The sequence below is a fragment of the Salvia miltiorrhiza genome, chromosome 2, assembly GCF_028751815.1.
Source record: "Salvia miltiorrhiza cultivar Shanhuang (shh) chromosome 2, IMPLAD_Smil_shh, whole genome shotgun sequence".
NCBI classification, from domain to species: Eukaryota; Viridiplantae; Streptophyta; class Magnoliopsida; order Lamiales; family Lamiaceae; genus Salvia; species Salvia miltiorrhiza.
The window spans coordinates 21,903,529-22,047,707 of record NC_080388.1 but is presented as its reverse complement, the minus strand read 5'-3'; the positions used below and the strand labels follow the sequence as shown (position 1 = coordinate 22,047,707).

At 40.1% G+C, this 144,179-nt stretch overlaps 3 protein-coding genes and 2 long non-coding RNA genes across 7 annotated transcripts; 1 reads left to right on the top strand and 4 right to left on the bottom strand.

Annotated features, from left to right (window-relative positions):
- Positions 1-30,306: 30,306 nt before the first annotated feature.
- LOC131008134 (uncharacterized) lies at positions 30,307-30,765 on the bottom strand. Its single transcript, XM_057935029.1, has one exon. It carries the CDS (start codon positions 30,763-30,765, stop codon positions 30,307-30,309), a length of 459 nt encoding a protein of 152 aa, XP_057791012.1.
- Positions 30,766-35,080: 4,315 nt separating this feature from the next.
- On the bottom strand, positions 35,081-40,684 carry LOC131011574 (uncharacterized). The gene is made up of 3 exons (XR_009097032.1): positions 40,552-40,684; positions 35,964-36,045; positions 35,081-35,372 (listed from the first exon to the last, which is right to left on the bottom strand). It is a non-coding gene; the product is annotated as an uncharacterized LOC131011574 (long non-coding RNA).
- An 18,522-nt stretch (positions 40,685-59,206) lies between these two features.
- LOC131011573 (uncharacterized) lies at positions 59,207-60,482 on the bottom strand. 2 transcript variants are annotated; one of them, XR_009097031.1, is made up of 2 exons: positions 60,079-60,482; positions 59,207-59,487 (listed from the first exon to the last, which is right to left on the bottom strand). It is a non-coding gene; the product is annotated as an uncharacterized LOC131011573 (long non-coding RNA). The 2 variants fall into 2 exon arrangements; XR_009097030.1 differs by lacking the exon at positions 60,079-60,482 and adding an exon at positions 59,620-60,072.
- An 18,306-nt stretch (positions 60,483-78,788) lies between these two features.
- On the top strand, positions 78,789-81,501 carry LOC131011572 (reactive Intermediate Deaminase A, chloroplastic). The gene is made up of 6 exons (XM_057939341.1): positions 78,789-79,169; positions 79,572-79,687; positions 80,089-80,133; positions 80,800-80,873; positions 81,027-81,076; positions 81,255-81,501. Exons 1-6 carry the CDS (start codon positions 78,989-78,991, stop codon positions 81,350-81,352), a joined length of 564 nt encoding a protein of 187 aa, XP_057795324.1. The 5' UTR covers positions 78,789-78,988; the 3' UTR covers positions 81,353-81,501.
- A 2,508-nt stretch (positions 81,502-84,009) lies between these two features.
- On the bottom strand, positions 84,010-87,535 carry LOC131011571 (uncharacterized). Of its 2 annotated transcripts, none has more exons than XM_057939340.1 (3): positions 86,851-87,535; positions 86,189-86,314; positions 84,010-85,924 (listed from the first exon to the last, which is right to left on the bottom strand). In XM_057939340.1, the coding sequence occupies exons 1-3, from the start codon at positions 87,238-87,240 to the stop codon at positions 84,356-84,358; spliced, it is 2,085 nt and encodes a 694-aa protein (XP_057795323.1). In that variant the 5' UTR covers positions 87,241-87,535; the 3' UTR covers positions 84,010-84,355. The 2 variants fall into 2 exon arrangements, with proteins under 2 accessions (XP_057795323.1, XP_057795322.1); XM_057939339.1 differs by having other exon boundaries at positions 84,010-85,975; positions 86,851-87,449.
- Between the last annotated feature and the right edge of the window lie 56,644 nt (positions 87,536-144,179).

The following is a 144,179-nucleotide window of genomic DNA, read 5'->3' as shown; positions in this document are numbered from 1 at the left end:
GGGTTTAGGGATCCGTTCGCCTAAATCATTCCGTGGGTTAGATTCAGAGGTTTTGGGATTCCATCTTCTGTTCGTTTTTCAAGTCTTCCGTTTGCGTGGTGTTCGATTGATCGGCAAGGATCATATCATTTGGCACCAGAGCCGCGTTTCGTATCCAGGTTTCGTTTTCATTTCTGTGTCAAGGGTAGAATTTTTAGGGTTTCCGTTTTCTGCGTTTTTAGGGTTCTCTACGTCCGAGTTTTCTGTTCCGTTTTCTGCGTCTGATTTTCTTCTGCTGTGATTTCAATACCATAATATCTTTTGAATTCAGTTATCTGCGTGGTCTGATTTACTCATAAACATACACGCTAATACACATCCATACGTCATAATTTTCGTTTGGTTCTTGATTTTTCTTTTTTTTCAGAACCTATAGTCTGTTAGGGTCCAAAAAAAAAATCGTATAGATCCTTTCTGAGTATAGAATTTCCGAAAATTTTCTTACAGCATCTTGTTCCCATAGTTCACTGGCATCGTATAGATCCTTTTGGGGCAGTTTCTGCGTACTTTATTCCCGATTTTTGCTTATTTCTCGTTGTGTTTTCTGGAGTCCTTGCGTAGTATAGAGCCTTTCGGGACAGTTTCGACGTACACTTTTTTCCAGTTTTCGATTATTTCTCGTTGTGTTTTCTGAAATCCTTGGGTAGAATAGAGCGTTTTGAGCCTGTTTCTGCGCAGTACTTTTTGGGTTGTTCAGTCTGCGTTTCTGGTAGTTTTTGTTTTCGTTTGGGGTTTCCCACCTTTTCGTATCCGTTTAGTGTTGTTGGTGTGGTCTCTTGTGGGACGTTTCCTTGAGTGCTCTCGTTGAGACAGTTTGGCAATCTTGTTGGTGCAGTTGGTTTTTGAGTTCAGTTGGTAGATTGAGGGAATTTGATTCCTTGAGAGAGAAATTGAGTGGAAAAAGGCACGAGAGAGTGAGATTATTAGAGTGAAAAAAGCCGTTGAATTGTGTGATACACGAGCGCTGAGTGATTTCATCTTGAGTGATACACGAGTGTTTGTGAGGTGGTGAGGTCCTTTTATTTTGTTTCACTAACCGTTTCTTGTTTTCTTTGTCACTATGTCTAAGAAAGATGAACAGGGTGCGGATTTGAGCGATAGCCTTGTTATGGATCCACAGTTAAAACTTGTGGTGGAGGCACTTCGCTCAGAATTTGGCAAGATGCTACACTCAGAAATCGAGGGAGTGTACGACAAGATCGAGCTGATGGAGCAGTCTCATTCTCGAGAGACCACTTTCACACGAGGAGGCCGACGCGGGCGAGGAGGCCGTGGTGGTGGAGGAGGTCGATTCCACCGTCAGTATGAGGAGCATGTAGATGATACAGGATTTGACGAAGAGGATGATGGCGGCAGAACGTGGCAAGATAACAATCTGGGCAACATCAAGATGAACGTTCCTCCCTTCCAAGGGAAGAATGACCCAGAATTGTATCTTGATTGGGAGAGAAAGGTGGAGCTTATGTTCGATTGCCACAACTATTCAGAGCTCAAGAAGGTGAAGTTGGCAGCAATTGAGTTATCCGATTATGCACTTGTTTGGTGGGATCAGATGGTGATGAGTAGGAGGAGAAACAGTGAGCCGCCTATTCAGACTTGGCAGGAGATGAAGGCTGTGATGAGGAAGCGTTTTGTGCCGAATCATTACTACCGCGAGCTTTTCAACAAGTTGCAGACTTTGAGGCAAGGCAGTCGGAGTGTGGATGAGTATTATAAGGAGATGGAGGTTGCCATGATTCGAGCGAATGTGGTGGAGGAGCGAGAGGCGACCATGGCTAGATTCTTGACTGGTTTGCATTGGGATATTCGTGATAAGGTGGAGTTGCAGCACTACGTTGAGTTGGAGGACATGGTTCACATGGCCATCAAGATCGAGAATCAACTCAAGAGGAGGGGGAACAACAGCAGCAGCCAGCGCCAGAATCAGGGCAATTGGAGGCAATCGCAACCAGTTTCTAATGGTTCCTCGTCAAAAGGGAATCAATGGAAAAAGGAGGCACCGCCGAGAGAGGAGAAGAAGCCGTTCGTTAGGTCCCGACCCGAGGGATTCGGTGCAGCAAATCATGGCAGTCCGGCCATTTCTGATGGTCGAAATCGAGATAAGAAGTGCTTCAAGTGCCAAGGCTTCGGGCATATTATGAGTGACTGCCCGAACAGGAGAATTATGATCATGAGAGATGACGGCGAAGTCGTGACAGATGGTGATGAGACCGATCCTGATATGCCGAAATTGGAGGATGGAGATGGTACCGATGATGAGGAGGAGTGTGAGGAGATTTTCGCGCCCAATGGACAGCTTTTTGTAGCTAGGAGAGCCTTGAGTGTCCAAACTCAACCCAATGAGCGAGAGCAGCGGGAGAACCTCTTTCACACGAGATGTCTTGTTCAAGACAAGGTATGTAGTGTGATCATTGATGGCGGGAGTTGCACGAATGTGGCTAGTAGAGCCATGGTTGAGAGATTGGGGCTGACCACGGAGAAGCATTCCAAGCCGTATCGTTTGCAATGGCTGAATGAGACAGGCGTCATCAAAGTGACGAAGCAAGTGAAGGTTCCGTTTCGCATTGGGAAGTATGAGGATGAGGTTGTGTGTGATGTGATCCCTATGCAAGCGAGCCACATCCTGTTGGGGCGACCGTGGCAGTTTGATCGCCGTGTTATTCATGATGGCTTCACCAACAAATATTCATTTGAATACAAGCAGAAAAAGGTGTCGCTTGTTCCTCTTACTCCTAAACAAGTTTATGAGGATCAAGTGCAATTGCAAAAGGAGGCGGACAAGGTGAAGTCAAAGGAGCAGCCCGTGGAGAAGAAGGAGAATGGGTTGATTCATAAGTCCTTTCTTGCTCGGGCTAGTGATTTGAAGTGGTGTGTACAGGAGGAGAGGCCGATCATGCTGTTGCGATATCAGGAGAACTTGGTTATTACTAACGATCTCTCTTCTCTACCCCCTTCTATTCGTTCTGTTTTGCAGGAGTTTGATGATGTTTTTCCTGACGATACACCTGCCGGTTTACCACCAATTCGAGGGATTGAGCATCAGATTGACTTTGTGCCCGGCGCTACACTGCCGAACCGACCAGCTTACCGAACCAATCCGGAGGAGACAAAGGAGTTGGAGAGGCAAATTGGTGAGTTATTGGCCAAAGGGCATGTGAGGGAGAGTTTGAGTCCTTGTGCGGTACCCGTTCTACTTGTACCAAAGAAGGACTCATCTTTGAGGATGTGCTGTGATTGCCGAGCCATCAATAACATCACGGTAAAGTATCGCCATCCTATCCCTCGTTTAGATGATATGCTAGATGAGTTGCATGGTTCTTGTGTCTTTTCTAAGATCGATTTGCGTAGTGGATACCATCAGATTAGGATTAAGGAAGGTGATGAATGGAAAACTGCTTTTAAGACAAAACTTGGTTTGTATGAGTGGTTAGTTATGCCTTTTGGTTTGACTAATGCGCCTAGTACGTTCATGCGTCTTATGAATCATGTTTTGCGTGCTTTCATTGGCAGATTTGTTGTTGTCTACTTTGATGATATCCTCATTTATAGCCAGAATCATGATGAGCATGTTGAACATTTGAGGTCTGTTATGGATGTGCTTCGCAAGGAAAAGTTGTTTGCTAACCTTAAGAAGTGCATTTTCGGTACGGACAAGCTTGTGTTTCTTGGTTTTGTTGTTAGTGCGCAGGGTGTACAGGTTGATGACGAGGAGATACGAGCTATCCAAGAGTGGCCAACGCCGACGAACGTTGCAGCAGTTCGAAGCTTTCATGGACTTGCTAGTTTCTACAGGCGATTCGTGCCTCATTTTAGCAGTGTTGCAGCACCATTGACGGAAGTCATCAAGAAGAATGTGGAGTTTAAGTGGGGCAAGGCGCAAGAGGAGGCATTTCAACAGTTGAAATACAAATTGACCCACGCCCCGGTATTATCTCTTCCTAATTTCTCCAAATCTTTTGAGATTGAATGTGATGCTTCTGGTGTTGGCATTGGTGCAGTGTTGATGCAAGAGAGACGACCCATTGCGTACTTCAGCGAGAAGCTAAACGGGGCGACGTTGAGTTATCCCACGTATGATAAGGAGCTGTACGCATTGGTGAGAGCTTTGCAAACGTGGCAGCACTACTTGTGGCCCAATGAGTTCGTCATTCACACGGATCACGAGTCGTTGAAACACTTGAAGGGGCAGCACAAGTTGAACAAGCGGCATGCGAGGTGGATGGAATTCATTGAGACGTTTCCCTACGTCACCAAATACAAGCAAGGTAAAGAGAATGTGGTGGCTGACGCACTTTCTCGGAGGTATGCCTTGATCTCTACCTTAGACGCTAAGTTGCTTGGTTTTGAGTGTATCAAGAGTTTGTATGAGCATGATGCTGATTTTGGTGAGATTTATCTAGCATGTGCGAGAGCTGCGAGTGGAGAGTATTTTAGGCATGATGACTATCTTTTTAGGAAGAATAAGTTATGTGTTCCTAAATGTTCTTTACGTGAGTTGTTATTGCTTGAGTCTCATGGTGGGGGTTTGATGGGACATTTTGGCATTGCTAAGACTTTAGCTGTTCTGCATGAGCATTTCTTTTGGCCTCATATGAAACGTGATGTTGAGAGAATTTGTGGTCGATGTGTTACATGTAAACAAGCTAAGTCTAGGGTGAGTTCCCATGGATTGTATACACCATTGCCTATTCCTACAGCACCTTGGATTGATATTTCTATGGATTTTGTGTTAGGTTTGCCTAGGACTAAGCGTGGTCGAGATTCCATCTTTGTGGTTGTTGATCGATTTTCTAAGATGGCACATTTCATTCCATGTCATAAATCTGATGATGCATCTCATGTAGCTGATCTATTCTTTAGAGAGATTGTTAGATTGCATGGCATGCCTAGGACTATTGTTTCTGATAGGGATTCGAAGTTCTTGAGCTACTTTTGGAAGACTTTGTGGTGTAAGTTGGGTACTAAACTTTTGTTTTCTACTACTTGTCATCCACAAACTGATGGTCAAACAGAGGTAGTGAATCGGACTTTGTCTACTTTGCTTAGAGCTATTATCAAGAAGAACATTAAGTCTTGGGAAGATTGTTTGCCTCATGTTGAGTTTGCTTATAATCGTTCTGTTCATTCTGCTACTCAATTTTCACCATTTGAGATTGTGTATGGATTTAATCCTTTGACTCCATTGGATTTATCTCCCTTACCTGAGCATGAGTATACTAACCTTGATGGCAAGAAAAAGGCTGATTTTGTGAAGCAGATTCATGAGAAGGCAAGGCTGAATATTGAGAGGCGCACGAAGCAGTATGCCGAGCAAGCCAACAAAGGACGTCGCAAAGTAGTGTTTGAGCCCGGTGATTGGGTATGGCTGCACATGCGCAAGGAAAGGTTTCCATTGCAGCGGAGATCCAAGTTACTTCCTAGAGGCGACGGGCCATTTCAAGTGTTGGAGCACATCAATGACAATGCCTACAAGTTGGACTTACCAGGTGAGTATAATGTGAGTGCTTCTTTTAATGTGACTGATTTGAGTCCTTTTGATGTAGGTGATGCTTTGGATTTGAGGACAAATCCTCTTCAAGAGGAGGGGAATGATGCAGCCCAAGGTTCGTTGGTGCAAGACCCGGTGCATGTTCCTGTTGGTCCAGTTACAAGAGCTCGAGCCAAGAAGTTCAAGGAGAGCTTGATGATCTTAGTTGAAGAAGTTTGGAAGCAAGAGTTGATCAAGAAGGTAATTGGAGATTGTGGAGTTGGCGAATTGAGCCCGTGTTTGATTAATCTTATTACGTGCGAGTGGGCCGAAGTGTGAAAGACTTCAATTTTTATTTACTTAGCTTTATTTCGCAGCCCATTAGTTAGGGCCTTGTTAATTTTCGGATTTTTAAAGTAAGGGCCTTGTTTGGCCTATTAGGGCTTGTTTTTAAGTTGTTTCCTTATTAGACTAGGTTTAGTTGTGCCTATATATAAGGCTACTATGTGTTGGACTGCAGTTTTTCAGCCGACCTTTAATCAAATTGTGAGTTTTTATTCTCTCTTGAGAGTTTCGAATTCTTCTTGATTTTTCCAAGACGAATTCAATTTATCGACGTAACGGCGAGATCAACCAACCCTCGTCGGGTGTCATTCAGCGTCCCCGAGTTGCTGCGTCAACTGCACGTTGGGGTTTAGGGATCCGTTCGCCTAAATCATTCCGTGGGTTAGATTCAGAGGTTTTGGGATTCCATCTTCTGTTCGTTTTTCAAGTCTTCCGTTTGCGTGGTGTTCGATTGATCGGCAAGGATCATATCACAAACGACGTGAGCTCTGTTCTGACTTCGAGCTCTGCTCTGGATGTGAGCTCTACTCTGGATGTGAGCTCTGTTCTGGCATGTGAGTGGTCTGTGCTCTGGCGTGTGAGCGGTCTCTGCTCTGGCCAGAAGCTGTCACTGCTTTGTCTTGCCGAGGCTGCGGAGGAAGTAGCGCACGTATCTAGAAGCTAACCCTAGGGGTTCCCAAACCCTAGTTTTCAAAGACAGGCCTGATGGAGCTGTTTCGAGCCGAGTTATCATTTTTGAGTTTTTTTCTTTTCTGTTTTAAATGTAATAGATTAGAATTGAGATTCCACGAATGGGTCACGAAGAACTTTATTTCTTTTATTCAGTTCTTTGCATGTCGTGGTGTTAATCCTTTATGCTCTTTGCCTGCTGTTTTGTCTTTGCTTGTTAATATATTTTTGTTAACTGCGCATAGACAAGCATGCTAGGTTTATCGTTTTCTTAAACATGTTTTAGAATTCTGCGAGCATGTTTTACGTGTTGCGTTCTAGAAAAGCATGTTTAGGATTATGTGTTGAGCATGATCAAACCTTTTGAAAGAAAAAGGCTAAGTTGTTTTAATAATTTTTATGGTGTTTAAAAATTATTTTAGACCTCCACATGCGGTCTCAAGACAAAGTGATTGAGAATATGAGTAAACGTCCACACGATCGTGGCTTACTTCATGTTTAATTTCACAAGTTTGTTAAGTTGAGATTTCTATTAAAAATATTTAAATCCATTTAAGTAGTGGGAGTTATGCGGTAAAAGTCCTCACGATCGTGGCTTATTCGTATGATTTTCATAAGTACTTTAAATGATGGATTTTAAATAAGATAACCAAGAGGTTAAATTGAAAGCGGTATGGTCCTAGTGAGTATGCTAATTTCGAGAATTTAATTGTCAAGGTTAAATTGTGGTCGCTGCTTAGATATCATTTCAAGTACAATGTACAACTCCCCATCGGAGTCCCTTCTTGAATATGATATGGATGGTCCAACTATTAATTTCCTTTGTCAAAAGGTTAAGTTGACATGGATGGAAATTAAACGACTAGGTAAATATTCTGGTTGAGGGGTTCATGTGTAAACGTCCACACGATCGTGGCTTACTCGTGAGATTCCTTGGGCAGTTGGAGGTTTCATTAATATTGTTTTATCAAAATGTTACAATATTATTGTTACGAATAATGTGCTTCATGTTCTTACATGTTTAATTTGTTTACCTTCAGATATGTCTATGTCTCCCATCATCTCTATTCTTGCAAACAATCCTCTCACCATTCCGAACTATGTTCAATGTAAACGTCATCTTATGTATATTCTTGACGCTGAAGAGCACAGTTTTGTGCTCACTACTCCACGTCCCGCGGCCCTTACTGATGAGTCGACTGATGTGGAACGAGAGGCGCATAAAAGGTGGCACAAGTCAAATAATATGGCCAAGTGCTATATTATGACGACTATGTCACAAACCTTGCAACCCCAACATCAGGTCATGAATGACGCGGCTGACATCATGTTGAACCTTACTGAGGTTTATGGGGAGTCCGAGAGATCTGCTCGCTTTAACATAATGAGAGAAATCTTAGCATGTAAGATGAGCGAGGGCAGTTCTGTACATGAGCATGTCATGCACATGATTAATCTTTTTGATAGGCTCGAGTTACTCGGAGGAGGTATCGAAGGGGATGTCAAAGTCGATATCATCCTGAATACTCTCCCCAAGACTTTTGAGAACTTTCGTCTCAATGCCATTATGAGCAAGGCCAACTATACTCTTAACGAGTTATTGAATGCTCTAGTTATGGCAGAGGGAGTCATGGGCAATGGGAAAGAGGTACTTGTCGCTGCCAAGGGATTTGCTTCTTCGTCGAAAGACGGGAAAAATAAGTGGAAAGGTCCGAAGGGCAAGGGATGCAAAGAAGCTAGTGGGAGTAGCAAAGTGGGCGGCCCTACCGCCGGCGTGAAGAAGCCAATGGGAAAGAGAAAGTGCTTCAAGTGCGGGAAGACTGGGCACTGGAAGAAAGATTGTTCGGTGCTCAAGGCAAATGGATAAGGTACGTCACAAGTTTTAGTAACTGAGACATGTTTAGCTTCATTTTCTATTCATTCTTGGGTAGTGGATACGAGGGCAACTGACCATGTTTGTTACACCTTGCAGGGCTTCAAGCCGACAAGGGAGCTGGAAAGTGATGAAATCACCATCTCTATGGGCGACGCGTCGAAGATCGCAGCTGTTGCAATTGGAGATTTATCTTTATGTTTTGGTGATGACATTTTAGTTTTCGGCGGAACATAATTTCTGTTTCAAAGTTATTTTTGTATGGATATTCATTTACTTTTGATAGAGGTGTTTCTATCATGAAAAATAACATGATTATTTGTTCCAGAATTTTGAACAACTCTCTCTATACTATTACATGTCCAATTAATAATTTTGTCCATGTTGCATCTACATCACAAATTTGTCCAAATCCAAATAAAAGGAAATACTTTTATCATGAACAATATACACATGTTTGACACCTAAGGTTAGGCCACATCAATCTAAACAGGATCTAAAGGCTCGTGTCGAATGGAATTTTGGAAGACTTTCAAGCTGTTCCATTTAGAACCTGCGAATCCTGTATAGAAGAAAAGAAGATGGCAAGGCCTTTTAAGGCAAAGGGGAATAGGGCCTCACATGTGTTGGAATTGATTCACTCTGACTTGTATGGACCGATGTCCACAAAAGCTCATAGAGGGTATGAGTATTTCGTTACTTTCATTGACGATTACTCAAGATATGGGTATATTTACTTATTTCAACACAAGTCTGAATGCTTTGAGAAATTCAAAGAATTCAAGGCGGAAGTGGAGAAGAGATTGGGTAAATCTATCAAATCATTGCGGTCTGATCGCGGTGGCGATACCTCGAAAAATGAGTTTAAGCAATACTTGTCAGATTCTGGGATAACATCCCAATTGACTGCACCAGGTACTCCCCAACAGAATGGTGTAGCAGAGAGAAGAAATAGAACTCTTTTGGAAATGGTACGATCGATGATGAGTTATGCATCGTTGCCTATTTCGTTTTGGGGATATGCTTTGGAAACAGCGGCTTACTTACTGAATCTAGTACCGTCCAACTCTGTGCCTAAGACTCCTACCGAATTATAGTCAGGGAGAAAGCCCAGCTTGCATCATATAAAGGTATGGGGTTGTCCTGCATACGTGCTTGACAAAGAGGCAAAAAAAATTGGAGCCTAGATGCGAAGTAATGCTGTTTGTAGGATATCCAAGGGAAACGAAAGGTGGTTATTTCTATAATCCTAAGGATCAGAAAGTGGTTGTTAGCACCAACGCACGATTCTTAGAACAGGATTATATAGATAAACACAAGTCTAAGTCCGAGATTGTCCTTCAAGAAATCGAAGGCAATGGACAGGCGATTCCATCACCCCAGCTAAGTGTGCAAGTGAATGCACCACAGGACACTGCACAAACCATTGTCACAGTTGTACCACCACCGCTTCGTCGTAGTAGGAGGGTTCCAACCCGATCGATTTATGTTGTTGGGAGAATCTTCGGATCTTCCTCCTGATAATGAACAAAAGGATATCGACCCTGACAACTTTAGACAAGCGATGGAAGATTTAGATGCAGATTCTTGGTACGACGCCATGGTTTCTGAAATAGAATCCATGACTGCTATGCATGTATACGAGAAAACTGAATTACCAGATGGCTTCTTGGCCATAGGTAGTAAGTGGGTATACAAGAGAAAAAGAGATTCGGATGGCGAAGTCGCGGCTTTTAAAGCTAGACTGGTGGCGAAAGGCTATACCCAGGAACATGGTATAGATTATAATGAAACTTTTTCACAGGTTGCCATGCTTAAGTCCATCTGAATACTCCTTGCCATAGCAGCCCACATGAACCTTGAGGTTTGGCAAATGGATGTCAAAACCGCTTTCTTAAACAGTTTCCTTGAAGAATGAAGGGACATCTATATGCAGCAACCCGAAGGGTTTGTGAAGAAGGGCGAAGAGCATCTTGTATGGAAGCTGAAGAAGTCCATTTATGGACTTACGCAAGTTTCGAGGTCATGGAACAAACATTTTGACGAGGTCATTAAATTCTATGGATTTACTCGTTGTGAGAACGAAAGTTGCGTGTACCATTTAGATGCCAATGGTGACGTGGTTTTCCTTGCACTTTATGTAGATGATATCCTCTTCATTGGCAACAATGTGGCGCTATTATCGGACATAAAGAAGTGGTTATCCGAACAGTTTCAAATGAAGGACTTAGAAGATGCAGCGTACATCCTGGGGATCAAGGTTGTTCGTGATCGCCAGAAAATGATGTTAAGCTTATCTCAAACGTCCTACATTGATATTGTGGTTGCTCGTTTTAGCATGCAAACTGCCAAGAAAGGGTTGCTATCTTTCAGACATGGCATTCCTCTGTCTAAGGACATGTGTCCTAAGACGCCTAGTGAGGTTGAGGAAATGAGGAAGGTACCATATGCTTCCACGGTAGGTAGCCTCATGTATGCGATACTTTGCACGAGACATGATATTTGCTATGTCGTTGGCATGGTTGCAAGATATCAGTCAAACCCTGGACCAGGACACTGGACTGCGGTAAAACATATTCTCAAGTACTTGAAAAGGACTCGAGATTATAGGTTAGTTTACCAGTCAGACAGTCTAACTCCTTTGGGTTGTACCGATTCGGATTTCTAAGCTGACCGGAATGAGAAGAGATCTACCTCTGGTTATGTGTTTACCTTGGAACGTGGAGCCGTATCATGGTGGAGTGCAAAGCAGAAGTGCATTGCAGACTCCACCATGGAAGCCGAGTATGTAGCTGCTAAAGAGGCTGTATGGTTCCGGAACTACCTCTTGGATCTAGGAGTGGTACCTAATTTGCCTAAGAGTATCATAATTTATTGTGATAACTCGGGTGCAGTGGCAAATTCTAAGGAACCCAGGACCCACAAGGCGACCAAACACATAGAGAGAAAGTACCACATCATACGAAAAATCCTACACAGAGGAGATGTGCTGGTTGAGAAGATCAATACCTTGGAGAACTTAGCTGATCCTTTCATAAAGAGTTTACCGCAGAAAGCCTATGAGAAGCATGCTCGAGGGATGGGATTGCGGTTGATGCCACCCACTTAGAGAAACTTTCAGTATAAGTGGGAAAAGTGATAGTGTTGTAATAGCTAGTATTTAGACACATTGTATACTAAAACTTTGCTTTAGTATAAGTGGGAGATTGTTGGATTTGTATACTGAAAGCAAGAACGTTTTATGCTTGTATACAATAATTCATGTGTTCACTAATTAATCTCCTATCTGATTGTGTTCATGATTGCATATCTATGTTCTTTATCTCTATATAAGTAGATTATATGGTGTGTTGTAGATCACAGAAGACCATATAATTGGAATAACCTTAAGAGATATAAAATGATCACAGTCGAAATGACTCTAGGACGAGTTGTTGGTTTAGGCTGCAGTATGGATGGAAGGAGTTTGTCTTGACTACTTTTCTATACTAGTACGTCATAACGTATTGATAGGATCACAGTGAGATGTATTCTTCTATCTGACATAAGTGAAGAATCAAGATCTCAGTGACTTAATAGAATCTTAATACTAATAAGATTTCAAATATATATGTTGATTCGTATATCACTTTGACTTACTATGGGTGAGAGTTATATAGTAACTTGAGTACTCTGTATCTTGAGTGATAGCGGTCAATATATGGTATTTGATTATCTGTATTAGTACCCTTATCCGGTATAGGATAATGACATCCCCTTAAGGAGCTCAATAAGGTTTATTGCGTTAAACCCTGCAAGTTGATTAAGTTCAGACGCAATAATAAAGTTTGAGTGGTACTGCTTAAGGATTACAAAGAGATTAATTAATTTAAGCTGTCATAGCTCTAATTAATTAATGGATGTCGGATATTTTAAATACGGAGATTTAATAAGTCTAAATACAAGCCCCGACTCATCACCGGCAATAAAGGGGTAAGTCAATATTGATTCTCTAGTGCAATGAATTAATACTTATGAATTAATTATGATCTGGGCCGATCATAGAAATTAATTCATTAGAGGCCCATCTTTATTTCTTATATCTGGTCCCTGGACTGGTCCAAACTCTCTTGTGCCCTAGTAGGAGAATTTTCGCCCATCACAGTTATTGGTGCCCTAGGACTGTATTTTGTATTTAAATACAGTTGTCTGCTCTCAGAAAGACACACACGATATTTAGGGTTTCGAGAGAGCAGCAGAGGGGCGCCAACTTTGAGAAGGCTGATTTCTCCTTGGGAACTCTCACAGCTCGTTGTCCATCCAACAGTGAAGGTTGAGCGGAATACAGTTCAGAAGATCAGAACTGGAGTCTTTCAACTCAGTCATCGACAGCCTCTGCATACAATTCTCAAGTAATTAAGTGTTTCTAACTCCAATGTGCAGCACTTAAATTCATAGAGCATGTTAGGGATTAATCGTTGTATGCTGAATTAAGATATCCGAGAAACGATCCTATTGGGGCTATAATCCTTCACTTCAGTCGTCTCGGTTTGTTGTGCACCCGCAAGCACACATTCAAGTTTGCTGTGCACCCGTAAGCACACGCATCGGTTTGCTGTGCACCTGTAAGCACATGCCCAGTGAAGTTGTTGGTCTGATCAACCGACCGTGGATGTAGGAAGTGTTTTCCGAACCACGTAAAAATCTTTGTGTTATTTACAGCTTTCAGTACTTTCCTTCTTACTTGTGTTTTTACCTTCCTAAACTAAAAACTGATTAATTGCAAAGAGAAACTTAACTGTTGACAACGTGATTAATATGACAGGCTATTTCGAAACTAAAGTTTTTCGCTGCGTGTGTTATCAGTCTAACTGATCTATCTTCTGATAGTCAGTAAGATTCATAACATCTCTCTATTTTTCAAACTCAACTAAAGCCTTACGTGTATCAGTTAACGTCTTTGACTTAACTGATAACTCCTTACTGAAGAGCATTCAGTATCAGTCGTCAACCCTGTATAGACAAAACTCTTTTCAATAAACTGGTTGAGTCAGTTTGTCTTAAAGTTCATTTTATCGAAAAATAGCCCATATGTGTATTCCCCCTCCCATACACCTATTCGAGACCCTCCGGACCTAATAGTTATTAACTTATTTTATATAGTCTAAAAAAAAACTTATTTTATATGTTATGTAATCTTGAATATATTATGTTTTTGCATTTCATGTTTTGCTAAATAATTTATATCTTTAATATCTATGTTTATTTTATACATTATACATTAGATCATTAAGAATAATAAAATATAAATGATAATTTTATTTTTACGCCTTTAACTTTATATATATATATATAGGGGCGCGCTCCAGTGAGACCCCCTATTTTTCGTGAGATACTGAGTACAATGAATAAGACGTATATACTGATGAACAAGGCAGTATATACTGATGAATAACGGAATTTAAAATATTTCGCTCCCTCCAGGATTCGAATCCTGAGAAAAAAAATCTCCCTCTAGATACAATATCAGCCATAGGATTGATGAAATAAACACACGAGATCATGTCTCAGGTCTCATTAAAAATAGGGGTCTCATTGGAGCGCTCCCATATATATATATATATATATATATATATATATATATATATATAGTGCGCCCCTCTATTTTTCGTGTAACATGAGTACAATGAATAAGACATATAATACTAATGAACAAAACGCATATCTAATGAACAAGATGTATATATTGATGAAAAATAAAATTTAAAAAATTCGTAATGAATAAGACATATATACTGATGAACAGGGCCGTATATACTGATGAACAACGCAGCATATACTGATGAATAACAAAATTTAAAATATTCTGCTCCCTCCAGGATTCGAACCCTGCGAAAACAAATCACCCTCCAGATACAATATCAGCCATAGGATTGATAAAATAAACGCACCAGATCGTGCCCTAGATCTCACTAAAATTAGGGGGTCTCATTGGAGCGGTCCCCCTATATATATATATATATATATATATATATATATATATATATATATATATATATATAGGATTGCATTCTATGACAACCATTCCCCTGGATAGAGAATAAAGACCAAATCAAGGTCATTCATTGAATCCCAATCAACGATCCAGATTGCATCCGGATTTAATTTTTCATGTAATAAAAAATTGGTGAGTAGCATTTATTTAATCGAAAAAGGTCAAATGTGTAAAAACCAAATTGACCGAATTCATCCCATTGAACAAACTCCAGAAATTCCTCTCTTCCCATTCTGAGACCTGATCTATTTCGACGAACATATCGATGAACATTACTATGTTCATTTATTTTTATAAGAACATATCGACGAACATGTCGACGAACATTAGTATTTTTATTTATTTTTATACGAACATATCGACTGTCACGGCCCGACTTTCAGAAAAAAAGAATGTATAAATGTCGAAGCATGACTAAAAGAGAACTCAATAACTAGAAGTGAATGTAAACCGAATTTAACTTAGTAGAGAATGGTCTGAACCCAAAGTGTAAGATAACATTAATTTATATTAGCAAAGCGTACAAGATTCATTTTGATTTACAAAATAGGAAGCGAGTGGAGATACACAAAAACGTTGTTCCATTAAAGGAACTAGTTATATACAATAGCAAAAAGGATTTTTATCTCAGCACCACACTCCACATTCACCGCTCAACCTGCAAACATTTTAAAAAGATTTGGCTGAGCACTATTGTACTCAGAGCAATTGCCGTTTATAGAACATTTGAAAAGAATCGTATAATAAAATGTTTCTTGCTTAACAGTATGCATATGAAGCTTTTAAACAAAAATCATACATCATAAGCATACAAAACTTTACTTTCTTTAACTGCCTCTACTATTGGTACAACTTATAACTGTATGATCGTTGAGGAATTTTCTTCCACATACGATTCCCTTCATCAGAACTGAGGAACCTGGCCAAGTTCTACCCAGTTCTGACTTCCGTGCGCACTACACTCTGGCTAGTACTAGCACAGAGCACGATCGTTAACTCGTTGTTAAATCGCAAAGCCAACTTCATGCCACTTAATAGCACATACCCAATAGAGAGTAAAACATTGAAGCATGAACATTCACATTTTGCTTTCATAAATATCAGAGCTTAGTAACTCAAAAAGTACATTTGAACATAAACACACCTGATATACAAGATGGTCTTGATCTTGCTATAGAGTGGTTCCCACTTAGGTATCCTCTTCAGTTGGGCCTACAATATAAACCTTAGGTTTAGTATCAATAAACTAAGGCTACAATGTCATTACATATAATCTACTCTTCCTCATAGGTCTATACTTCAATCCTAGAATCGCAACACTGAATTAATCAATTATAAAGTTTTAGCATATCATGAATATGCATGCACATATAGTTCTTATTCGATAATAACATAATTTCTCAACTTAATGCAAAGTACATAATAAATCTTTAAATCATCAAAGCATATAATAATAAGTCACATCATTATATCACATTTACACATTACACATAATTAACTAAGTTCACTTGAGCACACTTAGCCATACTTGAAAAACTTTATCTTTATAATTGCAATAGCACATCATATCTTCTACATGTCACTCAACTTCAAAATAATATTATAAATTCATTGAAAATGAATCAGACAATATGACATATAGTTTTAAAAACCTTTATATATATGTTGGGAACCTTGTGGAATATCCTAACCCTTGTTTTGATGATACCAAAATTCATAGGACTTAATTGTAATAGACTAGAATTGCTTTGAACTCAAGTGTTAGAGTTCGTTTCTAGTTTAGTTTGCGGTGTCGAAGACTGAAGACTGAAGACTGAAGACTGCAGATACCAACTGAAGTATCAGTTGAAGACTAATTACTTAATGCGCGCAATGGACTGATACTAAAGTCAAGTATCAGTTGAATATTCCTCCTCGGATTGATCTTCCAATGTTCAGAGGAAGCCACGTGCTCACAAAGTACAGCCGCATTAAATGCAGAGATCTCAGGATCTTATCTCTGCAAAGGTCATTCCTATCTGGTGGTTACTTTTCAGAGACGTCACATCTCCTGTCCATCAAAGAGAGCCGTTTCCACCCAGACAAGAAACCTCGAAGAAGCCTCAGCCCAAATTCGAATTGCTCTCCAACGAAAGAAATCTTGATGACGTTCTACGCCAACGGATCTATTCAAGAGTTCTCCTACAAATAGCGCTCGAGGATCACTTCAACCTTCACCGATTCAAAGACATAAGCTGAAGCTCTGCCGAAATTGCTACTCAGCTTAAAGCTTAATCTCTCCAAAGTTTGAATCGAAGAAGAGAATTCCAAAGCCAAAATCAGTCACTGCTGATTACACACATTCTCTTAGACCTTAGGCAAACCTTTGTTTACCCAGAAGCCAAAGGTCAAACTTGCTTCAAAGAACTTGTTCTTTGTAGTGAAGTTGGCACTCGTTCAAACCTCATCCCCAAAAGAGTGTTTGAGTGATTCGGAGTTCAGGAAGGTACTCTGACTCTGAGTGAGAAGTCTTAGCACGGGTTGTGTTGAGCAGAGAAATCCGACGCGAGTGAAGCGTGGGTCCTGAATAAGGGTTTTCTTCAGTGGTACGGTTGTGTGCACCCGAAAAGCACACAGTTTAATTTGCAGTGCACCTGTTAAGCACTTGCGTAGTGGATTGTTGGTCTGATCAACCAACCGTGGATGTAGGAAAGGGTTTTTCTGAACCACGTAAAAGTCTCTGTGTTGTTTACAGTTTTCAGTTTTACATTCTTACTTGTGTTATTTCAATTGATAAACTGAACACTGATTAACTGCAAAGAGAAACCTTAAATCCAACAACGTGCTCCACCGAGGCTATTGCGAAACTAAGTTTAATTTTCGCTGCGTATGATATCAGTCTGACTGATCTATCTTTTGATAGTCAGGAAGAGTGATATCATCTCTGTCTTAGCAAACAATGACTGAAGCCCTTACGTGCATCAGTTAAGTTTCAACAGCTTAACTGATAACTCTTTACTGAAGAGCTTTCAGTATCAGTCGTCAACCCTGTTTGGTCAAAACTGTTTTCAGTAAAACAGACGTCTGTGTTTGCATGCAAAGTTTCGTTTTGATCTCTAACCGAGATCCCTCTGATTGAGGATTCGATAAAAATAGCCCATAGGTGTATTCCCCCCCATACAGCTATTCGAGACCCTTTGAACCTAACAATTGGTATCAGAGCAGATTGTTCGCAAGAACTATCTGTATCTGATTAGGTTCTAATTGAACTACATCCTAATGAGGGTATTTTGTTTTTGATCAAAATCTTTTGCTCAAGTTTCTTCTTGAGATTGCTTGCTCCGTGGTCTCTTTCTGTTTCCTGTGTGTTTCTCCCTGTTTTCTCTTCAATGTACAGGAACAAGAAAGACTCATCCAGCGATTATGTTCATACATACTTTCGAGGAATCAACGGACTTGAGATCGGGACACTAGACTCTGATGACGAAGATAGATTCATCTTTCCAGAAGAAAATTTGAGTCCAACCCACTCACAGTTAGAAAGAACAAGCAGATATGATCAAACACGACTAGAGTATCAACACCTAAGTACGAGATTTGAAAATCTCCTTAGGGAGCACAAACAGATCATCAGAGAGATTGATCGTGTGCAAGATGCTCGAAGGATCGTCATGCGCCACTTCATTATAGATGAAGACGAAGCTGACAAAAGAGATGTTCAGGAGCGCAGATTGATCAACAGACTGAAACTTCTTCAGTCTCAGAAATAAGAACTTCTGCCACGTCTCGAGGAAACAGAGACAGAATTTAAAAAGGCGTCAGAAGTTTTTGAAGGAGTGATTCATGAAGAATCACTTCAGTACAGAAAAAAGATGAAACGTGAAAGGAACGTACAACAACAGCCAACGGACTTGAAATCGAAGGAGAACCAGTCATAAAACTCAGGGGGAACTTGCACTTCAAACAACGACTAATTTAGTGATAGTCACTGTGTAAGCTTAATGTGAGAGTCCTTAACTAGGACTATACTGATATCTTACAACCATGCTAACTGCATAGCCGATTGTTGGATTTGTATACTGAAAGCAAGAACGTTTTATGCTTGTATACAATGTTTCCTAAGTTCACTATCTAATCTCCTATCTGATTGTGTTCATGATTGCATATGTATGTTCTTTATCTCTATATAAGTAGATTATATGGTGTGTTGTAGATCACAGAAGACCATATAATTGGAATAACTTTAAGAGATATAATATGATCACAGCCGAAATAACTCTAGGACAAGTTATTGGTTTAGGCTGCAGTATAGATGGAAGTAGTTTGTCTTGGCTACTTGTCTATACTGGTACGTCATTACGTATTGATAGGACCACAGTTTGAGATGTATTCTTCTATCTGACTTAAGTGAAGAATCAAGATCTCGGTGAGTACTTATAAATCTTAATACTAATAAGTATTCAGATATATATATTAATTCGTATATCACTTTGACTTACTATGGGTGAAAGTTATATACTAACTCGAGTACTCTGAATCTTGGATGATAGCGGTTAATATATGATATTTGATTATCTGTATTAGTACCCGTATCCGGTATAGGATAATGACATCCCCTTAAGGAGCTCAATAAGGTTTATTACGCTAAACCCTGCAGGTTGATTAAGTTCAGGCGTAATAATAAAGTTTGAGTGGTACTGCTTAAGGAATTATTAAGAGATTAATTAATTTAAGCTGTCAGAGCTCTAATTAATTAATGGATGTCGAATATTTTAAATACGGAGATTTAATAAGTCTAAATACAAGCCCCGACTCATTACCGGTAATAAAGGGGTAAGTCAGTATCGGTTCTCTAGTGGAATGAACTGATATTTATAAATTAATTATGGTCTGGGCTGACCATAGATAAATTAATTTATTTGAGGCCCATCTTTATTCCTTGTATCTGGTCCCTGGGCTGGCCCAATGTCTCCTAGCCCTAGAAGAGACAGAAATCGTCCCCCTCACTAATGTAGCGCCCCCTACGTATTTTAATTCTATTAAATACAGCTGTCAGCTCTCAGGAAAAAAGACTGATAAAAATTAGGGTTTTGAGAGCAGAGCGGGGCGCAGGAAATCGTGAGTAGTCATTCTGTCTTGGGAATTTCCATAGCTCGTTGTCCATCCAACGTTGGGAATTGAGCGGGATACAGTCGAGAAGATCAGAGCTGGAGTCAGATTTTCGCAGGAAACCAAGTTCTGGCAGTCTCCGTAAAACGGCCATAACTTCCTCCACAGAACTCCGATTCAGACAAATCAGGCGGTCACGGAAATCTCTCTCGAAGACGAAGAAGTCGTATTTCTGGGCGAAATATGATTGGAGGTCGTTTGAGGGGTCAAACGGAGCGTTGAAGTTGGCTGACCTGTTCAGCAACAGATTGACGAATTCTTCTGAATTCTTCAGGTAATTCTGAACTCCAACGTGCAGCTGTTAAATTCATAGGAGCATGTTAGGATTTAATCGTTGTATGATAAATTAATAATAATTCAAGAAATGATCATCGGGCAATCAGAGCATTAATTCATTTTAATATTCCTTCAGATCCACCTATATATCTCTGCTAGGTCTCAAGGTTAAAATCATATTATACATTCCTGAATCCGCTAAACAGTTATCTCTGCTAGGTCTCAAACCGAATAGCTAAACATGCAAACTATTGATCAGATAATTCACAAGAAATTAAGCTCCAGGAATTATGAATCATAAACTGAAATGCACAAAGGTATTAACAAATAAATCACATAAATTCAATTAACTATTTACAAACCCTAGAATCAGCTAAACGAAACTAGCCAGACATAATAAAATAAAACATAAACATAATTAAAAAGAACACAATTAAAAAAAACTGAATTATATAAAAACTGAATAAGAAAGATTGTAGCGGCTTGAATCTTCAATCTTGATCCAAGCCTTGAAAACTGGAAAACAATAAAATTCTAAAAGCGAGAAAACTGAAATATGAATGTTCGGGTTCGGGCGTCCTTGAATAGGTCAAAAGAGGGCCTATTTATAGTTTTCAGATTTCCTTCGATCACCATGGAAGTTGCCATGCAAAGTAGAATTCTAATGGTAATAGAATCGTGTAAAATAAGGCAACTCTCCAACTGGATGCGCGCTCCGAAAAATACTCCTACTCTTGCCGAATTCGCAGCTCTCGCCAGAGGAATGGTGATTTCTCTAGAAAAGGCTATCGCCAGAGGAATGGACCTCGCCAGGGGGACGGATCGCGCCAGAGAAATGGTTATCGCCAGAGAAATGGTGATTTCTCTGCTCTGCATCATTCTCCTCTGCCCAGAGAAATGGTGATTTCTCTGCTCTGACTATTGACTCCTCTGGTCAGAGAAATGGTGATTTCTCTGCTATGCATTATTTCTCTGTTCTGACTACGCTACTATGGAGATTGATTTCTCTGACTATTGAGCGCTGGGCTTTACTTCTCTGATGCTGGTGCTTCTCTGCTCTGGAGATGTCAGTTCCTCTGCTCTGGAGACCAGAACACCTAGAAAATGCCAAATTCATCCAAAATTCTCCAAAATTGCATTTTTCCATCTCGAAAGCCTAAATCTCCTGCAAAGCATAAAATACACAATAAAACGTACCAATTTCCAGAAGATTATCTTAAAATACGCACATACAAACCCTTAAAAATAGAGCAATTTAAGCATAAATCAATGTGTTTAGTCCGATGTGTCATTACTTTTACACTTTCTTTTCTTTTTAACTGACACGTGCAAACTTCGTTCAAAACGGATGACACACGATCACACGATCCCGCCCTTTTTACTAACAAGCGGAGTGATCCGCGTGCCACGTCTCCATTTGCACGGATTTCAAACGTTTATTGAAACCGCCTCATGCACGATCTTTTACATTCTCTTCAAAAACGTTTCATCTTCGACTAAAGATTTACTTAATCTCAGATAAATCTTTTGAGCAAAATTCTTTGAGTGTGTTTTCCCTGCAAGACTAACAGTGAAAATCCACAGTTCAACCTCTGTGAGAACCAATTTACAGATTTTTGCAGAAATCTTCAACACTCAAAATTCCTCATGGGCATCTCAACAAGTAGTGTGTTACGAATCCTTTGTAACAATGGAGGCATTCCAGAGTCATGTTGATTTCAACAAGATCAATGAAATCTTGGAACGACATGGATGGATGAAGTTCATTCAATGCTCACCAGAGTTTCTTCTCGACGAGTCGATCATCAGAGAATTCTACGACAACATCAAGACTGATGAGTCAACTGGTGATCTCTGCGTTCACAAATGGAGATTTCTCAGACTCCACAAAGATACTCATCAACATCTCCCAAGCTGCAAGAGAAATGTTCAATCTCCCAACTGATGGACCAGCCCCATTCTTTGTCGATGACGAAGCCACAGATCTCGTGAGAGAAGCGCTGATGAGTGATGCACCTGTCGGCCACAATATCACAAATGTTCTGAGCCTTTCAAGACTGCATCCTCATCTCAGACCCATTGCCAAAATGATCAAGAAATGCTGGTTTGGCACTCTTGGATCCCCTGGTTATCTCTCAAGACCACACAAACTGGTGTTGATCGCCCTGCTTCAGAAAGGTCTATTCAACTGGGAGAAGGCCTATCTTCAGATCCTTGCTGAAGAGAAGAAGGAATCCCATTCCACCAAGCATCTACGTCAAGGAACCAGAGTTTCAGCACTTATTCTCTACAGTGCAAAGGAGACTCAATGCTTCTGGAAGAACACCACTCAAGTGTCTTCCACCATCCATCTGTTTGAAGGACAGAAAAGTTCAGTCAAAGGGAATGTCAGTATATCAACTGAAATCCATCTCCTCACTTCAGAGCCACGATACAAGACTCGAGGCTCGATCAAAAGAAATTTTGACAGCTTGACATCTCCAGTCAAGATCTCACTCGACACTCCTCAAAGGTCTCTCAATGAGGATCATGAAGAAGCTGCACCGAAAGCTTCTGAAGAAGTGCTAATTCCAAGCACTGAAACACCTCTGCAACAGTCCCCCACTGTTCCTCCACAAGATGAAGGAAATCAACAACCAGAGGAGACACAAGCAACCGATGACAGAGAAACTGATTCAGAAAAACTTCCTCTCAGAGGATTCTTCCACTACTGTCTGGAAGGGTTCGACAAGAAGGCAAAGTTTGATGAACCTGCTGACATCAACGCCGCATCCTCATCCAATGTCAATCAAACTGTCCTTCTCAAAAACTTTGTGACACAACTGTCTGAACACTGTGTCACAACCCTCTTTCCATCAATCCTTGCGACCCTGAATCCTGAAGAGTTCCAGGATCTCGTCAGCTACTTCTTCTTCATCTTTGTCAAAACCCTGCCCAAATCTCAATACAAGGAAATTGATGAAGTTATCACTGAGGAAGAAATGGAAGTCTTGGAGAACAGCATCTTTGAGAAATTCAAAGTTACTAATCTTTGGGATGCTATCCACGACTGGGCACCCAACTTCAAACTGTACTTGATTTCCAGAAGTCTTCTCAAAGAAGATGATGCTGAAGACTTTGAAGACCACCATGTGTCTCCACCGCGTCAGACTGCTCCAGCCGATGAAAAATATAAAGAAGCGCCAACTGAAGAGCAAAGACCTGCAAGGCCTCTCACTGATGAAGGATTTCAAATTCTAGATGAGAGACTGCTCATTCAAGAAGAAGCAACTTATGAGCTGAAAGTCAAAATAGCTTTTCTTGAATCAACAGTCACGCATCTTCAACAGCAACTGGAAATACAGAACAAGTACAGCGGTGTTCCTGAGTCTGATGACAAAGACAAACGAGAAGAAGACAAGAAAGGAAAAGGGAAGATGATTGAAGAACCAAAAGGAAGTCCTCCAAGGAAACCAAGCAAACAGCTCCGCATTAACTAAGGACTAAGGAAGATCAAGGAATGTCATCTAGTCAGAAACTCTTTATTTTGAAAATGATATTCTTAGATTGGCATAGTTCATTCTTCCTTGTTTTGTTCTTCTGCATACTTTTGAAACATTATCTTTTACAGATTTCGAGCTGATTTACGATTATTCAGTTTTTGTTCTCTTTACCTAAATTACTTGAGTTGATTATGGATTACCCAATTTAGGGGGGAACTCTGCTTAAGCTTTATCGGTACTTGACTATTTTCCTGACTAAGTGTTGGGAACTTGTCGTATTTACTTTTTCCTTCGACTGTTAAAGAAAATAGGGCATATGTGTCATAATGATTAACTGGCGACTTTGCGTTTTGCATTGGACTTTCAATTTCTGAATACCTCTTTTTGAGCATATCTTTTCAAATCATTGCATGCACTGTACGCCGCCTATTTTCAGCAAGAGATCGTGCCAAATATTCCATATCAGTTTATATCTCTTATTTTAAGATACTCCTCTGACGGGCATTGATTACGGACGTCAAAATTCATTAAAATTAACTTGGCGCGCAGATTTCAAACCGCCCACGTCTTTTCGATTGCCCTAGGAAACTGTTCATCTCCCACGATCACACTTTCTCCATTACGGCCACTCCTCAATCTTCCATTACTTTTGCATTCTCTCTAACTCCCAAAATCCACAGCATCCTACTGTGAGATTACTCGTTGCAAATTTTTTTTCTTCACAGATTTCAGATTCGAAATGGCCAAGACCAACATGAAGAAGAACGACAACAAGAAGGAGGCTCCGATCGAGAAAGAAGTCAGATATGAACAGTATGTGCACAAGGACTCTTTCAAGAAGAAGCCTGAATATGCAAAGGTCTCGACAATTCTCCACCGGCACGGATGGACCAAGTTCGTCACCAGCGAACCAAAATATCTACTCGATGATGCTGTTCGAGAATTCTACAAAAACCTTCGTTTCAACAACTCTGAAGAACTCATCTCAAAAGTCACTGTCATCACCTCGACAGATAGTGTTATAGAGACTCTCAACGTCTCTCAGATTATCAGAAAACTGTTCAATCTCCCGAACAGTGGAACTTCATTCTCCAGACTGACTGATAAGGAAGCCAATGAGACTCTGAAGTCTGCACTGAAGGATGAATCCGAGTCAACGGAAAGTCAAGTTACTCTTTCCCATCTTCATCCAGAGTATGCCTTGCTGGGCAAGATAATCCAGAAATGCTGGATAAGTGCTACCGGAACTCCCGACAAAGCTTCTCAACCTCAGAAGAATGTTATGGCAGCTCTTCTGAAGAACGAGTCCTACAACTGGGAAGAAGCTTATCTGAAGCTTCTCTATAATGTAGCTCACAACACGAGGCCGGCGACAATGGTTCGACAAGGGAACAGGGTCTCCCAGATTATCATCGAATGAACAAAGGAGCACAGATTTGTGCGATGGCTAAAGATGATTGACTTCACAGACAGTCTTCGTCTTTTCAAACCGGCAAGAAGAGAACCCCAAACTTTCTCCAAAGACGAAGGTAATTGATATCTCCTCTCCACAATCATCTGAGCCTGACTCCCCTGATTCACCTCCATCAAATCCTCCTGCTCGCATGAATGTGCCCCGCCGATCCCGTTCCATTCTCTCTAAAAACTCCTCCAGAAGACCAAACGAGTTGCCTTGGAAATCTTCTCCAAAATCCAAAGGCAAAGCTGTCATGGAAACTTTCCTAGAACAAGCTCCCACTGTTCTTGTTAAAGGTACTCAGGAAGTAGTTGAACTTTACTCAGAAGCTCAACGAAATGCTACAAGTCACCTCTGTCGTTTACTTGGTGATTTCGATACGTCATTAGAAGTCTACCGGAACCTTCATAGACTTCTCACGTATACCTTCCTCAAGACAGCACCCTGCTCACAAATCAACAGTCTTCACAACTCTGAAGCCGAAGACTCATTCGAAATGGAAGAGGCATCCCTGATCAGCCTCTTTCAAATTGAAAAAGTTTGGGATGTGATTCATGGATTTGACAGTTTCTCCATGAATAATCTGTGTTCTTCCAAACAGTTCAGACATCTCATCTCACTCAACGACGATGCTGGAACTTCGAAGGCATCTGAAGAGCCCTTCATCTCCGAACAAGTAACTTATGTTCACAGCTCTCCAGTATGCGACACTGCTCCACCGGCGGAATCTGTTGTTGATCCTGTCGCCTCTGAGCAACCGGTGACTGATCCAATGGTAGAAGATCCCTTCAGTCAGTTGAACTTGCCATCAACAATCTTTGCTGAAGTAGACCAGGCTAGCGTCACTGAATTTGAAGCGCCATTGCCAGACGAAGAACAAAGATCAACTGACATTGTTGATCTCCCAGCCTCTGAAGGACGAGTCGAGGACACCGCCAAGTCTCCTCAGCCTTCATCATCACCCCTCTTGAACACTGATGAGCTTACTCCTCCTGAAGGCGTCACCATCGGTCAAGAGCAGTCGATTTCTCAGCCTCCTGCTGAAGAAAGAGTAGAATGCTCTGCTCCACCGAGCACAGCAGAGGCATCCACCTCAAAAGCTCCAACTGACGATCAACAAGAACAAACCTCCTCTAACGATCAGGAAATACCAATAGAACACGTCGAGCTTCCTCGCGCAGAAGGACCTGTTCTATTTGATTCAGATGCAAAAACTGACGAGCTTCTTACCATCTGGAAACACAATCGGCCGCACAAGAATCTATTACGGATTTCTGACAATGTAGAAGATCCGATTGCTGTCTTGCTTGAGCATATTTCTGATCAACAACTTGAGATCGACTCACTCCATCATGAGCTCGAACGTCAAAACATCTATGGTGAAAAGTTTGTGAAGAAACTCGAAGAAGTCGAGAAACAGGCAACTGCAGACATGATTTACCATGCCGACTTGATCCACAAGCTTCAACAACAGTTAGGGGCAGAAGAAGTTGCTCTTCTCAAATTCAAGACAGAAATGCTTGATCTTGACCAAGGTATTCCCAAAATCAAGAAGGATCACAATAACCTGTGCAAACTTTTTCTTGAATCACAGATTCAAACGAAGACGCAACTTTTTGAGCTATCAGAGAAGATCAGGAAAATGCATCTTGAATTCCTGAAGACGTTCATGCCTGAAACTGCCGTCAGACACCTCGTTGCAGAAATAGTGAAACCTATCCTGGAACGACTTGCGAAAGTGGAACTGCAAATCCAACACCTAAAGAGTCCCCTGACTCTGCCCTCCTTCAGAAGATGTTTAGCAATCTTCAAGCTCTGAAAAGCCGACTTCCTCCCGATGATGCCAAAAAGGGGGAAGAGGATATAATGAAGCGCATCCGAAGGGAAGAGGAAATGATCCCTTCATACTTTAACAAGGCTGAAGAGATTATCTCATAGGTTGCTCCTACCATTTCATCAGTTGAACTCACCAGAAAGAGAGCCAGAGAAAGCTCCTCAAATGAGCCAGAACTGAAGAAGACGAAATTCGATTTTGTATCAACTCTAAAGGAAGGTCAAAAGCTCGAACACTACTTCAGTAAAGGACTGTTAGTATCATACCTGGAAAAGTTTGAGCGATCAGACAAATGGATACCGTCTGAGTTAAACGACTGGTGGGAGAAAACCAAGGAATGCTACACCAAATGGATGGTTTTTGCAAACATCCAAGGTGACAGGGATTACAGGAATGATGCCTGGAAGTATTTCCTACTGCAGCTGCAAAAACGAGATTTAGTCTTACAAATGCAAGATGCTCAAAGAAGACATGGAAAAAGCATTCCTGACCCTCAGAAGAAGACTGTGACTCCACCAAGGATTAAGAATGGAGTTAACAGAGACAGAATTAAGACTGAATTCAGATCCATATACAAGATTTGGAACTTGCATCCAGACTCCAGTGAAGCTAGAGAAATATGGGAAGCAGTCTTCAAGCTATACAATCAGAAACCGTGAGTCTCTTAGTTGTCTTCTGTATTGTTCTTTTCCGATTCCAAAGTGTAACTTAGACTGATGGCTTATCAGTCTTTCATTAATGAAAAGAACTTCTTTTTGATCTCAACCTGAAGACAATGACTCTTTGTCCAGGCTCTGATTATGTTTTTTTGTCTTCTCCTTGTTCTGTTTTAGAACAGTTTCGTTCTTAACTCTAAGTACAAGTTTTTAGGTTCTATTGTTTAGGGGCAACTATTTTCACCCCAGTTTTAGAACTTGTACTGTGAGTTCAGTCTTTTTGTTGTCTAGAACTGCTGTGTGGTTTTGGCATCATCAAAAAGGGGGAAATTGTTGGGAACCTTGTGGAATATCCTAACCCTTGTTTTGATGATACCAAAATTCATAGGACTTAATTGTAATAGACTAGAATTGCTTTGAACTCAAGTGTTAGAGTTCGTTTCTAGTTTAGTTTGCGGTGTCGAAGACTGAAGACAGAAGAACGAAAGGACTGAAGACTGAAGACTGCAGATACCAACTGAAGTATCAGTTGAAGAATCAGTTGAAGACTAATTACTTAATGCGCGCAATGGACTGATACTAAAGTCAAGTATTAGTTGAATATTCCTCCTCGGACTGATCTTCCAACGTTCAGAGGAAGCCACGTACTCACAAAGTACAGCCGCATTAAATACAGAGATCTCAGGATCTTATCTCTGCAGAGGTCATTCCTATCTGGTGGTTACTTTTCAGAGCTGTCACATCTCATGTCCATCAAAGAGAGTCGTTTCCACCCAGACAAGGAACCTCGAAGATTGAAGCCTCAGCCCAAATTCGAATTGCTCTCCAACGGAAGAAATCTTGATGACGTTCTACGCCAACAGATCTATTCAAGAGTTCTCCTACAAATAGCGCTCGAGGATCACTTCAACCTTCACCGATTCAACGACATAAGCTGAAGCTCTGTCGAAATTGCTACTCACCCTAAAGCTTAATCACTCCAAAGCTTGAATCGAAGAAGAGAATTCCAAAGCCAAAATCAGTCACTGCTAATTACACACATTCTCTTAGACCTTAGGCAAACCTCTGTTTACCCAGAAGCCAAAGGTCAAACTTGCTTCAAAGAACTTGTTCTTTGTAGTGAAGTTGGCACTCGTTCAAACCTCCTCCCCAAAAGAGTGTTTGAGTGATTCGGAGTTCAGGAAGGTACTCTGACTCTGACTGAGAAGTCTTAGCACGGGTTGTGTTGAGCAGAGAAATCCGACGCAAGTGAAGCGTGGGTCCTGAAGAAGGGTTTTCTTCAGTGGTACGGTTGTGTGCACCCGGCAAGCACATGGTTTGGTTTGCAGTGCACCTGTTAAGCACTTGCGGAGTGGATTGTTGGTCTGGTCAACCAACCGTGGATGTAGGAAAGGGTTTTTCCGAACCACGTAAAAGTCTCTGTGTTGTTTATAGTTTTCAGTTTTACATTCTTACTTGTGTTATTTCAATTGATAAACTGAACACTGATTAACTGCAAAGAGAAACCTTAAATCCAACAACGTGCTCCACCGAGGCTATTGCGAAACTAAGTTTAATTTCCGCTGCGTATGATATCAGTCTGACTGATCTATCTTTTGATAGTCAGGAAGATTGATATCATCTATGTCTTAGCAAACAACGACTGAAGCCCTTACGTGCATCAGTTAAGTTTCAACAGCTTAACTGATAACTCTTTACTGAAGAGCTTTCAGTATCAGTCGTCAACCCTGTTTGGTCAAAACTGTTTTCAGTAAAACAGGCGTCTGTGTTTGTATGCAAAGTTTCATTTTGATCTCTGACCGAGATCCCTCTGATTGAGGATTCGATAAAAATAGCCCATAGGTGTATTCCCCCCCCCCATACACCTATTTGAGACCCTCTGGACCTAACAATATCTATTGTATTGTAGAAGAAACTATGAATTAAAATAGTTACTAGATTATGAGATGTGTACAATTTAGTATGATCTACTAAAAATGGACAGTTTCAAACCATATAAATAGAACTTACTTTAAAAAAAAATACTAAACCTCATATAATGAAGCTGAAATTTGAACCACGACATCACAAAACATTATACTTAATATGAGAAAAGTTTTAGATTAATATAACTATATATGACCTTTCAAATAATTTGTGAAACATTAACTAAAATAATTGTGCAATAAAACACCTCTGCAAACTAACTTATTTGGAAAATTTGTAAATTATTGTATTATTAAACTGCGATTTTATTAAAAAAGAAAAAACCTAAAAAAAAACCCTTGAAAACACAAGAAAAGCAGACTAAGGGCCGAGCCTCATTAAAACCTTTCTAAGAAAAACCCAAAGGGAAAAATCTTAATAAGGAAAAAGAGTACTCGTCTACAAGACGAAAAGCAAGAAGGAAAGAGCGGAAGAGAAAGTTTCCGAAACTCCGGCCTAACCATCGTCCCCAAACAATCTCGGCTCTAACACAACGAAAACCAAAACCCAAAAAGCTCGGGAGGGAGAAAGTCCGGTGAGATGCCGTCGCCAAAAAACTACCAACCTCCAACGAGTCCAAATCCAAAAAAGGGAAGCTCCACGGCCGGTTATACGCCGTCGCCGTATGCACCCCACAACCCACAACCCAACAAACCCCAAGAAGAAAGCAGAAATGGTAGCTGCCAGGCCGGTAATATGCCGTCACCGGAAGCACCCTATTGCCAAGGGAACCCCGAAGGGAAAAAACCAGAGGCAAAAAGTTTCGGCCGGAAAGACGCCGTCGCCAGAAACCAACCAACCTCAAAGCAGGTCTGCTCTGAAAACTCTGATCGCTGCTTGTGGACTGCTCTGCTCTGGTCTCCAGAGCACGAACCTTCTCTGCCCTATCAGCTCTGCTCTGGAAACAGCTGGTCTGCTCTGCTCTGGTCTTCAGAGCACGAAACTACTCTGCTCTGGTGCCCAGCTCTGGAATGGCCTTCAGAGCCGCACTGCATCTGCTCTGACAACTGAAAATATCCGTGCCGAACTCTGCCCAGACCATTGAAAAGCTCTGCTCTGGTCTCATAACTTAACACGAACGGTGCTATGCGTTGCCATATCAAGAGACACCGCATGTTTAATCTCCTCCAGAGCGTAAGGCCACCAACCATCGCTTCGATCCAAGTTGGCCATCAAATCCGCCGGCTTATTGCCTTCCTGATAAATATGTAAGACTTGAAATTGGAAATCATCAAGTAGCCTTAAAGAGTTTTTCCAAGCCGCCAGAAAGCGCCAAGGCACATCAACCGACCGAGTCTGAAGAAGACTGACAATATAAGTTGAATCAGCTTCAAGCCAGAGTTGCCGCCAACCACGATGGTGAGCTATGTCAATAGCATGAATAACTACAAGGAGCTCAGCTTCAAAAGCAAAACCTTTTCCCCCTTTAAAGTGAAAACAACCTCGAACCCAGCCCCAATTATCTCTAAACACCCCGCCCGCAGCGATAATGCCCGGGGCACCCATTGCCGAGCCATCCATGTTTACTTTAATCCAGCTTCCTTGTAAATTATTGTATAAAATGGATAAAAATATAAGCCATATATTCCTAGAAACCTATGGACGTCTAGTTCCATTAAAAATAAAGTAGGGCTCAAAAATACCAAACGATCAGAGAGTAATACACCTTATACCATAACTTAGCAAAACTGTTCGATTTCGACCAATGTTTAAAATATAAGCCATATATTCCTAGAAACCTATGGACGTCTAGTTTCATTAAAAATAAAGTGGGGCTCAAAAATACCAAACGATCATAGAGTAATACATAGCAAAATTGTTCGATTTTGACCAATGTTTTTAAAACTAAGAGTCAATATATAAGATGAACTCCAATACCTATGAAATTTTCATGAAGGATAAAAACATAATAAAGTTGATTCAGTAAAATTTTCAAACCAAAAGGACCCTTAAAACATATCGAAACATTAAGTGAAAGCAACTGCCAAAATAGGGGATTTTTCACAGTTTTCGAAATAATTTTCCACCATTTTTGAAAAATACTAATTCTTCAGGAAAAAATCTGAAAATTAATATTCGAACACTAGAAACACTAATTTATACACAGAAAATTTCAAAATCAAAATTCATACATGTTAACCACAAGAAACGAATTTACAAATGAACTGAAAATTTTGGCCGAAAAGGGCACCTTCAGCCCTCAAGTCTATATGAATTTTTTTTGATGCAAAAGCATAATTATTAATCAAATTCCCTAAAGTTAGACCCTTGAGAAGCGAGGTCCGAGACACGTTGAGTCCGTGCGACGTGCCTCGGCAGATTGGCGCAAGGTTGTCAAGAAACGGGGCAACTGAGACAAGTGTTGATGCGCAGCAACACATCGTGCGGGTAAGTACCAGGCGAGACACGGATGGCCAATGTTGAGTGGCATCGGGTGAAGAATAGACCAGAGTAGAAGGTCAGAGCAGACCAGCTCTAGAGGTCAGAGCAGACCAGCTCTGGGATGTCAGAGCAGATCAGCTCTGGAGGTCAGAGCAGACCAGCTCTGGGATGTTAGAGCAGATCAGCTATGGAGGTCAGAGCAGACAAGCTTTGGGAGGTCAGAGCAGACCAGCTCTGGAGATCAGAGCAGACCATCGCGGGGAGGTCAGAGCAGACCAGCTCTGGGAGGTCAGAGCAGATAAGCTCTGGAGATAAGGTCTGGAGATGTCGATGGCTGGATCAGTGGGAACAGAGTGAAGCAGTTGCTGGGCGCCAACTGCCACGACCCACGTTGGGCAGTTTTGAGTTAGTGGGGTGAAAAACTGCCCGGCAGTTAGTCTCAGCCCGTATAGACGGTTTTTGCCTAGTGATGGGGGTTGTCTATCACATTTATATATTGTAATTGGCCGTGAACGTGCAGAGGGTGAGGGTTGTGCGCGAGCCTTGAGCATAGAGATAGGTCCTTGTAATTTTATTGTGGGAATAAAATTAAAGGTTGGGGCGTGATGTCCCCGTAAATCGTTGTGTGTTACTTAAGGTTGTTCATGTTAATGTCCGCTGCGTGTGAACTTTGATTCGTGCACATTACATTCGAGAGCCTCATACATTCTAAGTGTCAAACGAGTATTGGTGAGGAAAGAAGCTGGTCGGGTTGCGGGAATCCGACGCTGCACGGGGCGAAAAATTCTAGTGCAAAGAAAACCCTGTGACACCTAATATTATGCAAATTTAATCACACCACATACCTATTTAACATGTAACTTCATATACTTTCATATATACACACATCAAACACTAGCTTGAACATATAAGGATTTCACAAATTAGCATCGCAAGGAAGAATTCACTATAAAAATTCAATATGAACATAAAAATATCATGATTTCAACACAAATCTTTAATAGAAATCCTTAACCCTAATTACACACATACTTATAAAAGTACTTCTCAAAAAGGTTATTGCTTCGAATTGCCAAAGAAAATGTGGGTGAATAAAAGGTCTTGGTATTTATAGGACTTGAGAAAGAAATAAATAAAATAATTAAAATGTACACTTTTAATTCTTATATGAAAATTTACTAACAATTTGCCAACACATTACTTCTAGAAGCCTTTTTAGTAGGCACGTAAATCCATTTAATACTTATATAACATATAGTATAAACTATCAACTATTAGTATTTTTAGAATATACGCACACACCCAACACACACTTACACTACACTTTTTTTTCATAGCACATACATTATTAAAATGCGATTTTATTAAAAAAGAAAAAGAAAAAACCTAAAGAAACCCTTGAAAGCACAAGAAAAGCAGACTAAGGGCCGAGCCTCATTAAAACCTTTCCACGGAAAACCCAATGGGAAAAACCGCAGAAAGGAAAAAGAGTACTCGTCTAGAGAAAAAACTGAAAAAATGAGAGAGCGGAAGGGAAAGTTTCCGGAACTCCGGCCTAACCATCGTCCCCAAACAAACCCGGCTCACCTCCCAACAAAAGAAACAAGGACAACAAGGCCGGTGAAACACCGTCGCCAAATGCCCAGAGCCGAAAACCAAGTGACACGGCCGGTTATACGCCGTTGCCGTAATCACCATCACAAACCACGACAGGGAGCAATACGGCCGGTGAGACGCCGTCGCCGTAAACTCCCAACAGAGAAGCCCACCAGCAGGAATCACACGGCCGGTTAGACGTCGTCGCCGAGAGATCCCATCGAGAAACACAATCCACGACAGGGAGCAATATGGCCGGTGAAACTCCGTCGTCAAAAGCTCCCAACAATAAAAGAAGAGTCCACCAAACGGAATCACACGGCCGGTTATACACCGTTGCCGATAGATCCAATCGGGGGGGCTCGAAAGTCTGAAAGTTTCGGCCGGTGAGACGTCGTCGCCAGAAACTAACAAACTCAGAAAAACCATACTAGAAGAAGAAACCAAACTAAGAAAATGGAAGCAAAAACCGTTCACCCAAACGAAGAGCCGGTGCCAAAGTCTCGACGAAAGAAAAGCAGCGCACCAACTTCTCGACCAAATACCAGAACGCCACCCCAAAACAGTCCAACCCTGCAAACCAAACGAAGAGCAGGCGCCAAGGTATCGACAGAAGACACCCCAACAGAGCTCCAAACACCAACAGCTTGACAAACCAGAAACATCCGCGCACCAGACGCTCGACCGAAAACCAAAAAGGAGCAGCACACCAACTGCTCGAAGAAATGCCCCAACCCCTCTCCTAGCAAACCAATCAGCGTTTGATTCGAACATGGCTATGAGTGGCCATGTCTAAAACAGCCGCTTGTTTAATCTCATTCAACGCAAAAGGCCACCATCCCTCCAAACGGTCCTGGTTCGCCATTAAGTCCGCGACGCAATTACCTTCGCGAAAAATATGCGAAACTTGAATTCTAAAATCCGAAAGAAGAAATAAAGTTCTCTTCCAAGTTGCCAAAAACCTCCACGGAACCTCCACAGAGCGCGAATTCAAGAGACGAACAATATAAGCAGAGTCCGATTCAATCCAAAGCCAGAGCCACCCCCTTTGGTGCGCAATATTGACAGCATAAATGACCGCTAAGAGTTCTGCTTCAAACACAAAACCGATTCCACCCTTGAAGTGGAAGCACCCACGGACCCAACCACGGGAGTCTCTAAAAACCCCTCCAGCTGCGATACTGCCCGGAGCCCCTAAAGCCGAGCCATCAGTATTGGCCTTCATCCATTGTCCAGCAGGAGGCCACCAATGCACTTCAATCATTTTCGGAGGAGGCGCCGCACGTGAACTCACGCCGATACGTCTCAAAATGAGATAATCAGTCCAAGAATTATTTGAGGTACCCAACTTCGAGAAATTATTGTCCATTTCTTTGAAAGCAACCTTGACAAAGTTGGTGATACTTCGAGGCTGGTGATCCCGATCATTGAAAACCACCTGATTCCGGGCATCCCAAGTTTTCCAAAGGAGATTAATAATCCCGGCTTTCCAAAAGGAAGCCACTTGAGTGCTGAAGTCCGAATTCCAAGCAGCGACAAAAGCACTATGAATATCCGGACAAAGCAAAAGCTCTTCTTTATTAAACCAGCTCAGAAACTCCTGCCAGAAAATTTTCGCCGCCGCGCAATTTCAAAACAGATGATCTATAGATTCCTCCGCTGAACAGCAAAAGGCGCATCTGTTAGGCCCCACCAGGGTGCCATTACGAATAAGATTATCTTGCGTGGGCAATCTTCTATGAATAACTCGCCAAGCGATCAAGGACTGTCGGTCAGGGATTGTCACGGCCCGCTACCCTTAATGACGATTTAGCCGGGATTATGACTTGGGATAAGAATTAATGAGTGGGAACAGATATGGACAAATACTTAACATTAAAGTATATGGAAATGTCACTCATAGATAAAATGCTAGGATCATATATGATTATTTGGATACTTATAAAACATACACATAAAGGAGAACTAATTAAGGTGGGTTACCCAATAACACGTGTCACAACTTTATAACAAAGAGTTTTCCTAATCAAAGTGTTTTGCAGCGGAAAACGTGTGAGATATACATATGAAGATGTATACTCAAGGTTACATTTCTTGAAATGTCAAAGGAACACCCGCTCAACACCATTCCATTCCATCAGCTGCTCAACCTGCACATTTAGAAATACATGCAGGGCTGAGTATAAAAATACTCAGTGGACAAATGCCCAAAATACATTCATGCATACATATATAAATTGAACTGCCATAACAGTAACACACAGGGGTTTTTCTTAAATGACCTGCGCTTACTAAAACATTTCTTTCATTTTCATAAGATTGGCCGGCCGACCCATTTTCCTTCATATGATCCATATCTGTTCCTTTCTGTCACGCGCCGGGAAGGAGGCCTCCTTACCACGGACGCCAAGACCGGTCGCAAGCGACTCGTGGTCTCCATGAGTGTACACGTTAACCTTAGCTAGCGACCTTTGTCTAGCATAGGATCCCAATTGGATTTCCTTTAAAGTTGGCGAACCAACACAGATAGGATACATATAAAAACATAAACATTTTGGCAGTCAATCATTTCATAAACATTTCATTTTCATAACATTTTCATTTTCATAAAGGGCATTAAACATATAAGCATTTCATAAGAACTGAATAAATAGTCAAAACATATCATGCATATATATTCGCATATGAGGCCTACGTCACGCAGGGGATCTCTATATACGTAATAATAAAATAATGCCCACCTGGATAGGCAAAGCCTGAAGATCATACACATATAAACCTGTCTTGGAAAAGTAGCGCTAATCCTCCTGGTCATCACAAAGCCTACAAGAAATTCTATTCTTAATAGGTCTCGTGAAGCTAACTTAATATCTTGGGGGAAAATGCTTAACATTCTATGATTCATCACGCCGGATTTCAAAATTTAATGAATAAATAATTGAAAACATTTCTCTTGAGTTAAGAACACCAACAATATTCTTACTCGTCTTTCTTTAATAATGAAATTATAATTAACCAATTAAATCATGATGCAATGCATGACTCATTTCATACTTAAACATATAATAAGTATTTACTTAAAATATGCACATAATAATAAGTTAAATATTATTATGCAAATTAAAATAATTAATCAAACTTAATAAGTCTAATTAATAAATATTGGGTAGCCCATTTAAAATAATAATGCAGTCCATCAAATGAAAAATCTGCACAATCCAAGTAATAAGGCCCAGCTGTTTTAATTAAATAAACTGAGCCCAAGTTACAAAATAAAAATCAGCCCAACCAGTAAAAAAAAAAATTCGGCCCAACAGCCCAACACTCAACCCCTATACCCCTTCTTTCTCCCTTTTCTCGTCTCTCTGCCTCACAACGCACACACACATACCAGCTGCGCAGCAGCACCCCTCTTCCTCCTTCTCTCTTCCGGCGGACGACGGCAGCCACCGCCGGACACGCCGTCGCCCCTTAACTCTCCTCTCCCTCAACTGCTCCTTTCTCCCTCGACTGCTCCATCGTGCCCGGCGACGAGCGCCGCCCGGAACACTTCTCCCTCGACTCCTGTCACTCCCGCCGCCTCCCTCTCAAAATCGACGGCCGCAGCAGCCGACAAGGCCTACCGCCGCCGCCTGACGTCCCTCGAAACAGACCAGCGAACAGCAGCAGTTAGTTGCAGCCATCCCCTCATCTCCCCTCGTTTCTCCTCTCCCCTTCTCCGGACAGAACGATAGTGGAGCCGCCGCCGCCGAACCCTAGGCTCCCAAATCCGGTCTCCTCTCGCTCCAATTCTCGGCGACCATAGCAATAGCCATGGCTGCCGCTGATGACAATCGCTACAAGCCACCTGGAACCAAAGGTTCCCAATTCCGACCTTCCCTTTCTAAAATCCGACGACGACGGTCAGCAGCTTCACGCCACCACCGCCGTGCCCTAGCTACTGCCTCCATCTTCCCTTTGTTCGGTCCGACAACAGCTAATAGCCACCGCCGTTGCCGCCCTGACTCCCGACTCTCACATCCCTTCCTCGACAGACACTCTCCAAGCAGAGATACCCCACGAGTTCTATTCTTGTTTTAGTTATCAGTATTTTCATTTCATGCACATATCTTATGTTCTTATGGAGCAGTGATTGGTACACAAATAAACAAAACATAGGCAACAAAACTATCAGTTCTTATATCTCATTATCTGTATTCTCATTGTATGAAACATTTACATCTCGTTGTCTTTATTGTTATGTAAACTCAGTTATAGATGGACATATGAACAAACATAAAGCTGTATATGTGTGTGTTTACTGCTATGAATTGAAGAAAAACCTTGATAGGAAAGGCTGAGCTTTTTCTTGATGTTATGCCTGAGTGTTCTACTAGTTTGAGGAAGGGCTTTGAGTTGAGCCGTTGAAATCTGAAATGGTTCGATTGCTTGATTTGTGAGGAGAATGAATTGCTTTCTGTCTCAACTTGGCACAGCAAATAATTTGTATGAATTGAGTAAAGGAGAGCTTGGATATGGTATACTTATGGATGCAGAGGAGTTATGGAGCACTTGATTGCCTATGTTCATAGGTGTATGGCTTAAAGTTTAATTGGGGTTGCTTTAAAGTGGTGGTAGTAGGTGACAGCTTATTTTGAGGGAGGTAGGTGGTGTATGTTAGGTGAGGGAGTAGGTGGAAGTAGTTGGTGGTTGTAGGAGAGTATGGTCAAAAGTGGCTGGTGAAAATACATTGAGTGTGAGTGAGTTGAATCATTGATTGGACAATTAAAATTTGTCAGGGTTGAATTATCGGGACTGTAAAAATCTTTCAAGGTTCGGTAAATAAATGGCTCATGTAAATAAAACTATATGAAATGCATATGAATTTAAATAACTCAATGAAATTAAATAACTCAAATTTTCAAAACTTTTGAAAATCATTTTTGTTGGAATTAAAATAAATTGTTTTTTATTTATTTGGCGTGAATCAATCTAATTCTAAGTTCAAAATAATTCTAAATTTAGCTAAGAAATAACGGGGTGTGACATCCCTCCCTCCTTATAAAAATTTCGTCCTCGAAATTGCATACTTGGGAAATCTAGTTTGGAGTACTAGACATTCACTATCAGTGCACCTACATAGCTTGATGCTTATCACATTTTCTAATCGTGAGAATGCTACGTCTCATGTCTCGAGAACTGTTGAGAAACGAACTCATTCTAATCATACTATGCTTGTCGTGATCAAAGAAGATCTTATTAAGACAACTATATAGTACGAGTTTATACTTTGGGATGACTAAATTGACAATCACCGAGATCATAGTCATGTGGGCTGGCCAGACCCAGCACAACGAATCACTCAGTCAAATGGGAGCTTCGCCCCCAATCATGTCAACTTCTTATCTCTTATAAAGCTCTAAGTCAACTTCTAACTTAAAGCACTTACTTCTAAGTACTTCAATCATAAATCTTTGGTATTATATAGGTCCATTCTATGTCGTTCTAGCGGTGCTATCACGAGTAACATTCGTAAGGCATTATTGGGTGGTTCTCAAACGATTTGTAAAAGAACTCATCATTCTAATCATATAGGTAGTGAACCTAAAATGATAACATAAAGCTTTCTCATCATTCATTCATACATATATTTGCTTTCTTTGAAATTTTGAGTCATATGGACATTAAATGTCCCTTTCATGAAAAACTTTGCTTATGCCGGAAAGATTCAAGGAATCTAACTCGACCATACATACATACATACATTGATTCGTTAAGGGCTCGGGTTGTCCCAAACACGAAATACATTCATTGAGTCGTTATGGGTTCGGGTAGTCCCAAACACGACAAAAAAAATCATTCACATAGCATCATAAACGTAAGGCGCACATTTTCTTTTTCTTGGAAACATTCATAACATCTAAAATACATATATGTATATTTTTGAAACTATTATCGTACCTTTGTTGCGGCAGTGTGATGGCGAGCTGAGGGCTACTGACATTCTTAGAAGTCTAGAGGTACTATTCTAGACTCGACATCAAAAGCTTATGGTTATCAGAGTCATGAAAGAAAACTTATTCTCTGTCTCATATTCTATCTCCTTACTCAACTCTATATAAACTCTCCACTCATCTCAAATCCTTAAGTTCAAGGATAGGTTTCAAGAAAATCATGGTTCTAAGTCTCGATTTATCTCTCATATAAGGCTCGTCTAATCTCATTCAAACACATAGACAACACAATCACATAATGCACATAAGAATCACAATCAAACATCATTAAAACATGCTCTGTTTTTACACTGATTCAACTTCAAAATTTAATCTGTTCTGACTCCGACATCTCCTGGACTCGAGACTCATACTGGAAGAAAGATCTTCAAGTCTAGTTTCATATAAAAAAAAAACGTAGAGTCGAAAACTCCAAGTGGTTTGACAGATATGACGTTTTTACCACGATCTACCATATTCGGCAGTTTTGAGCAATCGAAAACTTGGATTTTTGAAAAATAGTAAACGTTGTCAAACTGGGCTCAAATTTGGTGGATATCTAGATAACACAATAAGGTTAATACCATAAAAATTTGGAAAGCTAGATCACACAGGAAGCTACTGAAATGAATGACTCGTTCCCATGTTCTCTAAAATTCTCGGTAGTTATGTGCAGTTTAGGTTTTGCATTTGAAAGAAATATCAAACGAAGTCGGAAAGGCTTGAAATTTTACCAGGGTACTCAAGATTCATGTCGGGACTTGCTATAAAATTTTCAAAGCTATTAAACATCGATAAACCGTCGATCACACTAGGCCAATAGGCCTACGAAATTTCACCAAAATCTCATCTCGAACTCTTTAAATGTTCAAGATTATATACTTAACTGATTTCACACAATTAACACATAGATTTATTAATAACCCTAGTTTTTATTAAACTAAATCTTTTGAAAATATCACTAATCATGTATAACCTATTGATCAAATCATAGATCTAACATCCTAGGTTACCAATTAGCACAAATCAACACCATAAAACAAGATCACATATAAATACACATATATGTCATCTTCTTCCTCAAACTAACACTTTTCATTTTTTTACTTCTCAACCTCTAGCTTCAATCTCATCCATCATTAATTATCTAGATCATCTCATAAACTCAAATCCATCATCAATCATCATATAACTCAAGCCAATTTAAGAAAATAAACAACAAAATTTCGTAGGGTCTCAAGCCCCAAATTTTCGAAAGTTAAGAAAAACAAGGAGGTGAAGTTTTCATGCTTCAATCATCCATCTACACACATATATCTCAATATAGAGTCTAGATCCATAAGATTAGAACACTTACTCAAGTAAATCAAAGAGAAAAATAAAATCTTCTTTCCAACCTTCAAGCTTGTATCTCCACTAATCTTCTAGGTTTTACCAAGGAAATAGAGGTGTTTAGATCAATATCTTTGGAAGACTTGGGTGTAGAGATGTAACACCCCGCATTTTTCCTCATTATAAATATTCTTGAGTTTTGTGGGGCACTTGTAGCACTGAGATATAAAAATAAGTTATTTATGAGATGAGATTTCTAATAGGTTGAGCTATTATATTTTTCGATGATGGGATTAGAGAATGAAATACTTTGAGGAAATAAGGATATAGGGAGATGTTGGTGGAACATTGATGAAGTTAAAATTTTATTTTCTTTCATTAGTGGTAGCAGCTCTGGCGAAACCGAGCTCTAGCGTAGCCGAGCTCTACTCTGGAAGCATAGCTGAAGATTGAGCTCTGCATGTAACACCCCGTACTTTTATGAGTAGTAGAAGTGTCGAGACACTACAGAGAGTACTATGGTACTGAGATATAAGATTATAATTAAGATGAGATGGAGTTATGGTGATAAATAGAGATATTGAGCATTAGAGTTACACCTTTTGATGAGATAAGTTATTATTCTAGGTGGAGATATGAGTCTGATAGTATTTTTGATGTTTGAGAGTGTTTGATGAACACTTTGAGAATGGAAAAGTTGACGAATTTTCAAATTACTCTTGACTGCACTATTCTGCCTTGAGTCTTGCTCTACTCTGCCGAGTTGGGATTTCGCTGCTTCAAACCAAGAAGTCATTCGTCTGCCCAAACAGAGGGGACGACATTCCTCTGACAGAGGGGAAGTCATTCGTCTGCCCAAACAGAGGGGACGTCATTCCTCTGACAGAGGGGAAGTCATTCGTCTGCCCAAATAGAGGGGACGACATTCCTCTGACAGAGGGGAAGTCATTCGTCTGCCCAAACAGAGGGGACGTCATTCCTCTGACAGAGGGGAAGTCTTTCGTCTGCCCAAACAGAGGGGACGTCATTCCTCTGACAGAGGGGAAGTCTTTCCTCTGCCCAGACAGAGGGGAAGTCTTTCCTCTGCCCAGACAGAGGGAAAGTCATTCCTCTGCCCAGACAGAGGGGAAGTCATTCCTCTGCCCTGACAGAGAATTCATTCCTCTGCTCTGGCGAGCATTCCTCTGGTGAGCATTTCTCTGCTCTGGTGCGGAACTAACTTTAGAAGAGAAAAGTCAAAGCAAGTGGATAAACATAGTTGACGGATAAGATTTTTATGCAAGTGGATAATTAAGCATGTGTTAATTATCCAATACTTGATGGCTAAGTAAATGGGGTTATATATATATATATATAACACCTTTCTCTTTCATCCCCATAACAGACGTCCCTTTCCTCTCGATTTTCTTTCTTTTTCCATCAACACCTGCCATTGTTGGGCATAACTAAAGTTCCATAGATCATTTCTACACCATAGAAAACTCTAAAATCAAGCACAAAACATCATTATCTCCATAAATCAAAAGCTAGAGCGTGATTGAAAGCTTAGTTTCCAGAAGGAGGAGCTATACTGTTTTCCTCAAAATCATAGAGTAAGCTTCTAAACACATGAATCTACTTATATTTAAGCTTTATGAGTATGTAGATGAAGGATCAAAGCATGAAAACAACTCCTAATTCAAGTTGGTAATTTTCGAAGATTATTAGGGTTGGTAGTCGTCTAAAATTTTGTCGTCTTCTAACTTTAAGATGGAGAGTATATGCATGCTATTAAGATGTTAATTATTGGTCTTTGAATGAAAAGCATGATTTGATTTTGAGATATGGTTTATAAAGGTGTTAGGTTGTGAGATGTTGGAAAGTTGAAGTTCATGAAGAAAGTGAGGAGTTGAGTATGGAAATGAGCCTATGAGATTGTGTTATGATAATTGGTGGATTAAAAATGATGATTAGAAATGTTTAATAACGATTTTGATGAATTGGTTTGACAAGAAAATAGAGTATGATTGACTATGAGTTAATTGGCTAGCTTTTAAGCTACTGACTTAATGGTTTTCGACGGGGTATTTGATACCCAAAAATCTTTAAAATTTTATGGTAAACATATATAAGTGTTAGGAACGTTCATTTAAAATTTGAGGTCATTTGAACATCGTCTGATAACCTTTTAAATTATGAGTCTCTAACTGCAACTTTCTACCGAAAGTGTGGAAGAAACAGATACTAGAGTCACTTTTCCAGTAGCGTTTCGTGAGTTTATGGTTTCCAAATTTTTATATGAACGAGATGAACATGTTAGCTAGCTACCCATAAAAGTTTAAGTCTTTTTGACAAGATATACTATTTTTCTAAAATCAAAACTTTCAGTTGCACAAAACTGTCAAAAATGGTAGACTGTAGGAAAATGATCATATCTCCTAAACCACATAAAGTTTTGCAACCTACTTTTTTTTAAATGAAACTAGACGTTAAGAGGTTTCAAATGATATGAGTCCCAAACCCAGGAGAGTTCCGACGTAAAGCAGTTTATTACTTGAAGTTGGGACAGAGTATATGAAGTCAAGTATGGTCTTTCACTAATACACCTACCTTTGATTTAGTAAATTGCATGTGTTAATGACGATAACTATACACCTTAGTAGTTCATAAAAATGCTAATGGAATATATATATATATGTTTATATATAGATGTAATACTTTTCCGAGATAAATTTTACTTAACCAAATTTGGTTCCCTCGAGTTATTTAACCACATGGTGTAGTCATTAAGGATTGTGTGAGCTATCTGATATATGTTAAAGAATGTGTTGTAACCTCACAACTTTAGTATGTGATTGTTAGATGGGTTTGAGTATTTAGGAGTCGTTCCTTAATGAACTGATTAGACTTAAAATTTGGTGATGCATTGGTGATAAAAATGATGAATATTTAGAATTTATTATAAGAGTGATTTGTTACGAAGAGGGATTAGTCACAAGGAAATAATAAGAAAGGAAGACTAGTACTTAGATAAGAATAGTAAACCTAGTGAGGATTTGTCTGATCGACGTTTATTTTATGACATGAACCGTCTATGCCAATGATGATATCTAAAGACACGAGTCAAGGACAAAAGTAGGATTTTTCCGAAGTACGAGGACCAAAGCTAAGATTTCCAGGTGGGCATTATTTTCTAATACCTCTATTACTGGCTTTCTAAATGATGATTATGATGATGTCTATAAGTTTTTAAGATGATTTGAGATAAACTGATGTTTGAACTAATTAACTTGCCGAGTTTTGATGACGATGAGCCTGTACATTACCCTCTACGGATGAAACGATTTCGGGTCCTGCCAAAGGCGGGATTGTGTACACGGAGGTAACCGTGAGCTGTATACCGGGTTGGCCGGTCAGAAATGACTGTGAGCCGACTGTCAGGTCGGCCGGTTACGGTGCTTGAGAAGGAGGCCTACTTCTCAGTACCATGATGATGATGACGAGTTGTAGAAGTGGTACTACATGCTAAGTATTTATGACTGCAGTCTATCTTTCGTTACTTTATGATGCTTGAAATTTATCAATTGCTTACACAGGTTCTTTTAAAGAAAAACCCCTGTGTGATGTATAAATGGCAAGTTAAATGTATAGCTCTAAGAGCGAGATTGTTTATTTTCGGCTTATGTCCACTGAGTATTTTATACTCAGCCCTGCATGTATTTCTAAATGTGCAGGATGAGCAAGGAGAGAGATTGGGGGATTGCTGGAGGGCTGTTGTTCATAGACGACCCTTTTGAGTACCGTATTTTACTTCTATACGGTTGTGCGAATAGTTGAAGACTATGTTCTTGAAACTTAATTAGGATTGTTACTCTCAGCTATATGTCTTCATACATATAGTCTGATCACGCTATGCTATGCTACCCTGAACAATATGAATCAGTGTAAATATTTAGTTATACACCCTTTGTTTTTGTTGACTAAAACCTTGATACAATTGAATGAATGAAGCCGATAATGTTTCTATTAAGTTTGATGATATTTTATTTGTTTTAACTTGAATTTTTAGTAGCTTCCGCTTGAAGAGTCTTTCAGATTCCCTTGTTCTACCCTATCATTTTATTAGTCGTATCGATACCCAATCTACGCTATCACTGGCTAGATGTTGGGCTGCGACAGAGTGGTATCAGAGCAGGTTTGTCTGCTCTGAGTTTCATTCTTGATTAAGTTCAAACTCCTTGATTGAGTTAAAACTCCACGATTAAGGCAAATTCTTGATTTCAACTATCCTTGAGGTGAGTAAATCTTTTGAACTCGTTTACTCATGAGACGAAGTCCTACCTTGAGAATGAGTCTAGCCTACCTTGAATCCTTAAGCTAGAGTGAAAATAAGATTGAGAGTAAGTCTAAAACAACACCCCAGCGCCCCATCTCCTCCGGCTTATCAAGGTAAGAGTTATTATTGTACTCCTTTTATTTTGAATATAGATTTTGATGTACTAACGAGATATGTAATGTTTTGATGGATGGAACTGCTTGAGGTGATGGAATATGATGTGAGCCAGTAGTTTTGGAATAAATGGAGAAATATTGAGGCTAGAATAGCCAATGCACCACCGTACCAAGCAAGATTGAGTATGTCATTGTTTGAGATATATCAAGTAAGTTCTTTATCCTTGATGTGATAGAAGTTAGAATTTTATTTCAGGATGCAGCGACATTTAGAAGAGATGATGTGTCGATGGTTCCGAGATATTAGGCCGCAGGAGGGTGACACGTTGGGTGAGTTTGTAGCACATTACCATAGACGATGGCTAGAGACTACCGCATATGGGATTGATGACGCGACAGCTATCACCCTTTTGATTCCACTGTTACCACCTGGATGGCAGGATTGGGCGGCTTCACTGGTGCCGCAGTGTGTCGTTAGGGATGAGTATGGACGATTCGAGCGTGCAGATTTTAGGGGTTTTGTAGCGACGATTAGTCACCGCTACTTTGTGTTTGATGATCCCCCACCACCACCTTATGATGCACCCCCTCCTCCGACAGATCCTTTTTCGGTCTTACCTGCACCCCAGTTGATGAGGTTCCGTATATTCCGGAGCCATTCGTGCCTGATAAGGCCGTTGCTTTTGAGCCCATTGTCCCGGATTCTGCTGTTCCGGAGTCAGGCATTCTGCAGACTGGGACGCCATACATGGACTTTGATCCATTTCATTATTTGACATTGATACCTTTTCCCAGTGCTGATCTGCCTCCTTGGGAGCCGGCCCCAGCGACATCACCATTTTCATTGCCTCCTTTAGAGATTATACCACCTATTCCATCTCCGATGCCTTGTACCGAGTATGTGCCTTTTGATCCTTACCCGAGGGTTACTCCTCTACCTGAGCCTGGCACACTTGAGTTTCAGCATTATATGCATCCTATTCTATACCCACCATCCAGAGATGCTCAGGAGGGACCGTCTCATCCGTTTCCGATTGATAGTGATGATGAGGACCCAGACGAGGAGACGCCAGAGATGACAGTGGGGCATGGACAGACCCGACCACTACGGCGTCGGACCACTGCTGATGGAGTTGATATATGGGAGCCTATTCTAGAGCCACCTGTTTGTTACCCGATGGCAGACACAGATGTTGAGGATGAGACAGAGGATGATAATAGTGAGGAGACCGAGCCTACTGAGGATGAGGAGATTGAGCCCAGAGAGGATATGACAGTAGATGATGCAGGAAGTAGAGTATCAGGAGACGGCTTCGGTGGGACTGGATGGATTTGAGTGAGAGTAGCTACATATGATGATAGGATGGAGATGCTTATATGTATATAGATAGAGATGCATAGTATAGTGAGTATATCAGTATCTTCAGTATCTGACATATATAGATGCCTAGTACGTATGACGACCGTTTTGATAGAGCGTCATAGTATGTATTAGGGGACATTTTGCTGTATATATCCCATTTTGTAAAAGTCCTCGTAAGAGGCAATTTTCCTATATATATGATGATGACCCGAGGGTCTTTTATAAATAAGAGTTTTGTTTTATGCTTTCATATTATGATGTTAAATACAAAAAGAGATTTCCACTAAGAGATGTAATGTTATAGAGGTAATATGATGTTGAGTAAGAACCCTAAGATCGATAATTTAGAAGAACTAGTTTTAAGAGCTGACGTATGTTTCTTTTTAAGAATGCCGCCAAGAAGGAGATATAGAAATCAAGAAGAGGAAGAGGAGGAACAAAGAGAACCTACGCCACCACCCCCTCCACAGCCAGAAAGAAGAATTGAAGAACTCTTTTTGAGGCAAAATCCACCTACCTTCAATGGATCTGGGGATCCTGCGGAAACTGAAGAATGGATAAGGAGTATGGAGCGAATTTTTAGATTTTTGCGATGCGATGATCTCGAGCGTCTTATGTGTATGTCGTATCAACTTAAGGGGTCAGCGGACTTTTGGTGGGAAGCAAAGCAGAAAACCATGACCCCAGAACAAATGGCTGCTCTAACTTGGGAGCAATTTAAGATAGCGCTGTGTGAAAAATATGTACCCCGAAGCTATCGAAAGAAGAAAGAGATGGAGTTTATAAATCTGAAGCAAGGGAATAAGACGGTAGCTGAGTATGACCGACAGTTTTGCGATTTGGCTCGATATGCTCCATATCGAGTAGATACAGATGAAAAGATGTCGGAACTGTTTTGCTCTGGATTAAAGCAAGAGATACGAGTCGTTTTAGCGAGTCAGAGTGCGCTAACCTACGCTGAGGCTTTAAACCGAGCGCTAGACATGGAACTGGCAATGCAGCCAGAGAGACCGAGTCAAGGCCTGATGCCACATTTAAACCCGAGTGTTCAATCGGGAAACCATCCTTTTGCTGGACAAGGCCAAAAGGGTAAGAGAAAATGGGATGACCGAAGTCAAGGTCCCAAGAAGCCGTGGCAGAGTCAGAATGCGCCACCGCAGTTTCAGAACAGAGATAAACGGCCTTATGTTGGCCCAGCTGCTCCAGCAGCAGTTTTTCAAGGACCGCGAGGGTTACCGCCTTGCCCGAAGTGCAATAAACTACACTTGGGAGAGTGTAAAATGGGACAGAATACCTGTTACACCTGCGGAAAGGTCGGGCACTACTCGAACCAGTGTCCAAATCGTCAGCAAAGTGGAAGCGGAGGACGACCGAGTCAATTTCGGCCGCAACTCAAAGCAATGGAAGGAATTCTACCACTACCTCCACCACAGCGACAACAGCCAGCCTATCGACCACGTCAGTCAAGAAGGCAAACCCCAGCCCCGCAGGCAAATCAACAGCATCACCAGAGGGTGTTCGCACTTGAGCAGAAAGCACCATAGAAGAATCAAGGAAATTTGACAGGTATAGGCAAGTTGAAAGGAGTGCCTATAGTAATTTTGTTTGATACTGGAGCTTCGCATTCTTTTATCTCACATACTTGTGTCGATACGTTAGAACTGAACATAGAACCTGCTCCACAACATCTAAGGGTAACCACTCCCATAGGCAGAACTATTACGGTTTCACGTGTGTGTCCTAACTTAGAATTTGAGTTAGGATCAATACAGCTTAAGGCTAGAAACCTAAGGGTAATGCCTATGTGGCATTTGGACATCATTTTGGGAATGGATTGGTTAGAGGAAAACCACGCGATGATACAATGTAATGAAAGACGCATATCATTTCAACCTCCGGGCCAAGAGTCTACCTCTTTTATTGGCATTGAGAGGAAATGGAAAAAGACGCCAATCATCTCAGCGCTACAAGCCAAAAAGCTTTTAGAGAGGAATGATACAACTGCCTACATTGTATACTTAAATCAAAACGAGGAATCAAAAGCAAACATCGACGACGTGTCAGTTGTGCGGGAGTATCAAGACGTTTTTCCTGAAGCTTTGCCAGGGTTACCACCCGATCGGCAACTCGAGTTTACGATCGACCTTGAGCACGGAGCCGCACCAATATCAAAAGCACCTTATAGAATGGCACTGGTAGGGTTACAGGAATTGAAGCTCCAACTGCAGGAATTGTTGGACATGGGTTTCATTCGACCCAGTGTTTCCCCGTGGGGAGCACCAGTTCTTTTCGTCAAGAAGAAAGATGGCAGCTTGAGGTTATGCATCGATTATCGTGAGTTGAATAAGGTGACGCTGAAGAACAAGTATCCGTTGCCCCGAATAGATGACCTGTTCGACCAACTACAGGGGGCGAATACTTTTTCGAAGATTGATTTAAGATCGGGATACCATCAATTGAAAATACGGTCAGAGGATATTCCAAAAACGGCATTTCATACAAGATATGGACACTATGAGTTTATAGTGATGCCTTTTGGACTAACAAATGCCCCTGCCGTGTTCATGGACCTCATGAACCGTGTTTTCCACGAATACTTAGATAAGTTCGTGGTAGTCTTTATCGATGATATCTTGATTTACTCGAGAAGTAAACAGGAACATGAAGAACATCTAAGGATCGTGTTAGAGAAATTGCGAGCTGAGAAACTTTACGCCAAGTTTAGCAAATGCGAGTTCTGGCTTAAGGAAGTCAATTTTCTGGGCCATATCGTTTCTGCAAGAGGGATTGAGGTAGATCCAACAAAAGTACTGGCGGTACAAGAATGGAGATCACCAACTACGCCGCATGAAATACGTAGTTTTCTAGGGTTAGCAGGTTATTACCGAAGGTTCATTGAGGGCTTTTCAAAAATTGCTAAGCCAATAACGCACCTGCTAAAGAAGGATGTCAAGTATGAGTGGACTGACGCGTGTGAACGAAGTTTCCAAAAATTGAAGAAGAGACTCACCACCGCTCCAGTGCTAGCTGTTCCAAGGGCAGATAAAGAGTACGCTGTCTACACAGATGCGTCAAAGAATGGTCTAGGATGTGTACTTATGCAAGACGGAAAAGTGATAGCTTACGCATCACGACAACTTAGACCACACGAGATGAATTACCCGACGCATGATTTAGAATTAGCAGCAGTGGTACACGCATTGAAGATATGGAGACACCATCTTTATGGAGTACGGTGTGAGATATACACCGATCACAAAAGTCTCAAATATTTCTTCGAGCAAAAGGATCTCAATATGCGACAGAGAAGATGGCTCGAGTTAGTAAAAGATTATGATTGTGGAATTAATTATCACCCTGGAAAGGCTAACGTTGTAGCTGACGCTTTGAGTAGAAGTAATCAAGTAGAATTGGGATTTCTCCTTACCCAAGAAAAGGACTTGATCAAAGATTTTGAGAGGATGAAAATAGAAGTTATATTACCACCACAAAAGACAGAGATCGTATTGGCCGCATTGAGTATTGCACCGGATTTGCGATCAAGGATTATCGCGGCGCAACGAGAAGATGAGAAAATGGAGAAATTACGTGTGAGGATTCGAACTGAGAAAATGGAAAGTTATCAAGAAGCGGCAGACAATGCCATCTTATACGAAAGAAGATTGTGTGTGCCTGATAAAGATGAGTTGAAAAATGAAATTTTGAGCGAAGCTCATGACACTCCCTACACCGCACACCCAGGAAGCACGAAGATGTACCAAGATCTAAAAACTAGGTTTTGGTGGGAAGGAATGAAGAGAGAGATAGCAGCTTTCGTAGAAAGATGTTTGGCATGTCAACAAGTAAAAGCACTACACCAAAGACCCTATGGCAAACTACACCCGTTAGAGATTCCCGAATGGAAGTGGGATCACATAGCTATGGACTTTGTCACTGGATTGCCGAAGTCGAAAAGAGGAAACATAGCCATTTGGGTAGTTGTTGATAGATTGACGAAGAGTGCCCATTTTATACCTATTTCGATTACTTATGGATTTGACAAGCTAGCTCAGATCTATGTGCGAGAGATAGTACGACTGCATGGCGTACCGATGACGATTACATCCGACAGATATTCCAAATTTACCTCACGGTTTTGGATAAGCATGCAGAAGGAGTTGGGTACTAAATTGAATTTTAGTACAGCTTTTCATCCTCAAACAGACGGACAATCTGAAAGGACTATACAAGTTCTGGAAGATATGATTCGAACTGTTGTGCTAGACAAAGGAACCCAATGGGAACAAGTTTTGCCCTTAATTGAGTTTGCTTATAATAATAGCTTCCAGTCCACTATTAACATGGCTCCATATGAAGCCTTGTATGGGAAGAAGTGTAGATCTCCGCTCTATTGGGACGAGGTAGGATAAAGAAAGGTACTTGGACCTGAAGCGGTAGAAGAAATGATTTCTACCGTGCGACAGATTCGTCAGAGAATCAAGGAGGCCCAAGATCGTCAAAAGTCCTACGCAGATACCAGAAGAACAGAGATTCATTTTGATGTGGGAAATAAAGTTTTTCTGAAAGTTTCCCCGTCTCGAGGAGTGCATCGATTCGGAGTGAAAGGAAAGCTCAAACCGAGATAAATAGGACCGTATGATATACTAGAGAAAGTAGGCCCCGTTGCTTACAGACTTGCGTTGCCACCACACTTCGCAAACGTCCACGACGTTTTTCATGTATCTCAATTGAGGAAGTACGTGTTTGATCCAAAACACGTCATTCACCAAGAAGAAGTATCCTTGGAACCAGACTTGAGCTGTGAGGAGAGGCCAGAAGTTATTCTGGATAGAAAGATACAGCAGTTGCGAAACAAATCAATTGCTTTGGTGAAGATTCAATGGAGACACCATGGCCAAGAAGAAGCAACTTGGGAACTTGAGCAGAAGATGAAGGAGAAGTACCCCGAGCTTTTTCCCGAAGGTAAATAACGTAAATTTCGGGACGAATTTTTTTTTAAGGGGGGTAGGATGTAACACCCCGCATTTTTCCTCATTATAAATATTCTTGAGTTTTGTGGGGCACTTGTAGCACTGAGATATAAAAATAAGTTATTTATGAGATGAGATTTCTAATAGGTTGAGCTATTATATTTTTCGATGATGGGATTAGAGAATGAAATACTTTGAGGAAATAAGGATATAGGGAGATGTTGGTGGAACATTGATGAAGTTAAAATTTTATTTTCTTTCATTAGTGGTAGCAGCTCTGGCGAAACCGAGCTCTAGCGTAGCCGAGCTCTACTCTAGAAGCATAGCTGAAGATTGAGCTCTGCATGTAACACCCCGTACTTTTATGAGTAGTAGAAGTGTCGAGACACTACAGAGAGTACTATGGTACTGAGATATAAGATTATAATTAAGATGAGATGGAGTTATGGTGATAAATAGAGATATTGAGCATTAGAGTTACACCTTTTGATGAGATAAGTTATTATTCTAGGTGGAGATATGAGTCTGATAGTATTTTTGATGTTTGAGAGTGTTTGATGAACACTTTGAGAATGGAAAAGTTGACGAATTTTCAAATTACTCTTGACTGCACTATTCTGCCTTGAGTCTTGCTCTACTCTGCCGAGTTGGGATTTCGCTGCTTCAAACCAAGAAGTCATTCGTCTGCCCAAACAGAGGGGACGACATTCCTCTGACAGAGGGGAAGTCATTCGTCTGCCCAAACAGAGGGGACGTCATTCCTCTGACAGAGGGGAAGTCATTCGTCTGCCCAAACGGAGGGGATGTCATTCCTCTGACAGAGGGGAAGTCATTCGTCTGCCCAAACAGAGGGGACGACATTCCTCTGACAGAGGGGAAGTCATTCGTCTGCCCAAACAGAGGGGACGTCATTCCTCTGACAGAGGGGAAGTCTTTCGTCTGCCCAAACAGAGGGGACGTCATTCCTCTGACAGAGGGGAAGTCTTTCCTCTGCCCAGACAGAGGGGAAGTCTTTCCTCTGCCCAGATAGAGGGAAAGTCATTCCTCTGCCAAGACAGAGGGGAAGTCATTCCTCTGCCCTGACAGAGAATTCATTCCTCTGCTCTGGCGAGCATTCCTCTGGTGAGCATTTCTCTGCTCTGGTGCGGAACTAACTTTAGAAGAGAAAAGTCAAAGCAAGTGGATAAACATAGTTGACGGATAAGATTTTTATGCAAGTGGATAATTAAGCATGTGTTAATTATCCAATACTTGATGGCTAAGTAAATGGGGTTATATATATATATATATAACACCTTTCTCTTTCATCCCCATAACAGACGTCCCTTTCCTCTCGATTTTCTTTCTTTTTCCATCAACACCTGCCATTGTTGGGCATAACTAAAGTTCCATAGATCATTTCTACACCATAGAAAACTCTAAAATCAAGCACAAAACATCATTATCTCCATAAATCAAAAGCTAGAGCGTGATTGAAAGCTTAGTTTCCAGAAGGAGGAGCTATACTGTTTTCCTCAAAATCATAGAGTAAGCCTCTAAACACATGAATCTACTTATATTTAAGCTTTATGAGTATGTAGATGAAGGATCAAAGCATGAAAACAACTCCTAATTCAAGTTGGTAATTTTCGAAGATTATTAGGGTTGGTAGTCGTCTAAAATTTTGTCGTCTTCTAACTTTAAGATGGAGAGTATATGCATGCTATTAAGATGTTAATTATTGGTCTTTGAATGAAAAGCATGATTTGATTTTGAGATATGGTTTATAAAGGTGTTAGGTTGTGAGATGTTGGAAAGTTGAAGTTCATGAAGAAAGTGAGGAGTTGAGTATGGAAATGAGCCTATGAGATTGTGTTATGATAATTGGTGGATTAAAAATGATGATTAGAAATGTTTAATAACGATTTTGATGAATTGGTTTGACAAGAAAATAGAGTATGATTGACTATGAGTTAATTGGCTAGCTTTTAAGCTACTGACTTAATGGTTTTCGACGGGGTATTTGATACCCAAAAATCTTGAAAATTTTATGGTAAACATATATAAGTGTTAGGAACGTTCATTTAAACTTTGAGGTCATTTTAACATCGTCTGATAACCTTTTAAATTATGAGTCTCTAACTGCAACTTTCTACCGAAAGTGTGGAAGAAACAGATACTAGAGTCACTTTTCCAGTAGCTTTTCGTGAGTTTATGGTTTCCAAATTTTTATATGAACGAGATGAACATGTTAGCTAGCTACCCATAAAAGTTTAAGTCTTTTTGACAAGATATACTATTTTTCTAAAATCAAAACTTTCAGTTGCACAAAACTGTCAAAAATGGTAGACTGTAGGAAAATGATCATATCTCCTAAACCACATAAAGTTTTGCAACCTACTTTTTTTTAAATGAAACTAGACGTTAAGAGGTTTCAAATGATATGAGTCCCAAACCCAGGAGAGTTCCGAGGTAAAGCAGTTTATTACTTGAAGTTGGGACAGAGTATATGAAGTCAAGTATGGTCTTTCACTAATACACCTACCTTTGATTTAGTAAATTGCATGTGTTAATGACGATAACTATACACCTTAGTAGTTCATAAAAATGCTAATGGAATATATATATATATATGTGTAATACTTTTCCGAGATAAATTTTACTTAACCAAATTTGGTTCCCTCGAGTTATTTAACCACATGGTGTAGTCATTAAGCATTGTGTGAGCTATCTGATATATGTTAAAGAATGTGTTGTAACCTCACAACTTTAGTATGTGATTGTTAGATGGGTTTGAGTATTTAGGAGTCGTTCCTTAATGAACTGATTAGACTTAAAATTTGGTGATGCATTGGTGATAAAAATGATGAATATTTAGAATTTATTATAAGAGTGATTTGTTACGAAGAGGGATTAGTCACAAGGAAATAATAAGAAAGGAAGACTAGTACTTAGATAAGAATAGTAAACCTAGTGAGGATTTGTCTGATCGACGTTTATTTTATGACATGAACCGTCTATGCCAATGATGATATCTAAAGACACGAGTCAAGGACAAAAGTAGGATTTTTCCGAAGTACGAGGACCAAAGCTAAGATTTCCAGGTGGGCATTATTTTCTAATACCTCTATTACTGGCTTTCTAAATGATGATTATGATGATGTCTATAAGTTTTTAAGATGATTTGAGATAAACTGATGTTTGAACTAATTAACTTGCCGAGTTTTGATGACGATGAGCCTGTACGTTACCCTCTACGGATGAAACGATTTCGGGTCCTGCCAAAGGCGGGATTGTGTACACGGAGGTAACCGTGAGCTGTATACCGGGTTGGCCGGTCAGAAATGACTGTGAGCCGACTGTCAGGTCGGCCGGTTACGGTGCTTGAGAAGGAGGCCTACTTCTCAGTACCATGATGATGATGATGAGTTGTAGAAGTGGTACTACATGCTAAGTATTTATGACTGCAGTCTATCTTTCGTTACTTTATGATGCTTGAAATTTATCAATTGCTTACACAGGTTCTTTTAAAGAAAAACCCCTGTGTGATGTATAAATGGCAAGTTAAATGTATAGCTCTAAGAGTGAGATTGTTTATTTTCGGCTTATGTCCACTGAGTATTTTATACTCAGCCCTGCATGTATTTCTAAATGTGCAGGATGAGCAAGGAGAGAGATTGGGGGATTGCTGGAGGGCTGTTGTTCATAGACGACCCTTTTGAGTACCGTATTTTACTTCTATACGGTTGTGCGAATAGTTGAAGACTATGTTCTTGAAACTTAATTAGGATTGTTACTCTCAGCTATATGTCTTCATACATATAGTCTGATCACGCTATGCTATGCTACCCTGAACAATATGAATCAGTGTAAATATTTAGTTATACACCCTTTGTTTTTGTTGACTAAAACCTTGATACAATTGAATGAATGAAGCCGATAATGTTTCTATTAAGTTTGATGATATTTTATTTGTTTTAACTTGAATTTTTAGTAGCTTCCGCTTGAAGAGTCTTTCAGATTCCCTTGTTCTACCCTATCATTTTATTAGTCGTATCGATACCCAATCTACGCTATCACTGGCTAGATGTCGGGCTGCGACAAGAGATGATCTAAAAAAAAAGCTTGGTGTTCTTCGATCATGGAGGATTAATGGAGGAAAGGAAGATTAGAGAGAGAAAAGGGTGAGGCCGTGAGTTAGGGAAGAAGTGAGAATAAAGAGAAAGTGTTTTGTTTAAAATCCTCCACTTGCTTCCAAACTTAGCCAACAAGTAAATGCTCAAGCTTACCCACTAAGCCTCTTGATTAAAACACACATGTCTAATTGATTATAATAATCAAGTGAGAGTGTAGTATTGTGTGGTGGAAAATAAACCATGTGCTAAGCCACAAGAATTAAATCATGGAAAACTAGTCACAATTAATGAAATGTCATAGCATAATTATTCATGTTACCAAATTAAAATAAATATAGCACTAATATTAGTGCACTTACTCAATTATAATATTCCTCATCATAGGAAAAATAATTTGAAAATATTTTGTTTGAAAAAAAAATTCCATAATCCGGCATTCTTTGATTTCTCGGTAAAAATAAACTGCACTTGCTTTGGAAACTTAATTAAAATTTCAAGTGCTATAATCCTCAAATAAAAATCATAATTACTTGCTCATATAAATACACTTAACTCACCAATTAAAACTTATGCACCGCATTTATAAAAATTTCTTTAACTAAGCACATTAAAACACATATATAACGATTAAATCACATCAGATAAATCAAACCAGTTTTATTATTAATGGATGCCGAACCCTAATTATTTAATAATTAAGCCCTTAATCAGGGATTAAAAGTCGGGGTATGACATACTATTGATGAAGAGTCGGTAAGTTCGTGAAGAAAATGTCATAAGACAAAGTCTAATTCTACGTGCCTAGGGTATATTTTAGTGTTTTAGGGTTCTAGCATCCATAAGTCGTTTTGATTAAAACAATCAAAAACCCACATAACATCGACTAACCACATAATATCACGTAACCACATAACAAACGAAATAAAAGAATTCAACATCCTTAAACTTAATATGACTTAGAAAGCTAAGAGCATAATATAAAACATTCTCAACCCAATCCTTGAAAAATAAATCACATAAACAATTAATCTCAAATATTAGCATTCTTGAAAAATAAAACTAAACTCGAGGTTTCTTTGTTGAAAAATTCTCAAAATTTCAATTTGAGCTCACATAGTACACAAGAATACAAATACATGATCATACGTTCTTAAGAAAAAAATCAACAATCGGCTTCCCCTTTTTATCATCATTTTCGGTCCTCTCATAAAATCTTAGGGGATGATTCGTTTCATCTCATATCGCATATATGAGCTCAATTATTCATCACATAGTCATATATGTTCACATCCAACACCTAACTCATCTCATATGAGAGACCTCATACAAACGCTCAAACTAAACTCGGGAAAAAATTACATTTCATTCAAAATTCTCAATTTAATCATGCCATAGTCCTTTATAAAATCCAATTAGCATATAGGCATCATTAATCCAAACATTGATCTCATAATTCAAAAATACCCAAATCCTAGTAAACTAAACTCAAGCAATTTCACATATAATCAACAATTAGCGAAATTAACCTTTAACTATCATTACTATCATGCTCAATATCAATTATCCTTAGCCAATTCAAATAATTAGCACATAAATCAAAAAGCCCTATTTTATATCTAACTAAACTTTTTGAAAATTTACAAACATGCATAAATCATTAATCCAACTTTAGATTAATCAAATTGAGTCATTTAATAGCACATATAAGACATCAATTCATCAAATCTCATCATCAATCAAAACTTCCCAAATTTTAGCAAACTAAACTCTTTGAAAATTCAAAATCCTTTCTAATCCTTTTAAAATCCATACTCATAAAGCCTTAACTCATACTCTATCTCATATTTTAATAAAGACAGTTTATCCAATCATACTTGACATGACTTAGAAGGTTTTAAATTGAAAGAACTTCTAAGCATGTTAAAACATTTTTCATTTGTGCGCACATGTCACACTCCCTTTCCGTTACTCGCTGTGATCCCGAACCTTTTAGCCACCGAGGAATCCATTACTCCCGCTTGCTTGGACTGAGGGCGTAACCCAGCCAAGTTCCCATTTGGGACCCAATGCTCCGGAACACATCCCGTCGAGCACCCTTATAACGCCTCATACATGATTAGTGCCCGAATGGAGATCAACCCACCGAGTCAGCTAATAGGTGTACACAATTCTCAAATAACATGTTAGGTCAAGAGAGAACCTCGATCGATTAACTTATGCGAGCCTTAAACAGAGCAGAGTTCACATAAACATTTTATTAACAGCCCGCTACCTCATTCGTAAGGCTCATCTACGGGGTATTCTATTTTCCAAAGACCAAAATGGTCAGTAACCCATTTCTTGTTACCTATCACATGCACAACACTTTCCTATGAATCTATCTTAAAACTATCATAGACCAATTAACTTAAGTCCTCGTACTCGAACACTATATTACGATCTTAGCTTGAACTCTGAATTTCTATCATAATGAGTGATCGATATCATTTATAGGACAAAGACTAATCTCAACTAATCACAATGAGACACAATTATACGAAGCCATAGTTTGGGTATTATACTACGTCGGTAGACTAACACTTCTTGGTCTTATCAAACAAGGGGATCTATTATGACAACTTACGTGTTGCAAGGCTCAAACTCAACACAACATCAAAGCAAAGTGTTGTAGAAATTGTTCAAGAGAATCAAAAGAATGACCAGAGGGTATGAAATGATTAACTACTAGGTCGAACAAAATGACCTCGAGTATGAACCCATCTGACTTTTCAACCGAAAGTTGAAACACATGGGTTTTCAACCCAAAAGACGTCTACTGAGATTTGGATCATGTGGACTGGCCAGGTCCAACATCATCACCTCCCAGTCACACGGGAAACATCGTCCCGAACTTGGAGAGCCATGAACATACTATACATAACAAAACATAAGCTCATTATGACAACTAAACTTATCTTAAGGTTCCCTATCCTATTGATCTCAAACCCCAAACCTCTCTTAAGACATATACACACAGACATACGTACACAGGCAAAACATACTATTCTTAAAATCTATCCTATAGCAAAAGTCGATTTGATATTCCATCGCACTTCCGTCGCACTTGAACATTTGAACGTAGAGACTATGGTTCAACCTTTGATGCAACGTTTACCTAGAATTCGTCGCGTATCGTCATTCTGTGTTTTTCCTTTACCTCGTACATATCTTTTCATTCCTCTTTGTAGTTCAAAAGAATCATTGTTTTCTTGAGGGAACTGAAATATTCTAAGTTCTCTTTCATTCTTCTACATCATCACCTTAAGAATCTAGATTGTAGAGATATCCTACTAATCTAGTAGTCTATGTTCTTTTGAAATTGTGATCATGCAACTTATAGCAATCTATGTTCTCCGGGAAAACATATGTCAATTTTTCTATCATTCGTCTGATCATAACATCATAGACTACGAAAATATGCCATGAAAGGCAAAACATTCAACATTTCATCATAACATGCTCTTCACATAAACATATTCATGAAGCATTTTAGAACATTAACATCTTTAAAACGTTGAAACTGCAGTTACCTTCTTTCCTTGATTGAGCACGATGTAATGGAGTGTTGAGCGGTGCCATATGAACCCATGTAAGTCTAAAGAATCAAACTAGACTCGACTCTTTAGAATAAGGTTTCTAGGGCCAGAGCGAACGAACCGCTCTGATACCACTCTGTCACGGCCCGCTACCCTTAATGACGATTTAGCCGGGATTATGACTTGGGATAAGAATTAATGAGTGGGAACAGATATGGACAAATACTTAACATTAAAGTATATGGAAATGTCACTCATAGATAAAATGCTAGGATCATATATGATTATTTGGATACTTATAAAACATACACATAAAGGAGAACTAATTAAGGTGGGTTACCCAATAACACGTGTCACAACTTTATAACATAGAGTTATCCTAATCAAAGTGTTTTGCAGCGGAAAACGTGTGAGATATACATATGAAGATGTATACTCAAGGTTACATTTCTTGAAATGTCAAAGGAACACCCGCTCAACACCATTCCATTCCATCAGCTGCTCAACCTGCACATTTAGAAATACATGCAGGGCTGAGTATAAAAATACTTAGTGGACAAATGCCCAAAATACATTCATGCATACATATATAAATTGAACTGCCATAACAGTAACACACAGGGGTTTTTCTTAAATGACCTGCGCTTACTAAAACATTTCTTTCATTTTCATAAGATTGGCCGGCCGACCCATTTTCCTTCATATGATCCATATCTGTTCCTTTCTGTCACGCGCCGGGAAGGAGGCCTCCTTACCACGGACGCCAAGACCGGTCGCAAGCGACTCGCGGTCTCCATGAGTGTACACGTTAACCCTAGCTAGCGACCTTTGTCTAGCATAGGATCCCAATTGGATTTCCTTTAAAGTTGGCGAACCAACACAGATAGGATACATATAAAAACATAAACATTTTGGCAGTCAATCATTTCATAAACATTTCATTTTCATAACATTTTCATTTTCATAAAGGGCATTAAACATATAAGCATTTCATAAGAACTGAATAAATAGTCAAAACATATCATGCATATATATTCGCATATGAGGCCTACGTCACGCAGGGGATCTCTATATACGTAATAATAAAATAATGCCCACCTGGATAGGCAAAGCCTGAAGATCATACACATATAAACCTGTCTTGGAAAAGTAGCGCTAATCCTCCTGGTCATCACAAAGCCTACAAGAAATTCTATTCTTAATAGGTCTCGTGAAGCTAACTTAATATCTTGGGGAAAAATGCTTAACATTCTATGATTCATCACGCCGGGTTTCAAAATTTAATGAATAAATAATTGAAAACATTTCTCTTGAGTTAAGAACACCAACAATATTCTTACTCGTCTTTCTTTAATAATGGAATTATAATTAACCAATTAAATCATGATGCAATGCATGACTCATTTCATACTTAAACATATAATAAGTATTTACTTAAAATATGCACATAATAATAAGTTAAATATTATTATGCAAATTAAAATAATTAATAAAACTTAATAAGTCTAATTAATAAATATTGGGTAGCCCATTTAAAATAATAATGCAGTCCATCAAATGAAAAATCTGCACAATCCAAGTAATAAGGCCCAGCTGTTTTAATTAAATAAACTGAGCCCAAGTTACAAAATAAAAATCAGCCCAACCAGTAAAAAAAAAAATTCGGCCCAACAGCCCAACACTCAAACCCTATACCCCTTCTTTCTCCCTTTTCTCGTCTCTCTGCCTCACAACGCACACACACATACCTGCTGCGCAGCAGCACCCCTCTTCCTCCTTCTCTCTTCCGGCGGACGACGGCAGCCACCGCCGGACACGCCGTCGCCCCTTAACTCTCCTCTCCCTCAACTGCTCATCTCTCCCTCGACTGCTCCATCGTGCCCGGCGACGAGCGCCGCCCGGAACACTTCTCCCTCGACTCCTGTCACTCCCGCCGCCTCCCTCTCAAAATCGACGGCCGCAGCAGCCGACAAGGCCTACCGCCGCCGCCTGACGTCCCTCGAAACAGACCAGCGAACAGCAGCAGTTAGTTGCAGCCATCCGCTCATCTCCCCTCGTTTCTCCTCTCCCCTTCTCCGGACAGAACGATAGTGGAGCCGCCGCCGCCGAACCCTAGGCTCCCAAATCCGGTCTCCTCTCGCTCCAATTCTCGACGACCATAGCAATAGCCATGGCTGCCGCTGATGACAATCGCTACAAGCCACCTGGAACCAAAGGTTCCCAATTCCGACCTTCCCTTTCTAAAATCCGACGACGACGGTCAGCAGCTTCACGCCACCACCGCCGTGCCCTAGCTACTGCCTCCATCTTCCCTTTGTTCGGTCCGACAACAGCTAATAGCCACCGCCGTTGCCGCCCTGACTCCCGACTCTCACATCACTTCCTCGACAGACACTCTCCAAGCAGAGATACCCCACGAGTTCTATTCTTGTTTTAGTTATCAGTATTTTCATTTCATGCACATATCTTATGTTCTTATGGAGCAGTGATTGGTACACAAATAAATAAAACATAGGCAACAAAACTATCAGTTCTTATATCTCATTATCTGTATTCTCATTGTATGAAACATTTACATCTCGTTGTCTTTATTGTTATGTAAACTCAGTTATAGATGGACATATGAACAAACATAAAGCTGTATATGTGTGTGTTTACTGCTATGAATTGAAGAAAAACCTTGATAGGAAAGGCTGAGCTTTTTCTTGATGTTATGCCTGAGTGTTCTACTAGTTTGAGGAAGGGCTTTGAGTTGAGCCGTTGAAATCTGAAATGGTTCGATTGCTTGATTTGTGAGGAGAATGAATTGCTTTCTGTCTCAACTTGGCACAGCAAATAATTTGTATGAATTGAGTAAAGGAGAGCTTGGATATGGTATACTTATGGATGCAGAGGAGTTATGGAGCACTTGATTGCCTATGTTCATAGGTGTATGGCTTAAAGTTTAATTGGGGTTGCTTTAAAGTAGTGGTAGTAGGTGACAGCTTATTTTGAGGGAGGTAGGTGGTGTATGTTAGGTGAGGGAGTAGGTGGGAGTAGTTGGTGGTTGTAGGAGAGTATGGTCAAAAGTGGCTGGTGAAAAGACATTGAGTGTGAGTGAGTTGAATCATTGATTGAACAATTAAAATTTGTCAGGGTTGAATTATCGGGACTGTAAAAATCTTTCAAGGTTCGGTAAATAAATGGCTCATGTAAATAAAACTATATGAAATGCATATGAATTTAAATAACTCAATGAAATTAAATAACTCAAATTTTCAAAACTTTTGAAAATCATTTTTGTTGGAATTAAAATAAATTGTTTTTTATTTATTTGGCGTGAATCAATCTAATTCTAAGTTCAAAATAATTCTAAATTTAGCTAAGAAATAACGGGGTGTGACAGGGATGAAGCGTTCCCAAATCCACGAGCCCCAACTAACATTAGGGAAACGACCACCATTAGCAGCATAGGCCGAAGCAGCAATAACTTTACCAGAGATAGACGATTTCCAAAATCTCGAATCAGCTCCTCCCCCAATCGGCAGAAGCAGTATATCAATCACAATATCCGGAAAGGTGATAACGAAATCCTCAGTGAAGTGCCACACGCCATCATAGAAAAGATCGTCCACCGCTTGGTTCAGGAACTCATGCATAAAGACGGAAATGTGAAGTTTATCAATCAACTTGTATCCGAGCCAGTCATCCTTCCAAAAGTAAGTATTGGATCCCGTTCCAATATAAGAATAAGAATTGTCAACAAGCTTATTGACATGCCTCTTCATACCAGTCCAAATCGGGGACGCCGCGAGGCCCGACTTAGCATAACCAAAAATATTGAGATAACGAGTGCGAAGGATAGCCGAAGCGAACTCAAGCCCCTACACCATCTTCCATGCCATCTTCATCAAGAAACTGTCATTCATAAGGGAGAACGAGCGAATACCCAAACCTCCTTCCTTTCGCGGCGCACACACCCGAGACCAACTCACTGGATAAGAAGGTCTCTTATCGACGTTACCAGTCCATATGAAATTTTTACATTTTCTGTCCAGACTATAAATAAGAGACTTAGGCCAGCGATATATCATCATAGAATGCGTGACCGAACTTTGAATCACCGAACGAACAAGACAGATGCGTCCAGCCATGGAGAGATGCATCCCTTTCCAGCGAGCAAATTTGTTAACAATACGATCATGTATGCTCATGAAATACGAAGCTCTAGTTCTACCAGTGAACAGAGGCACACCAAGATAAGTGACCGGGAGAGAACTAACCGCGAACCCTAAAGCATTCACAATCCTGTTCCTGGTGGCATGCGCCACCTTAGAAGAGAAGTAAAGATGGGACTTCTCGGGATTGCAAACCTGCCCAGACAACTCTGCATAGAGATCCAAAATCTACTTAATCTTCATGGCATTTTTCACAGACGCTTTACAGAAAAGCAAAATATCGTCCGCGTATAATAAGTGCGTGGAAAAGTTGGAGCCGCAATTGTAACCCATAGGGATTAAATGCCTAGAGTGAACACAATTCAAAAACGGGTGGCTGAGCACATCTTCAGCTATACCAAACAGGATAGGCGAGAGAGGGTCTCCCTGACGCACCCCTCTCGAACATTCAAAGTAACCACTGAGCTGGCCATTATAGAGAATGGAAATGCGCGCAGAGCTAAAGATAACACCAATCCATCTGATGAAACTCTCCTGAAAACCCTGAACACGAAGCACCTGTAGAATAAACTCCCAACACATCGTATCGAAAGCTTTGCGGATATCAATCTTGCAGGCAAAGTTAGACTGGCGGCCTGTACGATTCATGCAATTGAAACCCTCCGATCCTAGAGCAATGCAGTCATGGATGTTACGGCCATTGATGAAGCCGAATTAATTCTTGGAGACGCAAGCATCCGCCACCACACTCAATCTAGTAGCCAAAATCTTCGAAATAATTTTGAAGAAGAAGTTCAACAAAATGATAGGACGAAGATCAGCCACAGAATCCACCGTATCTTTCTTCGGAATCAAAATTAACGTGCTAGCATTACAACCTGCCGGCAAATAAGAATTGACAAAGAAAGCACTCACCGCAGCTAAAATGTCCTTCTTAATAATATTCCAGCAGCTTTGAAAGAACCGACCCGAAAAACCATCAGGTCCCGGGGCACTATCAGCAGCCATCCCAAAAATCGAAGCCCCAATCTCCTCCTCTTCCGGAATACGCGTAAGGCAAATATTTTGTTCTTCAGTGACCGAACAATCAATGATAGCTTCCAGCATAGTCCTATCTATCACGTGTGGCCGCTCTTCCTTAAAGAGATTGGAAAAAAAATCAATGATATGACTTTGGATTTCATCCCTGTTGTAAGAAATCCGATCCCCGATTCTGAGATGTTGAATGTACTGTTTTGGCTTTCGAAACTTTATCATGCGGTGAAAGAAAGCAGAATTACGGTCCCCATCAGTAAGCCAATTCGCTCTGCTCTTTTGCTGCAAAAGACTATTCTTTCTGTCCAAGAGAGTATTCAGTTGAGCTTGAGCATTAATCTCTTCGTCAAAGATCAGATCAGAATAGCCAGAATTCGAAATCCTCTGCTGAATCTCAAGCAAAACATCCTGCTTCACCTTAATCTGAGTATCAACATTGCCGAAAACATTTTTGTTCCACTGTCGAAGATCACCTCTGAGACGTTGAAGCTTGAACATGACATTGTAGATAGGACAACGAGTATCCACCTGACCATTCCACGACGTAGTAACGAAGTTCTGAAAGTCCGGATGAGAAACCCACATATTAAGGAACTTAAAAGGACGCCTAGTCGGAGGTGATATCGCACGACATTGCAAAACCAGGGGCGCATGGTCAGAAGTAATTCTGGGCAAGGCATAAGTAATAATATCATCCCACATCTCTGCGAAACCATTAGAAAACAGTGCTCTATCAAAGCGTGATTCTACATGTCTGGGAAAGAACCGGCGACCAGACCAAGTAAAGCGTAGACTAGACGAGGGAGAGTCAACAAAACCCGAAGACTCAATAAAATCGCTGAACTCACGACAAGAAGTTCTGTTGGGTGCGACCAAACTAATGCGCTCATGAGCTCCTTTGACAGCATTAAAGTCTCCAATAAAAATAGTGTTCCCGTCCGCGAAATTAAGGAGCTCACACCAGAGCTTCCGACGGGTAATAAGATCATTGGCGCCGTGAAGCACAGCAATCCGGAAACTATGGTCAGACCAAACACAGTCCGCAACAACAGTTTGTTCAGACGAAAAGATGATCGTAACATTCACCGACGGGTGAGAAAGAAACCAAATGTTAGGACGACGGGGAGTTCTGCAGTTTTGATGCCGGGGGATCATGTTGATCGATCTCCAAAAGCTCTGACAAACTTTATGTATTCTAGTCTTAGGCTCAATCAAGCCTAGAATAATGGGAGAAAAAGAGGAGCAATGTTCCTTGAGCACCCTCTTCGAATCGTCCGTTAAACCACGGACGTTCCACACCAGAAGATTCATGGATTAACAGATTGTGTGGAGTGGCGTTCCTCGAACTCCACTTCATCTGCCCAACGCTTATTAACCACGTTGTCCATAGTGCGCATGCATGCCGAGTTGCTGTAATCAATGACGTACTCGGTGGGATTATGGCCCGCCTCAACCGATTTACGAAGTCTGTTTTTAATATTTTCTTCTTGTTGCATCAAGGCCAAATTATGATTGCGTGCCAACTGTTCTTGTTTTCTTGGCCTACCCCTACCACGCTTGGTCGCTTGCGATCTCGAAGATTCCTCCGATATGCTTTGCTGAAAATTCGCCACCTTCATATGATTCCCCAAAGCGAGAGCTTTCAAATCTATTGCATCTTCCTTCTTACTAGCCTTGTCTGTCGGAATTTCTGTAGCATGTTCCACCCTTTCCCCCAAGTCATCTTTACAGGTGTCTTCATCCCAGGAGTGATCCAGAATAGAAACCACCTCCCCGTCCTCCTGCTGCGAAGCTCTCTTCTTCTCTGTATCCGAAACACTCCTGTTGCAAAGCTCCTCCAACAGATCAGGACCCGACATAATGTTCCTTCCCAAAGGAGCAGGGCTTGGTTCTTGCAACTCCATAAGTTTATCGGCTGCCGTCTGCACCTTTTGCGCATCAATAGTCAATCCCGCAGAAGCATAATCATTCACCTGCTCCGACAGATCAGGACCCGACATAGTGTTCTTTCCCAAAGGAGCAGGGCTTGGTTCATGCAACTCCACATGTTTATCAGCTGTCGTCTGCTCTTTTTGTGCATCATCCACCTGTTTACCACTGTTATGACTCGCAGAAGCATGATCAATCGCCTGCTCCAACTGTTCTTCCGAATCCACCTCCTTTTCGTTCAGCACGGCGAATCTGTTGCTACGATCTAACGACGAATCATCAAACTTTCCAACATCAATCCACTCTTGATTCTTGGATTCCGCTTTCTTGCTACCCACGTTGGGTTGTTGAGTCTTGACCCCTCTACGACACTTATCAACAGCATGTCCAGTGATTTTACAACGAGTGCAAAAAGTAGGCAAATATTCATAAGAGAATTCAACAACGAAAGATCGGTCCCCACCATCCACCGTGAACGTTTCAGGCAGCGGTTGAGCCAGATCAATTTCCACTAAAATTCTGACAAAGTGAGCAACATCATCTGTCATAGAGTTACCATCAATTTTAAGAGGTTGCCCGAGCCAACGTCCAATACCCGAGATAACTTCTGGATGCCAAAATTCCACAGGAAGATAGTAAACCCTTACCCAAACTTGCGCAAGAGAAGAGGATTCCTTGTAAGGATCGAAATATCGAACCCATTCACGTAGCCTCAGAGACCCTACAGATAAATCCCAAACCATATGAGCCTTAGCAACCGCTTTGTCTTCCTGGGATTGAAACTTGATGGTAAAAAATCCTTTTCCCATTGACATCAATTGCCATGGTGAAGAAATTTTCCATAAGGATTGAAGTTCAGCCTTTAATTCTCGAGACTGCCTCGGCTTGTCACCTTTATTTAAAAGCAATCTTCCAATCAAACCATGTTTGAACTTATTCAACTGAAACTCTTGCAGTTCGCGGGGCACCACCAATGTCCCATGATCCCCATGACGAATTGGTCGGAGCGCTTGAAACTTATGTGCTGAGAGATCCAGACGTCGGTTCGTATTAGGGCCAGTCACCCTAGCGTAGGAAGGGCGTTGCTCATGAGGCAACCCCAAGGGCACCTCCTGTTGCGAGGTCCCAGCAGCCCCAAGCGGCTTCTTGTTCGGTAAGTCGGCAACTTTCTTATCCTTATTCAACGGACGTTGTTCAAAGTTAGTGGAAACTGCCGGCAGGTTCAGGCTGTTACGAGCCGGCGAGTTCGGAATCGTCGTCATGGACGGAAAAGCAACGGCGGCAGGATCATAAAAGAAGGTTTAGGGCGGCGCTAGGGTTTAGAATCGTCATGCTTTTTTCTCATTTCCATGCTTGTATACTAGCACATATACATATATATACATATTTGGAAATGAAGTAAATAATTTAATTTCATAAAAATATAAACTAATGTAAATGCATGATTTCATTATTTTTTTTTTCGAGTGCGAATCAATTTATTCCAACCCTAAAGAATTTAATTATCATCCTTACTAAATAAATCTATTGAGAAATTCTATATGGATATTACATCGACGGACATATCGACAAACATTAGTATGTTCATTTGTTTTTATACGAACATATCGACGAACATTAGTATGTTCATTTGTTGTTTATACGAACAAAAAAACAAAAAACGGTTGATACACAATATTTAACTAATTTCTAGGTATTTAGTATATCTTGCCAAACATAAAATATGCTGAATGAATTTAATTATGGATGATATCAGTTACAGAATATTATGCATTTACTTATTTGACCTTTACAGATTTAAATACAAGAAAAATCTACAATTTTTTGGTCCGTTAGATTAAGCAAAATCGACGCACAAAATTTGGTCTTTATTCTTTATCTAAGGGAGTGGTCTCCATTGAACTCTCCCTTATATCTATATATATATATATATATATATATATATATATATATATATATATATATGGGTTGGGATCTATGAAGAAGTAACTATATTTCGTTCTGAATAAGTAAATAAATTTACCGAATGAATCACACGACCGCACGAATAGTTATTTTACTGAATAAACACGTACATTTTTCGTTCATGCGCTCACGTGATTTATTCAGTAAATGTATTGAGTTATTCAGCCTTCGTTGTTTCCTTCTACATTTAGCATTCTTCATTGATCCCTTCCCTATATTATATATATATATATATATATATATATATATATATATATAATTACTGCTATCTATCGGTTTAAGATAAAAAGACTTAGAACATTTGATAGTTTTGATGGACTATTAGGAGCACTAATAAAAGTAGAATGGCAAGCAATCAAAGAAATGAGAAAACTCAAGAAGCAAGTTGTGAGCACTAATATTTTTGAATTAATTATGATTTGAGCTGATCATAAGAATTAATTCATTTGAGGCTCATCTATATTCCTTGTATTTGATTACTAGGTTGACCCAAAGACTCCTGAGCCCAGTAGAATAAAAATAGCCCAACTTATAAATCAAGCTCATATCGTGTATTTATAATTCAGCCGGTCTCTGGTGCGACGGTTGCACTACAGTGCGACGGGTCCGCCCCGGCCCGCGCCCCAGACCCGAAATCCTGAATCCTGAATCCTAAATTATTACATTTGTTTATAATAATTGTTACTTTTAATAAGCATGAGATATACATTTGTTCGCACAAATGTATACTTATATAAATATAAGTATTTACCTTAATATAATATAAAGTATTATATTTTCTAAACCCTAAATTCTGTAAACTAAACCCTAAACCTTGTAAACTAAACCCTAATAGGAGTATTTACTTTTAATAAGTATAAGATATACATTTGGTCACAGAAATGTATACTATGTTAATATAAATATTTACCTTCATTCAATATAAAGCATTATACATATCAATAATTACTTTCTCTTACGATAATAATTATTTGATCAAATAATAATGTAATTATTTATGCTTATTAAAAGTAATCATTGTTATAATAAAAAGTAAAATTTGATATGGAGAATTGTAATATTTCAAAAATATTATATTAATTGTAATTATTGTTGTAATAAAAATTAATTATTGTTATAATAAAAAGTAATTATTATTATTATAAAGAAAGATAATATTTTTAAAACATTACATTTTTCACAATATTGATATTAACTACTTATATTAACATAAATATACATTTATGCGAACAAATGTATGTATTATACTTATTAAAAGTAACAGTTATTATAAACAAATGTAATAATTGGGAATGCGGGTCAAATCCACGCTGGCCAGGGTTCCGGATCAGAAGCGCGGGTTTGGGGCGCGGGTCAACCCATCACACGGTTGTGCGACCGCCGCACCCAATAATTGGTGTTTATAATTATAAACACACAACAGCTCTAAGAACATAAAGTGAATATATACGTAATTTCATATTACAAAAATTAGGTTTTTTGTGAGAGCTGAGCGGTGCCTGTTGGTGGGAGTTCTACAGAACTTCGATTTAGGCAAAACAGGCAGCCACAGAAAGCTCTTTTAAAAAGAAAGAAGTGACAGAACGCGATAGGAGGTCATTTGAGGGGTCACAGAGCATTAAAATTCGCTGATCTGTTCAGCGATTTATGATGAATTTATGCGAATTCTTCAAGTATATCTAAACTCCTATGTGCAATATTTAAATTAATAGATGCATGCTAGGTTTAATCAATGTATGGCGAATTTAGATAATCCAAGAGACGGTCCTCGTGCAAATTGAATGTTAATTAACTTTAATATTCCTACACAGACAACTTGCATCGCCGGCTTTCCTTCATCTCCAGCGTCAGTGCCGCCCCTCCGAGCTCCTCGCCCCTAAATTAGTCTGCGATGACAAGATCTCCGCCGACCGCCCCTATTTTTTTCTCTCTCTCGTTCTATCTCGCTAATCTCTTCTCATAAATCATCGGCTCTTTCTCTCTCTCTCTCTCTCTCTCTCTCTCTCTCTCTCTCTCTCTCTACTGTCACCACCCGATGGCGCCCCTGCCTCGCTAGCTTCCTCCCTGGGCAATGACGGCCGTCGAAGGTGGAACCACGACCACTGCCGCTCACCCTCAACTCCCTCTAATTCTATAACTTCCAGCCCTAGCCCACAACTGAACCCTGGATCCCTAATTTTTACCTTCATACTTTGTGTTATTTCTCTAGTGACATCGTGGCTTTAACCACAGCCACCGACCACCTTTCTCACCATAGTCAGACAACAACGAACCACTGCTGCCATCCGCCTAGTCTCTCTCTCTCTCTCTGCGTCGGATGGGCAGCAGCAATAGCCGCCGCCAATTGCCTCTGAGCCATCTCCAACTCCAGTCTAAACTACAGTCCACAACACCACCCATTTCTCTTCCCCGACTCAACACAACGAACTCAACATAAAAGAAAAATCAAAGCTTCAAGACTCTTCTTTTATTCATCCATTCGTGCCCTTTTTTTCTATATACTTATGTGATTAAATGAATGTATAAGTATACTTTTTTGCTTTTGGCTCTCTTAAAAGTTTAATGAAGTTAGCATAATTAAATGAGTTGGAGATAAAAACAATTTTAGAAAAGATTTTGATGTGTTGTTGTTACAAGTTACAACTCAAGAGCTATCTCAAGTTGGGCCAATGCAACAACAAGAAGGTGAAGCCCAAGAAGAATCCCATGACCCAGCAGAAGGAATTCGGCCCAAGAAAGTGACAAAGATGCCAGAACGCTATAAGGATTATGAGCTTGAGTAGGAGAACATGTACAGTTTTTGGTCCCCCTCTTTCTGTTAGAGTTAGGACTGCTAGTGCAGAGTTTGTTATCTCTTTTTGTTGATTAAGTAGCAGATTGTGCTGTAGAGAAAATCATGGAATTAATGAAAAGTTCTCTGCTCTCTTTTATCTTTTAACTCTAGGAGTTTGGTTCACTCGAAGTAGCCGTTGTTATCTTTCAACTCTATCATTGGTGCTTTCATTGATTTGTTCTCTCCTCCCTTAGCAGTGCTCTGCTATTTGCATGGCCGACTCTCACGTTTTAGCTGCTATCAAAGCCCTTCAATCTCAGTTAAAAGGGCAACTTGTGGCTACCAACAATACACTCCAAAAGTTCATGACATCCGTGGATTCACTCTTCGCTCAGCTACAGTTGGATGATTCCGGCTCTCGGCCGCCTCCTCCGCCACCCCCACCAGATCCGACAACGCTTCCTTTTCGATCTATGAAAATGGAAGTACCCACCTTCGATGGCACAGATCCGGCTGGGTGGATCTTCCGCGTCGAAGAGTTCTTCAGCTATCACCAAACGTCGGAGCCCCAACGCTTGCGGATTGTTTCTTTTCACATGGAGGGTCGCGCCGCCCGGTGGTTCCAATGGATGAAATTGAACCAGCTGCTCTCGACCTGGCCGGTGTTCCTTCACAGCGTCCGCCATCACTTCGGTGGTTCCATTTACGACAATCCCTAAGGTACTCTGTCCAAACTAACTCAGAAAACAACTGTGGCGGAATTCCAAGCTGAATTCGAAGACCTTATGAACAAGGTAGAAGGTATTTCGGATACTTTGCTCGTGAGTTTCTTTGTTATGGGATTAAAGGCCGACATTCGCCGGGAACTTTCCTTTGCGAAACCCACAACAGCCATGGAAGCATTTGCGTTAACACGCGCGTATGAGGCCAGGTTGGAGGAATCCCACCTCGAGCAACGTTGGTTCGGGCATGCCCTAGTGAAGTCGACGCCGGTAGTCTCCCATCCTCCCTCCTCCTTAGTTATTGTTTCAGCGTCTCCTCTATCTGCTTCCTCGACGCCCCCATCCACAACAAAAGCTCCCCTGCCCTCGGCCCCTACTCTGCCCATTCATCGATTTTCGCCGCAAGAACTCAAAGAAAAGCGTGAAAAGGGCCTATGCTATAACTGTGACTAGAAATGGGATCCATCCCACCGCTGTCGGAGCCGTTTCTATGGCTTACTGGGCACGAATGACGATGAGGATATTGTAGCATCGTCGGAGGAATCTGCACCTTCCAACGAAGACCTCAATCTAGAAATCTGTGGAGACATTTCCACTCTCAACACCCTGTCCGGGTTGGGCCGTCCGAGGTCCCTCCACCTTTTCGGGGCGATTCACCATCACGCCGTCAAAGTGCTTGTGGATAGTGGAAGCACACACAATTTTCTCCAACCATCGGTGGCCCAAAAGTTGAAATTGAACACTCAAGCTATTCCACCATTCCGGGTGTTCGTTGGAAATGGCGATTTCATCGTGTGCGACTGTGTCTGCCCGGCAGTTCCCATCGATCTCCAAGGTTATACGGCCATGGTGGATCTCCATCTACTGAAGATAGCAGGGCCTTCCGTGGTGCTCGGCATTCAATGGCTTCAAACTCTTGGGCCAGTTACTCATAATTACGCCACCCAATCCATGGAGTTTACGTCTGCCGGCGTTGTGACGTGCCTAATCGGCGACTCCTCCATCGAGATACAACCTATTTCTTTAGCTTAGTTGCAGGCCGCCGTTCGCAAGAGAGAGATAGACCAGATCTATGCAATTTTCATACGGCCCAAGCCCACCGAAATTGGGCCTTCTCACTTGGCCCAATTTGAAATTGCTAAATCTACTCCAGATATTCTCCACCCGCTGCTGCGCAACTTTAAACATTTGTTCACTCCTCCCACCGGCCTCCCGCCGCATCAACGAGTTGACCATTGAATCCACCTCCTTCCTAATGCTGCGCCGGTCAACGTCCGACCATATCGCTATCCCCAATTCCAAAAACAAGAAATGGCAAAGCTAGTGGAGGAGATGTTGTCTCAAGGCATCATTCGGCCGCGCCATTCTCCCTTTTTGTCGCCGGTCTTATTGGTCTGTAAGAAGGATGGTTCATTTCACTTCTGTGTGGATTATCGGGCTCTCAAGCCGTAACGGTGCGAGATAATTTTCTGATTCCTACCATCGATGAGCTGCTCGATAACTTGGGAAAGGCGCAGGTGTTCTCCAAACTTGATCTACGGGCAGGCTATCATCAAATCCGTGTGCACCGCCGCGACATCGCCAAAACCACGTTCTGAACTACTGATGGCCATTTCAAATTTCTAGTCATGCCATTCGGGATCTGTAACGCCCCGTCCACATTCTAAGCCACTATGAATCAAGTATTTGCTTCGTTCTTACATCATTTTGTAGTTGTTTTTTTTTTACGATATTTTGGTCTACAGCCCCACCTTGGCAGATCACAGTCAGCATCTCTTCCTTGTGTTTGAGCTTCTACATCAACAAGAATTCGCTCTCAATGCATCCAAATGTGTCTTTGGCCAAACCTCTGTCTCTTACCTTGGTCACATTGTTACGAAAGGCACGGTCCTCGCCGATCCCAAAAAGATTGAGGCAATGCGCTCTTGGCCGAGGCCTCAGACTATCAAACAACTCAGGGGGTTCCTTGGACTCACCGACTATTATTGACGCTTCGTGAGGCATTACGCAGGCATAGCCGCTGCCCTCACCAATTTGCTACGCACTGATGCTTTCCAATGGTCGTCGGAGGCGGAGCTCGCATTCGAAGCTTTGAAAGATGCCTTATGTTCGACACCAGTGTTACGGCTGCTGGATTTCTCAGTGGAGTTCGTGGTGGAATCCGACGCCTCTGAGGTTGGCATTGGGGCGGTGTTGATGCAGCAACAACAACTAGTGGCATACTTTAGTAAGAAGCTAAGCCCCAGATTGCAAGTTTCATCCACATATACTAAGGAGTTACATGCTATTGTAGAATCAGTTCACAAGTGGCGCCAATACCTTCTCGGCAGATTCTTCATTATCCGGACTGACCATAAAAGCATCCGCGAGCTCCTCCAACAGACTATACAGATGCCAGAGCAACAAAAGTATGTTCGAAAATTACTTGGGTTTCATTGTCGAATAGACTATCGAACAGGAGCTTCTAACTTGGCTGCCGACGCTCTCTCTCGGCGTCATGACAAGCACCCGGAAGAAACGGCGATCGTGTCAGGATCCGGGCATGCCTACTACACTATCAGCACACCAGTGGCGGACCTGCTGCTACAACTTCGTCAAGACAACTTGGCTTGTGTTGACTTGCGAGAGTTGCACGAGAAAGTTTTATCTCAACAGTTAGGCCCGGCTTTTGCAATCGTTGATGGAATCCTCATGTACAAGCACCGATTCTACATCAGTAAGACGTCTTCTCTCATTTCCAAATTATTGCATGAGGCTCACGCGACACCCATGGCGGGACATGGTGGAGTTAAGTGCACGATGGTACGCTTGGCAACTACTTTCTACTGGCCAGGTATGCATAAGTCTGTGAAGGAGTTCGTGGCAAGTTGCTTGGTATGCCAACAAACCAAGTATTCAACGCAGCCCTCGGCGGGCCTACTACAGCCCCTCCCTGTTCCTACTCAAGTGTGGGATGAAGTCACGATGGATTTCATCACCGGCCTCCCTTCTAGTCGGGGCTTTCACGGTGATTCTAGTCGTGGTGGATCGCCTCACCAAATTCGCGCATTTTGGGGTGCTACCCATCTCTTTCACCGCTGCGATCACAGCAAAGTTGTTTGCAAACATAGTGGTGCGCCTACACGGGTTTCCTACTACCATCATATCGGACCGCGATCCAGTCTTTCTTAGTAGTTTCTGGCAACATCTCTTCAAACTCAGTGGCACCACCCTTCGCCATAGCACAGAATATCATCCCCAAACCGACGGGCAGACGGAGGTCGTGAATCGGACCCTCGAGCAATATTTGCGAGCCTTCGCACTTAATAAACCAACGGCATGGTCCTCTCATCTCACGTGGGCTGAGTACTCGCACAACACTTCTTATTGCACTGCTATCCGAATGTCTCCATTCGAGGCCTTATATGGACGACGGCTCAAATGATTCCTAAGTATGCCGCTGCGTCTACTCACATCTAAGCCTTGGATGAGCTGTTGCAAGAGAGGGATGCCCTCCTTCAGCAATTGAAAGACACCTTGTGCCAATCCCAACGCAGAATGGAGCATCAGGCCAATCGCCACCGCCACGAGCTGGAGTTTCAGGTGGGAAATAAGGTGTTGGTGCGGTTACAACCTTATAGGCAAAATTCTCTTCGCCACTGCCAACCCCCCAAGCTGGCTCAAAGGTATTATGGGCCATTTACTGTTGTCGCAAGAATTGGCAAGGTAGCGTATCGCCTGGACCTTTCCCCGGGGAATCGCGTTCATCCCATTTTCCACATCTCGAAGTTACGCCACTTCAAAGGAGAGACTACAACACCACCAATCTGCTCTCTACCGGAGGACTCATCAAACTTTGTCCCAGCGCCAGCGCCATTAGCTATTTGCAGCCAACGGGTGGTGATAACTTCGTCTGGCCCCCAGCAGCAGGTCTTGGTCCAATGGCAAGGTGAGCCTCCAGAATGTGGAACATAAGAGCCACTTGATGAGATTAAACTGAACTATCCCAGCTTTGACCTTGAGGACAAGGTCTCTTTTGAAGGGGTGGGGAGTGTTACAACTCAAGAGCTATTTCAAGTTGGCCAATGCAACAACAAGAAGGTGAAGTCCAAGAAGAATCCCATGACCCAGCGGAAGGAATTCGGCCCAAGAGAGTGACAAAGATGCCAGAACGCTATAAGGATTATGAGCTTGAGTAGGAAGAACACGTGGAGTTTTTGGTCCCCTCTTTCTGTTATAATTAGGGATGCTAGTGCAGAGTTTGTTATCTCTTTTTGTTGATTAAGTAGCAGATTGTGTTGTAGAGAAAATCATGGAATTAATGAAAAGTTCTCTGCTCTCTTTTATCTTTTAACTCTAGGAGTTTGACTCACTCGAAGTAGCCGTTGTTATCTTTCAACTCTATCAGTTGTTGATCTGGTATAGGCTTGAATCAGTTTAGTTGTTCAAATTCTTGAACTTGAGCTCTTTCTTGCGAGAAAAGTGTATGGTGAATTTTTGAATGACTTGTGAAAGGTGTAAGGGAAGGATTGGCTGAAGTATAACTTTGATAATATGGGTGGCTTTGCATAGACATAGTGGTCACCAAAAGGCTAAACATGTAGAGTAGGATTTGACTTGATGGTAAGAATTGTAAAAAGATAAGGAGGTGAGATGTGGCAAATAAAGTCCTTTTGCTTTGGATACTTAGATCTGTAATAATTCTTTAGGGCATCACTCATTTAAAAAGTTCGTCATGTGTTCTTTTAAACGCTCAAATCTAAATAAATATATAATGTATAAGAATTTAAATATAAAAAAATTACAAAAGGCGTTTGTAAATCGTTTTGTTGGAATTAAAATAAATTCGTTTTGTGTTAGTCATCTTAAGCTTGTAAGTTCAAAATTACTTTAAACTTAGTGAGGAAAGAACATGGTACTACAAAGTAAAACTAACTTAAATGATAGAAATAATCAAAGACCTTGAAATATTTTAAAATTTCAATCTAATAAATAAGAGATAAGCTTTACTATTTTTATCTATCAACACTAGGGGTGTAATCGAACCGAGCCGAACCGAATAGTGGTGTGTTCAAGTTTGGTTTGTTTAGTATTGAACCGAATCCCGAACTTTACTTACCGAATACTTTGAGGTTCACGAGCGGCTCACGAGCCTAATCGAGCGTATACGAACTTTTTAAATTTATATTTATATTCAAAATATTGATTATTTTATTTTAAAAATAAATTATTTTATTCAAAATAATAAATATATTAATTATTTTCTTATGACAAATAAAATTAATTAGAGATTTAATACAATTATTATTAATTTTAGTGGATAAATATAAGTTGTATCTACTAATAATTTATATTTTTCAAGCTGAATCACTTGACGAACATGTTCACGAGCTAACGAGCCGAATACTACTAAGCTCAAGTTTGGTTTGTTTATTTATCGAGCTTATCTAAACGAATTTGAACGAGCTTTTTTCGAGTCGAGCTCCGAATAGTTCACGAGCGGCTTGGTTTGTTTACACCCCTAATCAACACTAAACTTGTAAAATAAACGATATTAAAAGACTAATGTGTAGCTCATGCTAGTGTATATAGGCCAACTAATGCGTTTAGGGGTGGTAAAACGGGTTCAGTTATCGGTTATAACCGTAATCAAACCGGAAAAGCGGTTAATCCGTTAACCTATAATCGAAATTGGTCGGTTCGGCTATCAGTTAATGGATTAATCGATTTTTCAGTTCGGTTACAGAGGTAAATCGGTTATTCGGTTTAATCGGTAACCGACCGGTTAAACCGAATTAACTGATTTAACAATAATTAAATAATATATTTTATTAATTATGTTTGTATATCCTTCATCTAGAGAGGGAGAGAGAAACATATACATCTAGATAATAGCATGGCAATCTCCATAAATAACCTCAGCAGCCCACCATCTTCAAAATCTCATTATCTATGCAACACAGATTTTCCTCAGAATTCTTGCCATTGGAACTACTCTTTTTGCTACATGTCTCATGTTCACCAACAAGCAAGCCACGGTCATCTACGGCATCCCCATCGACGCCCGTTACACACTACTTCTGCTTGTTCCTCCATGACTGGATTATTACGACTATATTGATGGCTGCATTAGCAGCGGATATGTGGGGAAATTTGGCAACTCACATACAGGTTGGATAAAGATTTGTGACCATTTTGGCTAATTTTGCAACAGAGGATTTGCTTCTATAGTTCTTGGATTTTTGGGAGTTATTATTTATTTAATTCTTACTATCGTCTCTGCCAACCAATCAAGACCAAACCGAGCTTGAATTTGATGATCAACATATTTTTATAATCATGTAGGCTTTATTGATTCTTACTTGTAATGTGTGTGAGAATACGTTGTGTTACTTCGTTAATTGGGAAATTCTTGCCCATCATATTTATGTATGGTTTGGCAGATTAATCCAATTTATATAATTATTCTTTTCTATCCAAAAAAATTAATTATGTTTAAAATTAATTATGTTTGTATAATTTCAATTTTTTTATATACAATTCCAAGTTTCAATAAAATTATTTTTTCCTCTAAGGGTGTGTTTACTTTGATATAAAATATTAGGAAAAAGTATATTTTCCATCATTTTCACATGTTTTCTATGATGGATAATTTTCTCCGGTCAGGCTGGAAAATTTATCCGGGCTGTCCCTTTTCACTCATTTTCTCACAAATGTTGGATAATATTATCCTATTGAGAGGGTGTGAAAATATTTTCCAACATTTCAATTTTTTTATCCTTCTATTTCTAACAAAGTAAACACATGATAAAAAAGGAGAAAATGATAATATTATCTCACCTTTTCTTATCATCCTTTTCAAATGAAAATTTTAATATCAAAGTAAACGCACCTTAAGTAAACATACATGATAAATTGATGGAGTAGATGAGATCTCACTCTTTCTTCCGAAGGTCATGGGTTTGATCTCACTTCGAACATTTAAAGTGCATTTTTTTAAAAATTAACTGTAAAACGGTTAATTCGATTAACCAAATCGGTTAATTCAGTTAATCGATTAGTCATTTCATGTTTAATCGGGTTTGGTTAATCAAAAAATCGATTCAGTTATAAACCGGACCGGACCGGACCGGACCGCATTGTAAGTTGAAGCTCATACTAGTGTATATAGGCCAACTAATGCGTTGCAAGGTGAAGCTCATCCTAGTGTATATAGGCCAAATAATGTGTTGTAAGGTGAAGCTCATGCTAGTGTATATAGGCCAAGTAATGTGTTGTAAGGTGAAGCTCATCCTAGTGTATATAGGCCCAAGTATTTCATCAATTGAGCTTTTTCTTAGACATATTTTAGGCCTAAAGCCCATGATGACTAATAAGAGACCACCAATCCATACACACACAGTCGCACAGTGGTCGATAGTTTCATACTTCAAGACTGAGAAAGACTAATGGCGTGGTGCGCCGCCGCGAGGAGCTTCCACATGCCGGCGATCGATGTCGGCTCTCTACGCTCTCGGGCGCCCTTAGCCGCCGGAATCGGCTGCGTTTCCTTGGCTGGTGCTAACTTCCGCCGCTCCGGCCCGTCGCCGCCTTTTGCTTCGTTAGGCATCTCTACTGATTCCACTCCTGGTGAGCTGCGGGAATGGTCGTATTCATTCCCATTTTCATCTTACAATCTGATGTTTGATCTGTTTATTTCACGATTGGATTAATTTTTTCTTTTTTGTTTCTTCTGCTTCGCTGCTTGCATTTTCGGAATTGTACCTTGTGCTAGGCCGATTGTACCTTATGTTCCGAATTTTCTGAGCTTATTAATAAATTTGCTCAGTTCGATTAACCGGAAAGTACTGATATTTCCGTTTCTAAGAAAGAAGAGGTGTTTAATCTGAGTTGAGTAATTTGTTTCTTTCTTTGTTTTTCGTGGCATCTTCTGAATTAGGGAAGCATGAGTTAGGTTTTCTGCAAAAAAAAAAAAAATTATGATTATTTTCCATTGTGCTTATGGCGGTTGTAATGTGCTATTGGAACTAGTTTTGAAGGAAGCTGTTCAGACAGATAAAGCTCCGGCAGCATTGGGGCCGTATTGTCAAGCCATCAAAGCAAATAATATGCTTTTCATGTCTGGGTGTCTTGGACTTGTTCCTGAGGTTTGTGATAATCGAATATATATATATGTATATATGATCATATAAAAACTTTTCCTAGTATAGGAATTAGGAACCAATATGGTCTATTGATTGATCATTGTAATGTATAAAAGCATTGTTATAAAAGAAGAATTATTGTATATAAAGAAGCATGTTTTTACGTTTCTACTTTATGATTGATTTCTAGCATATCTCAATATATATATATATATATATATATATATATTATGTGTGTGTATATACATATATACGAGGAAGTTCAAATGAGAATCGTTATTTAAAATGAGAACTCAGAACCATTCTAATTATAAAATGAGGAAAAAATTCTTTTTTTTTTACTGCAGTAAATTTCACTGCGTGCTCAAGGTGGTAACAAGGTACTTTCTTTGTTTAATATGCAGACTGGAAAGTTTGTCTCAGACAGCGTAGAAGATCAAACTGAGCAGGTATCCCATTATATCTGAACCCTTCTTGCATTATGGAATCTTTTTTTTCGAATATTCTGTTTTCGGACAAAGTAGAAAACATGTATAGTTTGTAAGACGCTTATGCTTTGTAGAAACCTAAACACATGAATTCCTCTCTGACTAATCTCTCACTATAAAGATAAGATTTGCTACTATAAATCTTAGGCATAATAAAAACATTTTTGGTTCAATTCAGTGAAGGCTTATATGTTTAAACAATGTGTATATAAAGTTTCTTTGAGTCAACCATCATTATTATGCAATAATCCAACTCAATTTGTCAATCTTGACGCATAGTCATGAATCGATGTTCAGCACAACATCCAAGCAATGTTAACTAGTCTGGAGTACCACATCTTAAATTAGCCTCATTCGTAGAATTTAGTTTTCTTGTGAAGAAGTTAGTTCTTGATCAACGAGCCATCCTACGTATGTTAAGAAGCTGTTAGACTAACATGATGTGAGATCTTATGGAAGAGGTAACTCTGTTATTCTAACCTCCAAATTCTGCTCTTGGAGGTGGTGCCTTTTGAAGAAAATACATGTAATGCTGCCCTGGATACTTGCAGATAGTTTACATTTTTATGTTCTTTTTTGCGAATAAGGCTTTTGCTGATATATATTTGTGCTTATACATACTACTAGGTACTTAAGAATATGGGTGAGATACTTAAGGCAAGTGGTGCCAGCTATGCCTCGGTTGTGAAGACAACAATCATGTGGGTACTTCTGTTGCAATCTGATAAACCCTTCCCCCTTTTCTTCCTTCTCTCCCTCACACACGAGCGTGTGCACATATACACTATCACGAACCTTCTTTTCTTTTAAAAACGCTTTTATCCCAATTAACAATATGTTTCTTGCTTGTCTAGGTTGGCTGATCTGAAAGACTTCAAGAAAGTCAATGAAATTTATGCTAAATGTGAGTTCTTTTGAAGTCAACTTAATAATTTATATTTGTGAATATAAATTACGTAGTTGTATGTTTATTAATTCTTTAGGATCCAGAGTTCCATTTCTCATGTTCTTAAGTCTTTGTATATAAAGTAGATTATATTCCAGCATGTTAGTAATGAATCCAATTGCAATTTATGATGTAGATTTTCCAGCACCTGCTCCAGCGCGTTCGACCTATCAGGTTGCCGCCTTACCATTGGATGCAAGGATCGAAATTGAGTGCATAGCCACACTGCAATAGCACCTTCAGCTGTTTCTCCAATAATAGCCTGGAATGGGGATCTATTTCTGAATCATAATCATTCTCCATGAATTCTTCACACTTAATTTGGAGAATTCAGACTTAACAGAGATTTTCAAATGAAAACCCTTTCCATCTCTGCAATCAAACTCATGATTGGTGTTCTGCATCATCCTATTTTGAATTTGGAGTCACCATAAAGTAGCTATGAGAGAACAATAAATAAATAAAATGCATCATCAATTTATGCTTGCAACTGAAATGATATCTATTTCCATTAGAAAAAACTGCAAATATAATTTTCAGAATTTGGAATATATTGCAAATTAGATCTAATCTTTAAAGCATTTCAATAATATTGCAATCTTCTGATTTGTTGCAAATTTGTCCGTTATATTTGGTCCCACATATTTTGAGTTGAGATTTAAACATGTATCCAATATCAATTTAAAATGGGTTAATTACGCGAAAAATCATGAACTTTGGTCGGATTTCCAAGTTTTTCATGAACTTTTTTTTTTATCAAATTTTCCCTGAACTTAACCAACTGATCAATTTTGTCATGGTTTTGAGAAAACCCCAAATAGAGTGTTGACATGGCACTCTTTAAGTTATCTCAAAATTGATGTGGCATCGCCGGCGGGAACAAGAAACGACGACGTTTAATAACACCAGAGCTGACGTTTATTCACCAGAGCTAGAATACACTCGCTAGAGTAGATTTCCATCGCCAGAGCTGTTAAGATCGCTAGAGCTGACAAAACCGCCAGAGCTTACAAGACCGACAGAGCTCTGGCGGCCTTGCGAGTGTTATCAGCTCTAGCAATGAAATATCAGCTCTGGCAATGAAGATGACGTCTTTCAATACACTCTTATAAAACGGCGTCGTTTCTATTAATGCCACGTAGGCACCAACTCAGACCGAAGCATCACCGAAGGTAAAAATCATGGCAAAATTGATCAGTTGGTTAAGTTCAGGAAAAATTTGATAAAAAAAAAAAAGTTCATAGAAAACTTGGAAATCCGACCAAATTTCATGATTTTTCGTGTAATTAACCCATTTAAAATTGATTTGAAACTTTTGAAGCCTAGTGCATGAGTTATAGACTAGTTAATCTCTCCTTATGTCAATTTCACATTTCGGCGTTCAAAATTGCAATTCGAACCATCGAAATATTCAAATTTTAGTACTCCAACTAGTGCTGGTAAATCGGTTTCGGTTATCCGGTTAAAATCATAACCGAACCGAAAAAATCGGTTATCGATTAACCGTGTAATCGGTTTTAACCGGTTCGGTTATAATATTTTCTGTTAATCGATTTAACCGGTCGGTTAACCGGTTTAAATTACTTAATTTATATTTTATTATATTATAATTAAAAAAAATTAATTTCAAATTTGAAGAAAGGTAGCCGGAGGAAGGAAATCGCCTACAAGATCAAGCATGACAAGTCGGCGCTGGAGAAGGAAGGAAGGACTATCCGTCATACCTACACCCTCGAGGAGACGGACCTCATCGTCCAAATTTGAACGGAGGAGACCAACGACTCCATCCGTGGGACCGATCAAAAGGATGAGGCGTATTGGAGACGGATTATTGCCCGTGTCAACCCCCTCATCGGCGCCAACCTCAAACCCCGCCAAATTCAAGGGCATTGGCCCCGAGTGAGCTCGGATGTGCGGTTGTGGGAGGTAATTTGGACAGAGACGAGCATTCGGTGGCCTTCCGGTCATTCGAACGACTTGCTCCGGGACAAGGCCCAAATCCTTTTCAAAAGTAGAAGCCCAACTAAGAATGCGTTCAACTATTGGAACACGTGGAAAATTCTCCGGCATAACCACAAGTTCAAGTCAATGTATCTTGAGGGCGACATCCATTCCTCCAAGAGGATGAAGACTACGGAGATGGGCGAATTCACCACCTCGGCGTCCCGCGAGGAGATCTCGTCTTCCCGACCAATGGGAAACAAGGTGGCGAAGGCAGCGGCAAGAGCGGCGAAGGGGAAGGGGAAGGCGTCGCAGAGCTCGGAGCCTCCACCTGAATACGTGGGAGAGGTTGGATAAATCCGACCAGAACCTGAAAGCAATCACCGCCGAGTACACCAAGAAGAACGAGCTGAAGAGGGAGGAGCTCGATATGAAGCTTTTCAGCACAGATACTACGCACATGGATGCACAAATGACATTGCACAACTTCATGGTCCAAGAAGTGCTCAAGCGTCGTGGACTTATCTAAACTAGGATTTTAACTTATGTAGTTTTAAATTATGTCTTTATGTTTCTTTTTTTTTTTGTAATTTTTAGGTTTTTAAAATTAATGCAATTTTTAGGTTTTTTAAATTAATGCAATTTTAATTTTAATTAAATTGTGTGATTTTAATTTGAGCAATTAAAATTAAATGAAAAGCATAAAAATCAAAACTAAAATAATCAAGTAGGCTATTAAGTAACCCCAATGTGGCCTCCTTACTCAATGTGGTCCCCTCTTATCAAGTAAGGTATCAAGTAAGCACCAATGCAGATGCTCTTATAATTGATGTAATAAATGATTTTATTTCCCACTTCCTTTTAAGCACTCTCTTTGCCTTCAACAACAGTATTTCACCAGCCATGAGAGCAGTTTCCGGTCGTAAATAATGGAAGAGAAGCAACAAAGCTTGTGAATAATGGAAGAGAAGCAACTAACTGAGCAGACTGTCTGAAGCCATATTACAGATACAATGTTTCCTTCTGTATCAATAATTGGTTTATCTTGGATTAAATTCAACATATTACATCATAACTTACAGATACTGGCATTTGCTTAGGCTGCTCATCCGCAAAATTGATGCTAACACAGAATGCCTCATAATAATCATACCTTAGCTTTGCGAAAAACAGTCTGCTGATAAGCAAGTTTAGTTCAACGCACGATCCGAGGGCCTGCGTTACGGTGGCGATGCATGTGGTCGAGCTGGCAGAAGACGACTTAACTTACCTTACCATTTTCAGAAAGAAGAAAGTTCAAATCTTGTGCTTCAAAACCTGGCGCAACTGGACCTTTTGACTCTCCATCCTCGCCTCGAGCAGTCTTGCCTTCAAACTATTCTTCTGCGCGGTGCGTGGCCATTCAATGCATCCTTTCATAGCACGATTCACATGTGGGTTTCCTGAGTCAGGCGAGCTCCACTGTCCCGACAAATCTTGGGGGCTAAGGCAACCTTTTGCTGAACTGTGATCGGGTGACATGATACCTGCATTAGAAAGCCTACCATTTGAGAGCCTTCCATTCTTTCCATCGACTGATATGATCTTGTAACTGTCACCGTTGCTCGGGCACGACCTCCATAGCTTAGATATTGAAGAAACCTTCTTCAACTGCCTCAGTCTTGCTGAGTCCACTTCACTAATTTCCATTATTGGTGTCTCCTGCCCTCCTCCATCTTTCTCCCATTCCATTCCATTCATCGAGACGTTGCTGGCCCGGAAATTCTTGTTGACAGAAGGGTCGCTTCCATCTGGTGAGTAGCTCGAGCCCTGATCCTCAGGGTGGCTCACGGTTTCCCACTCGCTCGCATCCTCTTCTAGCTCGCCGCTCTGGTTCATATATACATTGGAATTCCTGTGAGTGCCGTCTTTGTTGAGCATTTTTATTTCAGGACTCACTGTGTGCATTTTCGAGGCATGGCTTGCAGGAGTGTAGCCAACACTTGGCTCGACCTCTCTCTCGTTGGATTCGCCGAAATTGACATCTTCAAAAACGGAGAAAATGTCATCAGAATTCGGGGGCTCATATGTCAATTCCCTCACATCTTGTATGTTAAGAGAGGCGGCTGCCTGCCGTAAAAAATCTGCTTTCTTAATCTCCTGCGAATCCGATCTAGAATTCAGGAACGGCTCGAGCTCCGCTATTAGCCTGTTCATCTGGGAGTACTTTTCTTCGAGCATCACCTTGGCATCGACCAACTTCATTTGAACTCGTTCCTCGCGCCAAACCTCGGCCATTTGCAACATTTTCCTCTCTTCGTCTACTTCCTCTCGGAGTTTCATCGACTCTCTCTTTAACGCTTCCACTTCAGCCTTGTCTTCTCCAATTTCTTTGGCTAGCTCATCGCAAACCTCCTCTATCAGTGCTCTGGCCTTCCTTTCCTTTTCGTATTCCTGCAGGTAACGCTTGGCTGATAACTTGGCATCAGCCAGCTCGTTTACCAGCTTAGAATTGACGATCTCCAGTCTTTGACGGTTCTTCTTCTCCCTGCTCACATCAGCTTTCATATCATCTATAATAGCACGGACTTTCTCGTGTTCTCTGCTACGCCATGCTGCTCTTTCCTCGCTGAGTTTACGCAAGAATTGCTCTAGTTTCTTCTTTGATGATCTACGATCAGTTTCAAGCTCGTTGATTCTTGTTCTAGCCTGCTCCAGTTCTGCCTCGAGGGCAGATATTACTTTAGCAGAACTTGCTCGGTGGTCGTTATTAGGCTTTGTTTGGCTGAATATTTGCTTCACTTCGTCAGATGCTTTCCAACCATCAGGATCCCACTTTGTTGCACCCTCCATTGCATAGTTCGGAAATTGAAAAGAAGGCTCAAACTGCATGGTGTAAAGAGGATTTTCAATTTCAGAATAAAAGGTATTCAAAGTCTGCAAGAAGAAAGAAGCCACATTGAAATTTGCTCCAGCAAAGAAGGCGAAAGGATACAAGTGTGTTAACAAATAAATCAACCTTTAAGACATAAAGTTGCTTTAAAGACATACTGAGGATGAGATCACATAAGAAGATGATAATTCAATTAGTTCGTTCGACACTCAAATGCAAATAGCAACCAAAGAAGCAACAACAATAAAAAAGTAAACCTTGTAGAGAAGGCCGTGTTTTGGACCAGAGACGGAGTGTGGAGAGTCCGGATCCTCAGCTGGAGAACGATGCACTCTGTCAGCATCACGACAATGGATAGAGGCTCCGAAATGGCCACCTCCAGACTGCAAGGCAAAAATGCACTACAAAACTCAATCCCTTGAAATGAAAAAACTAGCAATTACGATCTTCCAAACAATACCATAAGGGCAAAGATCTTAAACAGCACCAAAACCATGAAAGCAGCAGTATAAAGAAAGATGGTTCAAGAAGCTCTATTATCACAAGCTTCAAATATTAAACACTAAGAATTCAAAATAAGACCAGTAAATCCAACTGCCAACAAATAATAAATGAAGAAAAAATAATTTTGATTACAGCAAATATGTCCTCTCTCTTCTTTCTTTTTTTGAAAGACAAAATCAAGAAAATTACAGCTACCATTGAAACCCATCCCTACCACCATTAAATCACACACACAAGAACCCCAAAAGTAATAAGGGAAAATATATGAAAAGATTCATGAAATTGTGCATTGACTGCCTGATTAAGAACCCTAATAAACAAGCCGTCACATTTTTTCACATAGTACATAAAATTAAAAGCTGATTATCAAAATACTAAAAAAAATACTCAAGAGTGTCAGAAAATGGAACACAACCTGAAGCCCTACTCCTCCTTGGGCGACATTATCCTGCAACTCCGCCAGCCGCAGCCGCCAGAGGCCGGCGGCAAGCTTCCTAGAGGAAACCCCGGACCTATTCCTCCGGCGACCGGGTTCCCCGGCTTCCTCCACCTCCTCATCCACAGCTACATTCTTCTGATTGCCTTCATCGAACTTCCACCTAAGCAAAGGGGTCTCGGGTCGGCTGCTCCGCTTCGCAGTCGGAGCTCCGGATTCCCTCCTCAACCGGACCCCGGGCCGGGTCTTGCGGCGCGGCGGCTTGCGCGGAGGAAAACCGGGCTTCTCTGGAAGATCTGAGGGCGGCGGAGGGTTTCGAGTGGGCTGCTGGATTTGTTGGCCCACACCTTTCTCTATCGTTACCTTCATCTTCCAGGCTGCCCCATTTGCATAAACCCTTCAAATTAACCTCGTTTTGCAGAGCCAAACTCCAAATGCTGGATCTTGGAGCGTTTTCCGGCGACGGAGGGCGGAGGCGGAGCTTGGATCTTTGGGTGGTGGGAGTGAGAGAGTAGAGATTTGTACGGTCAACGGTTTCTGCTCTCTATTACATCAAAAGATCAAACGTTGGATTGCGTTTGGAGTGTCTAATAAAGGTATCATCTACGACGTCGTATGGCTTCATGGTATCCCGACGGCGACGTTTTGATGCTCCAGCGATAGTGAACCGTTTTTTTTTTTTTTTTTTAATATTATTATTATGAAATTGAAAATTAGTGGGGGGCCACCAGGACTGAACCAGATTTGGATTTTTTATCGCGTTATTCGAAGTTATTTTGGAATTCCATAACATTTTTTAAATTTTTTAGGGAATTGATTAAATTGGAACTTCTTATGAGATTTTTGAGTTCGGATATTTATTTATCTTCGTCTCTTTCCATTGAACTTATTATTATGGGTTTTGAATTCTTGCTAGCTAGAAATGATAATATTCATTTTTGTACTGTTTTTGGCGTAATTGTTTGAATTTGTTATTATAAGCAACTGAAACGGGACAAATTATTGTTGAAAGGTGGGACTTCAATTTTGAATTATTATGTTCCGATGAATTTGAATTACTACTTTTTAATTGAATTTTCAGTTTTAAATAAAAGACTGATAATACTTCCCTCATTTTCCATCGGAGAGTATTTTACTATTTTCCATTTTTCTATGCTATATAATATTATTCCTTTTTGGAGTGAAAATAAGAATGAGAAATGATAAAATTCTATTTGAGTAAAATTTTGAAGTAGCCCAAATGAAGCATAAAACACAATTTATGGCCACACATTGAAAAAACACAAATTTTGGCCATTTTTATTGATTTGGACGTTTTTGCCTTTAATGAGGCGGACTGAGTAGGATCAGGCACGCGGGTCGCGTGTCGGGTCGGGTTAGGCACTTATGGCACTATTAGTGCCATAAGTGCCATCGGAAATCCAAAATAAAACCAAGTAAAATAGTCATTTTGGCACTTATGGCACTATTAGTGCCATAAGTGCCAACGAAATTCAAAATAAAACTAAGTAAAATGGTCATCAACACAAATACAGAAACAACAACATCATTTAAACCCTAAATGGAACATCTAAACCCTAAATGGATAATCTAAACCCTAAATGGAACATCTAAACCCCAAATGAATAATCTAAACCCTAAATGGAATATCTAAACCCTAGGGGGAAGTGTGCACTTATGGCACTATTAGTGCCATAAGTGCCATACGTGCAACACAGATCAGATCAGATCTGTCGATGACTGAAATCGAAGGAGGCGAAGATCAGATCTACCGATGGAGGAGGCGGCGCAACGATCAGATCAGATCCACTGTCGTCACCTCATCAGATCAGATCCACCGTCGCCTCATCAGATCAGATCTGCCGCCGCCGCCTCATCCTCCGCCACCTGACCGACCTCCTCCACGCCGCCGATTTCAGAGGATCGGATCTCCTCCACCGCCGCCGCCTCATCCTCTACTCCGACGAAGTCTGCCCAAGCTGCGAGAGCTCCGGCGAATTCTCCAAGCTCGGCGCCGCTGGAGAGAGAGGGAGATGAGAAAGAGAGAGGAGAGAGAGAGAAGGGTAGAATAGTCATGACATACAAAAAATGGCCAAAATTTATGTTTTTTCAAATGGTGGATAAAATTTGATATTGTATGTTGAATAGGGCCATTTGGCCCTATTGTTTCATTCTATTTTGTGAAAAATGATGAAAAGTAAATGACTTTGAAAGAAAGTTTTTTATTCCTTATTTACTCATGATAAATTTACAACATCAAAAAAGATACATTCTAAGACTAAAAAAGTATTTATCCATTCACAAAAAATTTGTCACAGTTTTCTTTTTTTGGTCTGTCCATAAAAAACATTATCACTTTAATTTATAGTAGTAGGATCCATACAACTCTATAATATTTAAAGTGAGACTCTTACTCCACTCACATTTTATTAAAATTTGTGTCGTCCACATTATGATAATTTTTTTATAGACGAATGAAGTATTTGTGTATTAATATACGGTCAAAATCATATCCTGCATCCACCAATTTATTGATCCATTTTTCATTTTGATCCGTCCACCAAATTTTGACTCATTTCATTTTTGGTAAGTTTATCTCACATATGTTATTGAGGAGTGTAGAAATGCGGACAGAGTAACGATGTGAATATAGGAACCGAGGCAAGAGTTGGACTCTTTCTCCGTAAGACAAAATTGCCCCGCACAGTACACACGGTTCGATGGCAAATGTCCCCAAGATACAACGGTTTGAATGAGTATGAGACCTTGTACTAGGAACTCGAACTTCCGGCGAACTACAGAATATTCGGGACTTGAGTATGAACTAGAAGACAGAATGAACGAATTAATTATCTGAATTAATTGTTGGTGTGTTTAATCTCATTCTGCAGGGCTGTATTTATAGGAGTAGGAAGGGTGCGATGAAGAGGTGTCTGCAGAGGGGTGTCTGTACGAACCAAGCAGTGGTCCGAACCATCACACTGGTTCGGTCAAGGGGTGCGAGCCAACCACCCCACCTCCTGATCCATCCGCTGCCACGTCAGCAACCACCCCACCTCCTGATCCATCCGCTGCCACGTCAGCAACCCCATCCACCCAGATTCCTTATCCGCCACGCGGTGCCACGTCACCGATCCACATGGTCCACGTCACTGCCACGTCACACGAGCCACCGTTTCAGTTGTCAAAACTAAAGGCTCCTCAAAGCTCCTCGCGACGACGTCGCGAACGAGCTAAGTGCGCCTTCAAAGCGCCCATTGCGACAAGTGCGACGTGCACGTGCTCGGCCTCGGCCTCGGACTCGGACTCGGAAGGTGCTTCGCACCTTCCTCGTAGGAATTGAGTTTTAGCCTTAAAAGGCTAAGTCAAAACCCACTTGGGTGCACCATAGGTCCACCATAGAGGAGCACACTTGATTGTTCCTTTATGGTGGAGAGCACTTTATAAATAGCTTTCAACTTCTTTATTTTTCCAATGTGGGATGACACTCCACATTTCCATCTTCAATGGCTATCTTTGGGCATTAATTATTCATTCAATTCTTAATAGATTTGAACAAGTAAATATACCAAATTAATCTACTCAAAATGTAGATTCCAAATATACCATTTAATTCCATTAATTACAAAGTAATTATGGACTAATAAAGCCATTTATTCCAACAATCCCCCACATGAATGATGATTAATGCAAATGCAAAAAACTAAGTCCCGACGATCCATTATTGCATTAGGATAGGTAGTTGTTAGCTTTGAACCTTCCTTAGTGTAATGCCATCGGATTTACTCATTGCTCGGTGAACATGATGTCTTGAACCGGTCAACTTTTGTGTAAATCTAGTCAACAACATACACACAATAATAGATCTAATATCTTTCGTTCTCACGTTGTGTCCATTTCGGCCTTGGACCATTTCTTGGATTCACAAGTGTTATTGATAATTTGAAGCGGCCCCACTTCTTCACTTGTATAGGTGGTCTCCTATAAAGAGTATCCTGCCATACTCCACCTAATAAGGCTATAGGAATCATTAAAAGCTTTGACGGCTTACCCTTTACCACAAGCTGCAGGCTTTGCACTTGAGCAGCTATGAGAATGGATTTTGAAGGTTTCAAGTGCTCAACTTGAACTTCCATAATTTAGTTGTCTCATTGAACCATGTTCTTGGGATCTCCAGTCATTATGGTTGAGTTACCACTATGAAAGTTCTTAACGTGTGGATTTTAATCCCATTCCCCTTACTGCGTTATACAATTGATCACGATTAATACCTTTAGTAAACGGATCCGCAATATTGTCTTTTGACTTTACATAGTCAATGCACATTATTCCTGTAGTGATCAATTGTCTAACGGTATTATGTCTTCGACGAATGTGTCGAGATTTACCGTTATACAAACTATTCTTTGCCCTCCCTATAGCAGCCATGCTGTCACAATGTATCATAACCGGAGGCAAAGGTTTTTCCCAACAGGGAATATCTTCTAAGAAGTTTCTTAACCATTCGGCTTCTTCACCGGCTTTGTCTAAAGCAATAAATTCCGATTCCATAGTAGATCGGGCTATACATGTTTGCTTAGAAGATTTCCATGATATTGCTCCTCCACCAATGGTAAAAACGAACCCACTTGTGGATTTAGAGTCTTTAGTGTCGGATATCCAATTGGCATCACAATATCCTTCCAAAACTGCGGGATATCTCGAATAGTGTATACTATGAGAGATTGTGTGCTTTAAGTATCTCAACACTCTTGTCAATGCGGTCCAATGATCCTTCCCGGGATTACTTGTAAACCGACTTAATTTACTAATCGAATATGCTATATCTGGCCTTGTACAATTTGACAAGTACATTAGGCTTCCAATAACTCTAGCATATTCTGATTGTGATACGGGTTCTCCTCGATTCTTGGCTAAGTGTATACTTAGGTCAACGGGCGTTTTAGCCGGAGGTAGATCAAAAGCTTTGAATTTCTTAAGTACATTCTCAACACAGTGAGATTGTGATAAGACTATTCCCTCGGGTGTTCTAAGGATTTTAATTCCTAGAATCACGTCAGCTAATCCCATATCTTTCATGTCAAAGTTTCTCTTTAACATCTCCTTGGTTTCTATGATTATTTTATTGTTGCTGCCCATAATTAGCATATCATCAACGTAGAGACAAACAATGACAAAATTGTCGGATGTTCCTTTAATGTATACACATTTATCACATTCATTGATTTTGAATCCGTTTGCCATCATTGTTTGGTCAAATTTCTCATGCCATTGTTTGGGAGCTTGTTTGAGTCCATACAAAGACTTTACAAGTTTACAAACTTTCTTTTCTTGGCCAGGAATCACGAACCCTTCGGGTTGTTCCATATATATCTCATCTTCTAAATCTCTATTTAGAAATGCTGTTTTTACATCCATTTGGTGAATCTCAAGATTATATAATGCTGCTATAGCAAGTAGCATTCTAATGGATGTAATTCTAGTGACTGGAGAGTATGTATCAAAGTAATCATACCCTTCCTTTTGTTTGTAGCCTTTAACTACCAAACGTGCTTTATACTTATCAATAGATCCATCGGCTTTATATTTCTTCTTAAGAATCCACTTGCAACCCAAAGGTTTGTTTCCCGGAGGAAGATCAACAATAAGCCAAGTGTGATTGGATAAGATTGACTCGATTTCACTATTGATAGCTTCACGCCATAGATCGGCATCAGGACCAGACAATGCTTCCTTGATTGTCTTTGGTTCGTCTTCTAAAGTATAAACTACGAAATCCGGACCAAAGGTTTTCGCAGTTTTTGTTCGCTTTCCGCGTCTTGATTGCGGTGTTAGTTCACGTGTTGGTCCGTTATCCTTAAGCGAAATTTCATCATAAGTTCTCTTTTTCGAACTTATATCATTCTTCTCTTTCTTGGGGAATATTTTTTCAAAGAATATGGCATTTCTTGATTCTATAATCATTCCCTCATTCATATCGGGTACTTCCGATTTGTGTACCAAGAATCGGTACGCACTACTATTGTTTGCATATCCAATGAAGATGCAATCAACAGTTTTTGGTCCTATTTTTATTTGTTTGGGTTTAGGTACTTCAACTTTTGCTAAGCACCCCCACACTTTTGTATATTTATAGGACGGCTTCCTTCCTTTCCATAATTCATATGGGGTTTTTTCTTGTTTCTTTTGGGGTAATTTATTCAAAATTTTATTAGCCGAAAGAATAGCTTCCCCCCACATGTTATGTGATAGGCCTGAGCTTATCAACATAGCATTCATCATTTCTTTCAATGTTCTATTCTTTCGTTCTGCAACATCATTTGATTGTGGAGAATAAGGTGCAGTCGTTTGATGAATAATGCCATTTTCATGACAAAATTCCTCAAAAGGTGCAACGTACTCGCCACCTCGATCACTTCGAATCATTTTGATCTTGGTGTTAAGTTGATTCTCAACTTCATTTTTGTATGTTTTGAAAGCTTCGAATGCTTCGTCTTTGCTTCTCAAAAGATACACATAGCAAAATCTTGTGCAATCATCTATAAACGTTATAAAGTAATTCTTTCCACCTCTTGTTTGCACAAGTTTTAAATCACATAGATCGGTGTGAATCAATTCAAGAGGTTTCGTTGATCTTTCCACTGAATGAAAAGGAGATTTTGCCATTTTTGCTTCAACACAAATTTCACATTTTTTATGTTGATTGAAGGACATCTTTGGCAATAAGTCTAAATTTACTAAACGACGTAGTGTGTTTAGATTTGCATGTCCTAATCTATCATGCCATAAATTAGGAGACTCAACCAAGTAAGTAACTTTTTCCTTTATTGCATTATCACGTACAAGTACAGGGATAGCATTAAGCTTGAAAAGACCATTATCTAGGTAGCCTTTTCCTATATAGTGACCATTCTTGGTCATTACAACTTTGCCTGCTTCAAATACTAGTCTAAATCCGGCGTTGCACAAAGCGGATCCTGAGATCAAGTTCTTGCGAATGTCGGGAACATGCAACACCTTCTGTAGGGTTATCTTGAGTTCCGACGTCATCTTGAGCACAATGGTTCCAATTCCGATGATAGAGGATGCGGTAGAATTTCCCATATATAGTTTTCTATCGCCGGTGAGAGCTTCATACGAGGAGAACATTGTCTTGTCGGCGCAGATATGCCGGGTAGCACCGGTGTCGATCCACCATCCTTTTGGACTGCCGACCATATTGACCTCGTCTACGACGGCACACAAGTCAAGTTCGCCTAAGTCGAGGGGCACAGACTTTGTCTCTGTCACGTGGGCTTGATGGTGACCATTGTGCTTGTCTTTCTTCGGTTTGCGACAATCTTTTGCCATGTGACCGGGTTTGCCGCAGTTGAAGCAATCTCCTTTGATCCTCTTCTGACCTTTTGAGTCTAGATGTTTGCCTTTGAACTTGCGTTTCTTCTTGTTGCTAGACTCGGCTAGATTTGCTTTTGCCTCCATGGAAGTTTTGTTCGTCTTGTTTTCGGAGATTCTATTGTCCTCTTCGATTCTCAAGCGAACGATCAAGTCTTCAAGTCCCATCTCCTTGCGTTTGTGCTTGAGATAGTTCTTGAAGTTCTTCCAATGTGGTGGTAATTTCTCTATCACCGCGGCCACCTGAAAAGATTCAGACAATTCCATACCTTCGGCAAGAATGTCGTGCAGGATCAGTTGAAATTCTTGCACTTGCTCCACAACGGTTTTACTATCAACCATTTTGAAGTCTAGAAAACGACCGACTATGAACTTCTTCAAGCCGGCATCTTCTGCCTTGTACTTCGTCTCCAAGGAGTCCCATAGTTCCTTGGACGTCTTGGCGCTAGAGTAGACATTATAGAGAGTGTTGTCTAGCCCATTCAGAATATAGTTGCGACACAGAAAGTCGCTATGATGCCATGCATCATATGCTATCCGCAGTTGCGAATCAGTCTCGTCTTCCCCCACAGTTGGAGGAGATTCATTCACAAAACGAGCCATATTCAAGGTAGTAAGATAAAACAGCATCTTAGACTGCCAACGTTTAAATTCAGAACCTGCGAATTTTTCCGGCTTTTCGGCAGCAGCAGGTGCTGGAGCATGTGGTACGTTGGTCGGAACTGGTGGAGCATTGTTGTTGGGCGGAACATTGTTGTTGGGTGGTGTCGTCATCTTCTACACAGAATTTTGTCTTACGATTGTTATTGAGGAGTGTAGAAATGCGGACAGAGTAACGATGTGAGTATAGGAACCGAGGCAAGAGTTGGACTCTTTCTCCGTAAGACAAAATTGCCCCGCACAGTACACACGGTTCGATGGCAAATGTCCCCAAGATACAACGGTTTGAATGAGTATGAGACCTTGTACTAGGAACTCGAACTTCCGGCGAACTACAGAATATTCGGGACTTGAGTATGAACTAGAAGACAGAATGAACGAATTAATTATCTGAATTAATTGTTGGTGTGTTTAATCTCATTCTGCAGGGCTGTATTTATAGGAGTAGGAAGGGTGCGATGAAGAGGTGTCTGCAGAGGGGTGTCTGTTCGAACCAAGCAGTGGTCCGAACCATCACACTGGTTCGGTCAAGGGGTGCGAGCCAACCACCCCACCTCCTGATCCATCCGCTGCCACGTCAGCAACCACCCCACCTCCTGATCCATCCGCTGCCACGTCAGCAACCCCATCCACCCAGATTCCTTATCCGCCACGCGGTGCCACGTCACCGATCCACATGGTCCACGTCACTGCCACGTCACACGAGCCACCGTTTCAGTTGTCAAAACTAAAGGCTCCTCAAAGCTCCTCGCGACGACGTCGCGAACGAGCTAAGTGCGCCTTCAAAGCGCCCATTGCGACAAGTGCGACGTGCACGTGCTCGGCCTCGGACTCGGAAGGTGCTTCGCACCTTCCTCGTAGGAATTGAGTTTTAGCCTTAAAAGGCTAAGTCAAAACCCACTTGGGTGCACCATAGGTCCACCATAGAGGAGCACACTTGATTGTTCCTTTATGGTGGAGAGCACTTTATAAATAGCTTTCAACTTCTTTATTTTTCCAATGTGGGATGACACTCCACATTTCCATCTTCAATGGCTATCTTTGGGCATTAGTTACTCATTCAATTCTTAATAGATTTGAACAAGTAAATATACCAAATTAATCTACTCAAAATGTAGATTCCAAATATACCATTTAATTCCATTAATTACAAAGTAATTATGGACTAATAAAGCCATTTATTCCAACAACATATTCATCTAATTTTATTTTAACAAAATAAAATTTATCAACTTAATTGAGACGAAAATAATATATTTATAATACATTCAATTAATTTCTTAAAACCTATATACTTATAAAATAGGTAAAAAGAAATGGGTGCACAAAAGAATATATAATTAGGGCATTGTAATCCGTGTTACTAACTTCTGGCTTAGTGAATAGAAATGAAATAAAAATTTAGAAAATATGTCAAATCTATATGCGTATGTAATCTATGTATATGGGGCGTTTGGCATGTGGGGCGGCCATTCCTACATTAACGGCCAAATTGAAGTATTATAGTATTCGTATTTATAGAACTGGAATCCAATGTTCAAACACTATATTGTATTCGATTACTAAATAATTTGATGTCATTTCCCAACATAATGATACCATCTACTTAGGATGGTTCTCGTTGAATAATAAATTTATTATAAAAGAATCGTTTTTCCCTATTTTTTTTATAAAGAAGATCTTAACATTTCTCATCTCTCCTTTTTACTTCAAAAAAATATCACATCAAAAAACAAAAAGATAATATTACCTCTTCCTAAAGTGAAAAAATAGAATGAGAAAAAGAAATAATAAATTTTAAAAAATAAATTTTTATTATCTTTCATTTTCTCATAAAAGATTTATCAATCAAATAAAACACAATATTATATGATACTATAGTCATTATAAGCACTGATTTTTACCACACCGCAACAATATTCTACTGTATTATTTTTATTTTCACTTTTTAAAGAGTGGTTATTCTGTACATCTCTAAACAATTATTTTTTCTGGTGTTTCTTGACTTCTTCATTTGATTAATTACATTATTTTTTAGGATTGATTACAAATTTTTTTCACGAATTTTATATCAATTTTAATTTTTGATACATTTTATAAATTATTCTCATAATATAAATATTTTTATGTTAAAATAAACACATTTAATACATTTCGATTATGTTCTTTTTAACCTCAATATTCATACGGTATCATTCCATTATGATATGTGGTGAGTACGCATAAAATTTTCATTCAAGGTGCAAAAAAATCACACCATATAAATTTTTTGATGATCGGAAGTTTTTTAGTGTCTATAATTTTCTATAAATTGAAAATAATACTTCCTTGGTCCTACAATTGTATGCCACTTTTGCCATTTTTCATAAGACCTTAATTTCATGTCTCTTTCTATTTTAGTAGAATTATTCCACACGATCTCTTAAAAATAAGATATTTATTTCATTTTAATCACTTTAACATTATCGTAAAGATGTGATTTTTATTCACAATCAATCATTTTATTAAAACTCGTGTCATTTTCAAAGGAGCGTGAAATTGGGGGACAAATGGAGTATTATTATTATTGCAACAATTTATAAATATTTTCAAAAACTAAATAGTAATAGGACGCATTTAGGCAAACATTAAACAAATTTGTGTCAATGTTTCATTAAATTTTACTATAAAATGATATATAGAATTTGTACCATTTATTTTAAAACAATATCCTGATTTAACTTAGCGGATATTATTATATAGCTTTGAGACATAGGAACTAAGTAGCGAGCTTTTATATTATATATAAGAGTGAATTTTGAAAATAGCCTATTTCTTTTAGTAAATTTAAAAATTGTCCACTAAGATAAAAACTTAAAAAATTGGCCACACTTACCATGTTACCCTTTAAACGCCACCCTTTAAAAAATTCGTGCATTTCACAACCAGTGGAATTCACAACCAGAATTTTTTGGTTTGGTTGTGAATTCAGGTAGATGTGAATTTGAGTTTTAAAGTTTGAATTCACAACTAAAAACATTAGTTGTGAATTCACAACTAGAAATATTGTTAATCGTGAATTCAAGTTTTAAAACTTGAATTCACAACTACGAATATTGCTAGTCGTGAGTTCAAGCTTTAAAACTCAAATTCACGACTACTTGTATTCACAACTAGCAATAGAGTTGGTTGTGAATTCGAGATTTAAAACTCGAATTCACAACTAACACTAGCAATTCAGTCGTGAATTCATCAAACTGGTTGTGAATTCAAGAATTCACAACCAAAACAACTAGTTGTGAATTCGAGCTTCAAAACTCGAATTCACAACCAACACTAACGATTCAGTTGTGAATTCATCGAGCTGGTTGTGTGATACGATCCTTGCCAGACTGTTCAAACGAACACGCAAGCGGAAGACTTGAAAACGAACTAACGAACGATAGTTGATGGAAGATCCCAAAACCTCTGAATCTAACCCACGAAATGATATAGGCGATGGAATCTCTATACCCCAACGTGACGTTGACGCAGCAACTCGGGGACGATGAATGACACCCGACGAGGGTTGGTTGACTCGTCGTTACGCCGATAGATAAATTCTCTTGGAATATTCAAGAGGAATTCGAAACTATCAAGAGAGAAATAAAACTCACAGTTTTTGATAAAAATAATGTTCAATTTTCGTGGGCTACATATCAGCCATATATGCAGGCAAAAACTAAACCTAGTTTAATAAGGAAACAACTTAAAACAAACCCTAATCTAATAAGAAAACAAATCCTTAGTCAAAACAAAGTATAAAACTCAAAACTGACTCAAATAAGGCCCAATTTCAGCTACCCTAATAAAACCACAAAAATAATAAAATAAAAATAAATAAAACACTCGATTAAATCAGCCCACATATGCAACATAACTTGGGCCTCCATGGCATGCATCATTCCCCTCCTCTTGAAAGGGATTTGTCTTCAAATCCAAGTCGTCAATTCAAATACCGGGATCAAAAACCAGATCTTCGTTTCTTGCAAGAAATGACTGTTGGACCATAGCTTTGCTCCCTTGTCCATCATTCTTCTTCTTCGGCTCTTACTCTGACTTCTCTTGAACCTTGAACATGAAGAAGTTCTTGTTGAAAATATCGTCATGCTTCACTTCTCTTCCGATCAACCCCAATTCCTCAACCATGGCTCTACTAGCCACATTGGTGCAACTTCCCCCATCAATGATAACGTTGCACACCTCATCTTGAATAAGACATCTCGCGTGAAAGAGATTCTCCCGCTGCTCGCTCTCATCGAGTTGAGTTTGGGTTCTCAGAACTTTCATAGCTACAAAAAGCTTTCCCATATGTGGTAAAATCTCCTCTACCTTCTCTTCATAGTCGACATTCTCCAAAACTAGCATATCCGGATCGGTCTCCTCACCATTAGTCACAACTTCGCCGTCATCTCTCATGATCATAAGTCTCCTATTCGGACACTCACTCATAATATGCCTGAATCCTTGACACTTGAAGAACTTCTTATCTCGATTTCGACCATCGAAAACTGCCTGATTTGCTGAATTCGAAACCTCGGGTCGGGACCTAAAGAACTGCTTCTTGTCATCACTTGGCGGCACCTCCTTTTTCATTGATTCTTTTTTGACGAGGAACCACTAGAAACTGGTTGAGACTGCTTCCAATTGCCCTAATTCTGGCGCTGATTGCTTGTAACACCCCGTACTTTTATGAGTAGTAGTAGTGTCGAGACACTACAGAGAGTACTGCGGTACTGAGATATGAGATTATAAATAAAATGAGATGGAGTAATGATGATAAATAGAGATATTGAGCATTAGAGTTACATTATTTTGATGAGACGAGTTATTCTTCTAGATAGAGATATGAGTCTGATAGAATCAATGATAAAGATAGAGATGCTGTTTGAATTGAGAGAAGGTCATAATTTATTTTTTCCCGATGACGGATACAGAGGTATCTGTGAGTTTAATTGTCCTATTGCAAATAGGAACATCTGAAGAAGAATAGAGTTGAGGTAAGTGAGTGAGAAACCCTATAGAAGGGAGAGTCGATCTGAGAGATGATTGCTGATTGCTTTAATAAGAATTGTATCCGTGTTTTATCTGAGATGGTTTGAGTGATTGTCTACGTGACTATTTGTTACGATGATGTGAGTATGATTTGTTTTGTGTTATGTTAACACGGATTATTTTCGAGATTTTGGAGAACGAGATTATTTTTAAAATGGGGAAATAGTATACAGCTATTATTATTTGCATATCAGTATTTTATGAGAAATATTTTACTGAGATATATATATATATATATAAGTTTATGATGAGATGAGATATTCCAATAGTTTGAGCTATTGTATTTTTTGATGAAGAACTACTGAATGTAATACATTGAGGAAATAAGGATGTATAGAGATAATGGTTGAACGTTGTTAAAGTTAAAAATCTGGCCTTGGAGTTCTGCTATGGCGTGGGAGTTTTGCTCTGGCTTGCGAGCTCTGCTATGCCAGAGGCGAAGTCAGTCCTCTGCTATGCCAGAGGCGAAGGCATTCGTCTGCCCAGACAGAGGGGAAGTCAGTCCTCTGCTATGCCAGAGGCGAAGGCATTCGTCTGCCCAGACAGAGGGGAAGTCAGTCCTCTGCTATGCCAGAGGCGAAGGCATTCGTCTGCCCAGACAGAGGCGAAGTCAGTCCTCTGCTATGCCAGAGGCGAAGGCATTCGTCTGCCCAGACAGAGGGGAAGTCAGTCCTCTGCTATGCCAGAGGCGAAGGCATTCGTCTGCCCAGACAGAGGGGAAGTCAGTCCTCTGCTATGCCAGAGGCGAAGGCATTCGTCTGCCCAGACAGAGGGGAAGACAGAAGGGAAGTCATTCCTCTGCCCTGACAGAGAATGCATTCCTCTGGCGAGCATTTCTCTGCTCTAGTGCAGAACCTACTTTTGAGAGAGAAGAGTCAAAGCAAGTGGATAAACATTGTTAACGGATAAGATATTTTATGCAAGTGGATAATTAAGCATGTGTTAATTATCCAATACTTGATGGCTAAGTAAATGGGGTTATATAAATAACACCTTTCTCTTTCATCCCCATAACAGACGTCCATTTCCTCTCTCTCCTCTCTCTTTTCTCTCTTTTCTCTCTTTTCTCTCGACTGTCATTATCCAACGCCATTGATGAGCTAATAATAAAAAAAAAAAACTTTGTAAGCTACTTTTTATCCCATAACCACCGATTAAACCAAGCTGAAAACACTCGTATATCCATAAAACAAAAGCTGGACGAAGGTTTGAGCTAGGAATCAAGAAAGTGGAGTTATACTGTTCGTTATACAGATCATAAGAGTGAGTCTCTAAACACATGAATCTACTTATATCTAAGCTTTATGAGCATGTATATAGATGATTAGAGTATTAAAACAACTCCTAATTCAAGTTGAAGATCATGAAGAGAGTGAGGATTCGAGTATATAAATGAGCCTTAGAGATTGTAGTTATGATAGTTGATGGAATAAAATGATTATTAGAAATGGGTGATAACGAATATGAGTTCTTGAGCATGCTATGATGTTAAGTGATGGTTTAGATTGATGATTAGAAGTGATGAAATGAGTTTTGGTATGAGTTTGTTGTTGAGAATTATGTTGTTGTATTCAAAATAGAGATGTTTTTGAGATATATGAGTTTTAAGTACATTTTGGAGAAATTTTCGTAGGCCTTACTGACCTACTGTGATCGACGGTTTGTAGATGTCAAATAGCTTTGAAAATTTTATAGCAAGTCCATACATGAGTATTGAGTACCGTGGTAAAATTTCAAGTCTTTTCAACTTCGTTTGATATTTCTTTAAAATGCAAAACTTAAACTGCACATTATTACCGAGAATTTCAGAAAACAGGGGAAAGAGTCTTTCGTTTCAGTAGCTTCCTATGTGATCTAGCTTTCCAACTTTTTATGGTATCAACCTTATTGTGTTAGCTAGATATTCACCGAAGATGAGCCCAGTTTGACAACGTTTACTATTTTTGAAAAATTGTAACCTTCGGTTGCACAAAACTGCCAGAAATGGTAGATAATGGTAAAAACGTCATATCTCTCAAACCACTTGGAGTTTTCGACTCTACTTTATTTTTAAAAATGAAACTAGACTCGAAAATCTTTCTTTCGGTATGAGTCTCGAGTCCAGGAGATGTTGGAGTCAGAACAGTTTAAATTTTGAAGTTGAGTCAATGTAAAAACAGAGCATGTTTTGATGATGTTTGTTTGTGATTTCTTATGTGCCTTATGTGATTGTGTTACCTATGTGTTTGAATGAGATTAGACGAACCTTATATGAGAAATAAATCGAGACTTAGAGCCATGATTTTCTTGAAACCTATCCTTGAACTTAAGGATGTGAGATGAGTGGAGAGTTTATATAGAGTTGAGTAAAGAGATAGAATATGAGATAGAGTATGAGATAAGGCCTGAGAATTAGTCAATGAGTTCTAATCGAGATTCATTTTATGACATGAACTTTCGATGATGATGATGATCCCTGAAGACACGAGAAGAGCAAGGAAGTAAGTAACTCCACTTTGACGGGAGATTTTGAGTAAGGTCTTCAGGTGGGCAATATTTTGAGTATATGTTTATCATATGAGCTTTCTAAAATGATTTGATGATGTTATGAGATTAACAAATGTTTTTGAGATAAATGATGTTTGAGAACTGTTTGACTTGCCAATTTTTGATGTTGAGCTTGTATGTTTACCCTCTACTGATGAGATGAGACGAATTCGGTCCTGCCACAAGCGGGATTTTGTGCACAGAGGTGACTGTGAGCCGTCTTCGGGTCGGCCGGTCACGGTACTTGAGAGGGAGGCCTACTTCTCAGTACCTTAATTAGAATGATGAGTTGTAGATGCGGTACATACATGTCGAGTACTTGTCTGCAGACACTTAATTATGATGTTTAGGGTTAAAACTGCTTGCACAGGTTCTTTTAAGATATAATTCCTGTGTATTGCTGAATTGTGGCAAGTTCAATTTATAGCTCTATGAGCAGCTTTGTTTTTCGGCGATATGTCCACTGAGTATTTATGTACTCATGCCCTGCATGTATTTCTAAACGTGCAGGATAAGCGGAGGGGGAGTATGGTGCGGTGCTGGTGGAGAATGTTTCGGGTTGACGTTTTCTTTCTCTATCGTATGTCTGTTTTGTCGATAGAGTTTTGATATGAAGTTATGTTAAATAGAGTTTGATGTTTAAGATACTTAATTTCCTTTGAAAATCAAGAAATACACTCACGGTTATATGTCTTCATACATATAATCGATTCGCCTTTTGCTGCGATACTCTGCATATTATTCTTCATTATGAAAAATGAGTTATACCCGTTTTGTTTTTGTTCGTGAAATTCCTGATAATCAAAAAGATATAACGATGTTGACGATTTTACCCTTGGATTCATTTATGATGATTTCCTTAACACCTTTTGATGTGAGCTTCCGCTTGATGTTTGACCTATACATCTTGTCTTTTATTTCTTTAAAATAGTCGTATCGATACTCGATCCCCGCTATTACTAGTGTCGGAATCGGGCTGCGACATTGCTGTTGTTGTTGGTGCCATAAAATTGTCGATGAGCATTCTCGAAATCTTCATCGCAAGATTTTTCTTCTTTCATAAGACCCCTTAGATATAACCTCTCATGGAAAGACTTAAACTCATTCTTTATAATTCTCCGCATCTCTTCCACCATATATGTAGTCAAATCGGCTTCAGTCATATTCCTGAAGAATTCCTAAGAATTCATCAATTCGTCGCTGAACAGGTCAGCCAACTTCAACCCTTCATTTGAAGCCTTAAACGTCCTCCAATCGTATTTTGCCCTGAAATACGACTTCTTCGACTTCGAGACAACTTTCTGTGGCCGCCTGTTTCGCCTTAATCCGAGCTCTGTACAGGAAGTTATGGCCGTTCTTCAGAAACTGCAAGAACTTGATTTCCTGCGAAAATCTGACTCCAGCTCTGATCTTCTGGATTGTATCCCGCTCAATTCCTGACGAAATAGAAATACGAATGCACGGAAACCCTAAAAAACATCTACCGTTGACACAAAGAAAGAAAACGAAACCTGAATACGAAATGTGGCTCTGGTGCCAAATGATACGATCCTTGATGTCAGATCGATTGAACGCGGACGGAAGACTTGAAACGAATTAAAACAGATTGGATGGAATATCCCAAAACCTCTGAATCTAACCCACGGAATGATATAGGCGATGGAATCCCTATACCCCAACGTGACGTTGACACAGCAACTCGGGGACGATGAATGACACCTGACGAGGGTTGGTTGACTCGTCGTTACGCCGATAGATGAATTCTCTTGGAATATTCAAGAGGAATTCGAAACTCTCAAGAGAGAAATAAAACTCACAGTTTTTGATAAATATAATGTTCAATTTTCGTGGGCTACATATCAGCCATATATATAGGCAAACACTAAACATAGTTTAACAAGAAAACAACTTAAAACAAACCTTAATCTAATAAGGAAACAAATCCTTAGTCAAAACAAAGTATAAAACTCAAAACTGACTCAACTAAGGCCCAATTTCAGCCACCCTAATATAACCCATGAAAATAATAAAATAAAAATAAATAAAACACTCGATTAAATCAGCCCACATATGCAACATAACTTGGGCCTCCATGGCATGCATCATTGTGAATTTTAGTTTTAGTTGTGAATTCATAGATATGGACCATATGGTTGTGAATTCAAGAATATTAAGTTATAAATTCATAGATGTGATCGTGAATTCAAAAACATTATGTTGTGAATTCAGAATATTAAATATTATGAATTCATAGATCTAATTGTGAATTCGAAAACATTAATAAATTCATAAGGATGGGGAAGTAATAATAATAATAATAATAATAATAATAATAATAATAATAATAATTGGCTTGAGGGAAGGGGGTGGGCAGGGGAGTAGAGAAGTAAAACAATATATGGCTTGGGGGTGGTGGTGGGGGTTGGCTTGTGAATTCAAAAACATTAATAAATTCATAGGGGTGGGGAAGTAATAAAAAAAATTTGGCTTGAGGGGGTGGTGGGGGGAAGGGGGTGGCGAAGTAAAAAAAACAATAGCTTGAGGGTGTGGGGGGGGGGGAGGGGGTTGGGGTGGGCCGGGGGGAGTAAAAGAAATTTTTTTTTGCTTGGGGGTGGTTGGTCGGGGCGAGGGGGAGGGGGGTCGGGGGTGGGCCGGGAGGAGTAAAATATACTCCCTCCGTCCACGAAATGAGTACCCATTTGTGGACGGCACGGGTTTTAAGAAATGTATGTAGTGTAGTGTGAATAGTTTAAGGGTCCCACTTTTTGAGTGTATTAATTAAAGAGATGTGTGGGGTACACTTGCCAAAAAGGGAAATGGGTACTCATTTCGTGGACGTACAAAAAAGGAAATATGGGTACTCATTTCGTGGACGGAGGGAGTATATATTTTTTTGGTTTGGGGGTGGGGGAAGGTTGGTGTGTGGGCAGGGGGAGTAAAAGAAAAAAAATTGGCTTGGGGGTGGATGGTCGGGGGTGGAGGTGGAGGGGGGAGAGAGAGTGAGAGAGAGAGAGAGAGAGTTGTGAGTGAAAGAGAATGGCTAAATTTTTAAATTTTAATGTTGGAGGTAATTTTGTACTTCTACATAAAAAGTGGCACATTTTTAAATTTTTTATCCCATAGGCCATGTTTTAAATTTACAATAGAAAATAGGCTAGTTCCATATAATACTCCTTCCATCACATAAAAACATGCTTAATTTTTCTTTTTCGTCCGACTCATAAAAATATGCATACTCCATTTATAGTAATAATTCTCCCTCTATACATCACAATCGATGTGTGACCATTTCTCCACTCACACTATATTTGACAGGATTTCTTAAAACCTGTGTCGTTCCATACTATGCATGTTTTTATGAGACGGATGAAGTATGAAATAAGAGTTTTAACGGTATATTTTTACCGCCATATTTTCTCCTTCCACTACTCTTTAAAATTTTTCCACCAATTTCTTTCTCTATTATCTTCTCTTTTTTCTATTTAATTATTTTCTTAAAATTGTTAACCTTGATTCATAAAAAACATATTCAATAATGAATATTAAATTAAAGATTACAAGAAGAACTTTAATTCGATATAAAAATTATGAAAAATGAATTTTAAATGAATAAGTTATGATCATTTAAAGTGTAAAATATATATTTTTTTCTCTCATTCATCTCTAACTAGATATGCCCTTCGTGCGATGCACGACAATAATTATTAAATTACGTTAATAATAGAAAATTAAAATTAAATTTCTATACCACAATTATATAGATTAGATTAAAACACATTTTAAACTTTCAAAATTTATTATAAGAAATCTAAGTATGAAACATATAATCATATATATCACAAAAATATAGAAATACACTAAATAAGATTTTTTTTTTCTAAATAAAATAAATACAATATTACAACTACATCCACATACTTATAAATATTTTTGTTTACTCACTTTGAGTGGAGTTCAAACCATCTTCGATACTTCTTGATCTCTTCTGGAGATGGTGGGGCTTCTTCGGTCAGAATGGTTCTGAAGTGTTGAGCACTTTCTGGAGCAGGGGAGAGTTGAGCTGGAGCTGCTTCTGCACGTTCAACTCGATCTTCAGCAACTGGAGTTCCCCCTTGACTGATGCCATCTGCATTGGCTCCAGTTTGAAATTCAGACCTTTGGCTGATCTTTTGATACTGAAGCTTCTCAGTATCTTCATCTTTGCCTGGTCCCCACACCAAGACAGTAGAGGGCTCGGTGTTGTGGATTTCAGCTTTGGAACCTTCAGTGTTCTGGACACACTTTTCAGCTTCTTGTTCCCTGAAATCATCTGTAGATTCATCAAAGATCACATGAGGTGTTTCTTCAACACAAAGAGTTTGAGAATTAAACACTCGATAGGCTTTGCCTGAATGTTATATTCCAGAGTATCCAAGGAAGACACCTGGATCAGCCTTGCTATCGAAAGTGTTTAACCTCTTCTTTTCATTGTTGTGGATGAAACACTTAGAACCGAAAGCATGAAAGTAGGCAATCGAAGGCTTTCTGTTCTTCCATAGCTCGTATGGAGTTTTTCCATATCTCTGAGTGAGGAAGGAGCGATTCTGCGTGTAGCATGCGTTGTTGACTGCTTCGGCCCAAAACTTCAAGGGGAGTTTTGATTCGGCTAGCATCGTCCTTGCTGCTTCCTTCAAAGACCGGTTTCTTCTTTCTGCAACTCCGTTCTGCTGTGGAGTTCTTGCTGCAGAAGTTTGATGACTGATTCCTTGTTCATCACAATACTCACGAATGACAGTATTGAGGAACTAAGTCCCACGATCTGATCTGATGCTGATGATGTTGACTTCCTTTTCAACGCTCAATCTTCTCAGCAGCTTTGGCAGTTCCTCCAGCGTCTCTTTCTTCTTGAAGAGAAAGATGACCCAAGTATATCGTGAATAGTCATCCACAACTACTAAGGTGTACTTCCTACCGTTGTAGCTTCTTGGAGTGATAGGGCCAAACAGATCCATGTGAAGTAGATGCAGAATTCTTTCAGAGGAGTGTCCTGACTTTGACTTGATTGACATTCGCGTCTGCTTTCCTCTTTGGCATGCTTCACATTCTTGCTTCTTCTGGAACACAATAGATGGCAGACCTTCTACCAGTTGATGTTTAGCAAGCTTGTTGATTGTCTTGAAGTTGAGATGGTTGACAGCCAGTTGAGCTCCGAGCTGCTCTTGCTGATGAGGCATGTTTCTGGTGGACTGTCTTCCCATGAAACGACGTAGAGACTCCCTTGGCTGAATCCTTTCAGAACCACCTTCTTTTGATTGTTTCTAATAGTGAATTCATCCTTCTTGATCTTCACTGTGAAACCGCTGTCATAAAATTAACTCACAGACAACAGATTATGTTTAAGACCAGAAACAAAGCTAACATTACTGATACTGGCGTTACCCATGTTGAGCACACCGTAGCCTTTTGTTTCTCCGATTGAGTTATCTCCGAATGGAACTTTGGATCCAACTTTCTCAACATACTGAGATAGATATTCTTTGTAGCCCGTCATGTGCTTTGAGCAGCCACTATCCAGATACCACGTTCTGATTGATGCTTTAACCTCTTACTTCTTTTTGTGTTTCCTGACATTGACCTGCAAGGAAGAGTTGCTTCAGGCACCCAATCAAGCTTTGGGTCCTTCGATGTTAGCTTGAGTTCCCTTTGGAACCCATATCTGCTTCAGAATTGGTCTGGCTGATCTCTTGCGCTTAGTTGATTGTCTGATTGACGTTGCTGGCGCTTCAGTTGGCACACGACCATTCTTCTGTTGAGAATTTCCTTTGAAGGCCTCACTCTTGTAGGAGTTCTGTCTGATGAGTGGTTGAGGTCTTCTTTGCTCGATGAAGTATCTTCCTTGAGATACTCGAGTCTTTGCAGACTTATGGAGACTTGACTGATGTTGTGTGACATGAGTCATTTGATGTCCAGTTGCTTGTAGTTGTGGATGTCGCTTAGCTCGACTGGACTCAACATTGTTTGGTCTCCATGGATGTTGTTCCTTCTGAAACTGAACTGATGTCAGTCTCTGACTGATGTGGCCTTTCTTCCCCCTGGACTGGTGAGGAAGATTCTTCTTGATTCCTGATGTTCCTTCCCCGATCTTTGACTGAAATCTGCTTTCTAGTCTTCTCAGTAAGATGATCTGATTGGGGGCCCTCTTTGCTCGTCTATAGCTCCGTGGAGGTGGAACATTTGATCTTGCCATCAGTTTGCGTTTGCGAACTTCATCCATATCATGATCTCTTGATTCTTCTGATGTTGTGATTTTAGAAGGATCATCATTTGAAATGATCATGATCTTTTTTCCTTTGTCAGCTGCAACCTTTCCTCCAATGCTTTTAACAAGACCTTTCGATGGAAAATTGCTCATCATGGGAGACTGCATCATGCAGTTCTTGACTGTTTCTTCTAGCTTGTGATTGAGCCTCTTGATCTCATGAGATGCTCTCTTACATTCTGAGTTGGAGATTCTGAGCTTTTCCTCCAGTCGGCTATTCTCCATGATTAGCTGATCAAGACAAGTTTCATCCGAAAAGTAGATGATTGTCTGATTCTTAGCTCGTTCATCATTGATCTCCTTGTCCATTTTCTGATTCTGCTTTAGGAGATCTTCGAACATTTTTCTCAATTGACAGTGATCAGTCATGAGTTGATCAAATTCGTCAGTTTCATCGGATGAGCTATCTCCAGATTCTGAGTGGTCTCCTGAAAACATCAGGAAGTTATCAGTATAAGGAGTTCTTGAATGAGAGATTACCTCTGAGCCATTCATTCCATTGTCGTAGCTGTTGTCAGCCACGCTTTCTGATTCATTGGCCATCAGGGCTCGGCTCTCATCGTCTGAGCTGGAACTGTCGAAGTCGGATGATTCTGATGTGTCTTTGGAAGAATCAGCATCGTCAGCAACCATCGCTTTCTTCTTCGAAAAGCTGCGATATTTCTTAGCTTTTAGCTCTCTGCGCTCAGCTTGAGTTAGATCAGGGCATTCATTTCGAAAGTGCCCTTTCTTTCTACATCCAAAGCATTCCATGTCTTTGATGTCGTAAGCGGCTGACTTCCTTTCTCCGCTTCGATCTGTGGAATGTCTGGAGTTGTTTTCTCTTTCCTTTCCTTTGTAGTGTGTTCGCTAATATTTTCACCACGCCGCAAGTATACGGGTAGTTGTAATATATGGAAGCAAGGTCGTATCCCACAAGGATTAGTAGTTCAATCTAGTGATTATCCTAATTCATTATGCTAGAGCTATTTAGACTAAACAAGGAGGTGAGTGGTTTGATTAACTAACAAATTCAAAGACAAAATAAGAACAATCAAACAAAGTGGATTAATTAAGTGATGAAGGTGGTTTAGGGATTAGGCATCGATGGATTAGCAATGGACTTCAAATTAGCTCAATATTAGTCTTGATATTCCTATTTATCTAGAGTGATCTCCCCACTAGTTCTAGCCCCCTCCCGGACGACTAAAACGGTAGATTACGGGTCATAGTTGCCGTCCCCGGTCAACTTCTAACCTATAACTCCCAAAAGCACAAAGGATCGGTAAACTCTCACCCAACTCTCAACCTCCCGGTTTATTGAGTCAATATGTTTCAAGCTCCTAATCTATTATGATTATCCTCTCCCAATTCAAATCACAAATTAGAAATGCATAGAAAGTGACCAACAATCCATACAAGAATTAAAGCTAGGGCTTGAAAAGATAATAACAAGGAAATAATCAAGACATATATTAAGCATAATAATCAATCCATCACATAATCAACTAGCCTAATCCCCAAACCAATGGGGGATTTTATCCAAACATGTTCACAAACAACAAACCAAAATCAAAGAAATACATAAATGAAAGAGAGAGTAAGAAGTGACAAATCCTATTAATGAGCTTTCTTCAATCTTCTCTCCTCTTCAATGCCTTCAATCTTGGTAAAAAGATGTGGTAATGGAGGCTAGGGTTTGGTGTGAATGAATTGGGGAAGATGGAAAATGGGTGTGTTTGAGGTTGGGGAAGATGAATAATGTGAGGAAAAGGGGAAAAATGGGGGTTAAGGGCTGAAAAAACGCGACTGGGGCCCACCTGGGGATGCTCCGCTCTTTTCCCGCGGTCACGGCCCGCGTCCGCGGCCTTCAAACGTGGGGGAGAGTCAGGGGACCCGCGGTCCCGCCCCGCGGCCGCGGGTGGTGACCGCGGGTGTCTCCTGGAGTCGGGGGCAGCTGACCCGCGGTCCCACCCCGCGGCCGCGGGTGGTGACCGCGGGGTACTGGGCGTATTGCGCAGTCCGCTCGTTTTGCTCCGTTCTCCCTCGTCCGGACTCGGATTTGGTCGCCGTTTGCGCTCACGGATTCCTCTCGAGACGTACTTCAATCTCATATCTTCAAAATCCTCCAATTAATCATTGAGGTTTCCTGAAATTGCTCCAAAACTACACCAAGATATCAATTCTTTATAAAACTAAATATTCGGGCACAAACAAGCATTCACAAGCAAAACATGAAGGGAAATGACAACAAAACATGTGGAATTGAGGTACGAAAACCATGTTTGTCATAGTGCTGCTTGTAAAACCTTCTGTACTTTCGGAACTTGGACTCCATCTTGTTAAATCTTTCAGTCAACAAAGCATATTGACTGAAGAAGTCCTCAGGGTTGAGTTTCGTTGGTTTCTTGATCTGCTTCTTGCCTTCTCTTGTTGAGGCTTTTAGTGCTACTCCTCTTGAGGTTGATGGACCATCTTCGTCTGATCCTCCAGCCTTCTTGTTTCCAAGATTTCTCAGAAGGTCGAACTTATTTGCCATGAGATCGGAGAAAAGCTTATTTGTCAGGAGCTGACTGAATCCAGGCTTATACTGATGAGCGACTGAGTAGATCTGCCATTCTCCACGTGGCAGTGCTCGAAGAATCTTCAGGTTGATTTCTCGTTGAATGTATTCTTCTTTGGAAATGGATTGAACTTCATTCAAGATTTGATTGAATCTAAGTTCCATTTCCTCGACAGATTCATTCTTGAGCATGAGGAAGGAGTCGAACTTCTGGCAAGCTATGGATAGCTTATTCTCCTTGATTTCCTCGGAACCTACGCACATTCTTTCCAGAATGTCCCACATCTCCTTTGCAGTTCTGCACTTGATGATCTTTATGACATGCTTGTCAGGAACGGTGCCGGAGATGATGCTTTTGGCGAGGTTGTCTAGCTCATCTTGCTTCCTTTCTTCGGTGGTGAAGTCTGCCTTTTGCTTTGGCTGGACCTCATCGTAAGGATCCTGTCGTGGATCAACAGGAACCCGTTTGACGGTTTCGGTGATGGTGATTGGTCCTTTGGTGATGACTTCCCACATTCGGCAATGTTGGGCGGTGAGGAAGCTTTCAAGCCGAAACTTCCATATGTCGTATTTTTCAATACTAAACATAGGTAGAGAAGATAATCTGCTGTGGTTAGTCTCCATCAAAAAAGAGAGAACAGATAACAACAGATAGAACAAACAGCCAGCACAAATTGAAAGAGAAAACTTTTTCGAGACCTTTGAGAAAAAGGATCTAGTTCAATTAGAACCTAATCAGATACAGAGTGTTCTTGCGAACAACCTGCTCTGATACCAATTGTTAGGTGTATGGGGGGGGGAATACACCTATGGGCTATTTTTATCGAATCCTCAATCAGAGGGATCTCAGTCAGAGATCAAAACGAAACTTTGCATGCAAACACAGACTCTTGTTTTACTGAAAACAGTTTTGACCAAACAGGGTTGACGACTGATATTGAAAGCTCTTCAGTAAAGAGTTATCAGTTAAGCTGTTGAAACTTAACTGATGCACGTAAGGGCTTCAGTCGTGTTTGCTAAGACAGAGATGATAACACTCTTCCTGACTATCAAAAGATAGATCAGTCAGACTGATATCATACGCAGCGGAAATTAAACTTAGTTTCGCAATAGCCTCGGTGGAGCACGTTGTTGGTTATTAGGTTACTCTTTGCAGTTAATCAGTGTTCAATTTATCAATTGAAATAACACAAGTAAGAATGTAAAACTGAAAACTGTAAACAACACAGAGACTTTTACGTGGTTCGGAAAAACCCTTTCCTACATCCACGGTTGGTTGATCAGACCAACAATCCACTCCGCAAGTGCTTAACAGGTGCACTGCAAACCAAACCGTGTGCTTGCCGGGTGCACACAACCGTACCACTGAAGAAAACCCTTCTTCAGGACCCACGCTTCACTCGAGTCGGTTTTCTCTGCTCAACACAACCCGTGCTAAGACTTCTCACTCAGAGTCAGAGTACCTTCCTGAACTCCGAATCACTCAATATTGAAAAAAAAAGTAATATCGATGGTTATATTTAAGTGGGTGGGTGAAATAATAGTTTTATTTTTTATTGTAGTTTTTAATTAATTAATTGGTTGATTGTTCGGTCGAGTAATGACAATATTGATAAATAAAAAGTAATCAATGACAATTATATAATTTGTTGGGAACCTTGTGGAATATCCTAATCCTTGTTTTGATGATACCAAAATTCATAGGTCTTAATTGTAATAGACTAGAACAGTTTTGAACTCAAGTGTTAGAGTTCGTTTCTAGTTTAGCTTGCGGTTCTGAAGACTGAAGACTGAAGACTGAAGATACCAACTGAAGTATCAGTTGAAGAATCAGTTTGGAACTGATTACTTAATGCGTGCCGCGGACTGATACTAAAGTCAAGTATCAGTTGAACATTCTTCCTTGGACTGATCTTCCAACGTTCAAAGGAAGCCACGTACTCACAAGATCTCAAGATCTCAAGATCTTATCTCTGCAGAGGTCATTCCTATTTAGTGGCTACTTTATCAGAGACGTCACATCTCCTGTCCCTCAAGAGAGCCGTTTCCACCAGACAAGGAACCTCGAAGATTGAAATCTCAGCCCAAATTCGAATTGCTCTCCAACGGAAGAAATCTTGAGGACGTTCTACGCCAACGGATCTATTCAAGAATTCTCCTACAAATAGCGCTCGAGGATCACTTCAACCTTCACCGATTCAACGACATAAGCTGAAGCTCTGCCAAAATCGCTACTCAGCCTAAAGCTTAACCTCCCCAAAGCTTGAATCGAAGAAGAGAATTCCAAAGCCAAAATCAGTCACTGCTGATTACACACATTCTCTTAGACCTTAGGCAAACCTCTGTTTACCTAGAAGCCAAGGTTAAACTTGCTCCAAAGAACTTGTTCTTTGCAGTATAGTTGACACCCGTTCAAACCTCCTTTCAGACAGAAAGATTTGAGTGTTTGAGTGATTCGGAGTTCAGGAAGGTACTCTGACTCTGAGAGTCTTAGCGCGGGTTGTGCTAAGCAAGAGAAATCCGACAGGAGTGAAGTGTGGATACTGAAGAAGGGGTTTCTTCAGTGGTACGGTTGTGTGCACCCGGCAAGCACATGGTTTGGTTTGCAGTGCACCTGTTAAGCACTTGCGGAGTGGATTGTTGGTCTGATCAACCGACCGTGGATGTAGGAAAGGGTTTTTCCGAACCACGTAAAAGTCTCTGTATTGTTTACAGCTTTCAGTTTTACTTTCCTACTTGTGTTGTTTCAATTGATAAACTGAATACTGAATAACTGCAACGAGGAACCTAAGACCAACAACGTGCTCAACCGAGGCTATTGCGAAACTAAGTTTAATTTCCACTGTGTATGATATCAGTCTGCCTGATCTATCTTTTGATAGTCAGGAAGAGTGTTATCATCTCTGTTTTAGCAAACTCGACTGAAGCCCATAAGTGCATCAGTTAAGTTCCAACAACTTAACTGATAACTCCTTACTGAAGAGCTTTCAGTATCAGTCGTCAACCCTGTTTGGTCAAAACTATTTTCAGTCAACAGGCGTCACTGTTTGCGTGTAAAGTTTCGTTTAGATCTCTATCTGGAGATCCCTCACTTTGAGGAAAAGAAAAATAGCCCATAGGTGTATTCCCCCCCATACACCTATTCGAGACCCCCTGGACCTAACAATTGGTATCAGAGCAGGTTGTTCGCAAGAACACTCTGTATCTGATTAGGTTCTAATTGAACTAGATCCTTTTTCTCAAAGGTCTCGAAAAAGTTTTCTCTTTCAATTTGTGCTGGCTGTTTGTTCTATCTGTTGTTATCTGTTCTCTCTTTTTTGATGGAGACTAACCACAGCAGATTATCTTCTCTACCTATGTTTAGTATTGAAAAATACGACATATGGAAGTTTCGGCTTGAAACCTTCCTCACCGCCCAACATTGCCGAATGTGGGAAGTCATCACCAAAGGACCAATCACCATCACCGAAACCGTCAAACGGGTTCCTGTTGATCCACGACAGGATCCTTACGATGAGGTCCAGCCAAAGCAAAAGGCAGACTTCACCACCGAAGAAAGGAAGCAAGATGAGCTTGACAACCTCGCTAAAAGCATCATCTCCGGCACCGTTCCCGACAAGCATGTCATGAAGATCATCAAGTGCGGAATTGCAAAGGAGATGTGGACATTCTTGAAAGAATGTGCGTAGGTTCCGAGGAAATCAAGGAGAATAAGCTATCCATAGCTTGCCAGAAGTTTGACTCCTTCCTCATGCTCAAGAATGAATCTGTCGAAGAAATGGAACTCAGATTCAATCAAATCCTGAATGAAGTTCAATCCATTTCTAAAGACAAATACACTCAACGAGAAATCAACCTGAAGATTCTTCGAGCACTGCCACGAGGAGAATGGCAGATCTACTTAGTCGCTCATCAGCATAAGCCTGGATTCAGTCAGCTCCCGACAAACAAGCTTTTCTCTTATCTCATGGCAAATGAGTTCGACCTTCAGAGAAATCTTGGAATCAAGAAGGCTGGAGGATCAGACGAAGATGGTCCATCAACCTCAAGAGGAGCAGCACTGAAAGCTTCAGCAAGAGAAGGCAAGAAGCAAATCAAGGAACCAGCGGAACTCAACCATGAGGACTTCTTCAGTCAATATGCTTTGTTGACTGAAAGATTCAACAAAATGGAGTCCAAGTTCCGGAAGTACAGAAGGTTCCACAAGCAGCACTACAAAGGAAAGGAAAGAGAAAGCAACTCCAAACATTCCACTGATCGAAGCGGAGAAAGGAAGTCAGCCGCTTACGACATCAAAGACATGGAATGCTTTGGATGCAGAAAGAAAGGGCACTTTCGAAATGAATGCCCTGAACTAACTCAATCTGAGCGCAGAGAGCTGAAAGCCAAGAAAGATCGCAGCTTCTCAAAGAAGAAAGCGATGGTTGCTGACGATGCTGATTCTTCCAAAGACACATCAGAATCATTCGACTTCGACAGCACCAGCTCAGACGATGAGAGTCAAGCCCTGATGGCCAATGGATCTGAAAGCGTGGCTGACAACAACTACGACAATGGAATGAATGGCTCAGAGGTAATCTCTCATTCAAAAACTCCTTATACTGATAACTTCCTGATGTTTTCAGGAGAACACTCAGAATCTGGAGAAAGCTCATCCGATGAAACTGACGAGTTTAATCAGCTCATGACTGATCACTGTCAGTTGAGGAAAATGTTCGAAGATCTCCTCAAGCAGAATCAGAAAATGGAAAAGGAGATCAATGATGAACGAGCTTGGAATCAGACAATCATCTACTTTCCGGATGAAACTTGTCTTGATCAGCTAATCATTGAGAACAGTCGACTGGAAGAAAATCTCAGAATCTCCAACTCGGAATGTGATAGAGCATCTCATGAGATCAAGAGGCTCAATCACAAGCTGGAAGAAACAGTCAAGGACTGCATGATGAAGTCACCCATGATGAGCAACTTTCCATCAAATGGCCTTGTTGAAAGCATTGGAGGAAAGGTTGCAGCTGACAAAGGAAAGAATATCATGATCATTTCAAAGGACGATACTTCTGAAGTCACAATATCAGAGGAATCAAGAGATCATGATATGGATGAAGTTCGCAAATGCAAACTGATGGCAAGATCAAATGTTCCACCTCCACGGAGCTACAGACGAGCAAAGGAGGCCCCCAACCAGATCACCCTACTGAGAAGACTGGAAAGCAGATTTCAGTCAAAGATCGGGGAAGGAACATCAGGAGTCAAGAAGAATCTTCCTCACCAGTCCAGGGGGAAGAACGACCACATCAGTCAGAGACTGAAATCAGTTCAGTTTCAGAAAGAACAACATCCATGGAGATAAAACAATGATGAGTCCAGACGAGCAAAGCGACATCCACGACGACAAGCAACTGGACATCAAACGACTCATGTTCCACAACATTAGTCTAGTCTCCATCAGTTTGGAAAGACTCGAGTATCTCAAGGAAGATACTTCTCTGAGCAAAGAAGACCTCAACCACTCATCAGACAGAACTCCTACAAGAGTGAGGCCTTCAAAAGAAAATCTCAACAGAAGAATGCTCGTGTGCCAACTAAAGAACCAACAACTTCAGTCAGACATTCAGCAAAATGCAAGAGATCAGCCAGACCAATTCTGAAGCAGATATGGGTTCCAAAGGGAACTCGAGCTAACATCGAAGGACCCAAATCTTGATTGGGTACCTGAAGTAACTCTTCCTTGCAGGTCAAAATCAGGAAACACAAAAAGAAGGAAGACGTTAAAGCTTCAGTCAGAACATGGTATCAGGATAGCGGCTGCTCGAAGCACATGACGGGCTACAAAGAATATCTATCACACTATGTTGAGAAAGCTGGATCCAAAGTTACATTCGGAGACAACTCAATCGAAGAAACAAAAGGCTATGGTGTGCTCAACATGGGTAACGCTAGTATCAGTAATGTTAGCTTTGTTTCTGGTCTTAAACATAATCTGTTGTCTGTGAGTCAATTTTGTGACATCGGTTTCACATTGAAGATAAAAAAAGGATGAATTCACTGTTAGAAACAATCAAAAGAAGGTGGTTCTGAAAGGTTTCAGACAAGGGAGTCTCTACGTCGTTTCATGGGAAAACAGCCCACCTGAAACATGCCTCATCAGCAAAAGTAGCTCGGAGCTCAACTGGCTGTGGCACATGAGACTCAACCATCTCAATTTCAAGACGATCAACAAGCTTGCTCAACATCAACTGGTAGAAGGTCTGCCTTCTATTGTGTTCCAGAAGAAGCAAGAATGTGAAGCATGTCAAAGAGGAAAGCAGACGCGAATGTCATTCAAGTCAAAGTCAGGACACTCCTCAAGAAGAATTCTTCAACTACTTCACATGGATCTGTTTGGCCCAATCTCTCCAAGAAGCTACAACGGTAGGAAGTACACCTTAGTTGTTGTGGATGATTATTCACGATATACTTGGGTTATCTTTCTCTTCAAAAAGAAAGAGACACTGGAGGAACTGCCAAAGCTGCTGAGAAGACTGAGCGTGGAAAAGGAAGTCAACATCATCAGCATCAGATCAGATCGTGGGACTGAGTTCCTCAATACTGTCATTTGTGAGTATTGTGATGAACAAGGAATCAGTCATCAAACTTCTGCAGCAAGAACTCCTCAATAGAATGGAGTTGCAGAAAGAAGAAACATGTCTTTGAAGGAAGCAGCAAGGACGATGCTAGTCGAATCAAAACTCCCCTTGAAGTTTTGGGCCGAAGCAGTCAACAACGCATGCTACACGCAGAATCGCTCATTCCTCACTCAAAGACATGGAAAAACTCCATACGAGTTATGGAAGAACAGGAAGCCTTCAATTGCCTATTTTCATGCTTTCGGTTCTAAGTGTTTCATCCACAACAATGAAAAGAAGAGGTTAAACACATTTGATAGCAAGGCTGATCCAGGAGTCTTTCTTGGATACTCTGAAACAGAACGTTCGAGCAAAGCCTATCGAGTGTTTAATTCTCAAACTCTTTGTGTTGAAGAAACACCTCATGTGGTCTTTGATGAGTCTACAGATGATTTCAGGGAACAGGAAACTGAAAGGTGTGTCCACAACACTGAAGGTTCCAAAGCTGAAATCCACAACACCGAGCCCTCTACTATCTTGGTGTGGGGACCAGGAAAAGATGAAGATACTGAGAAGCTTCAGTATCAAAAGATCAGCCAAAGGTCTAAAGTTCAGACTGGAGCCAATGCAGATGGCATCAGTTAAGGGGGAACTCCAGTTGCTGAAGATCGAGTTGAACGTGCCGAAGTAGCTCCAGCTCAACTCTCCCCTGCTCCAGAAGGTGCTCAACACTTCAGAACCATTCTGACTGAAGAAGCCCCACCATCTCCACAAGAGATCAAGAAGTATCGAAGATGGTTTGAACTCCACTCAAAGGAGAACATCATTGGAGAACCATCAGATGGCGTCAAGACTCGAAGATCAACGTGCAACCTCGTCTTTGACATCAATCAAAACTGCATCAACGAAGATAAGATTTTCAGCTATTTCTTATCATCTACAGAGCCCAAGGATGTTGAAGAAGCTCTGAAGTCCACTCAATGGGTCATCGCAATGCAAGAAAAACTCAATGAATTCAACCGGAATTCAGTTTGGGAGCTTGTGGATCGACCAAACGATGCAAAGGTGATTGGTTTGAAATGAATTTTCAAAAACAAGAAAGACGAAGAAGGAAACGTTGTGAGAAATAAATCAAGGCTTGTAGCAAAAAGATACAGTCAAGAAGAATGAATCGACTACGACGAAACGTTCGCTCCAGTTGCCAGATTGGAAGCAGACAGACTCTTTTTAGCCTTCGCAGCTCACAAAGGTTTCAAGGTACACCAAATGGATGTGAAGTGTGCATTTCTCAATGGAGTGCTCACCGATGAAGTCTATGTGGAACAACCTCCAGGCTTTAAGGTTGCTGGACCAGAAAAGGTGTACAAGCTGAAGAAAGCGCTCTATAGCTTGAAGCAAGCTCCAAGAGCGTGGTATGATACTCTCTCAGAGTATCTTGTTAAACAAGGTTTCAAGAAAGGATATGTGGACAGAACTTTGTTCACTCTCAAAGAAGGAGAAGATCTCTTGCTTGTTCAGTTTTATGTCGATGACATAATTTTCGGATCCAAATCTGAACGCATGTGCAAAAAGTTTGCTGACATCATGACCAACAAGTTCCAAATGTCCATGATGGGAGCAATGAATTTCTTTCTCAGATTGCAAGTCAAGCAGACTAGCGAAGGAATACTGAGCAGTCAGTCTAAGTATGCCAAGGAACTGATAGCCAAGTTCGGTATTCAGCACATGAAATCAGTCAAGATCCCAATGAACACAAACTGGAAAGTTGATCCAGGTTCAGAAGGAAAATCTGTCTCTTCGACGAAGTACATAGAAATCATTGGTTCATTGCTGTATTTGACTGTGAGCAGACCAGACATCTCATTTGCAGTCGGGGTATGTGCAAGATATCAGTCAGATCCAAAGGAAGCTCATTTGGATGCAGCAAAGCGGATTCTACGATATCTTAAAGGCACACCCAATTTAGGATTGTGGTACCCAGCAAACGACGACTTCAAGCTCACCGGATATTCAGACTCAAATTTTACTGGATGCAAAATGATCGCAAATCAACCTCTGGAACCTGTCAATTCCTAGGCAACAGCCTCATCTCATGGTTTTCAAAGAAGCAGACTTCAGTCGCCACCTCCACAACTGAAGCTAAATATGTTGCTGCCAGAAGCTGCTGCTCACAACTCCTGTGGTTAGTCCAACAGTTGAAGGACTATGGGATAGACGAAAAGGAAGTCCCAATCTATTGCGACAGCTCCAGTGCTATTGCAATCTCCCAGAATCCAGTTCATCACACCAGAGTCAAGCATATTGCTATTCGACATCACTTCATCCGTGATCACGTCGAAAAGAAGAATATCTCTGTGGAATGGATTCCAACTGCTGTTCAGAGAGCGGACTTGCTGACCAAAGCTCTTCCAGAAGAAAGGTTCAACGATCTGTGTGGAAGGATCGGCCTCATCAACCCTGAAGAGTGATGCTGTGTTTGAAGATTTTCTCAAACAGTCATGCTGACTGGTGGTCATCCAACAGCTGTTCTACGACCGCTGACGTGGAAAGCAATGAAGTCAAGCGCTCATCTGAAGATAAGCCATTCCGATGATTCAACAAGGATCAAATGGTATCGACTGGCTACAATGATCAGTCGATCAGTAAGTATTTTTAAAAGCTTACTATTTAAAATCAGTTATTTCAGTTAAGAGCTTTGAGTTAAAATTCAAAATCTTTCTCTAACTGATCAGTTTCTTTCAAAACCTTTAACTGATTGTTGGAAAATGGTATATCCGAGAAGGACGAGTGTTTTAAAAAAAGGGGAAATCTGTTTTGATTGAACTTGTCCAAATCTTCTCTAAAAATCTTTCCAACCTGTTGCCTCTGTGATAAAATTTCTTGAGAACCTCATTGACATGACATAATGCAATGATACCTCTCACCTTTTTGAAGCTTCAGTCCCCTGCAGTGACAGCGGACGTGAATTTTTCTTCAAATACATTTTAGGCACAGTTTTCGAAAAACTTTTCATCTTCTTACTTGGTACAAATTTTGTCTATTTATACCATGTTGTCTTCACTCTTTTTCTGCATCAACTAACAACTCTCCACAGCCTTCACTGTGAGAAAAAGTTTCAATCTTTCCAAAGTTGCAGAGAAATTCTGTTCCGACTAAAGGAGAAATCTATGACTGCAAAGTCATGGAGTGGGAGAATGACGCTCACATACTTGGTCTTCACCGGACCCTTCCACTGGATCTCAACGTCTCTCCGACGTCAAAGTTTGCTCTACCCTCACTTGTATCCAACGAAGCGAGTGTCTTCCATCCTTATGCCTGGCGCCAAGAAGCTTCACAGCTTCTGGAGGAGATCTTCCTTATCGCAGATATTGCACTCCTCCCTGGCTTGCAACAAACAACGAAACTTCTCTCGTTGTTAGCCGGCATCTTCAGCCGCACCAGGTCTATTTTTCAAAGACCCAGTGCTGGCGAATCGACGGTGTTAGTCTTCTCAGCTACCACCGGTTCGATTCTTCCTTCTCACGCCCTCCTTCACTTCTCTCCCTCTTTCTCCATCACCAGCTCTTCCTTCTCCTTTCAAGGCAGCCTTCTCCCTCTTCCAAGGCAGCCTTCTTCTCTCGTCTTTCCTTCAATTCTCCGTCTCCCTTCTCATCTCTCCACCTCTCCACTGGAGTCCTCATCCTTCTGCCTCTCGGGACCTCTTTCCCTTCTCAAGCCCTCCCACGAGTGCTTGAGAGTCGGAGTTGAAGTCCTATTCGATCACAACCTCCATCATCAACTCTCTTTTTGATGTTGCCAAAAAGGGGGAAAAGTAGGAAGTCAGAGAAAAACCTTCTCAAAGGTTTTCCCTGATCTTCTTTCTTGTCTGAAGATGGTAAAGATAAAGGATCACCAGAAGTAGAAAGGAGGACGTTTCAGTAAAGACCTCACCTCAACGGAAAACAAGTGAGAGTGGAACAAGCTTAGGAACATGAAGACACGAAGACAGAAGATGAAGATCAAGAAGTTCAAAGGCGCAGCCATGCAGACTGCTGGAGTCCATGGGTTTCCCATGTTGTTTTTGTTTTTCTTTTTACTCCAATGTAAGTCTTGCTCTGTACCTCGACTGATGGCTTTTCAGTTGAACATTCTTCCTCAGATTGATCTTCCAACGTTCAAAGGAAGCCACGTACTCACAAAAGTACATCCGCATTAAATGCAGAGTTCTCAGGATCTTATCTCTGCAGAGGTCATTCCTATTTGGTGGCTACTTTATCAGAGACGTCACATCCCCTGTCCCTCAAGAGAGCCGTTTCCACCAGACAAGGAACCTCGAAGATTGAAGCCTCAGGCCAAATTCGAATTGCTCTCCAACGGAAGAAATCTTGAGGACGTTCTACGCCAACGAATCTATTCAAGAGTTCTCCTACAAATAGCGCTCGAGGATCACTTCAACCTTTACCGATTCAACGACATAAGCTGAAGCTCTGCCAAAATCGCTACTCAGCCTAAAGCTTAACCTCCCCAAAGCTTGAATCGAAGAAGAGAATTCCAAAGCCAAAATCAGTCACTGCAGATTACACACATTGTCTTAGACCTTAGGCAAACCTCTGTTTACCTAGAAGCCAAGGTCAAACTTGCTCCAAAGAACTTGTTCTTCGCAGTATAGTTGGCACCCGTTCGAACCTCTTTTCAGACAGAAAGATTTGAGTGTTTGAGTGATTCGGAGTTCAGGAAGGTACTTTGACTCTGAGAGTCTTAGCGCGGGTTGTGCTAAGCAAGAGAAATCCGACACGAGTGAAGTGTGGATACTGAAGAAGGGTTTTCTTCAGTGGTACGGTTGTGTGCACCCGGCAAGCACACGGTTTGGTTTGCAGTGCACCTGTTAAGCACTTGCGGAGTGGATTGTTGGTCTAATCAATCGACCGTGGATGTAGAAAAGGGTTTTTCCGAACCACGTAAAAGTCTCTGTGTTGTTTACAGCTTTCAGTTTTACTTTCATACTTGTGTTGTTTCAATTGATAAACTGAATACTGAATAACTGCAAAGAGAAACCTAAGACCAACAACGTGCTCAACCGAGGCTATTGCGAAACTAAGTTTAATTTCTGCTGCGTATGATATCAGTCTGACTGATCTATCTTTTGATAGTCAGGAAGAGTGTTATCATCTCTGTTTTAGCAAACTCGACTGAAGCCCATAAATGCATCAGTTAAGTTCCAGCAACTTAACTGATAACTCCTTACTGAAGAGCTTTCAGTATCAATCGTCAACCCTGTTTGGTCAAAACTGTTTTCAGTCAACATGCGTCACTGTTTGCGTGTAAAGTTTCGTTTAGATCTCTATCTGGAGATCCCTCGCTTTGAGGAAAAGAAAAATAGCCCATAGGTGTATTCCCCCCCCCATACACCTATTCGAGACCCCCGGGACCTAACATAATTATTGTAACAATTGTATTTATAAATTCAAATGAGTTTGGGCAGTTAATGAGTATTGTTATACGAGTTTGAGACTAGAGCTAGTAATAAAATTAATTATTAATAATGTTTGAGATAAGTACGAGTACATATATTTTGTATAAATGTGGATGATTGAACTATATTAACTTCACCGTTTTGATACATCGCCATGCTTCATCACGATTAACGATTTCAGATAGTAAAATTTTATCTAAGTATAAAGTTAATTTTATAATTTTTACTTCTAAATTATAACATAAAGTAATATTTCATCAAAACTCGACAAGTTACAAATTAGATTAAACAAGTTTGGATGGATAACAAGAAAGTATTACCATATATGTTTGGCATGAATTTGAGCAAACGAATTTGAGACAGGTATTAATAAATCAATTTTAAATTAATTTGAATTTAAAAAATGCTTAATACATGGGTACCCGACTTATTGTCATCCCCACGGACCCTACCTAGACCATCTACTTTATCAAAATATACAAGTTCATTTTCCTTTTTCTTCCTTCCATCTTTTAGGATTCTATTTCTAGTATATATGATGATGATGTTGTTGCCCATTTTTCCACTACGAATATGCAAACTCATTAATCCATATAGAAGTCATTAATGACAATAATTTCGGCTGATAATGTGGTTGTGAATATATGAAATTAGTTTATGAAGACATTAATAAATTTGTATATGTTGCAATCTTGACGTGAAAACTCTTATTTTTTAATATATTTATATATAAACATAATCTATTTTTATATACTCATAAATATAATAAAGATGTGAATATTAAGAGTGAATGTTAGGTCCCAGAAAGTCTAGAATAGGTGTATGAGGGATACACCTATAGGTTATTTTTCAAAACACACGAGACAACCTTTAGAAGTTAACTGATACTGACGAGTTTGAAAGATGTAAGCAGTTAAAGAGGATATCAGTTAAGCAAATGTTGAAGACTACTGATACTGAAATAACTTCAGTGAAGATATCAATTAAGCACTAGGCTTTAACTGATATACCCGTAGAGGTTCAGTCTTAGATTTGATCAGAGGAGTGTTATGAATCTTACTGACTATCCGAAGATTAATCAGTTAGACTAATAGCACTGGCAGCGGAAAACTTATCTTTTCAAAAAGCTTTTTAATAAACACGTTGTCAAGTTTTTGTTTCACTTTGCAGTTAATCAGTTTCAGTTAAAGACGTTTGTGCACAAATAAGAAAGTAGAACTGAAAGCTGTAAACGACAAAAGGATTTTTACGTGGTTCAGAATCCAATTCCTACGTCCACGGCCAGTTGATCACACTGATAAACACTCTGAGCTTATGCTTACGGGTGCACAACAAACCTTGAACTGAAAAAACACTTTTCAGTACCAACACACAAGGTTGGATTTCTCAATCACTTTGCACGCACTGAGTACTAAGATCTCTTTGGAGTCAGAACACTGGTCTGAACTCCACACAACTCAAACACACTTTTCACTCAGTTGAAATGAGGTTCGAAAACTACCAACAAGATCACAGAGAACAGGCTCTCTGTAATCGGTAACTTAGGCTTTGGATAAACAAGTATTTGCCTAAGGTTCTAAGAGAATATGTGTAATCAGGAGTAGACTGATTTTGGCTTTAGGATTCTCTTCTTCGATTTAAACTTTGGAAGGCTTTGATTGGCTGAGTGGCGATTTCGACAGCGTTTCAGCTTGTGTATTTGAATCGGTGAACATTGAAGTGATCCTCGAGCTCTATTTATAGGAAAGGTCTTGAATAGATCCGTTGGAGAGTAATTAAAATTTTGCTGAGGCTTCAATCTTCGAGGTTCCTTGTTTGATGAGAAACGGCTACTCAGGTACAGGATGTAAGGCGCATCTGAAAAAGGAATCACCAAAAAGAAATGCTCTGTAGAGAAAGGACGATCCTCTGTATCTTTGTATTTAATGCGGCTGTACTTTGAGTGCGTGGCTTCCTTTTAACGTTGGAGTTTCAGTCCGAGGAAGAATGTCAACTAATACTTGACTTTAGTATCAGCTCGCTGATTCCACATAGCCAGCATTACTGAATCAGTCATAGATGATTCTTCAGTTGAGAAACTCGTTTAGTTAAATATCACTATTTGACTTTGCCTTTAATCGCGGACATCAACCGAGTTCTTCAGTCTTCAGTCTTTAGTCCTTCGTTCTTCATTCTTCATTCCTCCGATCTTCAGTCTTCAATCTTCAGAACACTAAACAACTAGAAGGTGAACTCCAACACTTGAGTTCGAAAGGTTCTAGTCTATTACAAAGAAAACTTAAGGAGTTTGGTATCATCAAAACTAGGGCTAGGATATTTCATTAAGTTCCCAACAGCGAATATTAAAAAACTCTGTGCCTCTCTAACCTCAAGAAATGAAGAATCTTACTTTTAAAATATACTATATTTTTTTGTAAAAGTTCAAACCAATAGCCTTTTATTTGCAATCTATTATTATATAAAATAAAAATATTAGATGCATCATATTTATTGGGAAAATTATATCGAAACCCTTACATTGATGTACATATCATATGTTATATTTTCTAGAATGCAGCTCACGTGTTAAAAAGTGTGCATTTTATATTTACAGATTATAGCCTGAAAAACCAGACAGAAGGTCTAGTTGAACGCAAGCTGATGGAAGAATCAGCTTACTCAAACTGATTGAAGGACTGAAATTGACACACGACAAGAGAACGCAAGCTGATGGAAGAACCAGACTGAAGGTCTAGCTGAACGTCAGCCTCCAAAAGTGATAAAGATTTCACTAAGTATGGAACGCAAGCTGATGGAAGAATCAACTTACTCAAACTGATTGTAGGACTGGAACTGACACACGACAAGAGTTATTTATGTCACGTGAGCACTAAAGTTAGAAGTTTAAAAGTGAAGTCAACTCGAAAATGTATAAACCAAGATGGACATTTAATGCTGCGAATTATGCATTTAATGAAGATCTCGTTTTGCCAGACAAAAGTACAACATAGTACGAAAATATCATAAGAATTGAACATTTGCCCAGTACGAACAGATGACCGACAACACCTCTCCTTGGAATTCAATGAGAAAATTTTGAAGCCAACCACTGCAATTTGAAGAGGTTCTCTCCAATGAAACTATTCAGAGATCAGTCTATAAATACCCCAAGTATTTTAGTGAGAAGACTACCGAAACGATTTGAATTTGAAATATCTCAAGTAATCAAGCATTCAACCGTACTCTCAAGCACTCAGCGTATTTCGAAGAAAGGAGTTCTTAAATATTTACAAATTACTTCTGAAATTACACGATATGTTCATCCAGAGTTAGTATACAAATACTCGCATAGTCTAGGCGATCTTATTGTATGTATTCTCAGCTTAGATTCGAGCAAACTATCTTCAAACAATTGTTCTTAATGTAACAATATGATCACAGTTGGAAATCCTACCTTGAACTATGGATATCACCCTTTGTAAAAAGTTAGGTATTAGAGTTAGAAGGAAATCAACAAGTAAGCTACGTGTTTGTAGTTTGAAAGTTGAAATATTGTAATTAGAATTGCAGCCGTGGTAATTGCATTTAACGGGCACGACCGCTTAACCCGTGGATCAGTCTAACGCAACTAACTGATCAAGTTCAACTTGCAGCTATAAAAACAAGAAATTCTAAGTTAGTGGATTCTCTTATAAACCAGGAGTGTGGACGTAGGAATTTTCTCTGACCACGTATAATTGATTGCGTTATTTACTTAAGCATTTACCTTTTTGTTTACTATTCCGCCTGACTGCTCAACATACTGACCTACACAATCATCGGAACAATCATAAAACTGATCTTCATATTTCATTAGCTGACTGAAATCACCGATTATAAACGGAATACTAATAAGTTGAAAAGTTAAACTTGAAAAGATTTCTCCCTCGATAAAACTTACCACCACATTTCTCACACGCTTCAATTATTAGTCCAATTGACCACCTTAAGAGCAGTCAGTTGGATTGCTAACTGATGACACTGTTAGAGAATGATATATTTGGACTTCAGTCAGCTAACTTCAGTTTGCTGACCTGTGTAACCCAACTAACTCATTATCAGTTGAGCCTGCCTTAGAACACTAACTTTGAAAAACAAGCAAAAACGCTAACTGGTGTATTCCCACATACACCAGTACACACTCACCTCAATACCAACAATTGATATCGGAGCCGAGGTTTTTAATATCTGCATCTAAATATCAAATCTTTCAGAACTGCTCACAGAAAATATTTTCATTTTTCATATCATTCTATCTACTGTCAACCCCTTTGCCGCACTCAAGACTGATGATAAGATCTCATCAGAACCAAAGCCTGCCAGTCAAAGAATGTTGAAACTGAAGAAGAGACTACATCAACATGTGCAGCAGACGCGATTGCATTGAAAGCTGAATCAAAGTCAAAGTCAAAGGAATCCAATTTAGCTAAGCAAAAAAAAAAAAAAAAAATCAACCAAGTAGGACAATGAAGAGATGTCCAAAGATGAACTTTTGGAGTACATCAACCTCATGGCCAAAAGATTCTCCAAGATGGACTCAAGATTGAACAAATACAATAATTCTATCGTGAGAATTGCGAAGACAAGAATCAGACTAATCGTGAGAACAAGGACAGTGCTGAAGACAAGCCTAGCACATCAGATAAGAAGCACAAAGATAATGAATGCTTCAACTGTGTAAAGAAGGGACATTTCAAGGTAGATTACTCCGAACTGAGCCACAAAGAAAGGAGGTCACTGAAGGTACGTTGATCCTTGAAAAGAACTCAAACATAGAAAACAACAGCGACAACCACCTCAGCTTAACTGATACCTCAATGAGAGTCATGTATTTATTACAATAGAAGAGATTTGTAAATGAAACAACAACAGCTGCATGACCGACTATGAGAATGGGTTCGATGATCCTGAGATAACTTCTTGACTTTCCACTTTAAATTTTTCTTACATACAAGTTCTACATGAGCATGACTCAGATGAAAAACTCCCAACGTGAAGTGGAACAAATCATGGAAGATTTCTGATTGATGCACAAACTATATGAAGCAGCTCAAGCTGAAGTTGCCCAATTGAATGAAAAACTTTTGTTAGTTGACAGTCAAGCTGATTCAAAGTCAGCAGCATCTGAGCAAGCACTTTTGAAGGAACTAAATTTCCTCACTAATGAAAATGCTGCTCAGGCCCTGCTGATTGAGAATTACAAACATGACAATGATCAGCTTACTGGTGAAATTCATCGGCTGATGAGCCAGCTTGTTGAGCTTGCTGACAGACTCACTACATCTCAGACAAAAGATCAGAGTCTACAAGCTAGAGTGGACTCGATGAATAGAGCTTCTCGAATACTGGATGAGATTCAGTAACCTCATTGAAGTCCAATAGTTAAATTTGGGTTAGGGTATCACTCAGTTAGGGTATCAGCACGCACGCGTGATCTGACATATTTGGGTTTCAAAGGCGACTACTGTTAGGTCCGGAAAGTCTCGAATAAGTGTATGGAGGGGGGAATACACTTATAGGCTATTTTTAAAAATAAAACTTGAAACGCAAACTGACTCAACCTTTTTAGTTAAAAGAGTTTTATCAAAACAAGGTTGACGACTGATACTGAATACTCTTCAGTAAAGAGTTATCGGTTAAGTCAGAGACTTTACTGATACACGTAAAGCTTCAGTCGAGTTTGTTAAACAGAGAGATGTTAAAAATCTTACTGACTATCAAGATATAGATCAGTTAGACTAATAACACATGCAGCGGAAAACTTTTATTTCGAAATAGCTTGTGAGATTAATCACGTTGTCAGCAGTTAAGTTTCTCTTTGTAGTTAATCAATTTTCAGTGTAAGAAAGTTTGAACACAAGTAAGAAGGTAAATACTGAAAGTTGTAAATAACACAGAGATTTTTACGTGGTTCGAAAAACACTTCCTACATCCACGATCAGTTGATCAGACCGACAACTTCACTGGGCATGTGCTTACGGGTGCAAAGCAAACCTGGGCGTGTGCTTACGGTTGTACAGCAAACCTAGACAATTGAAGATCCTATGTTCAGTACCAACACACCTGGTTGGATTTCTCACTCTTAGCGCACACTGGGCACTAAGATCTCTTCGGAGACAAAGCACTGGTTTGAACTCCTTACAACTCAAACTCTCGATTCAGTTGATTGAAAAGAGGTTCGAAAACTTGCCAACTAGAATACAAAGAACATGTTCTCTGTAATCAGTTATACCTAGGCTTTGGATATACAATATTTGTCTAAGTTATAAGAGAATGTATGTAATTAGTAGTGACCGATTTTTGGCTTTGTGATTTTGTTCTTTGATTCAAACTTCGGAATGGCTTTGAATTCTGAGTGACGAATTCGGCAGCGTTTCAGCTTGTGTAGTTGAATCGGTGAAGATTGAAGTGATCCTCGAGCTCTATTTATAGGAGACGTCTTGAATATATCCGTTGGTAGAAATGGTCTTCAAGAATTCTTCCGTTAGAGTGTAATTTGAACTTGGGCTGAGGCTTCAATCTTCGAGGTTCCTTTGTTTGGTGAGAACGACTACATTGAAGAGCAGGAGATAGGACATCTCTGAAAAGATAATCACCAAAAAGGAATGGCCTCTGCAGAGAAAAGACGATCCTAAGATCTCTGCATTTAATGCGGCTATACTTCTGGAGTGCGTGGCTTCCTTTAATCTTTAGAGGTTCAGTCCGAGGAAGAATGTTTAACTGATACTTGACTTTAGTATCAGTCCGTTGAATCCACGTGACTCGCATTAAATAATCAGCTGTAACTGATTCTTGGACTGGTTAGTCAAATGTCAGTATTTGACTTGCCTTAAACGTTACATCAGTCGGCAACTTCAATCTTCAGTCCTCCGGCTTCAGTCTTCAGAACAGCAACTAAACTAGAAAAAGAACTCTAACACTTGAGTTCGAACAGTTCTAATCTATTACAAGAGAGACCTATTGATTTTGGTATCATCAAAACTAGGATTAGGATATTTTATTAAGTTCTCAATAATTTACCCCTTTTTGATGATGCCAAAACCGCACAACAGTTCTAAGACAAGAAAAGATAGAGCAAGAACAACAAGTTGCTAAAGATGGTGAATACTATTCCCCCTTAACAAGATAACCTATAAACTTGTATTCTCGAAAGAAAAACACAACAGTTCAAATGAACAAAACGTAGACAAAGCTGGAGTAAATAATCAGATTCTGGATAAAAATGAATTGTTTTCAGGTTGTGATAAAAAGAAGTTCTTTTTATTTCATGAAAGATAACTGATGAGAGATCTGTTAAGGTACAAGGTACATAGCAAAACATACAAACAAGTAAAGACAGAAACACATGGACACCACCCATGGACTCCAACTGTTTGTGTGTTTGAGCCTTTGAACTTCATCTTGATCTTCATCTTCTTGTTCCTGAGCTTGTTTCTTTCACACTTAGCGTCCGTTGACGTGGGGTCTTTCTGGCTCGTCATCCTTGTACTTCTGGTGATCCTTTTGCTTTACCATCTTCAGTCTTTTGAGAAGATGAAGAGAACCAACTTTGAGAAAGTTTTTCTCTGACTTCTACTTTCCCTTTTTTGGCAACATCAAAAGAGAGAGCTGATGATGGAAGCTATGATCAGAAGGTACCCAATTCCGAGTCTCAGAAGCTCGTGAGAAGATTCAAGAGGAGTGTGAGTATAGAGATGCAGAAGAGGAAGACGCCAGTGGGAAGGAAGATGAGGAGGGAGACGGAGAAGAGAATGAGGCAGGGAGATGGAGAAGATGAGGGTTGATGAGGAGAAGAAGAGAGGGGCAGCGGTGAGGTTGCATGGCTCTTAGAGGTAGACAAAGAAAGAGCAGCTATCATGAAAACCGAAGAGGGAAGATGAGAGGCTTAAGAAAGAGAGAAGGAGAAAAGGTTGAGAAGTGTGTGGGAAAAAATCGAATCAGTGACAGTCGTGAAGACGGACATTGTCGATGACCCTGCACTAGGTCTTTGTTGAGAAGAACGCGTGCGATGGGTTGCGCCGTCTGACAACGAGCTACTGCTCATTGTTATTGCATGCCATGGAAGCTCACAAAAGATGTGAGATGAGCTTGATAACCAGGTGAAATCCTCTTTTGAGAGAGGTACTTCAAACCGTATCCTCTAGAAGCGAAGAAGCTTCTTGGCGTCGGGCATTAGAATGGAAGACACCTTTGTCACTGGATATAAGTGATAGTAGAAACAAGTTTGACGTCGGAGAAACGTTGAGATCCAGTGGAAGGGTCGTGTGAAGACCAAGTGTGTGAGCGTCATTCTCCCACTCCATGACTTCGTTGTCATTGATCTCTCCATTGTCGGAACGAAAGTTTTCTGCAACTTTTGAAAAGAAAATATTCTAACAGAAGAGTCTGTAGAAAGATGTTAGTTGTTGAAGAAAACAATTCAAGGCAACGAGGTAAATGTAGACTATATTTTCAAGAGAGAAGATGAAAAGTTATTTGTAAAGTTGTGCCTAAAACAATTTTGAAGAAAATTTTTCACGTCCGCCGTCACTGCAGAGGATGGAAGCTTCAAAAAGTAATAAAAATTATTACTATTTGTCAAATCAATGAGATTTTCAAGATTTTTATTTCAGAGGCAAAAGAGTTTAAAATAAGCTAAGTAAAGGATCAGGACAAGTTAAAACATTTTTAAATCCCATTAAAAGTATTTGTCCTTCACGGATATTTTAAATTTTATTTCCAACAATCAGTTACAGTCTTTGAAAGAGACTGATCAGTTAGAGAAAGATTTTTGAAGACAATTAAGAACTCATAACTGAATTAACTTAAATACACAAAGTAAGTCAAAGATACTTACTGATCGACTGATCATTGTAGTTAGTCGATACCACTTTTTTGGTTGACTTATAAGAATAAGTTCCCCTTTAGATGTAAATTCATCTTCTTTGGTTGCCACGTCATCAGTTGAGGAGCACCAGTTGACTGAGCAACAATCATCGTGACTGCAGTTGAAGACTTCAAGATCAGCATCAATTTTCAGGGTTGATGAGGCCGATCATTCCATAAAGATCGTTGACCCTATCTTTAGGAAGAGCTTTGGTCAGCAAGTTTGCTCTCTGAACTGCGGTCGGAATCCATTCAACAAAGACATTCTTCTTTTCCACATGATCACGAATAAAGTGATGACGGATTGCGATATGCTTGACTCTGGTGTGATGGACTGGATTCTGAGAGATTGCAATAGCACTGGAGCTGTCGCAATAGATTGAGGCTTCATTTTCTTCGATCTTATAGTCCTTCAGTTGTTGGACTAGCCATAGGAGTTGTGAACAGCAACTTCCCGCAGCAACGTATTCAGCTTCAGTTGTAGATATGGCGATTGAAGTCTGCTTCTTTGAAAACCAAGAGATAAGCTTGTTACCTAGGAACTAACAGGTTCTTGAAGTTGATTTGCGATCAATTTTACATCCTGCAAAATCTAAGTCTGAGTATCCGGTGAGTTTGAAGTCATCGTCAGCTGGATACCACAATCCTAAGTTGGGCGTGCCCTTGAGATATCTTAGAATCCACTTTGCTGCATCCATGTGAGCTTCCTTTGGATCTGACTGATATCTTGCACAAACTCCGACTGCATACGCGATATCTGGTCTGCTAGCAGTCAAATAGAGTAATGATCCAAAGATTTCTCAGTATTTGGTTGAGGATACAGATTTTCCTTCCGATCCTGGATCCACCTTCCAGTTGATGTTTAATGGAATCTTGACTAGTTTCATGTGCTGAATGCCGAACTTGGTGATAAGTTCGTTGGCATACTTTGACTGATTGATCAATATTCCTTCATTGGTCTGCTTGACTTGTAATCCTAGAAAGAAATTCATTTCTCCCATCATTGACATCTGTAATTTATTCGTCATAATGTCAGCAAACTTCTTGCACATGCGTTCGAATTTGAATCAGAAGATTATGTCATCGACATAAATTTGAACAAGTAGGAGATCTTCTCCTTCTTTAAGAGTGAACAGAGTCCTGTCAACTGATCCTTTTTTGAATCCTTGTTCAACTAGATACTCAGAGAGAGTATCATACCATGCTCTTGGAGCTTGCTTCAATCCATATAGCGCCTTCTTCAGCTTGTACACCTTTTCTGGTCCAGCAACCTCAAAACCCGGAGGTTGTTCCACATAGACTTCATCGGTGAGCACTCCATTCAGAAATGCACACTTCACATCCATTTGGTGTACTTTGAATCCTTTGTGAGCGGCAAAGGGTAAGAAAAGCCTGACTACTTCCAGTCTTGCAACGAGTGCAAATGTTTTATCGTAGTCAATTCTTTCTTCTTGACTGTACCCTTTGGCCACTAGCCTTGCTTTGTTTCTCACCACGTGACCTTCTTCGTCTTTCTTGTTTTTGAAAATCCATTTCAAGCCAATTACTTTTGCATCTTCTGGGCGATCCATTAGTTCACAAACTGAATTCCGATTGAATTCATTGAGTTCTTCTTGCATTGCGGTGACCCATTGAGTGGACTTTAGAGCTTCTTCAATGTCCTTGGGCTCTGTGGATGATAAGAAATAGCTGAAATTCTTATCTTCATTGATGCAGTTTTGGTTGATGTCGAAGACGAGGTTGCACATTGATCTTCGAGTCTTTAGACCGTCTGATGGTTCTCCGATGATGTTATCTTTTGAGTGGAGTTCAAACCATTTTTTGATACTTCTTGATTTTTTCTGGTGAGGGTGGAGGCTCTTCAGTCAGGATAAATATGAGTCCTTCATTTGTTTCTCGAGCAGGGGAGTGTTGATCTGGTGTTGCAGCAACAAGTTCAACTTGTTTTCAGCTGTTGGAGTTCCCCCTTGACTGATGCTATCTGTAGCATCTCCAGTCGGACCTTATGATCTTTGACTGATCTTCTGATACCGAAGCTTTTCAGTATCCTCTTCTTTTCCTGGTCCCCACACCAACACTGTAGTGAGTTCGGTGCTTTTCATTTTAGTCTTGGAAACTTCAATGTTCTTAGCATTTCTTTCAGTTTCTTGTTTCCTTAAATCATCAGTAGACTCGTCAAAAATAACATGAGGTGTTTCTTCCACATAAAGAGTTTGAGAGTTAAACACTCGATAGGCTTTGCTGGATCGTTCAGTTCCAGAGTATCCAAGAAAAATTCCAGGATCAGCCTTGCTATCAAATGTGTTTAACTTTCTTTTGTCATTGTTGTGAATGAAACACCGAGAACCAAAAGCATGAAAGCATGAGATTGATGGCTTCCTGTTCTTCCATAGCTCGTATGAAGTCTTTTCATGTCTTTGAGTGAGGAAGGAGCAGTTCTATGTATAGCAAGCATTGTTGGCTGCTTCAGCCCAAAACTTCAGTGGGAGTTTTGATTCGGCTGACATTGTTCTTGCTGCTTCCTTCAAAGACCTGTTTCTTCTTTCTGCTACTCCATTTTGCTGTGGAGTTCTTGCTACAGAGGTTTGATGACTGATTCCTCGTTCTTCGCAGTAGCCACAAATGACTGCATTGAGGAATTCAGTCCCTCTATCTGATCTGATGCTGATGATGTTGACTTCCTTTTCAATGCTTAGTCTTCTCAGCAGCTTTGGCAATTCCAGCAGTGTCTCCCTTTTGTTGTAGAGAAATATAACCCAAGTATATCGAGAATAGTCATCCACGACAACATAAGTATACTTCCTACCATTGTAACTTCTGGGAGAGATTGGGCCAAACAGATCCATGTGAAGTAGTTGGAAAATCCTTTCAAATGAGTGTCCTGTCTTTGACTTGAATGACGTCCTTGTTTGCTTTCCTCTTTGACACGCTTCACATTCTTGCTTCTTCTGGAACACAATAGAAGGTAAACCTTCTACCAGTTGATGCTTAGCAAGTTTGTTGATCATCTTGAAGTTGAGGTGGTTGAGCCTTCTGTGCCATAGCCAGTTGAGCTCTGAGTTGTCTCCGAATGCAACTTTTGATCCAGCTTTCTCAACGTATTGAGTGAGATATTCTTTGTAGCCCGTCATGTGCTTCCAGCAGCCGCAATCCAGGTACCATGTTCTGATTGAGGCTTTAACTGCTTTCTTCTTTTTGTGTTTCCTATTTTTGCCCTGCAAGGAAGAGTTAATTTAGGTACCCAATCAATGTTTGGGTCCTTCAATGTCAGTTCGTGTTCCTTTTGGAACCCATATCTGCTTCAGGACTAGTCTTGGCGCTGATCTTTTGCGGTTGGCTGGTTGTCTGACTAAAGTGGCTGGTGCTTCAATTGGCACATGACCTTTTTTCTGTTAAGCTTTCTTCTTAGGAGCCTCTCTTTTGTAGGAGCTTTGTCTGGTGAAGTGTTGAGGTCTCCTTTGCTCCATTGTGTATCTCCTTTGAGACACATGAGTTTTCCTTGACTGATGTTGTGGAGCATGAGATTGATGATGTCCAGTTGCACATTATTGTGAATGAACTCGAGCTCGTCTGGACTTGTCGCTGTTTTGCCTCCATGGTTGTTGCTCTCTTCGGAATTGAACTGGTTTTAGTTTCTGATTGTTCCTGTTGTTCTTCCCCCTGGACTGGTGAGGAAGACTCTGTTTCTTTGCTCCGTTGGCATGCCATCGTTTCAGTTCGAATGTTGCTTCCCCATATTTTGACCGAAATCTGCTCTTCAGTTTTCTTAGTAGGGTGAACTGGTTGGGGGCCTCATTGGCTTGTCTGTAGCTTTGTGGAGGAGGAACATTTCTTCTTGCCATCAGTTTTCTCTTCTGAATTTCCTCCATGTCATGATCCCTAAACTCTTCCGAAGTGTTGTCTTCAGATATGTCAGTCACCTCCTGGATCATGATATTCTTTCCTTTATCGGCAGGAACCACCTTTCCTCCGATACTTTCCACAATAGCTTTTGATGGAAAGTTGGTCATCATAGGAGATTTCATCATACAGTCCTTGACTGTTTCTTCCAGTTTGTGATTGAGCCTCTTGATTTCATGAGATGCTCTCTCACATTCTGAAGTTGAAATCCTCAGCTTTTCTTCCAATCGACTGTTATCCATGATCAATCCATCAAGATAGGTTTCATCTGAAAAGTAGATGACTGTTTGATTTTTGATTCACTCTTTACTAATATCCTTTTCCATTTTCAGATTCTGCTTCAGGAGATCTTCGAAGATTTTTCTTAACTGATAGTGATCAGTCATGAGCTGATCATACTCTTCAGTTTCGTTGACTGAGCTATCTCCAAATTCTGAGTTGTCTCCTGTAAACAGCAAGGAGTTATCAGTATTAAATGTTTTTGAGTAAGAGTTTACCTCTGGCCCATTCATTCCGTTGTCGTAGCTGTTGTCGGCCACACTTTCGGTGTCGTTAGCCATGAGGGCTTGACTCTCATCATCTGAGCTGATACTTGGACTGCTTCTTGCTTTCCTTTGCTGATACTTTCAGCACCGCTCCTTTTGAGGCTGATGGAGCATCTTCGTCTGATCCTCCAGCTTTCTTTGTTTCAAGACTTGTCTGGATGTCAAACTCATTTTCTACGAGATCCGAGAAAAGCTTGTTCGTTGGGAGCTGCTTAAATCCTGGCTTGTTCTGATGAGCAACTGCATAGATCTGCCAATCTCCTCGCGGAAGTGCTCGTAGAATCTTTAGATTGATCTCTTGTTGAGTGTATTTATCATTCGAGATGGATTGAATTTTGTTCAGGATCTGGTTGAATTTGAGTTCCATCTCGTTGACGGATTCATTTTGAGCATGAGGAAGGAGTCGAATTTTTGACAAGCTAATGACAACTTGTTCTCCTTTATTTCCTCTGATGTGAAGCACATTTCTTCTAAAATGTCCCACATCTTCTTTGCAGTCCTGCATTTGATGATCTTGGTGACGTGCTTGTCTAGGACTGTGCCGGAGATGATGCATTTGGCGAAGTTGTTGAGCTCATCTTGCTTCCTTTCTTCTGTGGTGAAGTCAGCCTTTGATTTTATCTGTACTTCATCAAAAGGATCTCTGGTTGTGTCAAGAGGAACCCTTTTGATCACCTCTGTGATGATAATGGGTCCTTTGGTGATGACTTCCCACATTCGGCAATGTTGAACGGTGAGGAAGCTCTCAAGTCGAAACTTCCATATGTTGTACTCCCTCCATCTCACAAAAACATGAACAAAGATAAATGCAAGGGTTTTTAGAAATGTTAGTTGAGAGTTAAAGTCAGTGGAAAATGGGTCCCACTTTAAAAAGTGTTGTGAGAGTAATGAATTAATTAAGGAAAAGTAGTGGTGGGCCATGATGTACTAAAATGGAAAGGTTCATGTTTTTGTGAGACACCCCAAAATAGAAAAACGTTCATGTTTTTGTGAGACGGCGGGAGTATTTTTCAATACTAAACATAGGTAGTGAGGATACTCTGTTGTGGTTAGTTTCCATAGAAGAAGAAAACAGAAAACAACAGATAGGAAAAGCAGTAAGCACTTTTAGAAAGAGGAAAGATTTCGAGACCTTTAAAGAATAAGATCTAATTCAGTAGAACTTGGTCAAAGCAATATTTTTCTTGCGAACAACCTTCTCTGATACCAATTGTTAGGTCCGGAGGGTCTCGAATAGGTGTATGGGGGGGAGGAGAATACACTTATAGGCTATTTTTGAAAATGACACTTAAAACACAAAATGACACAACCTTTTTAGTTAAAAGAGTTTTATCAAAACAAGGTTGACGACTGATAGTGAATACTCTTTAGTAAAGAGTTATCAGTTAAGTCAGAGACTTTAACTGATATACGTAAAGCTTCAGTCGAGTTTGTTAAACAGAGAGATGTTAAGAATCTTACTGACTATCTGGAGATAGATCAGTTAGACTAATAACACACGCAGCGGAAAACTCTTGTTTCGAAATAGCCTGTGAGATTAATCATGTTGTCAGCAGTTAATCAGTTTTGAGTATAAGAAAGTTTGAACACAAGTAAGAAGGTAAATACTGAAAGCTGTAAATAACACAGAGATTTTTACGTGGTTCGAAAAACATATCCTACATCCACGGTCAGTTGATCAGACCGACAACTTCACTGGGCATGTGCTTATGGGTGCACAGCAAACCTGGGCGTGTGCTTACGGGTGCACAACAAACCTAGACGACTGAAGATCCTATCTTCAGTACCAACACACCTGGTTGGATTTCTCACTCTTAGCGCACACTGGGCACTAAGATCTCTTCGGAGACAGAGCACTGGTCTGAACTCCTTACAACTCAAACTCTCGATTCGGTTGATTGAAAAGAGGTTCGAAAACTTGCCAACTAAATTACAAAAAACAAGTTCTCTGTAATCAGTTATACCTAGGCTTTGGATATACAATATTTACCTAAGTTCTAAGCGAATGTATGTAATTAGCAGTGACTGATTTTTGGCTTTGTGATTCTCTTCTTCGATTCAAACTTTGGAATGGCTTTGAATGCTGAGTGACGAATTCGGCAGCGTTTTAGCTTGTGTAGTTGAATCGGTGAAGATTGAAGTGATCCTCGAGCTCTATTTATAGGAGACGTCTTGGATAGATCCGTCAGCAGAAATGGTCTTCAAGAATTCTTCCGTTAGAGAGTAATTTGAACTTGGGCTGAGGCTTCAATCTTCGAGGTTCCTTTGTTTGGTGAGACCGACTATATTGAAGAGCAGGAGATAGGACATCTCTGAAAAGATAATCACCAAAAAGAAATGGCCTCTGCAGAGAAATGACGAACCTGAGATCTCTGCATTTAATGCGGCTGTACTTCTGGAGTGCGTGGCTTCCTTTAATGCTTAGAGGTTCAGTCCGAGGAAGAATGTTTAACTGATACTTGACTTTAGTATCAGTCCGCTGAATCCACGTGGCTCGCATTAAATAATCAGTCGTAACTGATTCTTGGACTGGTTAGTCAAATGTCGGTATTTGACTTGCCTTAAACGTTACATCAGTTGGCAACTTCAGTCTTCAGTCTTCAATCCTCTGGCTTCAGTCTTCTGTCTTCAAAACAACAACTAAACTAGAAGAAGAACGCTAACACTTGAGTTCGAATAGTTATAGTCTATTACAAGAGAGACCTATTGAATTTGGTATCACCAAAATTAGGATTAGGATATTTCATTAAGTTCCAACAACTACTAATGTGCAAGGACCCTATCTTAAGTGGGTACATAAGACTTAGTTTTGTAGGTTGTACTAATAGGTAAGTTGAAAGATAAGATCAAAGAATCATTGAGCTATAGAGAGAGGTACTTGGACATTGAGGGACCGTTTGATTTGCAGTTTAGGATTGATTATGATTAAAATTATCTTGAAAATTTAGTGTGGATTAGTGTGAATTTATACTATTTCATGAGTGTTTGATATCATGACTACTTAATCCTATATTGTGTTTGATATCCATATGATTATGTTGGATTATATTATCTAATACCAAAACTATCCTCATATAATTTTAAAAATATCATATGTGTCCACCATTACTTGGGATTTGCATCGATATGCGTGAGGAAGGGTAGCAAAACTTTTATCCAACTTCGCAGGATTAAAGTTATCCGAGGGGGGGTGGGCGGATTATTAGTATGGGTTATTCCCACAAAATAGCATGGAGAAGTGGGATTAAGTAGGAGTTGACCATATTAACTGCACATGATATCAAACATCACACTAATCTGTATTAATTTAATTTATCCTACCTATAAACCCATATCAAACATGCCCTGAATGTTTAACCCGCATGACTACATTCAAGATCATCTTACTGACATCATAGTCATGAATGGCTCAAAGATAACCTTTGGGGATAACTCGATTGGTTATACCAAATGGGTTGGTACTTCAATTGTTGGAAATGCTTTAATCGAAAATGTCAAATATGCTAAAGGATTAAAGCGTAACTTGTTATCTATTGGCCAATTCTATGATGATAGTTATGTTGAATGATTTTTATAAAGATAGGTGATTAGCTATGAATAACTCAGGAGAGGTAATTCTGATTGAAAATTGACATGAAAGCCTCTATATTTTCCTATGGAGTGAATTTGGGCTGACACATGTCTAGTTATACAAACCAACAACAAGCTAAGCTAGACCTAGCACCAAACCATCTAAACTTCAAGATCGTAAGCAAATTGGCCGAGCACTTACCGGTTGAAGGATTAACAGAAGTGAAGTATTTCAAAGACAAAGTGTGCGAAACGTGTCAACAAGGAAACAAACTCGTGCTGCCTTCAAAAGCAAAATTTCTGACACAACTCAAGGACCACTTCAGATTTTACATATGGATCTATTTGGACCAATCTCTTCAGTCAGTTTAAATGGTAGAAAGTATACCTTTGTTTTAAGTGATGATTTTACAAGATTTACCTGAGTATGTTTTCTTTATAAGAAAAGTGAAACACTGGAGATGTTGCCAAAACTGCTAAAGTGACTTGGCAAAGAGTATGATAACACTCATGTTTTCATGGTTCTTAATATTCTTTTGATGTCAATTTTATAGGGAATTGAGTGTTGGATGATTGTTTTGTGCTTAATTTGCTTTATCTTGTGAAATATGATTCTTACTCGAACTTTGAAGGAAATTTTAGGTTTATTGAGTTCGAATTTGAAAAACTTGTCTGAAATATAAGTTGTAGTTCGTCTCGAGAGGAGTTCGTAGGTGTAAACGGTTTGCAAATCCGAGTATGGATGAGAAAGATATGGCCGAAACAATAAAGTCGCGCGCAGCATGAATAGTGTCCGACGGCAATTTCTGAATTTTCGGGAATTTTTGGATTTTATCAGTATTTTCGAGTTCTACATTGTATTTATCTCCTGTGCTTATATATAGGTCCTTTCCCTGACCTATTAGACACATCTTTTTACATCTCTTTACCTCTTTTCTCCATCTTTTCAGTTTTAGACTTAGAATTTTATTGTTTTCATAGATTAGCTTTATTTTCCTACAAGATTCAAGCTGTCCTTCAACATTCTTACGGGTTTTATCTATTTTATTTATTTCAATTGTTTTCTTTTATTTATGCTTTTATTTTATTTTATGATGTCCAGCTAGTTCTTTTATCTGAACCTAGGGTTTGTACAAAGTTGATTTAATATGTGTATTTGATTTGTTAATATCAATTTGCCTTCCAACTTATGATTCATGATTCCTGGTGCCTGTTTTCTTGTGAATTACTTGATCAATAATTTACATGTCTAGCTGTTCAGTTTGAGTCTTGAATGAGATAATTGTTCAGCCGATACAGGAATGCATGATATAGTGTTAGCCTTGAGTCTTGAATGCGACAGGTGAAGCTATAGGAAGCTATTCTTTGTGTGCTATTTGGAGTTAGTTTATTTCTTGGAGTCTTGAATGTGAAAAAGGGTAGATTAATCTACGTTCATAGGTGTTCGTTAGAGAAGCTTGTGAATAATATAGTGATCGTTCATCAGGGTTGGATTAAATTGGTAATTGAATTAATAGATTGAATGCATGTGTTTAAGTAACGATAGTACATCCCTTGGGTCAGAGTTTGTTTTATTATTTGAGTTTTTATCCTGTTTTATTTTGTTTTGTTTGGATTTTAGTTTTATTCTTCGTTCTTATGGGAGTTTGCCTGAATGCTACTAGAGTTTACTCGGGATTACTTAGAGTGATTTGTTATAATAGTTCTTGTGGATACGATACTCAACTTGCTGTTTCTGTGCTACGATTACACTATTTAGTTGCAGTTTTTGTTGCTATAAAATTAGCGATCAGAGAAGCAAACTAATGTTGTAGCAATACATTCAGACAATGGAACTGAATTCGTCAATTCAATCATGAAGAAATATTGCGAAGACAAAGGGCATTGCTCATCAAACTTCAATAACACGAACTCCTCAACAGAACAATCTAGTAGAAAGGAAAAATATGTCACTAAAAAAACAAAAACAGCAAGGACCATGCAAGCCTACTCAAAGTTGCCACTAAAGTTTTGGGCTGAAGCTGTCAACACAACATGTTATGTCCAGAACAGATCATTCGTGACTCAAAGACATGGAAAAACTCCATATGAACTATGGGATAACATGAAGCTTAAAATATCTTATTTTTGTACTTTTGGTTGTTTGTGTTATATCCATGATAATGGAAAATCTCAACTTAAAACATTTGATAGCAAAACTAATCTAGGTGTATTGATCGGATACTATGAAGGTTGGCTTATTTATCAAGTGCATAATAAAAGAACTATTAAAGTGAAAATAACACCCCATGTTGTGTTTGATGAATTTACTAATGAACACAGGAACAAAGAAGATGAAAAAGCCAAAGCTGTTGAATCAAGAGTCAGCAGAAGCACATAAGCTCAAGCTACCCTATCAACTATCATTGAAGAGAAACTTGTTAGGGTCCAGGTGACGATGAGGATGAAGCTGAAGACTTTGCAGAACAAGATATTGCTGTAGAGATGAGAATCCTCCAAAATACAAGAAGATACTGCCTTAGACCCAGGGGGAACATCATCACCACTAGAGCTAGCTCAAACCTTATCAGCTTAGGCTGCTAATGTAAAAGCTCCACCAGCTCCAACACTAGTCAACACACCAACAGAAGCTGAGACCAGATTCCACCTGAATCAAATCAAATAGCTAAAGAGAGATAAACCAAATGGACCAAAGATCACCAGAAAAGTCAAATCATTGGTGATCAAGCTGATAAAGTCAGAATGAGGAAATTTCAAGCTGAAGCTCCAAATAAGACTGCCTTATTCAGTTGCCACCTATCTCAGACTGAACCAAACGATGTATTCGAAGCTCTTAAGGACGCCAACTGGACTATGGCCATGCAAGAGGTGCTCAACGAGTTTATGAGAAATGAAGACTAGGAACTGGTAGACAGACAAGCGAATCATAAGAATATTAGCCTCAAATGGATTTTTTACACAACAAGAAAGATGAGGATGGCCACGTGATCGGAAACAAATCCAGACTAGTAGCTAAGGGATAATGTCAAGAAGAAGGGATTGACTATGACGAAACCCTCGTCCCTATTTCTAGACTGGAAGCTATTAGACTGTTCATTGTGTATGTTGCACATAAAAAATTCAATGTCTACCAGATGGATGTGAAGTGTGCATTCTTGAATGTCATACTAACTGAAAAAGTGTACATGGAAAAATCTCCAGGCTTTGAGATCGGTGATAAGGTGTAGAAACTAAAGAAAACACCGTACGAGCATTTACTTTGAAAGATTAGCATTGATAGATAAAAATTGTAAGGCTACTCCCTTGTTTACTTTGATGGATTGGAACTTTGGGATATCCCAAGGCAACAGTTAAGCTAGTTTTTCTTGACTTTTATCCCATTAAAATGGTGAGATTAGAGAAATCTTACTTTTGAGGATAAAAATACTCAATCATGCATCTTATCAATCATGCAAAGTAAACGCCCTATGTATAGACTGAAACAAGCTCCTAGAGCTTGGTATGATACATTATCTGACTTTTATGGACTTAAGCAAGCTTCTAGGTCATGGAACTTACGTTTTGACGAGGTCATTAAATTCTTTGGATTTACTCGTTGTGAGAACGATAGTTGCGTGTACCGTTTAGATGATAATGGTGACGTAGTTTTCCTTGCACTTTATGTAGATGATATCCTCCTCATTGGAAACAATGTGGTGCTATTATCAGATATAAAGAAGTGGTTATCCGAACAGTTCAAGATGAAGGACTTAGGAGATGCAGCGTACATCCTGGGGATCAAGGTTATTCGTGATCGCCAGAAAAATGATGTTGAACTTATCTCAAGCGTTCTACATTGATACTATGATTGCTCATTTTA

Bases quoted from the DNA above. Each gene is read 5' to 3' on its own strand.
- LOC131011572 (XM_057939341.1), top strand. From the start codon at position 78,989: ATGGCGTGGTGCGCCGCCGCGAGGAGCTTCCACATGCCGGCGATCGAT. The intron at 79,688-80,088 runs GTTTGTGATAAT...TTTAATATGCAG, and splicing joins GTCTTGGACTTGTTCCTGAG to ACTGGAAAGTTTGTCTCAGA. The intron at 80,874-81,026 runs GTGGGTACTTCT...TTGCTTGTCTAG, and splicing joins GTTGTGAAGACAACAATCAT to GTTGGCTGATCTGAAAGACT.
- LOC131011571 (XM_057939339.1), bottom strand. From the start codon at position 87,240: ATGAAGGTAACGATAGAGAAAGGTGTGGGCCAACAAATCCAGCAGCCC. The intron at 86,315-86,850 runs GTTGTGTTCCAT...TTTGCCTTGCAG, and splicing joins AAGGAGGAGTAGGGCTTCAG to TCTGGAGGTGGCCATTTCGG. The intron at 85,976-86,188 runs GTTTACTTTTTT...TTCTTCTTGCAG, and splicing joins AACACGGCCTTCTCTACAAG to ACTTTGAATACCTTTTATTC.
- LOC131008134 (XM_057935029.1), bottom strand. From the start codon at position 30,765: ATGGATGGCTCGGCAATGGGTGCCCCGGGCATTATCGCTGCGGGCGGG.